This window comes from Hevea brasiliensis, chromosome 2 (genome assembly GCF_030052815.1).
Source record: "Hevea brasiliensis isolate MT/VB/25A 57/8 chromosome 2, ASM3005281v1, whole genome shotgun sequence".
Lineage (NCBI taxonomy): Eukaryota > Viridiplantae > Streptophyta > Magnoliopsida > Malpighiales > Euphorbiaceae > Hevea > Hevea brasiliensis.
This window is the reverse complement of record NC_079494.1, coordinates 84,351,426-84,495,604: the sequence shown is the minus strand read 5'-3', so window position 1 is coordinate 84,495,604 and position 144,179 is coordinate 84,351,426.

Here is a 144,179-nt window from a genome sequence, read left to right as displayed (position 1 = left end):
ACTTTTGGATAGAAAATAGGTGTATTAGTTTTAACACCCCAAACATACCACATTTTGTATTTAAAACTTGTTGGTATTGGTTGCCAATACCATTTCTAAGCTTAATGCTAATTGAACAAAATTTTCAGATTTGGTGCTTCATCTTTATTGTTCCATTTGATATTTCTACAGTGGGAATTTGAGGAAATGGTAAACATGAAAGTTGTTCCTTATTTTGTCTAGTTGAATTTCTTTTTTTGAATCACTCCATTTGGAGTTTTGTAGCTCAAGTTATGGCCAAAATAATTTTACTGTTCACGTGCACTGTTCATGCTGAGATTTTGGGTCTGGCAGATTTTTGGTCCAAATTTGGTCAGTAATTTGATCAAGTTAAGTTTATAATTTGGTCTAACTTTCTTCTTATGAAATGTTCTACCATACCTTAGGTTTTCATCGGTTCAAGAATCGCCTAAATCCGAGTTTTCTAGAGAGAGTTATAGTCCTCCAAACATTGCTGCTCAAATGAAAATTCTGGAAATCTCAGTACAGTAAACTTCACTTTGCTCAATGATTTGATTAGGTTCTGGTCATAATTTGGGGTAGGTTTCTTCATGAAAGTTGTTTGTCTATGTCTTAACTTGTTGCTGTAAAACTTTCAGGTCAATTGACCAAATCTACAGTGAGTTATGGCCAAATGAACAGTTACTGTTCATTTGGTCATTCTGCAGGGGCTGTTTGCAGGGTATCCGGATTGGGGCCAAGTTTTGGTCCTCTTGCTTTGGTCTTTTGGGCATGGTTTCTTCAGCAAAAATGTGCCATTACAAGCCTAGTTTTATGTCCAATTGGCCAAACATCAATTGGACCTACACAGCCAAAGTTATGGCTGTGCAAGTGGACTGAAATTTCAGTCACTCTGCTGCACTCACAAGGCAGCCTACACATTCACTTGGCTATACTATTTTTCAGTCCAATTCATGGTCAACATACCTAAACTGGTCACTAATTGACCATTAAGATGTTCTCTAATAATTTCCTAAGCCAAGTCAATTTTTTACTTCTCAAAACCCTAGTTTTCTCTTATGATTCACACATACACCTAATTAAGCACTTCCATTCATTATTTATGTGTATATACACCTTAAACATAATCTCTAATTCATTCTAAGTCCATTAAAACCATCAAAAACACTCCACCTTTGTTCCTTCCTTAGGGCAGCCAAAATTGATGGCATACATACACATAGTTTTTATTCATTTTACTTACAATTCCCTACTTATTTCAAGTCTTCAACATAGAAATAAAGAGTTTTAAATAGATAGGTGCACTAACCTTGAATGGGGTAGAATTTCCAGCCACCCAAACTCCTTTCTTTCTTCCTCTTTTGGCTGCCTAGAGGTTGCTCAAGTTGCTAGGTTAATTTTTTGTGAAGCTAGGTTATGATTTTGTTGGGTAGAAATGGGTGAATCAAGCTTTGAAAAGCTTGAATATGCTTAGCTATGGAAGAGGTCACGTATTGGAAGAAAATGAAGAAGAAGAAGAGCAGAATTTTTAGGTCCATTTGTCTCTTTTATTGGTTAAGTAAATGGTTGGTTAAATGTGATTGGTGGGAAACTCTTAGATGACATCATATGATGTCAAAATTGACATTTATTGTCATTTTTCTTTCCTCTTCTTCTCTACCCATTTTCACTTTAATTTTTAGTAATATTTATTCATATTTTATACCATAATAATTATTTACTTAACTGGACAAGTCGGCCAAAAATCGTCTCTGAAGGCGAAATGACCAAAATGCCCTCCGTTTGGCTTAACGGGTCAAAATTCTCTGTACCGATTGAAAAATTTTTCTAAATATTTTCTTGGCATTCTAATGCCATAGGAACCTCAATGACCCTTTTCTGGAGTCCCAAAAATTATTTTATAATTTTTCCCCCGAGTCTAGGGCTCCTCGTTGCGAGAACCGCAACTTCCCTCTGGTTACCCATCGCTAGGGCACCGGCTCGTTTAACTTGGTTGTATTTTATTTTAAAAATTTTTACTAAATTTTTCTTATCAATATTTGAGTTAATTATGATTCCCGACTTTAGTTTAAATATTTTTCCGGAAGTTCTAGCTGTCCGGACCGACACCGGTCACCGGAACAGTAGAATGTACGGAGTTGGTACAGGGAGGGTGTTACATGGGCAGCCATTAAAAGAGGAGGAAGTGAAGGAAAGTGAAGGGTAGAAATTCATCCAAGAGGCTAGTGCTACTTTTCTTGCTTCCACTCTTTTCTAAGCATGAATCTAAGTTGAGTTAAGTTGAAAATTTGATGAAAAATGAATTAAAGATGTATGAACTTGCCCCATGAAATTTTAGCAGCCTTATGTTACCTTAGGATTTCATCAATTTGATTGTATAATAGTTGTGTATTGCTGCCATTGAACATGATTTTGGTGTTTTAATTCATGGATTGTATGTATACAAAGAATTATAGTTGTTGGAGTTAGGGTTTGGGTACCAAAATTGGGATTTTGTTTATGTGTTTATGAAAAGAAGTTGTAATGGCCAATTAGTGACCATTTGGTCATGTTTGAGTAGGAAATTGAGTGAATAGTGCCAAGGGAATTGAGGTTAGGTATGCTGTCCAGTGTGCCCTGCAGGTCTAGATGGGAGTCTAGAAAGTTTGGGTAACTATAACTTGGGTTTTACAGGCTCAATTGGCGCAAGACCAATTGTACATGCAATCAGACACATAATGGCACAACTTTGATGAAGGAACCCTATCCAGAAAACAAACTTAGGATGCCCTAAAAATTAACCAAATCTGGGTAGCACCAATTCTGCCTATGTAAAATGACCAAATGAATAGTGTTCATTCATTTGGTCATAAACTCAATGTAGAAATTTCCAATTGAGCTGAAATTTATATTAAAGGAAAGCTTAGACAATTTAGAACAACTTTCATGTGGAACACAAACTCTAATTCTGAACTTAACCAATTGGCATTGCTAGTCAAAGTTGAACTACCAAATCTGGCAGAACAAAAATTGCCCAAAAATTCTGGGTAAAGGCAATCCGACCAGTTATGGTGAAATAGCCATAACTTGATCTAGAAAACTCCAAATAGGGTGATTCAAAAAGTTAAATGTAACTAGACACAATAAAGAACAACTTTGATTAAGAGCACATGGCTAAATTCTCACTATATAATGGCCTAATAGAACAGTGAACACTAACACCCAAAACTGAAAATTTTGATTTATTCTCCATTGGTTAGAAGCAATGATTGGCAACTAATGCCAACACTTTTGGGAGCCAAAATGTGGCAAATCTATGTGATTAGAACTCTTGTAACTATTATGCATTGGATAGTCAATAATTTGACTTAAATGACCAAATTAATAGTAACCTTACATGTTAAGTACAAATATTCAAGAAATAACTTTATAATGTGCCCTAGTATACCTAATAAGATTGGTTTGGATAGGTTGGCATGCCAATAGGGTTTAGTTAGTAGTACTGCACATGGCATTATGCCATTTTGTGATTTTATGGCTTTTAGCCATTATGATATCAGTGTGATACTTGGCCTTGTGCTCAATGTTTATTACAGCTTATTAGCTGTTCTGTTGCACACCGGGAGATACATTGTGACTAATGGCGTGACGGCCCGAGGTACTTGGTGCCCAGTGCCAGTTTACCCATTTATCCAGTCCAGTCATCCAGTATAGGTTATTTTGGCAACCAAAATGGAAATGGATAAATTTAAGTAAATAACTAATATAAACAACGCCATATGAATAATATTACAAATAAATTGTCTGTATGAGAAATCAGCATATACACTGTATATTTATTTTCTTTTTAGTTCTTTTTATTTTATTATTGGCACCACTAAGTTGTATTTCTTAGCGCATTGTTTTTTGCCATGCGTAGGTGCTGGAGAGACTAACAGAGAATGTAACACCCTCGCTATAGCAATTCCGTACATTCTACTGTTCCGATGATCGGTGTCGGTCCGGACAGTTAGAACATCTGGAAAATATTTAGACTAGAGTGAGGACTCATAAATAACTTAAATATTAATAAGAAAAATTTAGGAAAAATTTTAGAAATAAATACAACGAAGTTAAATGAGCCGGTGCCCTAGCGATGGGAAACTCAATGGGAACTTGCTGTCTTCATAGTTAGAAGCCCTAAACCCGGGAGAAAATTCATGAAATAATTTTTGGGACTCCAGAGAAGAGTCATTGGGTTTCAATGGCATTAGAATGCCAAGAATATGTTTAGCAATATTTATTCATTTTGGTCATTTCATCTTCGGAGATGATTTTTGACCGACTTGTCCAGTTAAGTAAATAATTATTATGACATAAAATATGAATAAATATTGCTAAACATTTAATTGAAAATGAGTATAAAAGAAAAGAAAAGAAAAGAAAAAGAAAGAAAATTGGAAATTATGACATCACATTATGTCATTAGTGTGCCTCCACCCAATCACATTGTGACACATGGCTATAACTCACTTAAAATGAGTTAAATGGGCAGAAATGAAAGAAAAAAAATCAGATTGCTTTCTTCTTTCTTCTTCTTGCCGAGACTCCTCTTCTCCCATCCACCATTTTTCTTTTCTTTAGCTCAATTTCCCTTAGGTTTTTATCATAAAAACCCTAAGTCACAACACTAAAAATTGTCCTAGAGTCTTGCTAAGGTCATTGGTTGCCAAGAAAGTGAAGGAAAAATTGAAGTTAGCTAAGGAAAATTCTGTTGGAAGAGGTTAGTGCCTTACTTTTGCTTCTTTTCTTTTTCGTATGTTGAAACTTAGTTGAATGAAGGTGAAATTCATCAAAAATCATATAAATGATGCATGAATGAAGAATTGAATTTTTTTGGCTAGCTTTATGGGAATGGTATTTTGATAGTTTTGATGGATTTGAATGTAACACCCCTAAGTTCGGTAGTGCGTTCTACTATTCCAGTGACCAGTGTTGTCCGGACAGCTAGGATGCATAGAACTACACATCGATATGTGTGAGGAGACATATAATAATGAAATACAAGAAAAGAAAATACAAGAAAAATAAAGGAAAAATAATAGCAATGAAATGTAACCAAGTTAAATGAGTCGAGAACCCTAGCGATGGGTGACTGCACCGTGAAGTCGCGGCGTGGACCGTTGACTAGCCCTGGACCGTGGAGAACCCTGAAAAATATTTTTAGGACTTAAATAGACCCCTATTGAAGTATAAATATCATTATAAATATCAAAGAAAAATTAATTAATTAGTACAAAGAAAAGTGAGAAATCGAAAAACGGACAAAACCCGTGTTATAGAAAAATCGGGAATGCAACCCGAACAGGGGCATTGTGGTCATTTGACACCCCGAGTTGTCTTTTAACCTAAATGTCCATTAAAAACATATGTTATTACACTTGGAAAATATAATGAAAAATTAAATTAGTGGTACCTAATGTAAATAGCAAAAATGGAGTATAAATTGAGTAATTAACACTTTAAACATATAATATCATTATCTTATGGTGAGTGGAGCACTATGGGGTTAAACTAATCCTTAAGTGGGCAGGTGTAAATCCACTCACACTTCATCTTCAACCTTCCTCCCTTCCATGCCGAAATGAAGCTCTCCAAATCCTCCATTGCTGAATTGGTTTAAGCTTCCTAAACCTCCACCATTTCCATCCTAAACACCAAAGTCACTTCACAAATTTTTATCCCCACATCACAAGGAAGAAATAGATACTAAATTTAAGGGATTTTGGTAAAGATTTAACAAGCCTCATCAATAGGTAAGTGTTTAAATTGTTTTCTTTCTTAAACTAGGTCGTCCGGCTAGGTCAAACTAGTATCCCAGAATCTAGCAAGTTGTAATAAAATGCAATATACATGGAAATGAATTTGGTAGCATGTACCAACCCTAAAAGACTATTGAATGTGACATATTGGTAACATTAAAACCTAATTCACCTAGACTGCATCGAGGGTTGACATCTTAGGTTGACTAAGGAAATAATAGAATTCGATAAATTAATTATTGAACCTTATTCTTAGAGACAGTTTAAATGAGTACAGAAACACTTCAAAATTGTGTTTCTCAGCTACCAAAGACTCAGGGAAGGGGAAGGAAACACTGAGTCAGAGCCAAGAGACAGTTATCAGAGGTTTGTGCACAACTAGTTTTTAACTGATTTTGTTCTGAATATTTCATATGATTTAATGACATATTTTTCTTATGTATTATGTTTAACAAGCATTGGATTTAATTCAATGATTATTGAAATTGTTATAGTATGTATGAATTTAGCTTTATGAAATGGTATTTCCACAAGTATTAAGCATTGTTGTGAATTGAATAAATTATGTTTTTGGAAAATTGTGATAGAACATGTTTTGAATTGTGATGGGCAATTTGCATTTTATGATTTGAATTGTGATGAGCATAAAAATTATTGGATATTGGAATTGACTTTGAATCGAATTGTATTATGATTTATGCTCACTAAAAGGATTGTGATATTGTTTTATATCTCACTATAGATGCTTGACTAGGTTATTACCCGTCTCTCTCATTTGTTGAAAAGACAATGGAGTTAGTTGTGTTTTGATTACCATGGTACGTGCACAGGCTTAGATTTTCCTCTGATTTGAGGTTAAATCTAAGTTTTTTATCGTTATGGCCCTTGCGGAAGATTCATTATTGTGGTGTGTACTGTGCACGATGATTCGACCTCCCCGACCATAGGGAGTTAGAATCTGATTCGACCTCCCCGACCATAGGGAGTTAGAATCACTTCGAACATGGCCCTTTCGGATTAGTCTTGCATAGTTAGTGAGATAAAGAATGATTTTTGAGATACAGCATGGTTTTTGAGATAAAGAATGATTTTTGAGATACAACATGATTTTTGAGATACAAAATGTTTTTGAATAGTAAAGAATTGTGATTTCAATTATGATTTATGTATAATTGATTTTATTGAAATTACCTAAATGGTTAGTTATGATTTGATAAATTAAATTTCATGATCAAAGTCATTTTATACAAATGATTCACATTATTGGCAATGAGTATTTTGAGTTTTGGAATTTGATGAGTATTTAGATTTTCAAATTATTTACTGTAAATTTTGTCAATGTATATTGTACTATGTTTTAAATTATAGTTGTGCACCACTGAGTTCACCACTCAGTGATAGCTTTGTATGCTATCGCAGGTAAAAAGAGCATAGAGCAGTGAGTAAGTTTCTTTGAAGACACATTCGGATCAGCTCCAGGTATATCATAGGTATACCCATGTACATAGGTTTTGATGTATGCATGTAATAATATGTATGTAAATTATTTGAGCAGTTGTATAAAAACTCTTGTAAAATATTTTGGTATGTAATTAAATGTAAATTATTGTAAATGTAAATTTGGGATTTCATTTATCTGAATAGTTTTCTAATATTAATTTTGAGTCTTGTAATCAATGAAATGTTTCTTTTATGAGGAGATTGATTTGATTATTGAGGTTTGAATTATGAGTGCAAATGAAGTTATTGAAGTTGTATTTGAGAAAACATATTAGGAGTGTGTTCTTTACAGGTTTTGAAGAACTATTTTCTCAAAATACAACCGGCACTCTGCCGAAATTTTGAAAACAATTTTATAACACCAGATTTTAATCGATGATTTAAATTTCATGAAAATTGTTTTTAAATCCCTTGTAGTATATTTAATGGATTATCCGTAGGCGAAGTACGGTAATTCATTAGGTGTACTACAGGATCATGTAACATCTTACAGGGGAGTAGGGTGTGACATTGAAAGGCTTAGAAATGGTGATTGATGTGTAAACATAAATTAGAAATTGATTAGTTTGCTTAATCTGATAAGTGTTGGGTGAACCTAGAATTGAGAGTTAGGGTTTAGGCAACAAAATTTGGATTTTGTTTATGTATTGATTGAAAGAAGTTGTAATGGTCAATTAGTGACCATGGTCATGTTTGAGTAGGAAATTGAGTGAATGGTGCTAAGGGAATTTAGGTTGGGTGTGCTGCCTTGAGTGCCCTGAAGGTCTGGATGTGAGTCTAGCATATTTGGGCAGCTATAACTTGAGTTGTGTAGGTTCAATTGGTGCAAGGCCAATTGAACATGAAATTAGACACGTAATGACACAACTTTGATGAAGGAACCCTGTGCAGAAACCAAACTTAGGATGTCCTAAAAAATGAAAAAATCTGGGTAGCATCAATTCTGCCTAGGCAAAATGACCAAATGAACAGTATTCATTCATTTGGTCATAACTCAGTGTAGAAAAGTCCAATGGACCTAAAATTTATATCAATGGAAAGCTTAGGCAATTTAGGACAACTTTCATGAAGGACACAACTCCAAAGTTTGACCAGAACTTAATGAAATTGCCCACCAAACTCAGGACACCAAAATTACCAAAATAGATTCTGCCTAAAAATTCTGGGTCCTATCTGGACAGATATGGTATTTAGGCCATAACTTAAGCTACAAAACTCCAATTAGAGTGATTCAAAAGGGAATTACAGAAGATAAAATAAGGAACAACTTTGATAAAGAAAAGTTAGCCCACTTTCCATTGTAGAATTGTCCAATGAAACAGTAAACTTAGGTAATCAAAACTGAAAATTTAGAAATGCATCTAGGGGACTTTAAATTGTAATTGACAATTAATACTAACAAATGTAAAACTCAAAATGTGGGATCTTGGTGTAATTAGAATGAACATATCCTTTAAGTATGAAAAAGTCAACATTTTGGTTGACTAGTAAGGTGAATAGTAATCAAAATGATTAGCAAATTAAGATGAAGACCTATAACCACTTCTAAGCTTAAATGCTTAGAATTGTATGACAAATGTGGACTATGCATCTTAGTCAAAATTGTTAAAGAGAAATTAAGGCCATAAAATTTAAATCCATGAAATGTTCTTGGATTGCTTGAAACATGAAAAGTAAGTCACCTAATTGATGTGAATAGGTAGTTAGGGCTTATATGCCCATCACAAATAGAATTCATAAAATATTAGTAATTCAACCTGAAATATAAAATTTGTAATTACATAAGTAGATTTTCGAATGTATAAATGAGAAAGGAAAAATGCTTTGAATAAAATGGTGCATGTGAACCATTGTTTTGAATTGTGATCAATATGAATGACATAATGAATAAATAAATGAATCATATTAATGTATGAATGAGATATTAAAAGTATTTTGAGTACAATGGTATAAAGAATAATTGATGTAAATTGTGATCATATAAATGATCAAATGAATGTATAAATTATAATTGAAATTTATTATAAAATAATGAAGTCATAAAACACAATGTCTTAACATTTAATGGTACTAATGTGCCCATGTATTACCTAAACACGTGTGTCAGATTGGATAGATTGGCATGCCAATAGGGTATTGTTTTAGCAGTACTGTGAAAGGCTTTATGCCTGTATTCTTGGCTTTATGCCCGTATTCAGGGCTTTATGCCCGCACACATGGCTATTATGCCCGATTATGTGTTATCATGGCTTTTTAGCCATTCTAATTGCATATGTGGTTCAAGTTCCGCGTCCCATGGTATGACGGCCCGAGGCACCACGGTGTCCAGTGCCAACAGCCCATTATCTAGTTTAGTCAGCCTGTCATAGGTTACTGGGACAGTGAAATTTGTTAAGAATAATGTGAATTAAATGAATGAATAAGAAAGAAACTAGAATTAGTTTTAAAATTTTATTTACTATGAAATAATCCAAACACCTAGGAAATGTTGAGTGAAAGAATAAAAAGATTAGCAAAATAGATACCATTTAAATAAATAATTGCAACTGCATCTTCTAAAATAACATGAATAGAAATGTAATATACTAATATATTTTGTATTTTGTATATCACTACAGCAAATTTAGCAAATAAGTGATTCTAAAGAACAATATAATATGACAAAAGATAATTAATATTAGGAATTCCATATGAAATGAAAATAATTCTTGATTATGCAAATTAGATTTTATTTCCATCTGTATTTTGTATATATTATTTTCTTGTTATATTATTGCACCACTAAGCAGCAATGCTTAGCACGATGCATTTGTTTTCTCGCGTAGGTATTGAAGGTAAAGCCCAGCGAATATGTCACACCCTACCCCTCTGTAAGGCATAACATGATCCCGTAGTATACCTAATGAATTACCAACTCCGTCTACTGATAATCCATTAAATACACTACAAGGGATTTTAAAAACTTTTCTTACTTCTTTTACAGTGGTGAGCACTATTTACAGGTGTGAAAGACTTTGGTGAACTGAAGTGAAACAACTAACTCATTTGATTTATTTGGAATATCTGTAAAAATTTTGGCAAGGTGCCATTTGTATTTTGGACAAAACGGTTCTTCAGAAAACCTGTAAAAAGCACTTCAATATATTTTCAAATCTCAACTCCAACATTTTTATCAACACAACACATTTCTCAAGTTAAATCCACAGTGATTTTCAAAGACTAAGATACAAAGATATAACACCATTTTTACAAGCCAAATAACTCATAATTATTTTACAACTTTACTGTACAACTTAAATTTACAACTGCTCAAAACCAAGAACAAAATATACATACAGTGAATATACATTACAGTACAAAATGCCACATGTGGTATACTCACTATACCCAAAAATCTCTCGCTGGCGATACTAGCAGCCTAGCCTGCTGCCCTGTCTGTCTCTCTACCGCGACAATAAAAGTATTTGAGACAATGTCTCGATGGTGCACAACATTTACCAAATACAAATTTTAAATCACAATTCATAAATCATATCAATAGTGGATACTTAAAACCATAGTTAAATTCAAGACAATAAATGTCAACAAGAATTTAAACTCCATTTGTTAATATCACAATAATTTTCAATAAGTCAGATCATGATTGAATTCAATAGACAGTATATGTCAATAAGAGTTTAAATCAATTTCACAATCTCACAATACATAATAACACAATTCGATCAAATAACTGAAGAATACAGTGTTGCCAATCTATAACACAATTTAGGCCATGACACAATTTTTTCCATATATGCCGTGTTGTACACCACGACAAGACATGCTCACCCCAATAATCGAAATCAATGAGGAGGAAGCTAGCTATATAATGAGAACTCATCCATACTCACCTCGGTGGGAAGTCAAAGAGGAGGAACATAATCATACTCACCCGGACTAATAAGTCAAAGAGGGAGGAATAATCACACTCACCCCATTAATGGAGGAGGAACATATTATCGATGTCATGCCAATTGTGAGTCAAAACAATTCCAAACATTTTATTCAAATGATCCGTAAGAATCCAATAAATTTCCAAAGTTATAATTTCATTCACAAAATGGCAACACAATTCGTACTTCACTTCAATTTCCACAAAAACCATTTTGCTTTTCAATCAATAAGTATCCATCAAATACCATTCAAACAATTTTTCACGATTTCAAACCATTCACAATGTTTTTCAATCAATAAGTGTCCACCAAACACATTTCCACAATTTAAAACAATGATATGCAAATAGTCAATATTTATTTCCATTGAAAATAATTCAAAAGAAAGCAGTTGTTGTGCACAAACCTCCGATGGTGTCCCCGATCCGGACTCGGTGTTTTCTTCCCTTTCTGAGTCTTTGGTAATCGAAACACAATTTGAAGTGTTTCTTTACTAATTTAAACTGTATCTATCGATGGTGTTTGGTAAATAATGCACTGAACTCAATTATTCACTTAATCACCTAATATATCGACCCTCGTTGCGTTTTAGGTAAATTAGGTTTTAGTGTCGTTAATATGTCACATTTGATAGGGTTTTAGGTTTGGTATGTTTTACCAAAGTCATTTCCTTGCTTAGTGCATTTTTATGCAAATTCTTTGGATTCAGGGACACTGGTTTGACCTAACGGACGATCTAGTTCCCTCGGTTTCTGGGTCTCGGTCGAAACTACAAACTTGTAGATTTAGGTCTTATGGACCGCGGTGCAAAATTTCAGGTCAATCCGAGTTAAGTAGACCGAGTTATGGTCATTACACTCTTGCTGGTCAAATGGTACCATTTTAGGTCAATTTTAGGTCAAATTGGTCAATTCTGGTTCGGCCAGTTTTGGACCCGAACTTGTGCAAGTTGTTTGACTTGCTTATGGTCATTTCTGGGCTTTGGTGTCTTCATAAGACTTGTAGGTATGGGTCTTAACTATTCTTGGTTAAAATTTCAGGTCAATTGGACCTGGTTTGAGTGAGTTATGGCCTAAAAACTCACTGCTGCCCAATTGGTCATTTTTCAGGTCCTAATTGCACCTAATCCGAATTGCTCATTTTTAGGTCACCTTGCAAGCAGAATTTTGGCATGGTTTCTCAATGAAAGTTGGCACATTTTGTGCCTAGTTTCACCTCAAATTGGTCTCATACCAATTGAGGTTACACATTTAAGGTTATAGGCTAAAATGTGTACTGCCCTCAATATGCTTTTCACACCCCATTCAAAACACATATTTACCTTGCAAAGTTTACTTCCATACCCTACCAAATCAGTTTTGGTACATTACCAAAAGCACTTTCTACTTTACATTAACATTATTTTGGGCAGATTCCAATCAGCCTCAACACACCAATATCATTCACAATTACAATTTCTAAGTACTATTACAAACACACCTAACCATTACAAATTTTACACACACTTTACAAGATCAATCTACATACATATCATCAATCCTTCTAGGTTAATATTCTGCATACATTTCCTTCAATATATACCATTACTCAAGTGTCCCCAAGCTGCCACAAACCATTCTTCAACATCAAAGTGCCGTCCATTTTACAATTTCCCATCCAAGTGCATAAATCACCACATAAACATGAAATAATTCACTAGGTTACTAATTCATCATGATCAACACCATTTCTCATCAATTATATGCACAAATATCTCATCAAAAACGTGACTCATGGCTGTCCAAAATGAAAACAACAATAACCCTTCAAACTCAAAATTTTCTTTCACCAAACTAACACCCATAACATGAACATAAACTTTAACAAAGAAATTCTCAAAAATGCAAACTTACCTTTAATTGTAACTTGCTAAACCTTCATCAAACTTCTCAAAATTAGTATCAATATCTTCCTTGTGATGTGTAGACAAAGTTTAATGAAGAACACTAAGAGGTTGGAGTTGAAAATGGAGAGTTAAGAAAGCTTGCATGAAAAATGGCTATGGAGTTTCCTTCACTCTTCAATTCGGCAATTTGAATGCAAATGAGGAAGATGACTTATTCAGCTGCATTTTAAGTGTACACATGTCCCACTATGTATTTAATTAATCCCCTTAGTGGTCCACTTAGTCACTTAATCATATAATAAAGTAATTATTCATTTATTCCACATTTAACCCATAATTTCCACTATTTATTTTAGGTACCACCAATTTAATTTTTCATTTTATTTTCTAAGTGTAATACTATTTATTTTTAATGGACATTTAGGTCAAAAGACACTTGGGATGTCAAATGACCATAATGCCCTGTTCGGGTGGCATTCTGATTTTTGGTATTCTGGGTTTTGTCTATTTTCGATTTCTCACTTTTCTTTGTACTAATTATTTAATTTTTCTTTGATATTTCTAATGATATTTATTCTTCAACAATGGTCTATTTATGTCCCAAAAATGTTTTCCAGGGTTCCCATGATCAACGGTCCACGCCGTGACTTCAGTCTGATCACCATCGTTAGGTTTCCCGGCTCGTTTAACTTGATCACATTTCTTTGCAATCATTTTTCCTTTGTTTTTCTTGTACTTTCTTTTCTTTTATTTCATTATTTTATGTCTCCTCACTCTCATTGAAGTGTGGTTCTAGGCATCCTAGCTGTCCGGACAACACTGGTCACTGGAGCAGCAGAACGCACTACCGAACTTAGGGGTGTTACAGAATATTAAACAGAGATTTTGGAGTTCTGATCTACAGAAGTGTCAGAAGTGTATAAGTTTGTCACCTCCTCGGCAATGCATGTAGATAGGGCTCACCTTAGTTTGGCTATTTCTTATGCAATCAATTTATACATCATGTAATTTATGAGATTATGTAATTACTTTGTAAATTATGAGATTATGTAATTACTTTGTAAATTATGTAAATTAATGAAAATATGAGAATTTTGATATGTGAATGGAGCATGAATGATAAAGTATGGAAATGAATGTGAAATTGAATTATATAGAGAATATTTGAACTGATCAGATGATTATGATTAGTATGGATGAGATTTTTATTTTAAAATATTATTGAAATTTTCAAACAGGTAACTAGTGAAACACATCAAACAATAATAAAAAGGGAAACTCCGTTAGTTTCTCCGTTAAAAAATAATTGATATTAAAATATAACGAGATCAAATTATTAAAGAAAAAAAGTAAGATAAGTTAGGGTTCTCCGGCACCGAATATAGCACGCCTTGCTCGGCTACACTGTAGTCAGGTGAGGGGTGTCACAAAGAGCCCAGTAGACCACAGACTAGGTGAGATTTGTATACAGATCTACATAGTATCCGTGTCACCTCACATACTACAGAGCATTGGTAAGACACTAGGTCCCATTTTGGTATTTTGTACTATTTGTATTTTTTTAATTAAACTTTTATTTTCTCATGTATAGTTGAAACTCATATAATATATTTTGGTATTAATGCAAATATTTGTAATTTGTGTTTATAAATGAAAATTTAGTATTTATTTATGACTTGTACATGATTATCATGAGAAATGAATGAATGACAAATAGAAGAATTTTTGAAAAAATGGTTGAGAAATATTGAGATTATATTGATATAATGGAGTTTGAGAATGATGGGAAATGTATTGGAAGTGTTTTTCACAGGTTCCAAAGAACTATTTTCTCAATTTTTAATTGGTACTTTGCTGGATTTTTTATAAAATTTTCGGAACTCAAATGAATTTATAATTTCAATAAATGACTTAAATGAGACAAATTTCACAAATTGCACTTCATAACCAAAAAGAAATAAATTAAGAAAGGATAAAAATAAATGAGATAAAATATGGTGTTCCGGTACACTGTGTGACATATCTTGCTCGGCTATACTGTAGACGGGTAAAGGGTGTCATAAGAATTTAAGGGTACAGTAGACCCATTGGAAGTCAAACAGTGGTTGGAATAGATGGAGAGAGTTTCCAAGAAGCTACAATGCACGGATGAATTAAAATTTGAGTATTCAATTTCTCTATTACAAGGGGAGGCATATGAATGGTGGAAGACCATCCCCAACAGTTTGGTGGAACCCCCTATCCTGACCTGGGATGATTTCTTCAGAGAATTTAGGTAGAAGTACGTCCCAGAAACATACATTGATATGACGCTTCAGAAGTTTCTGAGCCTAAAACAAGGGGACAAGACTGTGACAGAGTATGAGAGGGATTTCTCTCACCTGAGTCACTATGCTAGGAGTTTACTCACCACCAGCAGGGATAGATGCAAATGGTTTGATGTTAGACTGAGACTGAATCTGAGACTGTAAGTGGTTGGGTTTAGACATGAGAATTTTTCAAGGTTGATTTCACAAGCCCTGGAGTTAGAAAGAATTGAATTAGAAGAGACAGTTAAAAAAGGGACAGAAGAAAAGGAAAAGAGTGGGAAGACTTCGAGTAATGCTTCTGGTATTGGATCGGGGAAGAGAAAATATTTTGGAGGATCCAATTCTTGCAAGTCTGATAGAGGGAGATCCTTAGGACAGAGGTAACCCAGGTCTACCCAACAGACACCCAGAGGTGCACTTTCAGTTCATCTCTGTGAGACATGTGGTAAAACCCATGGAGGGTTATGCTATAAGGCCAATGGTGCCAAGCTTCTAGTAGCTGATCGGGGAAGAGAAAAATATTTTGGAGGATCCAGTTCTTACAAGTCTAATAGAGGGAGATCCTCAGGACAGAGGCAACCCAGGTCTACCTAGCAGATACCCTGAGGTGCATTATTAGTTCGTCTCTATGGGACGTGTGGTAAGACCCATAAAGGGGTATGCTATAAGGCCATTGGTGCCTATTATAACTGTGGTGGTACGGGGCACTTTGCTAAAGATTGTACCAGTGCCTGCAGATCTGGGCCACCTACCACCATTGAAGGATCTGTTCAGGGTTCGGTCACTAGACGCTCACAGTCAGTTAGTAGAGGCCGGGGCAGAGGTAGAGGCAGTACTTCTGGCAGCCAAGGCACAGTAAACCAACCAGAGCTGAGTGGCGCACCAGCTAGAGTATATACAATGCGCTAAAGAGAAGAGGTCGAGACTTCTGATGTAGTAGTTGGTACTTTCTCTATCTTTAAACAAGCTATTTATGTGTTGTTTGATCCTGGCTCCACACACTCGTATGTCAGTGCTAGCATTGTTTGTTCTACCACTATTCCTTACTTGAAAATTGACTTTGATGTGCTAGTGACTAGTCCATTAGGCCAGGAGGTTAGGGTGAACCGATTGTATAAGAATTGTCCATTGGTGATCCAAGGACGTACATTCCTGTATGATTTGATTGAAATGCCCTTCAGAGATTATGATATCATCTTGAGCATGGATTGGCTAGCCAGGCATCATGCTATGATTGACTGTAGATTGAAGACAGTCATTTTTTATCTTCCCAAGTACACAGATGTAGTAATATATGAAAAGAGGCAGTTACTGCCATTAAATCTCATTTCAGCTGCACTTGCTAAAAAGATTATCCGAAAAGGGTGTGAAGCTTACCTAGCCCATGTGATAGACACCCAAGTGGGGAGTCCAAGTCTAAAAGATATCTCTACTGTATGTGACTTTTCAAATGTTTTTCTTGAATAATTGCTAGGATTACCTTCAAAAAGAGAAGTGCAGTTTGAAATTGAGGTTATGCCTGGTGTGGAACCAATTTTCATCACTCTATATAGAATGGTACCTGTGGAGTTAAAGGAGTTGAAGGTGCAGTTGCAGGAGTTACTTGATAAGAGTTTCATTCATCCTAGTTTGTCACCTTGGGGAACACCAGTTTTATTTGTCAAGAAGAAGGATGGTACTTTCTGTCTGTGCATCGACTATAGATAGTTGAATAAGGTGACTATAAAGAACAGATATCCTCTGCTAAGAATTGATGATCTTTTTAATCAGTTGAAAGATGCAGTTGTGTTCTCCAAAATGGACTTGAAATCAGGATACTATCAATTGAGGGTGCAGGAGCAGAGTATATCTAAAACTTCCTTCAGAACTCGGTATAGCCACTATGAGTTCTTGGTGATGCTATTCAGGTTAATTAATGCTACAGGTGCTTTTATGGACCTGATGAACACTATCTTTAGGCCATATCTAGATCAATTTGTTGTGGTGTTCATTGATGACATTTTGGTGTATTTAAAGAATGTAGAGGAGCATGACAAGCACCTGAGGATAGTACTACAGACTTTGAGGGAGAAATAGTTATATGCCAAACTATCAAAATGTGAGTTTTGACTGAAGGAAATTGCCTTTTTAAGGCATATAGTATCAGTTGAGGGGATCAAGGTAGATCCCAGCAAAGTAGAAGCTATTCTGAATTGGAAGCTGCCCAGAAATGTCACTGAAGTTTACAGTTTTCTTGGGTTGGCTAGGTACTACCGTCTGAAGAGATTCTCCATGCTAGCATCTCCATTGACCAAGTTGCTTCAAAAAGATGTGAAATTTCAGTGGACTGATAGATGCCAAGAAAGCTTTAATGAGTTGAAAAGATGTTTAACTGAAGCTCCAATCCTGCTTCACCTACATCGGGTAAAGAGTATACCATATAGTGATGCTTCTCATAATGGTTTAAGCTGTGTGCTGATGCAAGATAGAAATGTTATTGCTTATGATTCACGCTAGCTTAAACCACATGAGAGGAACTATCCTACACATGACTTGGAGCTAGCAACCATTGTATTTGCTCTAAAAATATGGAGACACTACTTGTATGGGGAGAAGTGTTATATCTATACAGATCACAAGTGCTTGAAATATTTGGGCACACAGAAGGAGTTGAATTTGAGGCAGAGGAGGTGGTTAGAGCTGATAAAAAACTATGATTGCCTGATAGATTATCAGTCTGGGAAAGTAAATGTGGTAGCAGATGCCTTAAGTCACAAGACCATGGCTAGTTTGAAATTATCATCTCTATCCATGGTGCATAACTTGAGGGCTTTACATGCAAATTTGGAGATAGATGATAATGAACAGATGGTAGCTACTTGGCAAGTGAAACCACTATTGATTGAACAAATCAAGGCAGCAGCTAAGAGAGATTAGAAGCACCTAAAATTGGTGGAAGAGGCTCAGGATGGCAAAAAACTAGATTTTTCAGTGAATGATGAGGGCTTGTTGCTATACCAAGCAGAATGTGCATTCCAAATGATGTTGAATTGAGGCAAATCATTTTGAAGGAAACACATGACTCTCCATTTGTTATGCAACCTGGGGGAACAAAAATGTATAGAACTGTTAAAGAGCACTATTAGTGAATGGGTATGAAGAAAGACATAGCTAAATATGTAGCCAAATGCCTAACTTGTTAGCAAGTAAAGGCAGAACACCATGTGCCAGCAAGGTTGCTACAACCATTGCCAATTCCCAAGTAAAAATGGGAATGGATTACTATAGACTCTGTGATGGGACTTCCACAGACACAGAAGAACCATGATATAGTTTGGGTTATTATGGACAGATTGACTAAGCCTGCACACTTTCTGAGGATGGACTATAGTCTAGAAAGATTAGCTAAACTGTACATTGATCAAGTGGTAAGGTTGCATGGAGTGCCAATGTCCATTATATCAGATAAAGATCCAAGGTTCACTTCTAGATTCTAGGGTAGTCTTTAAAAATCCCTAGGAACTAGATTGAACTTCAGTACAGCATTCTATCCACAGACAGATGGCTAGTCTAAAAGTAACATCTAGATTTTAGAGGACATGCTTCAGGCTTGTGTGATTGAGTTTGAAGGCATTTGGGACACACACTTGCCTTTGATTGAATTTGCCTATAACAACAACTATCAATCAAGCATTAGGATGCCTTCATATGAAGCACTCTATGGTAGGAAGAACTCCCTTGTGTTGGGATGAAGTGGGCGAGAGGAAATTGATTGGCCTAGAAATTGTACAGCAGACTTAGCAAAAGATCAAGATTATCTGAGACAGACTCAATGGTACATCGAATAGACAAAATTCCTTCATAGATCTGAAAAGAAGGGATATTGAGTACTCTGTGGGTGATAAGATATTCCTTAAAGTTTTCCCCTAGAAGAAAATTATGAGGTTAGGTAGAAATGGAAAACTAGGTACTCACTTCATTGGGCCATATGAGGTTCTGGAAATAGTGGGTCCACTAGCACACAGACTTGCCTTACCTCCGGAGTTAGAGAAGATCCATAATGTTTTCCATGTCTCCATGCTAAGGAGGTATAGATCAGACCCCTACCACATCTTATCAATAGAAGAGATCGAGGTGAATCCATATGTAACATATGATGAAGAACCCATAAGGATCTTGGCACTAGAGGTTAAACAGTTGAGAAACAAGTAGATACTATTAGTTAAAGTACTGTGAAACCATCATTCAAGCTAGGAGGCTACATGGAAACGTAAGGAGGACATGAGGAGACAGCACCCACAACTCTTCAGATATTAATACCAGGTAAAATTTTGAGACGAAATTTTCTTTAAAGAAGGGGAGAATTGTAACACCATCATATTAAGTAGTCCATACATTCTACTGTTCTGGTGACTAATGTCTGCTCGAACAGCTAGAATGTCTGGAACTATACTTAATTTACATAGAGGAGTCATAAATAAAATTGATAAAAATCAAATGAGGTTGGATTAAAATGAGAGAAATGAAGCATAAATAGGTTAAATGAGCCTATAGTTCTGATAATGGGTGACCGACTCGGGAAGCGACTGTGAGCTCAGTTGCTACCCTAAATTCGTATGGGACCCTATGACATCCTTAGTTGAGAATTAATTGGGAACTAAAAAATCATAGAAAGGAAAAGAGAATAAGTACAAATAATCAGAACTTAAGGACTCATCAAGCATTATTAAAAGATGGACTACAACCCGATGAGGGGCATTTTGGTCAACTCACTCTTAGAGGTGACTTTTGATCTAAATGTCCATTAAATTGTGTGAGATTAAAATATTGAACAAAGAATTAAAAATGAATAAGTGTATGGAAAGAAAAGAAAAAGAAATGAAAATTTCCAATTTTAATTCCATTATGACATCACCATGACCTAAGCATGATACAATTAAAAATTATAATTTTAAATTACTAAATTTTTGGGATTATTATTAGGAAAAGAAGATAAAATTAATTAAAATCAAAATCATCTTCTTTCCCATCCCATTTGGCCTGCTCACCTATCATTTCTCTCTCTCACCATTTCCTCCATTGTTAAGTGAATCTTAAGCTTAGGAAACCCTACTTTCATCCACAAATCTCACCCAAAATTAGTAGAAAACTTAGAATCAACACTAAATTGGAAGAGGTGGAAGTAAGAAATTGGGAGAAAGTGGAAGATTACAAGAGTTGGAAGAACTCCATTAGAGGTAAGCATTCTTTTAAGCTAACTTGGCTATGTATGCATGGATATAAGCTTGGATATGAGGATTTAACTTTAGAAATCATAAAAATTATACATGAATCTTGATCTAAGAATTTTGGCTAGCTTAGGAACCTTAGGGTTTTAGTATGTTTTAAATGAACTGAGCATGAAATTGGGCTTGTATGAAGTGGTATTCATGAGTTAGATGTTGAGCTTCCATGACTTCGCATGAGTTTGGAAGATGGAAAAAATTAGGGTTTTTGGGAAATTAGGGCTTTTTTGGTATGTTATGCAATTGATGTTTATAAGGCCTAATTATGGTCATTTGGTATGTTTTAGTTGAGAATTTATGTTGAATTGATGAAAGGAATTGATGGACTTGTAGTGTGTTGAGTTGTTGGAATTCTAGACCCTTGAGTCTAGCAGGGTAAAATTAGTATAAATTGAGCTACATAGCTCTAATTGGTATGAATCCAATTGGAGATGAAACCTAAGATATAATGCTAGAAATGTCATGAAGACACCTTGTCTAGAAACTAACCATAAGTTGCCCTAAATTTGGTTTGAATCTAGATTGCAATTTTGGACTTGACCAGAAATGACCAAATAAACAGTACTTAGTAAATTAGGCATAACTCACTCTAGAAAACTCCAAATTATGTGATTCTTAAACCAATGGAAACCTGAGATATAGAAGAACAATTATTATGAAATCCATAAGGCCCAATTATGATCCTAAGTTGATCATATTGCTAGACAAAATTGGTCCAGCAAATCTATCCTGATTCTGGACTGAACTAGATATTCTGGACGACTACCTATCCAACCAGTTTTGACAAAATTGTCATAACTAAGGCTACAAAACATGAAAATTAGGTGATTCCAAAGCCACAATTCTCATAAGACGTATAACTAAATATTTTATTTTTTGATCAGAACCCAGATCCTAAAGTAACTTAGGGAAATGGTTATGAGAAATCAGGAATTCCCAACCTGAAATTCTTGCATTGGAACTATTTTGCCAGTTGACCTCAGGACAGTAATTAAACCATAACTTTCACTAGAAACTTCCAAATGGGATGAACCAAAATGATCTAGAAACCTAAGAATTAGAGCTATAACTTTGGTTCAGAAACCTTACTCAAATTGTGGGTGTAAGACCCTTAAATGTTAATTGTAATTCTGGAGTTATAGGATTTATGAGTCTAGGTTGGTTAATTAGCCATGACTTACCCTATACAACTTCAAATTTAGTGATTCTTGAACCTGTGTAACCATGAGACATAGGAGAACAACTCATATGAAGAACACTAAGCCAAATTATGACTGTAACTTGTCCAATTAGCTTTATAAATTTGACTTCCAGAATCTGTCCTCTTTTAGAACAGTATTGATCACTGGACCAATACTTTGTAAATTGACCATAACTAGAGCTACAAAACTCCAAATTGAGTGATTCAGATTAAAAATAAAACTAAGACATATAGGAACAATTTTTATGAAGAATACTTCACCAAATTATGACTAAAACTAGGTTGAAATGGGGTTACAAAATCAGGGTCTAAAACTGCCCTGAACCCAGAATATATGAAATTTCAAAAATTACTTAGGGATGCATTAGACATTTATTTGAGTAGTTATTGAAGATAATTGGGAAGAGTATTAAAATACTTTAATTGTGTATTTCAGTAAAAAAGAAGACTTTGAAGGATAAGGAGAATTGAGTCAAGAAAAAGAAGATTCACATAAGGTTTATGCATAACTAATCCTATTTCTTTGTTTTTCAATTGAAAGTTGATTTGAATAAGCTTATATGATTGATTTATGATTTTTATTGCATTGATAATTTTAATTTGATAAATTGTGTTGCCAACACTAAAAAGGGAAATTGATGGATGAATTGTGATTATTGATTTGCAATGAAATTCTTTGAATGAAATTATTTAGATTTATTTTTGAAACCACACTTGGCATGGCAGTTCTTATTGTGTTCCCCCTTCATTTATGGGATTGAGTTTGATTATGTTTCCTCCCTCTCTAGCTTACCAGTTGAGGTTAAGTTCAGATGAGTACTCATATAGCTAGCTAGCCACCTCCCTCATTAATTTCGGTTAGTGAGGTTGTAAATTGTTTTGTCGTGATGTACAATATGGCATTGATTGAAAATTTTGTGTCATGACCTAAGCTGTATGAATTATTGGCAATACCATTGGTTGAAATTGCTTGATAAAATGTTATTGAAAAGGTTGATTTCTATGATTGAAAATACTGATAATTGTTTTGTTAATTATGAACATTTAAATGTTTCAAATTCTTGGTTATACCTTGCACAAATATGTTTTATATTGAATTGTAAATTCTTTGTTGTGCACCATTGACTATTCAAAGAATAGCTATTTCATGCTGTCGCAGGTAAAGAGAAGGAAAGAGCTACAAAGTGAGCAGCGTGAAGTAGTGGTAGATATAGCTTCGGGTGTATATTAGGTATACCTTTTTGTATATGTATTTTGATGTAAATTATTCTGTATGTACATAAAGACAAATGAGCAATTGTATAAACAAAATTGCAATAATATTTTGATGTTTTCTGGCTTGTATCTTTGTATAAGAATATTCATTTTGATTTATGTTTATAAGATGAGAACTATTGCTTGGGGTTAATGGAAGGAACTGTGATGATTGAGTTGAATTATGGATGATATATTTTTATAAATTGATTTTCACAAGTTTAGAAGAACTATTTTATTGAATTTTTAGCCGTCACCATGCAAAATTTTCGTAAAATTCTAAAAATGCTAAATTAATTCTAAATGAATTTTATGGTATGTACCTAATTTAAAGGAACATTAATAACTATTTTATTTTCATTTTAAATTCTAAAATGAAATGGAATGGTTTTAAAATCCCTTGTAGTATATTTAATGGGTTATCGGTAGGTAAAGTTCGGTAATTCATTAGATATGCTACAGGATCATGTTATGCCTTACAAAGGGCTAAGGTATGACAACCGATAAGGCTAGTTTCTGAGGAAAGAGAAATAGCACATTTGGAAGCCAATTCTGGACAATATGACCATTGAATGGATGATTTAAGACCATTAATGGATTCCCCTCAATGAGACCTCCAAGATGGGACCAACCTTACTCTGATCGAACACCATTTGGGTCAACCATTAGACAACCTAGATCGATTGGTGAGATTTCCATTTTTGAAAAATAATTGTATGATAATTATTAAAGTAATTTGGGTTTCACAAATGTACATTTGGACCGATGGTAACCTTTTAGTGTAACACCCCTATTTGTATAGCCTGGTATATTTCACTGTTCCGATGACCGAAGTCGGTCCGGACAATTAAGAGGATTAGAACCACACTTAAGACAACTAGATAAGCCATAAATACAAATAATTAGTAATTGCCAATTAGTTAAGTATAAATAAGAAAAATAGGACATCAAAAGTTAAACGAGCTGAGAGTCACAGCGATGGGTGACCATCTCGGGAAGGACTGCGAAGTCGATTTAAACTTAAATTTCAAACCGTAAAATGTGATGTCGCAGTCCTTAAGACTATTGTGAACACAGTGGAAAAGTGAAAATCACGAAAAAGAATTATTAAGCCAGTCAAATAATTAGGTCAGGGAACCGGAAGAAATATTGAATTATTTGCAAACCGGGTTGAATCGGGGAGGGGCAATTTGGTCAATTGACCCCGAGAGCTAACTCCTGACCTAACTGTCAAATAAAACCAGAGAAAAGAAAATTTTAGAGTTGGGAATTAAATTAAAGAACTAAAAAAAAAGGAAAAGAAAAGAAAAAGCTAATTACATCACTTTTATGACATCAAAATGATGTCAAAATTGATTTTTAATTTCCCACCATATTTGACTAATTCAACTACATAAAAGTAACCATAAAAGACATAAAAATTAAAAAAGAAAATAGCCATTCTCTTACCTCAAAATTTCGGCAGCCATAGCTCTCCCTAAGCTCACCATTGTTTCCTCCATGAAAGCTTGAGTACAAGCTTGTAAACACCCATTTAACCCTACCTTGCCCCAAATTCTTCCATAAAAACTTGTTTTACTCACTTGAGAAGAAGATTGATGACCAAAGAAAGAAGAAAAGAAGAAGGAAATTGAAGATTTAGCATCCAAGTTGAGGTTAGTGATTTAAGTTGCAAAATTAGTTTATTAGTTGTGTTTATAGCTTAACTAACTTAGAAATAAACTTAAAATAAAGTGAAATTAATTGTTCAAGGACCAAGCTGAAAATTCGGCTAGCTAGTGTTGCTATGCATATGCTTGTGTTTTGATTGAATTTAATATGTTAGGCAAGCTTGTATAGATTTGGTTAAATGTAACTACTAGTGTGGTTAGGGTTTGGCACCTAGGGTTTAGAGGCAAAAATGTGAGAAATGGTGAATTGATGTGTTTAACCTAGTTTGAAGTGAGAAATGGTCATTTGTGACCAAATGAAGTGCGTTGGAAGTGTTTAAATTGAGGTTAAATTCGGATTCAATGTGGTCATGTTGCAGGCAGTAGGACCAAGGTCCCTTTGAGGGACCAAAACTGAAAATTTACAAGTCCAATTGGTATGAGACCAATTGGGAATGAAAATAGACACAAAATGACACATTTTTCATTTAGGAATCATGCCCAAAAAGTGACTAAAACCTAGTGAACAAATTGACCAAATCCGGAAATTCTCAGTCTTACCTGTACAAACTGAATAAATGAATAATATAACTTGAGCTAGGCAGGTCTAAATGACTTGAAATTTTACCAGTGGATAGTTGAGGTATAGACCTAAAACATTGATGAAGAACACAAACCCAAATTATGCCATTAACCAAGTCATTTGACCACCCCAAGTTGGTGACCTAAAACTACCAGAACCAGAATTTGCCCAGAAATCTGGGTTAAGTCCAATCTGGCAGCCATAGTTCAAATGGCTATAACTTGAGCTACAAAACTCCAATTGGAGTGATTCAAAAAGGAGAATAAACTTAAGATAATAGAGAACATTTTCTATGAAGAAAGTTTTTCCAAATTCTAATAGTAAAATGACCAATAGAACAGTGCAACTTAAGACACCAAAACTGAAAATTTGCAAATTTTTTTAAAAGACATAGAATTTGAGTAAACAACCAAAACCAACAAATTTAGTGACCAAAATGTGGTATGTGGGTGAAGTTGGAATTCCCATAGCTATTAAGCCTTAGAAAGTCAGCAAATTGACTAGAATAGTATAGTGAATAGTAACCCCAAAACACAAAATTTAAAGAAAATCGAGTTTAGCACATTAGAGCTAGGTAAAAGTGAATTTAAATTTATTTTTGTAATTATGCTAAGTTATGATACTGAAACACTGTGAAACTGTGTGTTTCAGTGGAAAAGAACACCGAGAAAGTGTCACACCCTACCCCTCTGTAAGGCATAACATGATCCCGTAGTATACCTAATGAATTATCAACTCCGTCTACTGATAACCCGTTAAATACACTACAAGGGATTTTAAAAACTTTTCTTACTTCTTTTACAGTGGTGAGCACTATTTACAGGTGTTAAAAACTTTTATGAACTGAAGTGATAGAACTAACACATTTGAATTATTTGGAATTTCTGTAAAAATTTTGGCAGAGTGTCATCTGTATTTTGGATAAAATAGTTCTTCAGAAAACCTGTAAAAAGCACTTCAACAGATTTCCAAATCTCAACTCTAACATATTTCTCAACATAACACATTTCTCAACTCCAATCAAAGACTGAGATAAAAGAAATATAATACAATTTTTACAAGCCAAAATAACTCATAATTATTTTACAACTTCAAGGTACAATTTGAATTTACAACTGCTCAAACCAAAAACAATATGTACATACAGTGGTCATACATTCTGATTACAAAAGCAAATTGTTGGTATCCTTATTATACCCGGTAATCTCTTGCTGGAGGTTCTAGCAGCCTAGTCTGCTGCTCTGTCTGTCTGTCTACCTACGACAGCAATAAAAAGCTATCATTGAAACGATTGATGTCTCAGTGGTGCACAACATTAACCAAATACAACTTTAAATCATAATTCATAAATCATTTAAATGATGGATATGTAAAATCATAGTTAAATTCAAGACAATGAGTGTCAGAAGGAATTTAACACAATATCACAATAAATCTCAGAGATCAAAACATATTTAACTTCAAAAGGCAGTGAATGTCAATAAGGATTTAACTCCATTTCACAATCTCATAATACAAATCAATAAATCACACACAGCTTAATCATGTTCCAAAGTTCAATTCGTCCCAAAAGCCGATGGCTAATGAGGTATTCAATTCGTCCCAAAAGTCGATGACTAATGAGGAATAACATAGCTAGCTAGCAAAAATATGAGTACTCATTCAATTCGTCCTCAACAGGCACACACCTCAACACTTCAGCTAGAGAGGGAATTCAATTCGTCCCACTAGACAAGCTAGGAGGAATACAATCAATATACATGATAGCTGTGGTTTCAAACCATTTCCAAAGCTTTTCAATCAATAAGTATCCATCAATATCATTCAAACAATTTCTCACAATTTCAAACCATTTACAGTGCTTTTCAAGCGATAAATATCCATTCAAACACATTTCTACAATTTAAAACAATAATGTACAAATAGTCATAATTCATTTCAATTGAAAAATTCAAAAGAAATAGTTGTTGTGCACAAACCTCTGATAATTGTCTCCTGGTCTGGAATCAGTGTTTCCTCCCCTTTTCCTGAGTCTTTGGTAACTGAGAAACACAATTTAAAGTGTTTTAGTACTAAATTAAATTGTCTCTAACGATAATGTTCGATAAGTAATTCACTGAAAGATATTATTTGCTTAATCACCTAATATACCGACCCTCGATGCGTTCTAGGTAAATTAGGTTTTAGTGTCACTAATATGTCACATTCGATAGTCTTTTAGGGTTAGTACATGTTACCAATTTCATTTTCCTTGTTTAGTGCATTTTATTGCAACTTGCTGGATTCCGGGATACTAGTTTGACCTAGCCGGACGACCTAGTTCCCTCGGTTTTTGGGTTTCAGTCAAAACTACAAACTTGTAGATCTATGTCTTACGGAACTTGGGGCAAAATTTTAGGTCATTCTGAGTTATGTAGACCAAGTTATGGTCATTTTATTGTTGCTGGTCAAATAGCATCAAATTTGGTCATTTTTGGTCAATTTTGGTCAACTTTGGTTCGGCCAGTTTTTGGACCCGAACTTGTGCAAGCTGTTTGACTTGCTTATAGTCATTTCTGGGCTTTGGTGTCTTCATAAGACTTGTAGGTATGGGTCTTAACTATTCATAGTTAAAATTTCAGGTCAATTGGACCTGTTTTCAGTGAGTTATGGCCTAAACACTAACTGCTGCCCAAATGGTCAGTTTTCAGGCCTCACTTGTACTTAATCCGAATTGGTCATTTTTCATGCTACCTTGCAAGCAGAATTTTGGTATGCTTTCTCAATGAAAGTTGGCACATTTTGTGCCTAGTTTCACCTCCAATTGGTCTCATACCAATTGGAGTTACACATTTAGTTTTATAGGTTAAAATGCACACTGCCCTTAATTACATTGCTTAAACATCTATTCATTACAAATTTACCTTGCTACAAATCCACCTCTCAACCCCATTCTGTTTTGGTACATTACCAAAACCATTTACCACTTCACATTAAAATCATATTGGGCAGAATACAAACATCCTTAATACACCAAATAAAACTCTAATTCATAAAGTCTAAATACAACCACAAATACACATAAACACTACTCATTATTTCATACAATTTCCACAACTAATTTATATACATATCCATCAATCCTCAATGTCATAATTCTGCCAATATCTTCATGAATTCATACATTCATCATGGAGTCTCAAGGCTGCCGAAATGCTCCACAATGCCAAAGTATCCCACAATTCATCAACTTCCATCCCAATTGCACAATCACCACATATATATACATGGAATTAACTTACTAGGACATTAATCACCCTACTCAACATAATTTCCCATCAAATAAATGTAAGAATACTTCATCAATATAGAACTCCATGGCTGTCCAAAATTGGACATATCAAGAACTCCTCAAACTTGAAAATTTTCTTCACAAATCAAACACCCATAACATGTATACAAACTTTAACAAAGCAATATTCAAAATCTCAAACTTACCTATTGTTGGGACTTGCTAAACCTTCACTAAACCTCTTGATATTGGTATCTACTTCTTCCTTGTGAAGTGGGGATAATTTTTAATGAAGATAGGTGTGGGAAAAGGAGGCTTGATCATGGGATGGTTAAGGTTTGAAGGTGGGCGGCCATGGGAGCTTTTTTTGGAGAATTTGGTTCGGCCATGGTGATTCTCTAGCTTGAAGATGAAGTGTTTAGTGGAGAAATCTGCCCACTAAAAACATATTATAATCCTAAGTGGTCCACTTACACAACATAAAATATATTTTATGTTTAACTTTCATTTATCTGACATTAAACCCATAATTTTAGCTATTTACTTTAGGTACCCTCAATTTAATTTTTCATTATATTTTCTAAGTGTAATATTATTTATTTTTAATGGACATTTAGGTCAAAAGACAATTCGGGATGTCAAATGACCATAATGCCCCTGTTCGGGTTGCATTCCCGATTTTTCGGTAACACCGGGTTTTGTCTGTTTTTCGATTTCTCACTTTTCCTTGTACTAATTATTTAATTTTTCTTTGATATTTCTAATGATATTTATACTTCAATTGATGTCTCTTTACGTCCTAAAATTATTTTCCAGGGTTCCTCGCAGTCCAGGGCTAGTCAACGGTCCACGCTGTAACTTCCCGGTGCGGTCACCCATCGCTAGGGTTCTCGGCTCGCTTAACTTGGTTACATTTCTTTGCTATTATTTTTCCTTTGTTTTTCTTGTATTTTCTTTTCTTGTATTTCATTATTTTATGTCTCCTCACTCATAACGAAGTGTAGTTCTAGGCATCCTAGCTGTCCGGACAACACTGGTCACCGGAACAGTAGAACGCACTACCGAACTTAGGGGTGTTACAGAAAGAACCTGAGGAATAGAATCGAGGCCAAGAGGCTACTCGCTTAAGGTTTGTGCACAATGTATAATTTTTGTAAATTATCTTCTACATATTGTTTTGAAGAATTTGAGATATTGAATTGTGACATTATTATGATGCTTTTGATTTAAATTGTTGAAATTTATTTGTGTATATTTGAAATGGCAATGTTAGTAAATTGTTAAGATAAGTTTTGAAACCACAGTGTCATGACCATATATTTGAACACCTCACTAGCATGATTAGTGGGGGTAATCAATTTCGAATTTTGATTCTTTCTCTGGCTGAAGTGTTGAGGTGTGTACCAGTAGAAGAAGAATTTAAATGGATATCCATATATTTGAGCTAGCTAGCCTTGTGATGTGACTTCTCCTTAGCCTCTAGCTATTGAGATTATATTTGTTTCGAATGGCAAGATATAACTGTGGGTTTTATGAAATGTGTTTTGACACTTCAAAATGAAATTGTTTGGATTAAAATTTCATAATTCATGTTTCATGTTTAACTCTCATGCTCAGTCCCATTTTTGAATAAATGTAATTTAAATTCTGCATAAAGATTATTTTAGTATGTTGTGCACCACTGCGTCCTAGTACTTAGCGATGGCTGTTATTGCTGTCGCAGATTTAGAGACTAGAGGAGCAGCAGACTGAGCTGCTGAGTTTTGAGGACCTACCTGCTTGAAGTTATCGGGTATAAGTTATACCATGACTGTAAATATTTATTTTGATGTATGTAATGCACGTAAATGTATGAACATGTAAAATTGGTCTTGAGCAGCTTGTATAAAGCTTGTATAAAGTTTGTAATAAATTTTAGTTTGGATTTTCTTAATGTAAATTTTTAATATGATGTATATAAATTGTTTTACCCTTAATGAAATATGAATGGAAATATTTTATTTTAATTTGAATAAAGTTGATTGATAGTATCTTGATGATTATTGAATTTTTGGAAATTGAGAAATGAGGTTTGTTGAATTTTGAAACTTGAGAAATTGGTTGAGATTTATTGTGAATTTGAAGAAGTGGTTGAAATAAATAATTGGAAGTGCTTTTACTGGTATTTGAAGAATTGTTTTCTCAAAATACAGATGGCACTATGCCGAAATTTTTATAAAATTTGCGGAAAAACAAAATGGGCCAAAAATTTTTACTAGTTTTAAAACTTCAATTAAATAGTTTTAATACCTATTAGAAAATGCTCACCACTTATAAAAGTAAGAAAATTGTTTTAAAATCCTTTATAGGGTACTTAATGAGTTATTGGTAGGTGAAGTTTGGTAGTTCATTAGGTATTCTACGGGATCATGTTATGCCTTACAGAGGAGTAAGGTGTGACATGTTTTAGTGGTATCAGAGCAAATTTTTGAAGTATGTTTTAGCATGAGAATTTGTGTCTTTCCTTGTTAAGTACAACTACTCAATGCCCATATTTGTTACATACAGTGCATTACATCATAAATATGAACTAACGGAGGGAAATCTCCATGTGTTACTTGTTCAGGAGATACCCTAACTTTAGACTGAAATGGAAGAAGGGGATTGCTCAATCGAGCAATCTGTTGAAGCTGAGGCACAAGGGAAAGTCTCAGCTTTACAGAATGTTAGTGGGTCAGTAGCACTAGCCCCACAAATGCCGCAGCTTCCTGCACCATTTGCACAGCAGATGGCTACGATGTTTCAACAAATGGTTGGGGGTATGCCTGCTCTAGCTCCACCCCAGATACCTGTGGCACAACCACTGCCTCCAGCCAGACAGTATGACAAGTTATTGAAGTATGGAGCTACTGAATTCAAGGGTACAGTAGACTCTTTAGAGGCAGAGCAGTGGTTAGAGAGAATGGACAGAGTGTTTAAGAAGTTGCACTACCAAAATGAACTGAAGTTTGAACATTCTGTGTTGCTACTGCAAGGGGATGCATATGATTGGTGGAAGACCATCCCCCATAGCTTGACTGAACCACCAATACTGACCTAGGATGACTTCATCAGAGAATTTAAACAAAAATATGACCCAAACGCATATGTGGATCAAAAGTTGCAAGAATTTTTGAGTCTGAAGCAAGGAAGTAAATTAGTGGCAGCATATGAGAGGGAGTTCTCCCGCTTAAGCCACTATGTTGGGAGTCTCCTTTCCACCAACAAGGAAAGATACAAGAGATTTGAGACTCGTTTGAGGCCCAATTTGAGAATGCAAGTAGTGGGATTTAGACACAGCAATTTTTCAAAACTCATGTCTCAAGCACTCGAGTTAGAAAGGATTGAATCAAAAGCGACCCCAATAAAAGAAAAATAAGAAAAAGTTGAAAAATCAAAGAAAGACAAACGGGAAAAATCAATTGAATAGAGTTCTGGTGGTACTTCTGGGAAGAGAAAGAAATTTAGTGGACCCAGCCGAGGTCGAGGTGGAAGATTTGGAAGAGGCAGATTTTCTGGACAGAGACCCCCTAGGTCTGGTCAGCAGTCGAGTAGGGGTTCATATCCTGCCCGCCCCTGTGAGACTTATGACAAGATTCATGGAGGCAAGGGCCATCTTGCTAAAGACTTATGACAGCAGTCGAGAATGCTATTAGGCCACTGGAGCCTGTTTTAACTATGGAGGCAAGGGCCATCTTGCTAAAGACTGCACTAGTGCTCCGAGATACGATCCAGCTCCTACGACTGTAGAAGAATCTATTCAGAGTCCTGCTTCTAGAAGTTCACAACCTATTGGCAAAGGAAGAGGCAGAGATAGAGGCACTGCTTCTGGCAGTCAGGGCACTATTGTTTAGTCAGCACAAGGAAGTGCTTCAGCCAGAGTCTACACAATGAGATAGCGAAAGAGGCTGAGACTTCTGATGTTGTAGCTGGTACATTCTCTATCTCTGATCAAGAAGTATTTGTGTTGTTTGATCCGGGTTTAACCCACTCATATGTTAGTGCTAACATAGTCAATTCACTTGTTGTTCCATGTGTCCAAATGGGTTTTGAAGTGCTAGTAACTAGTCCGTTAGGACAAGATGTCCGGGTCAATAGAATTTATAGGGACTGTCCTTTGGTGATCCAAGGACATGTTTTTCTGTCAGATTTGATTGAAATGCCCTTCAGAGATTATGATATTATCTTAGGCATGGATTGGTTAGCCAGGCATCACTCCATGATTGACTGTAGACTGAAAACAGTCACTTTTGGTCTCTCTTTGTACGGTGATGTGGTAATACATGGGGAGAGGCATTTACTGCCATCAAACATCATTTCGGCTGCACTAGCCAGAAAGATGATCAGAAAGAAGTGTGAAGCATACTTAGCACATGTGATAGACACCTAAGTGGGTAGTCTAGCATTGAGAGACATCCCTACTGTATGTGACTTTCCGGATGTATTTCCTGATGAATTGCCAGGATTACCTCCAGAAAGAGAGGTGCAGTTTGAGATTGATGTTATGCCTGGTGTGGACCCAATCTCCATAACGCCATATAAAATGGCACTTACAGAATTGAAAGAGATGAAAGTACAGTTGCAAGAATTGCTTGACAAGGGCTTTATCCGCCCTAGTGTGTCACCTTGGGGAGCGCCGGTGTTATTTGTAAAGATGAAGGATGGTTCTCTCCGCTTGTGTATTGATTATCGACAGTTGAATAAGGCGACAATAAAGAATAGATATCCATTGCCCCGCATTGATGACTTATTTGATCAGTTGAGGGGTGCAGCTGTGTTCTCTAAAATTGACCTGAGATCAAGTTATCATTAGTTGAAAGTACAGGAGCAGAGTATTCCTAAAACTGCCTTTAGAACCCGCTATGGCCATTACGAGTTCTTGGTTATGCCATTGGGTTAACTAATGCTCCAGCTGCTTTTATGGATCTGATGAACACTATCTTTATACCATACCTCGACCAATTTGTTGTGGTATTCATAGATGATATATTGGTCTATTCGAGGAGTGCAGAAGAGCATGATAGACATCTACGGATTGTACAACAGACTTTAAGGGAGAAACAACTATATGCCAAATTATCGAAATGTGAATTTTGGCTGAAAGAAATATCTTTCTTGGGACATGTAGTATCAGTAGAGGGCATCAAGGTAGATCCAAGTAAGATAGAAGCTGTCCTTAATTGGAGGCCACCCAGAAATATCACGAAGATTTGCAGTTTTCTAGGTTTAACTAGATACTACCATAGATTTGTGAAGGGATTTTCCATGTTGGCATCTCCATTGACCAAGCTGCTTAGAAAAAGATGTTAAATTTCAGTGGACGGATAAATGCCAATAGAGTTTTGATAAATTGAAGAAATGTTTGACTGAAGCTTCAGTCCTGACTTTACCTACTTCGGGTAAAGAATACATAGTTTATAGTGATGCTTCTCACAATGGGTTAGGCTGTGTATTGATGCAAGATTGAAATGTCATTGCCTATGCATCACGCCAGCTAAAACCGCATGAGAGGAACTATCCGACACATGACTTGGAGATTGCAGCTATTGTGTTTGCTCCTAAGATCGGGAGACATTATTTGTATGGAGAGAAGTGCTATATCTACACAGATCATAAGAGTTTGAAGTATTTGGTCACTCAGAAGGAGTTGAATTTGAGACAGAGGAGATGGTTAGAGTTGATAAAAGACTATGATTGTCTGATAGACTATTAGCCAGGGAAAGCTAATGTTGTGATTGATGCCTTAAGTCGCAAGACTATGGCAAGTCTATGGGTTACTCCTTTGTCTATGGTACATGAGTTGAGATCATTATATGCCAACTTAGAGATTAATGATGAGGGGCAGACAATAGTTGCATGGCATGTATTGTAACACCCCTATGTTCGGTAGTGCGTACTCATTGCAGTGACCGATGTTGTCAGGGACTAGAATGCCTAGAACTACACTTTGAGATGAGTGAGGAGATATAAAATAATGAAATACAAGAAAAGAAAATACAAGAAAAACAAAGGAAAAATAATAGTAAAGAAATGCAACCAAGTTAAGCGAGCCGAGAACCCTAGCGATGGGTGACCGCACCGGGAAGTCACGGCGTGGACCGTTGACTAGCCCTGGACCGCGGGGAACCCTAGAAAATATTTTTAGGACTCAAATAAATATTTATTGAAGTATAAATATCATTAGAAATATCAAAGAAAAATTAAATAATTAGTACAAAGAAAAGTGAGAAATCGAAAAACGGACAAAACCCGGTGTTACCGAAAAATCGGGAATGTAACCCGAAAAGGGGCATTGTGGTCATTTGACACGCCGAGTTGTCTTTTGACCTAAATTTTCATAAAAAAAAAAATAATATTACACTTGGAAAATATAACGAAAATTTAATTTAGGTGTACCTAATGTAAATAGTAAAAATGGAGGGTAAATTGACTAATTAACACATTTAAACATAAAATATAATTGATTTTGTGTAAGTGGACCACTAAGGACTATAATATGTATTTAGTGGGCAGATTAATCCACTCAACTTTATCTTCAACCTCCATTCTCCTCCCATGCTGAATTGAATTCCCTCACAACCTCCATGGCCTAAACTTGAAGAAGCTTCATCATCTCCTCCATTTCACCCCCAAACACCAAAGTTCCTTCATTAATCTTGATCCCCACTTCACAAGGAAGAAGTAGATACCAATTTTAAGAAGTTTTAGGGAAGATTTAGCAAGTCCCAACAATAGGTAAGTTTGAGTTTTTGATTATTGCTTTGTTAAAGTTTGTAAGGATGTTATGGGTGTTTGATTTATGGAGAAATTTTTGAGGTTTGATGTTGAATGGGAATGTGTACTTTTAGCAGCCATGGAAACACCTTGAAGGCAGTTTATTTGTGCTTGTAAATGGCGAATTAAATGATTGATTAAATATATATTGTGTAGGAAATTGTTTGGGTGATGTATACTTAGTATATGTAAATGTAAAATGAAATTTAAAACTTGGAAATTGATGGAATATAAATGTACCATTGTGGCAGTTTGTTGACTCTTGAAGAATGCTGGAATTCATGCTTGGATTATGGTATATTAATGTTGAATTGTGTTGGATGTTAGGGCAGTTTGAGTGTGTATATGATGGTGTGAAGTTGGACATGTAAATGAGCATGAATTGGTGATTGAATTGTTGTAAATTGAGTTGGACAAATTCTGCACTTGTTGGTGCACATTGAATGTAATTGTAAACTGCCAAAATGACCTATAATATGTTGTAAATTATGTTTAGGTTGTAGTACAACCAGAATTGGTTTGAATGTTAAGTTTGGTGAGTATTAAAAGTGATGCTTGATGTGTATGCAAGAATTGCAATAAGGCAGTTTATATTTTAGGCCTATAACATTAAGTGTGTGGCTCCAATTGGTATGAGACCAATTGGAGGTGAAACTAGGTACAAAATGTGCCAACTTTCATGAAGGAAGCTTGCCAAAATTCTGCTTGCAAGGTAGCTTGAAAAATGACCAAATCCGGATTAAGTGCAATTGAGGCCTGAAGATTGACCATTTGGGCAGCAGTTAGTGTTTAGGCCATAACTCACTCAAAACAAGTCCAATTGACCTGAAATTTTAACCATGAATAGTTAAGACCCATATCTACAAGTCTTATGAAGACACTAAAGCCCAAAAATGACCATATGCAAGTCAAACAGCTTGCACAAGTTCGGGTCCAAAAACTGGCCGAACCTAAAATGACCTAAAATGACCTAAAGTGACCAATTTTGGTGCAATTTGACCAGCAATAGTAAAATGACCATAACTTGGTCTACATAACTCAGAATGACCTGAAAATTTTCCCCGCGTTCCACAAGACATAGATCTACAAGTTTTTAGTTTTGACCGAAACCCGAAAACCGAGGGAACTAGGTTGTCCGGCTAGGTCAAACTAGTATCCCGGAATCCAGCAAATTGCAAGAAAATGCAGTATACACGGAAATGAACATGGTAACATGTACCAACCCTAAAATACTATCGAATGTGACATATTTATAACATTAAAACCTAATTTACCTAGAATGCACCGAGGGTCGATATATTAGGTTGATTAAGCAAATAATAGCATTCAGTGAATTACTTATCAAACATTATCATTAGAGACAATTTAATTAAGTAATGAAACACTTCAAATTGTGTTTCTCAGTTAGCAAAGACTCAGGGAAAGGGAAGGAAACACTGAGTCAAGACCAGGAGATAGTTATCAGAGGTTTGTGCACAACGGCTATTTCTTTTGAATTTTTCAATTGAAGTGAATTATGACTATTTGTACATTATTGTTTTAAATTGTGGAAATGTGTTTCAATGGATATTTATCGCTTGAAAAGCACTGTAAATAGTTTGAAATTGTGAGAAATTGTTTGAATGATATTGATGGATACTTATTGATTGAAAAACATTGGAAATGGTTTGAAACCACAGCTATCATATATATTGATTGTATTCCTTGCTAGCTTGTCTAGTGGGACGAATTGAATTCCCTCTTTGGCTGAAGTGTTGAGGTGTGTGCCTGTTGAGGACGAATAGAATGAGTACTCATATTTTTGCTAGCTAGCTATGTTATTCCTCATTAGTCATCGACTTTTGGGACGAATTGAATACCTCATTAGCCATCGGCTTTTGGGACGAATTGAACTTTGGAACATGATTAAGCTGTGTGTGATTTATTGATATGTATTGTGAGATTGTGAAATGAATTTAAACTCTTATTGACATACACTGTCTTTTGAATTTAACCATGATCTGACTTATTGAAATTTATTGTGATATTGAGAAATGGAGTTTAAATTCTTGTTGACATTTATTGTCTTGAATTTAACTATGGTTTTGAGTATCCACTCTTTATATGAATTATCATGTAACACCCCTAAGTTCGGTAGTGCGTTCTGTTGCTCCGGTGACCAGTGTTGTCCGGACAGCTAGGATGCCTAGAACTACACTTCGATATGAGTGAGAAGACAAAAAATAATGAAATACAAGAAAAGAAAATATAAGAAAAACAAAGGAAAAATAATAGCAAAGAAATGTAACCAAGTTAAGCGAGCCGAAAACCCTAGCGATCGGCGTGGACCGTTGACTAGCCCTGGACTGCGGGGAACCCTGGAAAACATTTTTAGGACTTAAATAGACCCTTATTGAAGAATAAATCTCATTAGAAAGATCAAAGAAAAATTAATTAATTAGTGCAAAGAAAAGTGAGAAATCGAAAAACAGACAAAACCCGGTGTTACCGAAAAATTGGGAATGTAACCCGAACAGGGGCATTATGGTCATTTGACATCCCGATTTGTCTTTTGACCTAAATGTCCATTAAAAATAAATAATATTTCACTTAGAAAATAAAATGAAAAATTAATTTGGTGGTACCTAAAGTGAATAGCAAGAATTAAGGGTTTAATGTGGAATAAGTGGGAATTTAACATATTATATGAATTAATTAGAGTAAGTGGACCACTAAAGGAATAAACTAAGGATAATGGGGCAGGTGTAAGTCCATAACACAAGCTGAAACTTCATCTTCTCCAAATGAATTCATCCATGCCGATTTGAGAAGGAAGAAAATCCTCCATTGCCGTTTCTGCATGAGCTTGATCCACTCCTCCATTTCAACTCCAATCACTTAGATAGCTTCATAAAAAATTGTCTACACATCATAAGGAAGAGCTTGATACCAAAATCAAGAAGTTTAATCAAGGTTTAGCAAGCTCCAACCATAGGTAAGTTTACATTTTTGAATGTTGCTTTGTTAAACTTTGTGTACATGTTATTGGTGTGTGCTTTGCGAAGAAAATTTTCAAGTTTGAAGAGTTCTTGATATATCCAGTTTGGACAGCCATGGAGTTGTGTATTTGATGATTTATTTTACATATATTTGATGAGAAATTATGATGAATAGGGTGATTTAATGTCCTAGTAGTTAAATTCCATGTATATGTGGTGATTGTACAATGGGGATTGAAGTTGACGAATTATGGACACTTTGGCATGGTGAAGCTTTGCGGCAGCCTTGGGATACTTTGATAAATGTATGAGTGCATGAAGGTATTGGCAGAATATTGACATTGAGGATTGATGGATATGTATATAGATTGGTTGTGTAAAGTGTATGTAAGAATGAGTAATGTTTATGTGTATATGTGATTGTACTTAGACTTTGTAAATTTGAGTTTATTTGGTGTATTGAGGATGTGTGTAATCTGCCCAAAGTGACTTTAAAGTGAAGTGGTATATGGTTTTGGTAATGTACCAAAACAGAATTGGTAAGGGAAGTGGACATATAGTAAGGTGAATGTGTCATTGATGTATGTTTAAGCAAGGTAATTAAGGGCAGTATACATTTTAGCTTATAACTTTAAATGTGTAACCTCAATTGGTATGAGACCAATTGGAGGTGGAACTAGAAAAAAAATGTGCCAACTTTCATTGAGAAAGCATACCACAATTCTGCTTGAAAGGTAACATGAAAAATGACCAATTCGGATTAAGTGCAATTGAAACCTGAAAATTGACCAATTGGGCAGCAGTTAGTGTTTAGGCCATAACTCACTCAAAACAGGTCCAATTGACCTAAAATTTTAACCATTAATAGATAAGACCCATACCTACAAGTCTTATGAAGACACCAAAGCCCAGAAATGACCAGAAGCAAGTCAAAAAGCTTACACAAGTTCGGGTCCAAAAACTGGCCGAACCAGAGTTGACCAAATTGACCTAAAATTGACCTAATTTGATGCCATTTGACCAGCAATAGTATAATGACCATAACTTGGTCTACATAACTCAGAATGACCTAAAATTTTGCCCCGCGTTCCATAAGACATAAATCTACAAGTTTGTAGTTTTAACCGAAACCCGAAAACCGAGGAAACTAGGTTGTTCGGCTAGGTCAAACTAGTATCCCGGAATCCAGCAAGTTGCATTAAAATGCACTAAACAAGGAAATGAGTTTGGTAAAACGTACCAACCCTAAAACCCTATCGAATGTGACATATTAATGACACTAAAACCTAATTTACCTAAAACACATCAAGGGTCGGTATATTAGGTGATTGAGCAAATAATAGCCTTCAGTGAATTACTTATCGAACATTATCGTTAGAGACAGTTTAATTTAGTACTGAAACACTTTAAATTGTGTTTGTCAGTTACCAAAGACTCAGGAAAAGGGAAGGAAACACTGAGTCCAGACCGAGAGACAGTTATCAGAGGTTTGTGCATAACAGCTATTTCTTTTGAATTATTTTCAATTGAAATAAATTATGACTATTTGCATATTATTGTTTTAAGTTGTGAAATTGTGAAAAATGGTTTGAATGATATTCATGGATACTTATTAATTGAAAAGCACTGTAATTGGTTTGAAACCACAGCTATCATGTCCATTGATTGTATTCCTCGCTAGCTTGTCTAGTGGGATGAATTGAATTCCCTCTCTGGCTGAAGTGTTGAGGTGTGTGCCTGTTGAGGACGAATAGAATGAGTACTCATATTTTTGCTAGCTAGCTATGTTATTCCTCATTAGTCATTGACTTTTGGGATGAATTGAATACCTCATAAGCCATCAGCTTTTGGGATGAATTGAACTTGGGAACATGATTAAAGCTGTGTGTGATTTATTGATGCATATTGTAAGATTGTAAAATGAGTTTAAATTCTTATTGACATTCACTGTCATTTGAATTTAGCTATGTTTTGATTACTGAGATTTATTGTAATATTGTGTTAAATTCCTTATGACATTATTGTCTTGAATTTAACTATAGTTTTAAGTATCCACTATTTACATGACTTATGAATTGTGATTTAAATTGTATTTGATTAATGTTGTGTAACACCCCTAATTTCGGTAGTGCGTTCTGCTGTTCCGGTGACCAGTGCTGTCCGGACAGCTAGGATGCCTAGAACCGTACTTCAATATGAGTGAGGAGACATAAAATAATAAAATACAAGAAAAGAAAAACAAAAAAAAAATCATAGCAAAGAAATGTAACCGAGTAAGTGGTAGGAAACCTAGCGATGGGTAGTGCAGGGAGGTCACGGCGTGGACCGTTGACTAACCACGATGCGGGAACCACGGAAAATATTTTTGGACATAAATAGACCCTTATTGAAGTATATATATCATTAGAAAGATCAAAGAAAAATTAAATAATTAGTACAAAGAAAAGTGAGAAATCGAAAAAGCAGGACAAAATACGATTATTCAGAAAAATCGGAAAGCCACCCGAGCAGGGCATTATGGTCATTTGACATCCCGAATTGTCTTTTGACCTAAATTTCCATTAAAAATAAATAATATTACACTTAGAAAATGAAATGAAAAATTAAATTGGTGGTACCTAAAGTAAATAGTGAGAATTAAGGGTTTAATGTGGGATTAAGTGAAAGTAACTTATAATATGAATTAATTAGAGTAAGTGGACCACTAAGGGAATAAAATAAACACATTATGGGGCTGATGTAAGTCCACTATGTCCAGCAGCCACTTCATCTTCTTCATTTACCATCCAAGCCGTGAATGAAGGGAGAGAAAACTCCATGGACATTTTCATGCAAGCTTGATCCCTCCTTCCATTTCAACTCCATTCACTTAGTGTTCTTCACTAAAATTTGTCTACACATCACAAGGAAGATATTGATACCAATTTTGGGAAGTTTGGTGAAGGTTTAGCAATTTACAATTAAAGGTAAGTTTGCATTTTTGAGAAGTTCTTTGTTAAAGTTTATGTTTATGTTATGGGTATTGGTTTGGTGAAGGAAAATTTTGAGTTTGAAGGGTTATTGTTGTTGTCATTTTGGACAGCCATGGTCACGTTTTTGATGAGGAAATTGTGCATATAATTGTTGAGAAATAATGTTGTTCATGGTGATTTAGTAACCTAGTGATTTAATGCATGTATATATGGTGAATTATGCACTTTGATGGAAATTAACTTATGGTACGGCAATGTGATGTTGATGAGTGATTTGTGGCAGCTTGTGGACACTTGAGAAAGGGTGTATATTGAAGGAAGTGTGGGCAGCATATTGACCTAGAAGGATTGATGATATGTATGTCAATTTACATTGTAAAGTGTATGTAAAGTTTGAAATGTTTAGGTGTGTTTGTAATGGTACCTAGAAATTGTAATTGTGAATGATATTTGGTGTGTTGAGGGTGATTGGAATCTGCCCAAGATAATGCTAATGTTATGTAGAAAATGTTGTTGGTAATGTGCCAAAACAGTTTGGTAGGGTATGGAAGTAAACCTTGCAAAGGTAAGTGTGTGTTTGAAGTTGGGATGTGTAATGCATATTAAGGGCAGTGTATATTTTGGCCTATAACCTTGAATGTGTAACCTTAATTAGTATGAGACCAATTTGAGGTGAAACTAGGCACAAAATGTGCCAACTTTCATTGAGAAACCATGCCAAAATTCTGCTTGCAAGGTGACCTAAAAATTTGACCAATTCGGATTAGATGCAATTAGGACCTGAAAAATGACCAATTGGGCAGCAGTGAGTGTTTAGGCCATAACTCACTCAAACCAGGTCCAATTGACCTGAAATTTTGACCAAGAATAGTTAAGACCCATACCTACAAGTCTTATGAGGACACCAAAGCCCAGAAATGACCATAAGCAAGTCAAACAACTTGCACAAGTTCGGGTCCAAAAACTGGCCGAACCAGAATTGACCACTTTGACCTAAAATTGACCTAAAATGGTACCATTTGACCAGCAATAGTGTAATGACCATAACTTGGTCTACTTAACTCGGATTGACCTGAAATTTTGCACGCGTGCAATAAGACCTAGATCTACAAGTTTGTAGTTTCGACCGAGACTCGAAAACCGAGGGAACTAGATCGTCCGGTTAGGTCAAACGGTGTTCGGAATCGACAATTTGCATTAAAATGCACTAAGCGAGAAATGACTTTGGTAAAACATACCAAACCTAAAACCCTATCGAGTGTGACATATTAACGACACTAAAACCTAATTTACCTAAAACGCATCGAGGGTCGGTATATTAGGTGATTAAGCGAATAATTGAGTTGATTGCATTATTTACCAAACCCCATCGATAGAGATAGTTTAATTTGATGCTGAAACACTTCAAATTGTGTTTCTCGATTAACAAGGACTCGGCAAAGGAAAGAAATCTGAGTCAAGACCAGAGACAAATATCGAGAGGTTTGTGCACAACAAGCTGTTTCTTTTGAATTATTTTCAATGGAAATAAATATTGATTATTTGTATATCATTATTTTAAATTGTGGAAATGTGTTTGAGGAATATTTATTGATTGAAAAATATTGTGAATAGTTTGAAAGCTGTGAAAAATGGTTTGAATGACATTGATGGATACTTATTGATTAAAAGCATTAGAAATGGTTTGAAACCACGGCTATCATGTATATTGATTGTATTCCTCTCTAGCTTGTCTAGTGGGATGAATTGAATTCCCTCTCTGGCTGAAGTGTTGAGGTGTGTGCTGTTGAGGACGAATAGAATGAGTACTCATATTTTTGCTAGCTAGCCATGTTATTCCTCATTAGTCATCGACTTTTGGGATGAATTGAATACCTCATTAGCCATCGGCTTTTGGGATGAATTGAATTATGGATCATGATTAAGTGTGTGTGATTTATTGATGTGTATTGTGAGATTGTGAAATGGATTTAAACTCTCATTGACATATCATGTCTTTTGAATTCAAACTGATCGACTTATGGAAAATTATTGTGATATTGAGAAATGGAGTTAAATTCTTGTTGACAATTATTGTCTTGAATTTAATTATGATTTTAAGTATCCACTATTTACATGATTTATGAATTGTGATTTAAATTGTATTTGGTTAATGTTGTACTGCTGAGACATTGTCTCGTGATAGCTTTATTCTTTATCGCAGTAGAGAGGCAGAGCAGGCAGACTAGGTGCATATACATCCAATGAGGGATTTACTGTGTATTATGAGTATACCATTATTTTGCATTTTGTCTTGTAATGTATGACCTTTGTATGTACATATTGTATTTGGTTTTGAGCAGTTGTAAATTAAATTAAATTGTACTTGAAGTTGTAAATTAATTATGAGTGTTTTGGATTGTAAAAGTTATATTATATTTCCTTATCTTAGACTTTGAAAAATTTCTATGGAATTGAGTTGATGAATTGTTGTGTTGAGAAATGTATTGAAGTTGAGATTTGGAAAATTATAGAATTGCTTTTCTGAGTTTTCAAGAACTGTTTTATCCAAAATCTGAGAGGGCACTTTGCCAAAAATTTTCTGAAATTCTAAATAAATCAAATGAGTTAGTTATTTCACTTGATTCACCAAAGTCTTTAACACTGTAAATAGTGCTCACCATTTGTAAAGAAGTAAGAAAAGTTTTTAAAATCCCTTGTAGTGTATTTAATGGGTTATCAGTAGACGGAGTTGGTAATTCATTAGGTATACTACGGGATCATGTTATGCCTTACAGAGGGGTAAGGTGTGACATGTTGTGCACCACTGAGACATTGTCTCAGCGATAGCTTTTTATTGCTGTCGCAGGTAGACAGACAGACAGGGCAGCAGACTAGGCTGCTAGTACCTCCAGCGAGAGACTACCGGGTATAATGAGTATACCAATATTTTGTATTTTGTAATGTAATGTATGTTCACTGTATGTACATATTGTTGTTGGTTTTGAGCAGTTGTAAATAAAAATTGTACATTGAAGTCGTAAAATAATTATGAGTTATTTTGGCTTGTAAAAATTGTATTATATTTCTTTTATCTCAGTCTTTGAAAAATCACTGTGGATTTGAGTTGAGAAATGTGTTGTGTTGAGAAATATGTTGGAGTTGAGATTTGGAAATCTATTGAAGTGCTTTTTACAGGTTTTCTGAAGAACTGTTTTATCCAAAATACAGATGGCACTCTGCCAAAATTTTTACAGAAATTCCAAATAATTTAAATATGTTAGTTCTATCACTTCAGTTCAAAAAGGTTTTTAACATCTGTAAATAGTGCTCACCACTGTAAAAGAAGTAAGAAAAGTTTTTAAAATCCTTTGTATTGTATTTAATGGATTATCAGTAGACGGAGTTGGTAATTCATTAGGTATACTACGGGATCATGTTATGCCTTACAGAGGGGTAGGGTGTGACATGTTTTAGTGGTATCAGAGCAATGTTTTTAAATTCTGTTTTCACATGTTACTTGAATATTCTTTCTTCATAGTACAACTACTCAATATCATTGTTTGATACATACAGTACATTACATTATAAATATGCACTAACGGGAGGAAATCTCCTTGTGTTATTTGTTCAGGAGATCTAAAATCCTCACATTGACTATGGAAGAGGGTGATCGTTCAGTCGATCAATCTGTAGAGGCTGAGGTGCAAAGGGATGCCCCAGGCCTACATAATGTTAGTGGTTATGGCTACAACACTGCATCGCAGCTTCGCTTCACAGATGGCTGCAATGTTCCAACAAATGGCTGGTAATGTACCTACTCAAGTCCCAATACAGACACCAGTGGTACAACCACAGTCTCCTACTAGGCAGTATGATAAATTGATGAAATATGGGGCTACAGAGTTCAAAGGGACAGTAGATCCTCTAGAAGCTGAACAGTGGTTAGAGAGGATGGATAGGGTATTCAAGAAACTGCATTGCACAGAGGAGCTCAAATTTGAATACTCAGTGTCTTTGTTACAGGGGGATGCTTATGATTGGTGGAAAACCATTCCCCACGATGCAGTAGAACTGCGATCTTGACCTGGAATGACTTTCTCAGGGAATTCAGACAGAAATATGTCCCTGATGCTTATGTAGACCAGAAGCTGCAAGAGTTCCTAAGTCTGAAACAGGGGGGCAGATCAGTGGCTGAGTATGAAAGAGAATTTTCCCGCCAAAGCCATTATGCAGTGAGTCTACTCTCTACCAGCAGGGAGAGATGCAAGAGGTTTGAAACCGGCTTGAAGCCCAGTATCAGACTACAAGTAGTCGGCTTCAAACACACTAACTTCTCTGAACTTATTTCTCAAGCTCTAGAGTTAGAAAGAATTGAGTCTGAAACTGCTCCTGAGAGAAAGAAATCAGAGAAGACAGAGAAAGAGGGAAAATCTGTAGAACAGAGTTCCAGTGGTCCTACTGGAAAGAGGAAGAACCATGGGGGACATGGCAGAGGTGGCAAGAAGTCTAGTAGGGGAAGATATTCGTGATGTAAGCCTCCCTATCCGGTCACAGAGTACTGGGGTTCCTACCCTCCCGCCAATGTGAAACTTGTGGAAGAAATCATGGTGGGATATGTTATAAGGCTATTGGAGCTGTTATAACTGTGGAGGCACGGACACTTTGCCAAGGACGCACGGTGAGTCGTAGGGTTGGACCACCTCCTACTACTGCAGAAGGTCGATTGAGCCTGTCACCGGAAGTTCACAACCACCCAGCAGAGGTAGAGGCAGGGGTAGAGGTAGCCCAGCAGACAGCCAAGGCACAGTGAAACAATCAGAGCAAGACAGTGCTCTAATCAGAATGTATGCAATGAGACAGAGGGAAGAGGCCGAGACATCTGATGTTGTGGCTGGTACCTTCTCAACTTTTAATCAGAATGTGTTTGTGTTATTTGATCCGGGTTCTACCCATTCTTATGTGAGTGCTAGCATCATTGATTGCATTGTTGTTCCATGTACAAAAATGGACTTTGAGGTGCTAGTAACAAGTCCACTAGGACAGGAAGTCAGGGTTAATAGAATGTATAGAGATTGTCCTTTGGTGATCCAAGGACACACTTTTCTTTCCGATCTCATTGAAATGCCCTTCAGAGATTATGATATCATCTTGGGCATGGATTGGTTAGCTAGGTATCATGCCATGATTGACTGTAGGCTGAAGACAGTCACTTTTGGCCTTCCTCGATCTGATGATGTGGTAATACAGGGGAGAGGCGATTATTGCCATCAAACATCATTTCGGCCGCACTAGCCGAAAAATGATCGAAAAGTGTGAAGCCTACTTGGCACATGTGATAGACACCCAAGTGGGGAGTCCAAAGATTGAAGGACATTCCTACGATACATGACTTTCGGATGTGTTTCTGATGAATTGCCAGGATTACCTCTGGAAAGAGAAGTGCAGTTTGAAATTAATGTTATGCCTGTTGTGGATCCAATCTCCATAACGCCATACAGAATGGCACCAGCAGAGTTGAAGGAGTTGAAGATACAATTGCAAGAACTACTTGAAAAGGGCTTCATCCGCCCTAGTGTGTCACCTTGGGGAGCACCAGTGTTGTTTGTTAAGAAGAAGGATGGTACTCTCCGCTTATGTATTGACTACCGACAGTTGAATAAGGTGACAATAAAGAATAGATATCCATTGCCTCGCATTGATGATCTGTTTGATCAGTTGAAGGGTGCAGCTGTATTCTCCAAAATTGATTTGCGATCTGGTTATTATCAGTTGAAGGTGCAAGAGTAGAGTATTCCAAAAACTGCTTTCAGAACTCGGTATGGCCACTATGAGCTTCTAGTAATGCCATTCGGGTTAACAAATGCTCCAAGTGCTTTTATGGATCTGATGAACACTATCTTCAGACCATATCTTGATCAATTTGTGGTGGTGTTTATTGATGACATTTTGATATATTCAAGGAATTCACAGGAGCATGACAGACATTTGCGGATTGTACTGCAGACTTTGAGGGAGAAACAACTATACGCCAAATTGTCGAAGTGTGAATTTTGGCTGAAAGAAATCTCCTTTTTGGGACATGTTGTGTCAGCTGAAGGGATTAAGGTAGATTCCAGCAAGGTAGAAGCTATCCTTAATTGGAAGCCGCCCAGGAACATCACAGAAATTCACAGTTTTCTGGGTTTAGCTGGATATTACCGTCGGTTTGTGAAGGGGTTTTCTATGTTATCTTCTCCACTGACCAAACTGCTTAGGAAAGATGTAAAATTTTAGTGGACAGATAAATGTCAGCAAAGTTTTGATGAGTTGAAGAGGTGTTTGACTGAAGCTCCAGTTCTCACTTTACCTACTCTGGGTAAAGAATACACAGTTTATAGTGATGCTTCTCACAATGGGTTAGGCTGTGTACTGATGCAAGATCGGAATGTCATTGCTTATGCACCACGCCAGCTAAAACCGCATGAGAGGAATTACCCAACACATGATCTAGAATTAGTAGCTATTGTTTTTGCTCTGAAGATCTGGAGACACTATTTGTATGGAGAGAAATGCTACATTTACACAGATCACAAGAGCTTGAAGTACTTAGGCACCCAGTAGGAATTAAATTTGAGGCAGAGGAGATGGTTAGAACTCATCAAAGATTATGATTGCTTAATAGACTATCTGCCAGGGAATGCAAATGTGGTGGTTAACGCCTTAAGTCGCAAGACTATGGCAAGTCTCAGAGTTTCTCCTTTGTCCATGGTATGTGAATTGAAAGCACAGCATGCCAGTTTAGAGATTGATGATGAGGGACAGACAGTAGTTGCATGGCATGTACAGCCAGTGTTGATTGATCAGAGTACAAGTGCTCGGCTTCAAACACACTAACTTCTCTGAACTTGTTTCTCAAGCCCTAGAGTTGGAAAGAGTTGAGTTTGAGACTGCTCCTGAGAAGAAGAGGTCAGAGAAGACAGAGAAAGAGGGAAAATCAGTAGATCAGAGTTCCAGTGGTCATACTGGAAAGAGGAAGAACTATGGGGGACATGGCAGAGGTGGCAAGAAATCTGGTAGGGGAAGACATTCGGGACAGAGACCTCCCCTATCTGGTCAGCAGAGTACCAGAAGTTCCTATCCTCCCCGCCAATGTGAAACTTGTGGAAAGAATCATGGTGGAATCTGTTACAAGGCTATTGGAGCCTGTCATAACTGTGGAGGCACCGGACACTTTGCCAAGGGCGCACGATGGTCGCAGAGTTGAACCACCTCCTACTCTGCAGAAGGGTCGATTGAGCCCTGTCACGTAAGCTCACAACCACCTAGAAGAGGTAGAGGCGAGGGTAGAGGTAACCCAGGCAGCCGAGGCACGATAAAACAATCGAGCAAGGCAGTGCTCGATCGAGTCTATGCCATGAGACAGAGAAGAAGCGAGAGACATCTGATGTTGTGGCTGGTACCTTCTCAACTTTTAACCAGAATGTATTTGTGCTATTTGATCCGGGTTCTACCCATTCTTATGTGAGTGCTAGCATCATTGATTGCATTGCTGTTCCATGTACAAAAATGGACTTTGAGGTGCTAGTAACAAGTCCGCTAGGACAGGAGGTCAGGGTTAATAGGATGTATAGAGATTGCCCTTTGGTGATCCAAGAACACACGTTCCTGTCTGATTTCATTGAAATGCCCTTCAGAGATTATGATATCATCTTGGGCATGGATTGGTTAGCTAGGCATCATGCCATGATTGGTAGTAGGCGAAAGCAGTCACTTTTGGTCTCCTCGATGCAGTGATGTGGTGATACATGGGGAGAGGCGACTATTGCCATCCAACATCATTTCGCTGCACTAGCGAGAAAAATGATCGAGAAAGGGTGTGAAGCATACTTGGCACATGTGGTAGACACCTAAGTGGGGAGTCCGGCATTGAAGGACATCCCTACGTACATGACTTTCGGGCGTGTTTCTGATGAATTGCCGTGATTACCTCCGGAAGAGAAGTGCGCTTTGAAATTAATGTTCGCTGGTGTGGATCCAATCTCCATAACGCCATACGAGAATGGCACCCAGAGTTGAAGGAGTGAAGATACGATTGCAAGAATTACTTGAAAAGGGCTTCATCCGCCCTAGTGTGTCACCTTGGGGAGCACGGTGTTGTTTGTTAAGAAGAAGGATGGTACTCTCCGCTATGTATAGACTACGAGCGGTTGAATAGGGTGACAATAAAACAGATATCCATTGCCTCGCATTGATAACTGTTCGATCGATTGAAGGTGCAGCGATATTCTCCAAAATTGATTTGCGATCCGGTTATCATCGATTGAAGGTGCAAGAGCGAGTATTCCAAAAGCGCTTTAACTCGGTATGGCCACTATGAGTTTCTAGTAATGCCATTCGGGTTGACAAATGCTCCACCGCTTTTATGGATCGATGAACACTATCTTGGACCATATCTTGATCAATTTGTGGTGGTGTTTATTGATGACATTTTGATATACTCGAGGAGTGCAGAGGAGCATGATAGACATCTCGGATTGTGCTGCAGACTTTAAGGGAGAAAGCGGTATGCGCCAAATTGTCGAAATGTGAATTTTGGTGAAGGAAATCTCCTTTTTGGGACATGTTGTGTCACTGAAGGGATCAAGGTAGATTCGATGGGTAGAAGCTATCCTTAATTGGAAACCGCCAGAACATCACGTAAATTCGATTTTAGGCTTAGCTGGATATTATCGTCGGTTTGTGAAGGAATTCTCTATGTTATCTTCTCCACCAACTGCTTGGAAAGATGTAAAATTTAAGTGGGTGATAAATGTCGTGAGTTTTGATGAGTTGAAGAGGTGCTTAATCGAAGCTCAGTTCTCACTTTACCTACTCGGGTAAAGAATAAGCGATTTATAGTGATGCTTCTCACAATGGGTTAGGCTGTGTACTGATGCAGATCGGAATGTCATTGCTTATGCATCACGCCAGCTGAAACCGCATGAGAGGAACTACCCAACACATGATCTGGAGTTAGCAGCTATTGTTTTTGCTCTAAAGATCTGGAGACACTATCTGTATGGAGAGAAATGCTACATTTTCACAGATCACAAGAGCTTGAAGTACTTAGGTACCCAGAAGGAATTGAATTTGAGGCAGAGGAGATGGTTAGAACTCATTAAAGATTATGATTGCTTAATAGCCTATCAGCCAGGGAAAGCAAATGTGGTGGCTGACGCCTTAAGTCGCAAGACTATGGCAAGTCTCAGAGTTTCTCCTTTGTCCATGGTATATGAATTGAAAGCACAGCATGCCAGTTTAGAGGTTGATGATGAGGGCGGATAGTAGTTGCATGGCATGTACGGCCGGTGTTGATTGATCGGATCGAATGGTGCACGCAGTGATGAAAAATATCGAAGGCTGAAAGAAGTTCAGGGCAAGAAACCCGAATTCTGTGAGAGATGATGGTTTATTGCTACATCGAAGCGAATGTGCGTTCCTAGTGATGTGGGCGAGACAGATCATTATGAAGGAAGCACATGAGTCTCCATTTGCTATGCACCACTGGTGGAACTAAAATGTACAGAGGGTTGAAAGAACATTCTTGGTGGATGGGCATGAAGAGAGATATAGCTGAATTTGTTTCCAAATGCCTAACTTGTCGCCAAGTAAAGGCGTAACATCAAGTTCCGTGGTTTGTTACATCCTTTGTCGATGCAGTGGAAATGGGAGCAGATAACTATGGATTTTGTTACAGGACTTCCAAGGACACGAGTAGTCATGATGCGGTATGGGTTATAGTTGATGATTGACTAAGTCCGCTCACTTTTGCGATTCGGATGGACTATAGCACGGAAAGATTGGCCGATTGTACATATATGAGATTGTAAACCGCATGGACTGCCATTATCAATTGTGTCGGCAGAGATCCTAGGTTCACTTCTAGATTAGGGTAGTCTTGAGAGCCCTAGGAACTAGGCGAACTTCAAAGACAAAGATTCCACCCACGCATGATGGCCACCGAGAGGGTTATTCAGATATTGGAGGATATGCTACGGGCTTGTGTGATTGAATTTGAAGGTAGTTGGGATACACACTTGCCTTTGATTGAGTTTGCTTATAACAACTACCAATCAAGCATAGGGATGCCTCCATTTGAAGCTTTGTATGGCAGGAAGTGCAGAACTCCTTTATGTTGGGATGAAGTAGGTGAAAGGAAGATGATTGGGCCAGAAATTGTCCAGTAGACAGAGGAAAAGATCAGATTGATCAGAGATAGGCTCAAGGCTGCATCAGACCGTCAAAAATCCTATGTTGATCTGAAGAGAAGAGATATTGAGTATGCGATGGGTGATAAGGTATTCCTCAAAGTTTCTCCTTGGAAGAGGATTATGAGATTTGGCGAGAAAGGGAAGCGAGTCCTCGTTTCATCGGACCATATGAAGTTACGGAAAGAGTGAGTCCTTTAGCATACCGGTTGGCATTACCTCGAGCTAGCAAGGATACACAGTGTCTTCCATGTGTCCATGTTAAGGAGGTACAGTCGGACCCATCTCATGTACTAACATTGAAGAGATTGAAGTAAATCCAGACCTCTCATATGAGGAAGAACCCATAAAAATTCTGGCTTATGAGGTGAAACAGCTGAGGAACAAACAGATACACCTGGTTAAAGTGCTGTGGAACCATCATTCAGGCCAGGAAGCTACTTGGGAACGTGAAGAGGATATGAGGAGACAACACCCACACTGTTCGAGAGACTAATGCGGTAAAATTTGAGACGAAATTTATTTAAGGGGAGAATTGTAACACCCCTAATTTGGTGATGCGTTCATTGCTCGGTGACCAGTCTTTGTCGGACAGCTAGGATGCCTAGAACGTACTTCAATATGAGTGAGGAGACATAAAATAATAAAATACAAGAAAAGAAAAACAAAAAAAAAATCATAGCAAAGAAATGTAACCGAGTAAGTGAGCCGGGAAACCTAGCGATGGGTGACCACCGGGAGGTCACAGCGTGGACCGTTGACTAACCTCGGATTTGCGGGAACCCTGGAAAATATTTTTGGACATAAATAGACCCTTATTGAAGTATAAATATCATTAGAAAGATCAAAGAAAAATTAAATAATTAGTACAAAGAAAAGTGAGAAATCGAAAAACAGACAAAATACGGTGTTACCGAAAAATCGGGAAAGCCACCCGAACAGGGGCATTATGGTCATTTGACATCCCGAATTGTCTTTTGACCTAAATTTCCATTAAAAATAAATAATATTACACTTAGAAAATGAAATGAAAAATTAAATTGGTGGTACCTAAAGTAAATAGTGAGAATTAAGGGTTTAATGTGGGATTAAGTGAAAGTAACTTATAATATGAATTAATTAGAGTAAGTGGACCACTAAGGGAATAAAATAAACACATTATGGGGCTGATGTAAGTCCACTATGTCCAGCAGCCACTTCATCTTCTTCATTTACCATCCAAGCCGTGAATGAAGGGAGAGAAAACTCCATGGACATTTTCATGCAAGCTTGATCCCTCCTTCCATTTCAACTCCATTCACTTAGTGTTCTTCACTAAAATTTGTCTACACATCACAAGGAAGATATTGATACCAATTTTGGGAAGTTTGGTGAAGGTTTAGCAATTTACAATTAAAGGTAAGTTTGCATTTTTGAGAAGTTCTTTGTTAAAGTTTATGTTTATGTTATGGGTATTGGTTTGGTGAAGGAAAATTTTGAGTTTGAAGGGTTATTGTTGTTGTCATTTTGGACAGCCATGGTCACGTTTTTGATGAGGAAATTGTGCATATAATTGTTGAGAAATAATGTTGTTCATGGTGATTTAGTAACCTAGTGATTTAATGCATGTATATATGGTGAATTATGCACTTTGATGGAAATTAACTTATGGTACGGCAATGTGATGTTGATGAGTGATTTGTGGCAGCTTGTGGACACTTGAGAAAGGGTGTATATTGAAGGAAGTGTGGGCAGCATATTGACCTAGAAGGATTGATGATATGTATGTCAATTTACATTGTAAAGTGTATGTAAAGTTTGAAATGTTTAGGTGTGTTTGTAATGGTACCTAGAAATTGTAATTGTGAATGATATTTGGTGTGTTGAGGGTGATTGGAATCTGCCCAAGATAATGCTAATGTTATGTAGAAAATGTTGTTGGTAATGTGCCAAAACAGTTTGGTAGGGTATGGAAGTAAACCTTGCAAAGGTAAGTGTGTGTTTGAAGTTGGGATGTGTAATGCATATTAAGGGCAGTGTATATTTTGGCCTATAACCTTGAATGTGTAACCTTAATTAGTATGAGACCAATTTGAGGTGAAACTAGGCACAAAATGTGCCAACTTTCATTGAGAAACCATGCCAAAATTCTGCTTGCAAGGTGACCTAAAAATTTGACCAATTCGGATTAGATGCAATTAGGACCTGAAAAATGACCAATTGGGCAGCAGTGAGTGTTTAGGCCATAACTCACTCAAACCAGGTCCAATTGACCTGAAATTTTGACCAAGAATAGTTAAGACCCATACCTACAAGTCTTATGAAGACACCAAAGCCCAGAAATGACCATAAGCAAGTCAAACAACTTGTACAAGTTCGGGTCCAAAAACTGGCCGAACCAGAATTGACCACTTTGACCTAAAATTGACCTAAAATGGTACCATTTGACCAGCAATAGTGTAATGACCATAACTTGGTCTACTTAACTCGGATTGACCTGAAATTTTGCACCGCGTGCAATAAGACCTAGATCTACAAGTTTGTAGTTTCGACCGAGACTCGAAAACCTAGGGAACTAGATCGTCCGGTTAGGTCAAACCAGTGTTCCGGAATCCAGCAATTTGCATTAAAATGCACTAAGCGAGGAAATGACTTTGGTAAAACATACCAAACCTAAAACCCTATCGAGTGTGACATATTAACGACACTAAAACCTAATTTACCTAAAAGACATCGAGGGTCCGTATATTAGGTGATTAAGCGAATAATTGAGTTCAGTGACTTATTTACAAACCCCCATCGATAGAGAGAGTTTCATTTGGTAATGCAACACTTCAAATTGTGTTTCTCGATTAACAAGGACTCAAAGAAAAGGGAAAGAAATACTGAGTCAAGACCAGGAGACAAATATCAGAGGTTTGTGCACAACAACTGTTTCTTTTGAATTATTTTCAATGGAAATAAATATTGATTATTTGTATATCATTATTTTAAATTGTGGAAATGTGTTTGAGGAATATTTATTGATTGAAAAATATTGTGAATAGTTTTAAATCGTGAAAAATGGTTTGAATGACATTGATGGATACTTATTGATTTACAAGCATTAGAAATTGTTTGAATCCACATCTATCATGTATATTGATTGTATTCCTCTCTAGCTTGTCTAGTGGGATGAATTGAATTCCCTCTCTGGCTGAAGTGTTGAGGTGTGTGCCTGTTGAGGACGAATAGAATGAGTACTCATATTTTTGCTAGCTAGCCATGTTATTCCTCATTAGTCATCGACTTTTGGGATGAATTGAATACCTCATTAGCCATCGGCTTTTGGGATGAATTGAATTATGGATCATGATTAAGCTGTGTGTGATTTACTGATGTGTATTGTGAGATTGTGAAATGGATTTAAACTCTCATTGACATATATTGTCTTTTGAATTCAAACCTGATCTGACTTATGGAAAATTATTGTGATATTGAGAAATGGAGTTAAATTCTTGTTGACAATTATTGTCTTGAATTTAATTATGATTTTAAGTATCCACTATTTACATGATTTATGAATTGTGATTTAAATTGTATTTGGTTAATGTTGTGCACCACTGAGACATTGTCTCAGCGATAGCTTTTTATTGCTGTCGCAGGTAGAGAGACAGACAGGGCAGCAGACTAGGCTGCATATACATCCAGCGAGGGATTTACTGGTATTATGAGTATACCAGTATTTTGCATTTTGTAATCAGTAATGTATGACCTTTGTATGTACATATTGTATTTGGTTTTGAGCAGTTGTAAATTAAATTAAATTGTACTTGAAGTTGTAAATTAATTATGAGTGTTTTGGATTGTAAAAGTTATATTATATTTCCTTATCTTAGACTTTGAAAAATTTCTATGGAATTGAGTTGATGAATTGTTGTGTTGAGAAATGTATTGAAGTTGAGATTTGGAAAATTATAGAAGTGCTTTCTGAGGTTTTCAAGAACTGTTTTATCCAAAATACAGAGGACACTTTGCCAAAAATTTTACAGAAATTCTAAATAAATCAAATGAGTTAGTTATTTCACTTCAGTTCACCAAAGTCTTTAACACCTGTAAATAGTGCTCACCACTGTAAAAGAAGTAAGAAAAGTTTTTAAAATCCCTTGTAGTGTATTTAATGGGTTATCAGTAGACGGAGTTGGTAATTCATTAGGTATACTACGGGATCATGTTATGCCTTACAGAGGGGTAAGGTGTGACATGTTGTGCACCACTGAGACATTGTCTCAGCGATAGCTTTTTATTGTTGTCGCAGGTAGACAGACATGCAGGCAAAGCAGACTAGGTCGCTAGTACCTCCAATGAGAGACTACCGTTTATAATGAGTATACCAATATTTTGTATTTTGTAATGTAATGTATGTTCACTGTATGTACATATTGTTGTTGGTTTTGAGCAGTTGTAAATAAAAATTGTACATTGAAGTCGTAAAATAATTATCAGTTATTTTGGCTTGTAAAAATTGTATTATATTTCTTTTATCTCAGTCTTTGAAAAATCACTGTGGATTTGAGTTGAGAAATGTGTTGTGTTGAGAAATATGTTGGAGTTGAGATTTGGAAATCTTTTGAAGTGCTTTTTTACAAGTTTTCTGAAGAACTGTTTTATCCAAAATACAGATGGCACTCTGCCAAAATTTTTACAGAAATTCCAAATAATTTAAATATGTTAGTTCTATCACTTCAGTTCAAAAAGGTTTTTAACATCTGTAAATAGTGCTCACCACTGTAAAAGAAGTAAGAAAAGTTTTTAAAATCCTTTGTATTGTATTTAATGGATTATCAGTAGACGGAGTTGGTAATTCATTAGGTATACTACGGGATCATGTTATGCCTTACAGAGGGGTAGGGTGTGACATGTTTTAGTGGTATCAGAGCAATGTTTTTAAATTCTGTTTTCACATGTTACTTGAATATTCTTTCTTCATAGTACAACTACTCAATATCATTGTTTGATACATACAGTACATTACATTATAAATATGCACTAACGGGAGGAAATCTCCTTGTGTTATTTGTTCAGGAGATCTAAAATCCTCACATTGACTATGGAAGAGGGTGATCGTTCAGTCGATCAATCTGTAGAGGCTGAGGTGCAAAGGGATGCCCCAGGCCTACATAATGTTAGTGGTTCAGCTACACCAGCTCGCAGCATCGCAGCTTTCTGCTCGCGCCACAGATGGTCGCAATGTTCCAACAAATGGTCGGTAATGTACCTACTCAAGTCCCAATACGCACACCCGCTGGTACAACCACGCCTCCTACTAGGCAAGATGATAAATTGATGAAATATGGGGCTACAGAGTTCAAAGGGACAGTAGATCCTCTAGAAGCTGAACAGTGGTTAGAGAGGATGGATAGGGTATTCAAGAAACTGCATTGCACAGAGGAGCTCAAATTTGAATACTCAGTGTCTTTGTTACAGGGGGATGCTTATGATTGGTGGAAAACCATTCCCCACACCGTAGAACTGCAAGGTCGACTGAAATGACTTTCTCAGGAATTCAGATGTAAATATGTCCCCGATGCTTATGTAGACCGTAAGTCGCAAGAGTTCCTAAGTCTGAAACAGGGGGGCAGATCAGTGGCTGAGTATGAAAGAGAATTTTCCCGCCAAAGCCATTATGCAGTGAGTCTACTCTCTATCAGCAGGGAGAGATGCAAGAGGTTTGAAACCGGCTTGAAGCCCAGTATCAGACTACAAGTAGTCGGCTTCAAACACACTAACTTCTCTGAACTTATTTCTCAAGCTCTAGAGTTAGAAAGAATTGAGTCTGAAACTGCTCCTGAGAGAAAGAAATCAGAGAAGACAGAGAAAGAGGGAAAATCTGTAGAACAGAGTTCCAGTGGTCCTACTGGAAAGAGGAAGAACCATGGGGGACATGGCAGAGGTGGCAAGAAGTCTAGTAGGGGAAGATATTCAGGACAGAAGCCTCCCCTATCTGGTCAGCAGAGTACCAGGGGTTCCTACCCTCCCCGCCAATGTGAAACTTGTGGAAGAAATCATGGTGGGATATGTTATAAGGCTATTGGAGCCTGTTATAACTGTGGAGGCACCGGACACTTTGCCAAGGACTGCACCAGTAGTCGTAGGGTTGGACCACCTCCTACTACTGCAGAAGGGTCAGTTCAGAGCCCTGTCACCGGAAGTTCACAACCACCCAGCAGAGGTAGAGGCAGGGGTAGAGGTAGCCCAGCAGACAGCCAAGGCACAGTGAAACAATCAGAGCAAGACAGTGCTCTAATCAGAATGTATGCAATGAGACAGAGGGAAGAGGCCGAGACATCTGATGTTGTGGCTGGTACCTTCTCAACTTTTAATCAGAATGTGTTTGTGTTATTTGATCCGGGTTCTACCCATTCTTATGTGAGTGCTAGCATCATTGATTGCATTGCTGTTCCATGTACAAAAATGGACTTTGAGGTGCTAGTAACAAGTCCACTAGGACAGGAAGTCAGGGTTAATAGAATGTATAGAGATTGTCCTTTGGTGATCCAAGGACACACTTTTCTTTCCGATCTCATTGAAATGCCCTTCAGAGATTATGATATCATCTTGGGCATGGATTGGTTAGCTAGGTATCATGCCATGATTGACTGTAGGCTGAAGACAGTCACTTTTGGCCTTCCTCAGTACAGTGATGTGGTAATACAGGGGGAGAGGCAGTTATTGCCATCAAACATCATTTCGGCTGCACTAGCCAGAAAAATGATCAGAAAGGGGTGTGAAGCCTACTTGGCACATGTGATAGACACCCAAGTGGGGAGTCCAGCATTGAAGGACATTCCTACAGTACATGACTTTCCAGATGTGTTTCCTGATGAATTGCCAGGATTACCTCTGGAAAGAGAAGTGCAGTTTGAAATTAATGTTATGCCTGTTGTGGATCCAATCTCCATAACGCCATACAGAATGGCACCAGCAGAGTTGAAGGAGTTGAAGATACAATTGCAAGAACTACTTGAAAAGGGCTTCATCCGCCCTAGTGTGTCACCTTGGGGAGCACCAGTGTTGTTTGTTAAGAAGAAGGATGGTACTCTCCGCTTATGTATTGACTACCGACAGTTGAATAAGGTGACAATAAAGAATAGATATCCATTGCCTCGCATTGATGATCTGTTTGATCAGTTGAAGGGTGCAGCTGTATTCTCCAAAATTGATTTGCGATCTGGTTATTATCAGTTGAAGGTGCAAGAGTAGAGTATTCCAAAAACTGCTTTCAGAACTCGGTATGGCCACTATGAGCTTCTAGTAATGCCATTCGGGTTAACAAATGCTCCAAGTGCTTTTATGGATCTGATGAACACTATCTTCAGACCATATCTTGATCAATTTGTGGTGGTGTTTATTGATGACATTTTGATATATTCAAGGAATTCACAGGAGCATGACAGACATTTGCGGATTGTACTGCAGACTTTGAGGGAGAAACAACTATACGCCAAATTGTCGAAGTGTGAATTTTGGCTGAAAGAAATCTCCTTTTGGGACATGTTGTGTCACCAAGGGATTAAGGTAGATTCCAAAGAAGGTAGAAGCTATCCTTAATTGGAAGCCGCCCAGGAAAATCACAGAAATTCACAGTTTTCTGGGTTTAGCTGGATATTACCGTCGGTTTGTGAAGGGGTTTTCTATGTTATCTTCTCCACTGACCAAACTGCTTAGGAAAGATGTAAAATTTTAGTGGACAGATAAATGTCAGCAAAGTTTTGATGAGTTGAAGAGGTGTTTGACTGAAGCTCCAGTTCTCACTTTACCTACTCTGGGTAAAGAATACACAGTTTATAGTGATGCTTCTCACAATGGGTTAGGCTGTGTACTGATGCAAGATCGGAATGTCATTGCTTATGCACCACGCCAGCTAAAACCGCATGAGAGGAATTACCCAACACATGACCTAGAATTAGTAGCTATTGTTTTTGCTCTGAAGATCTGGAGACACTATTTGTATGGAGAGAAATGCTACATTTACACAGATCACAAGAGCTTGAAGTACTTAGGCACCCAGTAGGAATTAAATTTGAGGCAGAGGAGATGGTTAGAACTCATCAAAGATTATGATTGCTTAATAGACTATCTGCCAGGGAATGCAAATGTGGTGGTTAACGCCTTAAGTCGCAAGACTATGGCAAGTCTCAGAGTTTCTCCTTTGTCCATGGTATGTGAATTGAAAGCACAGCATGCCAGTTTAGAGATTGATGATGAGGGACAGACAGTAGTTGCATGGCATGTACAGCCAGTGTTGATTGATCAGATCAGAATGGCTGCTCAGAGTGATGAAAAATATCAAAAGCTACTGAAAGAAGTCCAGCAGGGCAAGAAACCTGAATTTTCTATGAGAGATGATGGTTTATTGCTACATCAGGGCAGAATGTGCATTCCTAGTGATGTGGAATTGAGACAGATCATTATGAAGGAAGCACATGAGTCTCTTTTTGCTATGCACCCTGGTGGAACTAAAATTTACAGAGGGCTGAAAGAGCATTACTGGTGGATAGGTATAAAGAGAGATATAGCTGAGTTTGTTTCCAAATGCCTAACTTGTCAGCAAGTGAAGGCAGAACATCAAGTTCCAATTGGTTTGTTACATCCTTTGTCGGTACCAGAGTGGAAATGGGAACGGATAACTATGGATTTTGTTACAGGACTTCCAAGGACACAGAGTAGTCATGATGCAGCATGGGTTATAGTTGACAGATTAACCAAGTCTGCTCACTTTTTGCCAGTTCGGATGGACTATAGCCTAGAAAGATTGGCCAGATTGTACATATATGAGATTGTAAAATTGCATGGAGTGCCAGTATCAATTGTGTCTGACAGAGATCCTAGGTTCACTTATAGATTCTGGGGTAGTCTTCAGAGAGCCCTAGGAACTAGATTGAACTTCAGCACAGCATTCCACCCACTGACAGATGGCCAGTCTGAGAGGGTTATTCAGATATTGGAGGATATGCTATGGGCTTGTGTGATTGAATTTGAAGGTAGTTGGGATACACACTTGCCTTTGATTGAGTTTTCTTATAACAACAGCTACCAATCAAGCATTGGGATGCCTCCATATAAAGCTTTGTATGGCAGAAAGTGCAGAACTCCCATATGTTGGGATGAGGTAGATGAAAGGAAGATGATTGGGCCAGAAATTGTTCAGCAGACAGATGAAAAGATCAAATTGATCAGAGATAGACTCAAGGCTGCATCAGACTGTCAGAAGTCCTATGTTAATCTGAAGAGAAGAGATATTGAATATGCAGTGGGTGATAAGGTATTCCTCAAAGTTTCTCCTTGGAAGAGGATTATGAGATTTGGCAGAAAGGGGAAACTGAGTCCTCGTTTCATCGGACCATATGAAGTTCTAGAAAGAGTGGGTCCTTTGGCATATCGGTTGGCATTACCTCCAGAGTTAGCAAGGATACACAATGTCTTCCATGTGTCCATGTTAAGGAGGTACAGATCTGACCCATCTCATGTACTATCAGTTGAATTGATTGAGGTAAATCCAGACCTCTCATATGAGGAAGAACCCATAAAAATTATGGCTTATGAGGTGAAGCAGCTAAGGAACAAACATATACATCGGGTTAAAGTGCTGTGGAACCATCATTCAGGCTAGGAAGCTACTTGGGAATGTGAAGAGGATATGAGGAGACAGCACCCACAGCTGTTCAGAGACTAATGCCAGGTAAAATTTTGAGACGAAATTTATTTAAGGGGGGGAGAATTGTAACACCCCTATGTTCGGTAGTGCGTACTACTGTTCCGGTGATCAGTGTTATCCGGACAGCTAGAATGCCTAGAACTACACTTCGAGATGAGTGAGGAGACATAAAATAATGAAATACAAGAAAATAAAATACAAGAAAAACAAAGGAAAAATAATAGTAAAGAAATGCAACCAAGTTAAGCGAGCCGAGAATCCTAGCGATGGGTGACCGTACCGGGAATTCACGGCGTGGACCGTTGACTAGCCCTGGACCGCAGGGAACCCTGAAAAATATTTTTAGGACTCAAATAAATATTTATTGAAGTATAAATATCATTAGAAATATCAAAGAAAAATTAAATAATTAGTACAAAGAAAAGTGAGAAATCGAAAAACGGACAAAACCCGGTATTACCGAAAAATCGAGAATGCAACCCGAACAGAGGCATTGTGGTCATTTGACAACCCTAGTTGTCTTTTGACCTATATGTCCATTAAAAATAAATAATATTATACTTGGAAAATATAATGAAAAATTAATTTAGGGGTACCTAATGTAAATAGTAAAAATGGAGGGTAAATTGACTAATTTTCACATTTAAACATAAAATATAACTGATTTTGTGTAAGTGAACCACGGAGGATTATAATATGTATTTAGTGGGCAGATTAATCCACTAAACTTCATCTTCAACCTCCATTCTCCTCCCATGCTGAATTGAATTCCCCCACAACCTCCATGGCCGAAACATGAAGAAGCTTCATCATCTCCTCCATTTCACCCCCAAACACCAAAGTTTCTTCATTAATCTTGATCCCCACTTCACAACGAAGAAGTAGATACCAATATTAAGAAGTTTTAGTGAAGATTTAGCAAGTCCCAACAATAGGTAAGTTTGAGTTTTTGATTATTGCTTTGTTAAAGTTTGTAAGGATGTTATGGATGTTTGATTTATGGAGAAATTTTTGAGGTTTGATGTTCAATGGGAATGTGTACTTTTGCAGCCATGGAAACACCTTGAAGGCAGTTTATTTGTGCTTGTAAATGGTGAATTAAATGATTGATTAAATGTATATTGTGTAGGAAATTGTTTGGGCGATGTATACTTAGTATATGTAAATGTAAAATGAAATTTAAAGCTTGGAAATTGATGGAATATAAATGTACCATTGTGGCAGTTTGTTGACTCTTGAAGAATGCTGGAATTCATGCTTGGATTATGGTATATTAATGTTGAATTGTGTTGGATGTTATGGCAGTTTGAGTGTGTATATGATGGTGTGAAGTTGGACATGTAAATGAGCATGAATTGGTGATTGAATTGTTGTAAATTGAGTTGGACAAATTCTGCACTTGTTGGTGCACATTGAATGTAATTTTAAACTGCCAAAATGACCTATAATATGTTGTAAATTATGTTTAGGTTGTGGTACAACCAGAATTGGTTTGAATGTTAAGTTTGGTGAGTATTAAAAGTGATGCTTGATGTGTATGCAAGAATTGCAATAAGGCAATTTATATTTTAGGCCTATAACTTTAAGTGTGTGGCTCTAATTGGTATGAGACCAATTGGAGGTGAAACTAGGCACAAAATGTGCCAACTTTCGTGAAGGAAGCTTGCCAAAATTCTGCTTGCAAGGTAGCTTGAAAAATGACCAAATCCGGATTAAGTGCAATTGAGGCCTGAAAATTTACTATTTGGGCAACAGTTAGTGTTTAGGCCATAACTCCCTCAAAACAGGTCCAATTGACCTGAAATTTTAACCATGAATAGTTAAGACCACATCTACAAGTCTTATGAAGACACCAAAGCCTAGAAATGACCATATGCAAGTCAAACAGCTTGCACAAGTTCGGGTCCAAAAACTGGCCGAACCTAAAATGACCTAAAGTGACCAATTTTGGTGCAATTTGACCAGCAATAGTAAAATGACCATAACTTAGTCTACATAACTCAGAATGACCTAAAATTTTTCCCCGCGTTCCATAAGACATAGATCTACAAGTTTGTAGTTTTGACCGAAACCCGAAAACCGAGGGAACTAGGTCGTCTGGCTAGGTCAAACTAGTATCCCAGAATCCAGCAAATTGCAAGAAAATGTAGTATACACGGAAATGAACTTGGTAACATGTACAAACCCTAAAATACTATCGAATGTGACATATTAATAACATTAAAACCTAATTTACCTAGAATGCACCGAGGGTCGATATATTAGGTTGATTAAGCAAATAATAAGCATTCAGTGAATTACTTATCAAACATTATCGTTAGAGACAGTTTAATTAAGTACTGAAACACTTCAAATTGTGTTTCTCAGTTAGCAAAGACTCAGGGAAAGGGAAGGAAACACTGAGTCAAGACCAGGAGACAGTTATCAGAGGTTTGTGCACAACGGCTATTTCTTTTGAATTTTTCAATTGAAATGAATTATGACTATTTGTACATTATTGTTTTAAATTGTGGAAATGTGTTTGAATGGATATTTATCACTTGAAAAGCAATGTAAATGGTTTGAAATTGTGAGAAATTGTTTGAATGATATTGATGGATACTTATTGATTGAAAAGCATTGGAAATGGTTTGAAACCACAGCTATCATGTATATTGATTGTATTCCTCGTTAGCTTGTCTAGTGGAATGAATTGAATTCCCTCTCTGGCTGAAGTGTTGAGGTGTGTGTCTGTTGAGGACGAATAGAATGAGTACTCATATTTTTGCTAGCTAGCTATGTTATTCCTCATTAGTCATCGACTTTTGGGACGAATCGAATACCTCATTAGCCATCGGCTTTTGGGACGAATTGAACTTTGGAACATGATTAAGCTGTGTGTGATTTATTGATATGTATTGTGAGATTGTGAAATGAATTTAAACTCTTATCGACATACACTGTCTTTTGAATTTAACTATGATCTGACTTATTGAAATTTATTGTGATATTGAGAAATGGAGTTTAAATTCTTGATGACATTTATTGTCTTGAATTTAACTATGGTTTTGAGTATCCACTCTTTATATGAATTATCAATTGTGATTTAAAATTTTATTGGTTAATGTTGGCCACCACTGAGACATTGTCTCAGCGATAGCTTTTCATTGCTATCGCAGGTAGACAGACGGACAGGGCAGCAGACTAGGCTGCTAGTACATCCAGCGAGAGATTATCGGGTATATTGAGTATACCTCATTTTGCATTTTGTACTGTAATGTATATTCACTGTATGTATATATTGATTTTGGTTTTGAGCAGTTGTAAATTCAAATTGTACATTGAAGTTGTAAAATAATTATGAGTTATTTTGGCTTGTAAAAATTGTATTATAATTCTTGTATCTCAGTCTTTGAAAAATCACTGTGGATTTGAGTTGAGAAATATATTTGTGTTGAGAAATATGTTGGAGTTGAGATTTGGAAATATATTTAAGTGCTTTTTACAGGTTTTCTGAAGAACTGTTTTATCCAAAATACAGATGGCTCTGCTAAAATTTTTACAGAAATTCAAAATAATTCAAATGTGTTAGTTCTATCACTTCAGTTCAAAAAGGTTTTTAACACCTGTAAATAGTGCTCACCACTGTAAAAGAGGTAAGAAAAGTTTTTAAAATCCCTTGTGGTGTATTTAATGGGTTATCAATAGTCGGAGTTGGTAATTCATTAGGTATACTACGGGATCATGTTATGCCTTACAGAGTGGTAGGGTGTGACATGTATAACCATTGTTGATTGATCCGATCAAAATGGCTGCTCATAATGATGAAAAGTATCAGAAGCTGTTGGAAGAAGTCCGACAGGCAAGAAACTAGAATTCTCGATCAGAGATGATGGTCTACTGCTACACCAGGGCAGAATGTGTGTTCCTAATGATGTTGATTTGAGGCAGATCATTTTGAAGGAAGCACAAAAGTCTCCTTTTGCCATGCACCCTAGTAGCACAAAAATGTATAGAGGGCTAAAGGAGTATTACTGGTGGATGGGTGTGAAAAGAGATATGGCAGAGTTTATTTCCAAATGCCTAACTTGTCAGCAAGTAAAGGCAGAGCATCAAGTACCCATTTGGTTGTTACATCCACTACCAGTACCAGAATGGAAATGGGAGAGAATAACGATGGATTTTGTGATGGGACTTTCGAGGACACAGAAGAGTCATGATGCAGTTTGGGTTATTGTTGACGGACTGACTAAGTCTACTCATTTTCTACCACCGATGGACTATATTTTAGAAAGATTGGCCAAGTTGTACATTGTTGAGATTGTGAGACTGCATGGAGTGCCAGTATCCATCGTATCAGACAAAGATCCTACGTTCACTTCTAGATTATAGGGTAGTCTTTAGAGAGCCTTAGGAACTAGATTGAACTTCAGTACTACATTCCACCCACAGACAGATGGCCAATCTGAGAGGGTAATTCAGATCTTGGAGGACATGCTACGAGCTTGTGTAATTGAATTTGAGGGCAGTTGGGACACACACTTGCCTTTGATTGAGTTTGCTTACAACAACAGCTACCAATCAAGCATTGGGATGCCTCCATATGAAGCTTTGTATGGTAGAAAATGTAGAACCCCGTTGTATTGGGATGACGTGGGTGAAAGAAAGGTGATTGGGCCCAAAATTGTTCAGCAAACTAAAGAGAAAATCAGATTGATCAGAGATCGACTTAAGACTGTATCGGACCATCAGAAGTCCTACATTAATCTGAAAAGAAGGGATATTGAGTATGCAGTGGGTGAGAAAGTATTCCTCAAGGTTTTCCCTTGGAAGAGAATTATGAGATTCAGCAAAAAGGGGAAACTGAGTCCTCGTTTCATTGGGCCATATGAGGTTTTGGAAAGAGTGGGTCTTCTGGCATATCGTTTGGCACTACCTCTAGAGTTGGAGAAGATACATAATGTCTTCCATGTGTCTATGTTGAGGAGGTATCGATCAGACCCATCTCATGTACTACCAGTAGAAGAAATTGAAGTGAATCCAGACCTCACATATGAAGAAGAACCCATAGAGATTCTGGCTTATGAGGTGAAGCAGCTATGGAACAAGCAGATATCGTTGGTAAAAGTGCTGTGAAACCATCATTCGGGCCAAGAAGCTACTTGGGAACGAGAGGAAGACATGAGGAGACAGCACCCACAGTTGTTCAGAGATTGATACCAGGTAAAATTTCGAGACGAAATTTATTTAAGGGGGGGGAGAATTGTAACACTCCTATTTATATAGCCTGATATATTTCATTGTTCCGGTAACTGGAGTCGGTTGGACAATTAAGAGGATTAGAACCACATTTAAGACAACTAGATAAGCCATAAATACAAATAATTAGTAATTGTCAATTAGTTAAGTATAAAAAAGAAAAACAGAATATAAGAAGTTAAACGAGCTGAGAGTCACAGCAATGGGTGACCATCTCGGGAAGGACTGCGAAGTAAATTTAAACTCAAATTTCGAACTGTGAAATGTGACGCCGCGGTCCTTAAGACTATTGTGAACACAGTGGAAAAGAGAAAATCACAAAATAGAATTGTTAAGCCAGTCAAATAATTAGGTCAGGGAACAGAAAGAAATATTGAATTATTTGCAAACTGGGTTGAACCAGTGAGGGGCAATTTGGTCAATTGACCCAGAGAGCTGACTCCTGACCTAACTGTCAAATAAAATCATAGAAAAGAAAATTTCGGAGTCGGGAATTAAATTAAAGAACTAAAAAAAAAGGAAAAGAAAAGAAAAAGCTAATTACATCACTTTTATGACATCAAAATGATGTCAAAATTGATTTTCAATTTCCCACCATATTTGACTAATTCAACTACATAAAAGTAACCATAAAAGACGTAAAAATTAAAAAAGAAAATAGCCCTTCTCTTACCTCAAAATTTCGGCTGCCATAGCTCTCCCTAAGTTCACCATTATTTCCTCCATGAAAGCTTGAGTACAAGCTTGTAAACACCCATTTAACCCTACCTTGCCCCAAATTCTTCCATAAAAACTTGTTTTAGTCACTTGAGAAGAAGATTGATCACCAAAGAAAGAAGAAAAGAAGAAGGAAATTGAAGATTTAGCATCCAAGTTGAGGTTAGTGATTTAAGTTGCAAAATTAGTTTATTAGTTGTGTTTATAGCTTAACTAACTTAGAAATAAACTTAAAATAAAGTCAAATTAATTGTTCAAGGACCAAGCTGAAAATTCAGCCTGCTAGGGTTGCTATGCATATGCTTGTGTTTTGATTGAATTTAATATGTTAGGCAAGCTTGTATGAATGTGGAAGTGAGATTGACATGCTTAGATTTGGTTAAATGTAACTACTAGTGTGGTTGGGGTTTGGCACCTAGGGTTTAGAGGCAAAAATGTGAGAAATGGTGAATTGATGTGTTTAACCTAGTTTGAAGTGAGAAATGGTCATTTGTGACCAAATGAAGTGTGTTGGAAGTGTTTGAATTGAGGTTAAATTCGGATTCAATGTGGTCATGATGCAGGCAGCAGGACCAAGGTGCCTTTGAGGGACCAAAACTAAAAATTTACAAGTCCAATTGGTATGAGACCAATTGGGAATGAAAATAGACACAAAATGACACATTTTTCATTTAGGAATCATGCCCAAAAAGTGACTAAAACCTAGTGAACAAATTGACCAAATCCGGAAATTCTCAGTCTGACCTGTACAAACTGCCCAAATGAACAGTGTTTGTTCATTTGGCCATAACTTGAGCTAGGCAGGTCTAAATGACCTGAAATTTTACCAGTGGACAGTTGAGGTATAGACCTAAAAATTTGATGAAGAATACAAACCCAAATTATGCCATTAACCAAGTCATTTGACCACCCAAATTTTGTGACCTAAAACTGCTGTAACGAATTTGCCTGTAAATCAGGTTAAGTCCAATCCGGCAGCCATGGTTCAAATGGCTATAACTTGAGCTACAAAACTCCAATTGGAGTGATTCAAAAAGGAGAATAAACTTAAGACAATAGAGAACATTTTCTATGAAGAAAGTTTTTCCAAATTCTAACAGTAAATTGACCAATAGACAGTGCAACTTAAGACACCAAAACTAAAAATTTGCAAATTTGTTTAAAAAACATAGAATTTGAGTAAACAACCAAAACCAACAAATTTAGTGACCAAAATGTGGTATGTGGGTGAAGTTAGAATTTCCATACCTATTAAGCCTTAGAAAGTCAACAAATTGACTTGAATAGTATAGTAAATAGTAACTCAAACACAAAATTTAAAGAACGTCAAGTTTAGCATATTAGAGCTAGGTAAAAGTGAATTTAAATTTATTTTTGGAATTATGCAAAGTTATGATTTTGAAACACTGTAAAACTGTGTGTTTCAGTGGAAAAGAACACCAGGAAAGAACCCAAGGAATCGAGTCGAGGCCAAGAGGCGACTCGCTTAAGGTTTGTACACAACGTATAATTTTTGTAAATTATCTTCTGCATATTGTTTTGAAGAATTTGAAATATTGAATTGTGATATTATTATGATGCTTTTGATTTAAATTGTTGAAATTTATTTGTGTATATTTGAAATGGAAATGTTAGTAAATTGTTAAGATAAGTTTTGAAACCACAGTGTCATGACCATATATTTGAACACCTCACTAGCATGACTAGTGGGGGTAATCAATTTCGAATTTTGATTCCCTCTCTGGCTGAAGTGTTGAGGTGTGTGCCAGTAGAAGAAGAAATTAAATGGATATTCATATATTTGAGCTAGCTAGCCTTGTGATGTGACTTCTCCTTAGCCTTTGGCTATTAAGATTATATTTGTTTCGAATGGCATGATATAACTGTGGGTTTTATGAAATGTGTTTTGACACTTCAAAATGAAATTGTTTAGATTAAAATTTCATAATTCATGTTTCATGTTTAACTCTCATGCTCAGTCTAATTTTTGAATAAATGTGATTTAAATTCTGTATAAAGATTATTTTAGTATGTTGTCCACTACTGAGTCCTCGTACTCAGTGATGGCTGTTATTGCTATCGCAGATTTAAGACCTACCTACTTGAAGTTATCAGGTATAAGTTATACCCTTACTGTAAATATTTATTTTGATGTATGTAATGCACGTAAATGTATGGACATGTAAAATTGGTCTTGAGCAGCTTGTATAAAGCTTGTATAAAGTTTGTAATAAATTTTAGTTTAGATTTTCTTAATGTAAATTTTTAGTATGATGTATATAAATTGTTTTATCCTTAATGAAATATGAATGGGATAGTATCTTGATGATTATTGAATTTTTGGAAATTGAGAAATGAGGATTGTTGAATTTTGAAACTTGAGAAATTGGTTGAGATTTATTGTGAATTTGAAGAAGTGGTTGAAATAAATAATTGGAAGTGCTTTTTACAGGTATTTGAAGAACTTTTTTCTCAAAATACAGACAGCACTCTGTCGAAATTTTTATAAAATTTGCGAAAAAACAAAATGGGCCAAAAATTTTTACTAGTTTTAAAACTTCAATTAAATGGTTTTAATACCTATTAGAAAATGCTCACCACTTATAAAAGTAAGAAAATTGTTTTAAAATCCTTTGTAGGGTACTTAATGAGTTATCGGTAGGTGAGGTTCGGTAGTTCATTAGGTATTCTACGGGATCATGTTATGCCTTACAAAGGGGTAAGGTGTGACATTTAGCGGCAAATCATATAGACAGTTCGAGCTGGCCGACAAGTTGTACTAAGAGGTAGTCAATATTATACTAATTCCTAGCATTTTTAAACACTATCGATATGTTTTAGGAAGTATAATTGACTTTGGTAAGTCTGGTCTCAACTTCAGTAGTTTTACCTAGAACTAAGGTAGCTAACTTAATTAATAAAATATTCTTAACTTAATGTAATGTAGTAATGAAATGTACTCACCTAAGGGTACTGTAAAGAACCTTTAGGAATATCTTTGTAATTTTAAAAAAATAGAACATAATTATTTAGGCTATAGAGAAGTTAGGGACCTGAACTAGAAAAATAAGCAATTGGACTTAGATTAGGATTATATAGGTCTCGGATGGGCATTGTAATATTTTTATGGGCCTAAGGCCATGTTGTTGAGTTTGTTTTGTAGCAAGGATAGGTCCAATTACAAGAGAGATGCTATTGAATTTTTAACAAGATGGAAAAATTTTGTATGTAATTACAGTTAATTAATGGTCATTGTTTGATAAACTAACAACATGTCTATTTAGGTTAGTTGCACCAATAGTGTCAGTAGTCCCAACAAATTAGGTAATAGTAAAAGGGTCAACCAACCTTTGAGTTAAGCATACTAAATTCTTTTAAAATAATGTCTCCTTATGCATACACGTGCATTCATGCATTATGATTATTTTTATTATATATATTTGCTTCCTTAATTGCATTCATGCCAGTAGTTCATGGATGACCCACTAGTTTCCAATTAGAAAGAAATAAAAAGGAAAGAAAGCATACATGCATTATGAGTTCACAAGATAAAGGGATGATAGGTAAGATAATTTTGTGTCTCTAGCATCAATAAAATGATATGAATGATATCAATATTAAGAGGAAGTCTTAAGAAGCTCCAATAGCACATAGGAATGATATGAAATGGAAAGAAAGAACCACTAGTGATATTAATTATTTTGATGTGATTTATTTATACTATGAAAACTCATGTGAATGTTGCATTTCCATTGCTTGATTTATTTTATTTAATTACATTTTCTATTGCCTAATAGGCTTTTAGTCATTGAGCCCCCAACTCATTCTCCTTCTGTATCCACCTTAAGGGACAAGTGTAGAAGACACAGTCAATGGGTTTTGGCTAACTAAGTTTTAGAGGTTTTTGTACAATTTTATATATATATATATATATATATATATATATATATATGGTGTAACTCCTTTGTACTATGACATATAATTTTACTATTATTCTACTGTGTTTGCCACTCAGTGTTTGTAATAGTAAAATATAATTATGTGTTATGTTAAATAAAGTATTTTTCATGATTTATATGTTCCCTAAATGAGATAAAAATGCATGTTAAGCTTGCTATAGGTTTAAGGGGTCTTATGTTAGCATAAGTTCTTGCATCATTAATGATTCTAGATTTGAGTCATTACACTAGAGTTTAGTTTTTTTTTATTATTGTTATTTTTCCTTCCTACCACAAAAACTACGAGGGAGTATGCATGGCCTCTACTCCTACCTTGTTGCCTAATCTTGTCATGTCACATTGTTATTTTTTAATTATTATTAGTACATATGAAGGAAAGTGAGGAGTCAATTTTGGGTCTCTCACATTCATCATATATGCAGCTACCATTGTTATTCTTAACATTTTTTAATAATGTTTAAATTTTTGTACTTTAATAATTCAATAAATTTTTTTTAATCAATCAAATGCTTGTGTTGATAATTTTTTTTTTTAAATTGAATACAGCTGATCGAATTTATTTTGTAAGTTGTTAAAATAAAAAAATATATATATTTTTACAAATAACTAGTTTTTTCAAATGTGCCTCACACATTATTTATTTTAGGTATAAGCAACTGTAATTTAATATTTTTTTATAATTTTTTGTTAATTTTTTGTATATAATATAATATTACAGGATGCATTATTAAAAATTTAAGTAGACAATTGATATAATATATAAGTAACAACGCAAGATAACATAAACATAATGCCACATTCAATTTTATATAGTTTTTCCATTTTTTCGTTATATTATTGCATCAATTCTAATGAGTTCAATATATAGATTTGCTATAGTATTTATATCATTAACATTATGCATATACATGGTTTTATATATTGCATGATTCATAAGAAGTTTAGTAGCTCTTGTGCATTAAGGGTTGCCATTTGATCTTTACTCCAAATTGATTAAATCTTATAGAATCGAGGCTAGATTTGATACCACTTTTTGTCCCTTAAGCAACCCAAGAGGAAGGGGAAGGGGGGTCGCCAGGGGGCAGGGGTGGTGTGATTTGGGTTCTAATTAAAAATTTTAGAGGCTAAGAAAAATTAGAGAAAAATAAACACAAGGAAGAGAGAAAGGGAAAATGATGAACACAAGCATTTATAAAGGTTCGGCTATCCCAAGCCTACGTCCTCTCCTCAAGGCCCTCCTTTAAACTTAAGTCCACTATTAATCTTATTTAGGTGAAGATTGAAACCCCTTACAATCTACAAGAGTAAACCCTTGCTCTTTTATAATCCCTTTTCTCACAAGAGTAACTTTATGCTTTAGAAACACTCTTGATATAATAAATACTCTCAACAACCTTACTCTCAACCTTAGAACACAAGAAATTTATAGCTCAACACAAACTTTCAAGAAATTAATTACAAAAAGCTTAAGTTATAGAGAGAGAAAGAGTATAAAGATTTTAGAAATAATAAATTCTTAAATAGAAAATTGTTGTAACTCTTCTCCAATCATACCCTATTTATAGTTTTGGCAAGAAAGTGACCGTTAGGGGTGCATTAAATATAAAAATAGTTGTTCAACAACTAAAATCCCATTATTTTGGTTTTCAGAAACCCAGGTTTGCCTGTTATAGTCCCTTACTTTGGCTGCCAAAGTTTAGCCCGCTAAAAACATAGTTTTAAAAATTTGACTTTTGGCTATTTCGGCTGCCAAAGTCCATTTAGCCCAAAATGTCAAAATACTCAAAATCCATATAACTTTTGGTCCCGAAGTCAGATTTTCGATCTGTTTAAAGCGTTTGAAAGATAATTTAATAAATTTTCCAACTAAAACATTTTCAAAAACTAATTTTGGATCATTAAAAAATGAATTTTTAATTTAAACTCTCCCTTGGTTAAGAAATGGATAAAAATAAGACAATAAGAATTTTCTTAAAATATCTAGACTTAAACCAACACAGTTAATTAAATGAGATTCATAAGGAATAAAAGAAAATAAAACATACATTGTAGAATCTTATGATGTTTTGCTTCATTTCCTTATTCTCTTTCAACCTTGATTTGAAGCAATTTCAAAATTTCAAATTTTGGACCCACAATCTTAACAAACACTTCCAATATAAATTAGTAGCATACTAATTGTTTATTATCATCAAAACTTGAATTAAGACTCCTAGATTCAATAAGTAAAAATATAATAAATTTTCTCCTCACTTTTCTTTTTGTCAAAACTTGGAAGTAAATAAATCACTTCCCTTCTTTTCTTTTTTCACTTCCCTTCTTCTCTTTTCTTTATAAAAAAATTATAAGTAAAATAATAATTTTCCTTTGTAAAGAAATTTTATTTTCCTTTTAGTGTCATTTATTTTTTTTTCTTCAATTTTCCTTTTTAGAAAACATACCCTAAAAGAATTGATAATCATCACGAGAAGATGACCTTGCTATGGGGTCTGTAATCCTTTTGGGTTGTCATCAGTTTGTGTTACAAACATTATTAGCTCAATTTTTGTGTTGATAAAACAAATTGACTTCCAAATTTAAATTATGACATGGATATCTAGCACCATGTAAGCTTCCTTATAATAAATTACATGCAAAAAAATGCAAAAAAAAAAATATAAATTGAATAAAATTGCAACACAATTATATAACTTTCTTTAAAAATAAATTTTCTTTTTAAGTACAAAGAATTGAATTTTGTTTTTTTTTTGTCAAAGATAATATATTCATTAATAAAAAATGTCTGCTCATCCTAAAAAGAAAAAAGCAAAATACAGCATAAGAATCTAAATATGGACCTTCACTGAACAAGTAAGGACCATTTCTTTTGCAGCATAAAGGACTATTTTATGAAAAGGAAAACCGAGAAAAGAAAAATAAAGACAATTATTAGTAAAATATTTATACAAAGGAAAATTATTACTTTCCTTAAAAGTTTTTTTAATTTTTAATTTTTTCTATGGAAGAAAATTGAATTTTAAATTTTTCCCTTTTTCTATTTTTTAAATAAAATAAGAAAATTGCCTTTTTTTTTCCATACCAATTTTTTTTCCGTTTTACTTACTACAAAACAAGCTGACCTAATTTATGTTTTCCTTGTATTCTCTTTTTCTTTCCCCTTCAATAGTTTGTTATAATATAATATTATTTATTTAATATGGGCATAATAGAATAAATATAATATTTTTTTCTCCTCACTTTCCTTTCTATCAAAAAAGAAAATAAATAAATCACTTTCCTTATTTTCTTTTCTTTTCTTTATAAAAAAGATTCATAAATAAAATAATACTTTTTTTTTACAAAGAAATTTTATTTCCCTTTTTTGTTTCACTTTTTTTTTTCTTCAATTTTCTTTTTTAGAAAATATACCCAAAAGGAATTGATAACAATCATAGGAAGATGGCCTTGTTATGGAGTGTATAATTCATTTGAGTTGTCATCGGTTGGCATTACAATTATATAAAATAAATTGATTTCCAAATTTAGATTATGATATTAAAAAAGAATTGAATTAAATTCCTATACAATTATATAACACTTTTTTAAAAATAATTTTTCTTTTTAAGTACAAAGAACTGAATTCTCTCTCTCTCTCTCTCTCTCTCTCTCTCTCTCTCTCTCTCTCTCTCTCTCTTTTTGGTGAAAGATAACATATTCATTGATAAAAAAAATGTATGCACAACATAAAAAAAAAAAAAAAAAGAAAAAGAGCAAAATACAGTATAAGGATCTAAATATGGACCTCCACTGAACAAGTAAGAACCATTTCTCTTACAGCATAAGGGGCTATTTTATGAAAAGGAAAATTGAGGAAAAAAAAATAAGCACCATTATTTGTAAAATATTTGTACAAAGGAAAATTATTATTTTCCTTATAAGTGTTTTTAATTTTTAATTTTCTCTATGTAAGGAAATTGCATTTTTAATTTTTCTTTTTTCTATTTTTTTAATAAAATAAGAGAATTGTCTTTTTTTCCCCTACCAATTTTTTCTCTATTTTTCTTACTACAAAGCAAGCTGGACTATTTTATATTTTCCTTCTATGCCCTTTTTTTTTTTTCCTTCAATAGTTTATTTTAATATAATTTTATTCATTTAATATGGGCATAATAGAACAAATATAATAATTTTTTTCTCCTCACTATTCTTTCTATCAAAAATAGAAAATAAATAAATCACTTTCCTTATTTTCTTTTCTTTTCTTTATAAAAAGGATTTATAAATAAAATAATAATTTTCTTTCACATAAAAATTTTATTTCCCTTATTTGTTCACTTTTTTTTTCTTCAATTTTCCCTTTTAGAAAACATACCAAAAAGAATTGATAACGATCATGGGAAGATAGCCTTGTTATGGAGTGTATAATCCATTAGAGTTGTCATCAATTTGTATTACAATTATATAAAATAAATTTATTTCCAAATTCAGATTATAATATCAAAAAAGAATTGAATTAAATTCCTATACAATTATATAACTTTCTTTAAAAATAAATTTTCTTTTTAAATACAATGAATTGAATTCTTTCGTCTTTTTTTTTTTTTAATCAAAGATAGTATATTCATTAATAAAAAAAAATGTTTGATCAACCTAAAAAAGAAAAGAGTAAAATATAGCATAATGATCTAAATATGGACCTCCACTGAACAACCAAGAACCATTTCTCTTATAACATAAACGGCTATTTTATGAAAAGGAAAATTGAGAAAAGAAAAATAAGTACAATTATTATTAAAATATTTATACAAAGGAAAATTATTATTTTCCTTATAAGTTTTTTAATTTTTAAATTTATATATGTAAGGAAATTGCATTTTTCAATTTTTCCTTTTTTGTATTTTTTTAATAAAATAAGAGAATTGCCTTTTATTTCCCTATCAATTATTTTCTCTATTTTCCTTATTACCAAACAAGCTAGCCTATTTTCTATTTTCCTTCAGTGCCCCTATTTGTCCTTCAATAGTTTATTTTTATGTAATCTTATTGATTTAATATGGCATAATAAAATAAACATAATAATTTCTTTTCTCCTCACTTTTCTTTCTATCAAAAATAGAAAATAAATAAAACACTTTCATTCTTTTGTTTTCTTTTCCTTATAAAAAATATTTATAAATAAAATAATACTTTTCCTTTACATAGAAATTTTATTTCCCTTATTTGTTTCACTTTTTTTTTCTTCAATAAATAAAACACTTTCCTTCTATTCTTTTCTTTTCCTTATAAAAAATATTTATAAATAAAATAATACTTTTCCTTTACATAAAAATTTTATTTCCCTTATTTGTTTCACTTTTTTTTTCTTCAATTTTCCTTTTTAGAAAACATACCCAAAAAGAATTGATAACGATCATGGGATGATGGCCTTTTTATGGAGAGTATAATACATTTGAGTTGTCATTAGTTTGTATTACAATTATATAAAATAAATTGATTTCCAAATTTAGATTATGACATGCAAACAAAAAAAAATTGAATTAAATTCCTGTACAATTATATAACTTTCTTTAAACATAAATATTCTTTTTAAGTTCAAAGAATTGAATTCTTTCCTTTTTTTCTTGTCAAATATAAGATATTCATTAATTAAAAAAAAAAAGGCTTGCTCAGACCAAAAAAGAAAAAAATAAAATACAGCATAGGAATCTAAATATGGACCTCCACTAAATAAGTAAGGTCTATTTCTGTGACACCCCTTACCCGTCTACAGTGTAGCTGAGCAAGTTATGCCACTCAGTGTGTCGGAACACCAATTCATGTTTCAATTTCAATTAATCTCTTTTTATTCATTTATTTATAATTTTCGATAAATCTAAATTTTTTCGCCAATTTTATAGAAAATCCGGCAGAGTGCCGGCTATAAATTGGAAAACAGTTCTTCTGAACCTATTTAAAAACACTTCCAATATAATTATAATCTCAATCTCAGTCAACCACCAACATTTTTCAACAATTTCTCAAATCAATTCAGTATCTCAAAATTCACATTCATCTCATATCACACCCAATTCAATGAGAAATACTCATATTTATTTCTGAACATAGTTCATAGGTAATTACAGCAAAAATATGATTACATGAGTTTATAATATACATAACAAAAGTTTACAAATACAAAAGACTTAGGTAGCCCAATGTCCTACCAATGCACTGTAATTTGTGAGGTGACTTTGAACTCTGAGTGCAGATCTGAAAACTCACCCTGTATGAGGTCTGCTGGACTCCCTAGCTATGTCTCCAGTACCTGTGCATGGCAAAAGCGATGCGCTAAGTAATTCTGCTTAGTGGTGACAATATAAAATAAAATAAAATAAAATAAAAACATGTATGCAGAATGTATGTTTACATTTTTGGGTAGACTTAATTTCAAATATTTATTGCAATATTATTCAATTAAAGTTTGGTAAGATTTATTAATATTGCCCGAGTAACCTATACTAGTTGACTGGACTGGATAAACAGGTAAACTGGTACTGGGTACTAAGTACCTCGGACCATCACACCATCGATCACATTGTGGCTCCTGGTGTGCAACAGAACAGCTAATAAGCTGTAATAATTATCGGGGATTGAACCCGAGTATAACAACTCAATATCATAGCTAAAGGCTATTATGTCATAGAATGGCATAGAAAGCCATGAAATATAGAATGGCATGAAGTCATATGCAGCACTGCTAACAGAACCCTATTGGCAAGCCAACCTATCTAAACCAATCACATTAGGCCTACTAGGGCATTTAACACTTTTCATTTATGTAATTCTTTGAAATTGAATTTTTCTGATTGCTATTCATTTCATTAGTCAATCAAAATGTTGACTTTTGCATTAGCAATAGGTAAATTAGTTTAAATATCATCAACATACCACATTTTGCATTTTAAAATTGTTGGTATTGGTTGCCAATACCATCCCTAAGCTTAATGTGAATTGGACAGCATTTTCAGTTTTCAAGCTCTGGCTTTCCTATTCCATTAGTCACTTTTTCAGTGGGAATTTCAAAAAATGATCAACATGAAAGTTGTTCCTTAGTTTGTCTAGTTGAATTTCCTTTTTTGAATCACTCCATTTGGAGTTTTGTAGCTCAAGTTATGGCCTAAACACCATAACTGGCCGGATTGGACAGATTCCAAAATTCTGGGCAAAACTGATTCTGCCAGATTTGGTAACCTAAGTTTGGTTGGCAATTTGACTAGGTTATGGTCATAATTTGGGTCCGGTTTCTTCACGAAAGTTTTTGATCTATATCTCAGCTTGTTGCTGGTAAAATTTCAGGTCAATTGGACCTTTCTACATTGAGTTATGGCCAAATGACCAAACACTGTTCATTTGGTCATTTTGACTAGGCAGATTGCAGGTTACCCGTATTAGGGTAAACTTTTGGTCAACTTGGTTTGGTTTTCTGGGCATGGTTTCTTCACCAAAGTTGAGCCATTATGTGTCTAGTTTCATGTCTAATTGCCCTTGCACCAATTGGACCTCCATAGTTCAAGTTATTGCTACCCAAACCTGCTGGACTCATGTCCAATTCTGCAGGTCACCAAGGGCAGCCACACTAATCTCAATTTCCACTACACAAACCACTTCATTTCTTGTTTACACATCACTAAATGGTCACTAATTGACCATTAAAATTCACTTTCACCATTACATGTTCAAAGTCTTCATTTTATACTCAAACCCTAACCCTATCATCTCCAATCTTGCATTTAACTAGCCTTTCATCATTTTACTTGAGAGACTATTGTTAAGGCAGCCCGATTACCATTTTAGCTCCATGAAAATCATCAAAACCTTACCTCATCCATGGCTGCCAAAATTATAGGATGGGCATACACATGATATTTATTAAATTTCTTTGCACTTTTACACTCAATCATGCTCCTTCAATATGAATTTAAAGAGAAAATCTAAGTTAAGTCACTAACCTCTAATGGAGTGAATTTCTCACTTGCTCAAATTCTTGTTTTCCTTTTCTTTTTGCTTCCACAAGAATCACCAAGATGATAGAACAAATTTTTGTGTTGACAATTAGGGTTTTTAGTGAAAGAAAGCTAGGGAAATGGAGGTTGAAAGGTTTGTTAATGGTGGAGTAAGGAGAGGTGTATGGGGTGGCTTGAAGAAGAAGAGAGGGCTACTGTTTGGGTTTCTAGAATTCTGCCTCCTTTCTCTATTTTTATTGTATTTTAATTATCTTACTTTAATTTGATTGGCCACTGGTGAAAGTGCCTGATTACCATTTTAGTTTCTAAAAATTTTCCTTGATTTTTATGAGCATTATTTAGTTTCTTAATAACTCCTCACTCTAGTCTATTTATAATTTCAAACATTCTAGCTGCCCGGACCAACCTTGGTCACCAGAACAGTAGACTGTATGGACTCGCTAAAGTGAGGATGTTACCACTCTTCCCTTCTAATAAAAATTTCGTCCTCGAAATTTACCTGATGCAAACAGTTGAGGGAACTATTGCATCATCATCTCTTCACTTTCCCAAGTTGCCTCTTCAGTGTTGTGGTGCCTCCAAAGCACTTTCACCAGTGGAATTTGTTTATTTTTCAGTTCCTTCACTTCTCGAGCTAGGATCCGTATAGGTTCTTCTGTATATGTCAAGTCCGGTTGGATTTCAATCTCTTCCATGGAAATGACATGTGAAGGGTCTGAGCGATATCTTCTCAGCATAGAAACATGGAATACATTATGGATTTTATCCAATTCTGGTGGTAAAGCTAGCCGATAGGCCACTGGTCCCACACGTTCAATGACTTCATATGGGCCAATGAACCTAGGGCTTAGCTTACCCTTTCTTCCAAACCTCAGTACTTTCTTCCACGGTGAGACTTTGAGAAACACTTTATCACCAACTGCATACTCTATTCCTTTTCTCTTCAAGTCGGCATATGATTTCTGTCTATCTGAGGCAACCTTCAGGTTAGCTTTGATTATCTTCACTTTCTCCTCAGTCTGTTTCACCAGGTCTGGTCCTACTAGCTTATCTTCGCCCAATTCAGTCCAAGACACTGGAGTTCTACATTTTCTCCCATACAGTGCTTCATACAGATTGACTTGGAGGAGAGTAGTACAGCATGACTTAGAAGCATTACACATTTCTGAGGATTTAACCCAAAATCGTTCAGAGTGGAAAAAGCGAATCCATATAGCCGACCCCAAATTTTTGGGATAAAGGCTTAGTTGAGTTGAGTTGAGTTGTACAGTGCTTCATACAGGGCCATTTGGATGCTAGCTTGGTAGCTATTGTTGTATGCGAATTCTGCCAGTGGGAGATATCTATCCCAGCTCCCCTCAAACTCAATGACACAACTCCTTAGCATATCCTCCAGGATCTATCACATAATTCACATTGTTACTATCATTTCAATTTTTAATTACGAAAATTCAATTAGTTCTTAGGTTTACCTGGATTACTCGTTCTGACTGTCCATCCGTCTGAGGGTGAAAAGTCGTGCTAAAACAGAGTTGTGTGCCCAAGGCTTCTTGCAACTTTTTCCAAAATCTCGATGTAAACCTTGGGTCTCGGTCAAATATGATGGAAAGTGGGATTCCATGCAGTCTAACTATCTCACTAATATACAATTCTGCTAGCTTCTCCAGTGAAAAGTCAGTCCTAATTGGCAGGAAATGTGCTGACTTCGTCAATCTATCCACTATCACCCATACTGCATCATGCTTGCTTTGGGTGAGGGGTAGACCACTAACAAAATCCATAGTGACCCGGTCCTATTTCCATTCAGGTATGCTTATAGGCTGTAACAATCCTGATGGAACTTGATGTTCTGCTTTAACTTGCTGACATGTTAAACACTTAGTCACATAGTCAGCTATATCCCTCTTCATATCAGGCCACCAATAATGAGGCTTCAAATCATTATACATTTTTGTGCTCCCCGAGTGCATAGCATAAACACTAGTGTGTGCTTCTTTCAGAATATTAGTCTTCAGTTCCCCATCATCTAGTACACACACTCTTCCTCTGTAGTATAGACACCCATCTTCTTTCACCTCATTCAATTTCCTTCCCCTTAGGAATTTTTCCCACAATGGCCATTAGTTTTTCATTTGCCTTCTGCCCATCTTGTATTTGCTGTAGTAGGGTTGGCCTCACTTGTAATTCAGCCAAAATAGCTCCATCTTGAGCTAAGGACAGACAGGCATTTAGTGATCTTAAAGCTGTGATGGACTTCCTGCTCAAAGCATCAGCCACTACATTTGCCTTCCCAGGATGATAATCTATCACACAATCATAGTCCTTCGGGAACTTAATCCATCGCCTTTGTCTAAGTTTGAGCTCCTTCTGAGTTGGCAAGTATTTTAGACTTTTGTGGTCGGTGTAAATGTAGCACTTTTCACCATATAAGTAGTGCCTCCATATTTTCAGCGTGAAGATAATTGCTGCAAGCTCTAGATCATGCATGGGTAGGGTAATTCTGTTCATGTGGCCTTAGCTGCCTGGAAGCATAAGCGACCACCTTCCCCTCTTGCATCAATACACACCCTAACCGATTATGAGAGGCATCACTGTAGACCACAAAGTCCTTTCCCGACACTTTGTTGTGCTGCCCGTGCCTCTATCAACATAGCCTTTAACTTCTCAAAACTAACCTGACACTTGTCATTCCAGTTAAATCTGACATTCTTATGTAACAACTTGGTTATTGGAGCAGCTATTAAGGAAAATCCCTTCACAAATCTTCTGTAATAACCAGCTAGCCCCAAGAAACTTCTGACCTCAGTTCTATTTCTGGGAGGCTTCCATTCCATCACAGCTTCTATCTTTTTGGGATCTACTCTAATCCCCTCAACTGATACTATGTGTCCAAGGAAGGAGATTTCACTCATCCAGAAGTCACATTTGGATAGCTTAGCATACAGTTTCTTTTCTCGCAGGGTTTGCATAACAATCGTCAAATGTTCATCATGTTCTTCCCTGGTCTTGGAATACACCAGAATATCATCAATAAAGACCACTACAAACCGATCTAAGTATGGATGGAAGATACGGTTCATAAGGTCCATAAATGCTGCTGGTGCATTTGTTAACCCAAACAGCATCACTAGAAATTCATAATGCCCATACTGGGTTCTGAATGCAGTTTTTGACACATCTGCATCCTTTACCCTTAACTGATGATACCCTGATCTGAGATCAATTTTTGAAAATACATCGGCTCCCTTCAACTGATCAAACAGATCGTCAATTCTGGGTAATGGATATTTATTCTTCACAGTTACTTTGTTCAACTACCGGTAATCTTCTTCACAAATAGCACCGGAGCTCCCCATGGTGACACACTGGGGCGTATGAACCCCTTATCAAGCAACTCTTGCAACTGAGTTTTCAACTCCCTCCATTCAGTGGGTGCCATCCTATAAGGAGCAATGGAAATGGGTGTTGTACCCGGCATTACCTCAATAGCACACTCGACTTCCCTTTCTGGTGGTAAACCAGGCAACTCTTCAGGAAATACATCTGGGAAGTCTCTTACTGTGGGTATATCACTCAGATTTGGCTTAGCTTGCCTAGTATTAACCACGTGTGCTAGGTAAGCTTCACAGCCTTTTCTCATCATTCTTCTTGCAACTGTGACTGAGATAACATTGGACAGGAAATCTATCCTTTCATCCACAACAGTGATCTCATTACCCTCAGAAGTTTTCAGAGAAATTCTCTTCAATTTACAATCAACTATTGCCTGATGACGTGACTACCAGTCCGTTCCCAAAATCACGTGAAACTCGTGGAAGGGCAACTCAATTAGATCTACCGAGAATTCATACCCCTGAATTCTCAACGGGCAATCTTTGTACACCTTATTCACTACCACACTGTGGCCTAGTGGATTTGTGACCAGAATGTCTTGATCACTCTCCTCTACTGGAACTCCCCTCTCTATGGGTAGTTTGATGCAAATGTAGGAATGAGTGGATCCTGGATCCACCAATGCATGTACAGAAGTGTTGTAGAGGGAAAACGTACCCCTGATGACATCTGGGCATCTTGCTCCTTCTGAGCTCTTATGGCATAAGCCCTGGCTGGTATTCTAGTGTCTGGCCTCTCAGCTGACTCGAATGCAGGCCTCAGTGATGGACCAGCTGCCTTAGGTTTACCAGGCTTCCTACCTCTGTGTGGTGCAGGAGCAGGTTTGTTAGTTTATGTTGGAGCAACTGTAGTAGTCCTCTTGAGACAATTCTTGATCTGATGTTCTGTTGATCCACACCGTAAGCTTGCACCAGTCACTCGCCAACATTCCCCCTTATGCCACTTCTGACAGTACTGACAAGCAGAAGATGCAGGGTCTGGTTCCCTAAACACCATCCCTGGAGAGCTGCCCATTGATGGTGTGGACTCGCCTCTCCTAGGTGTGAACTGTGGTCTGGGCCCCTGAGACTGGCCCTGACCCTGTGGTGGTCCTAAACTTTGAGCAAGAGGACCCTTACTCTTCTTACTGGGAGCAGAAAATGCACTGGACTGACCCGGACCCCTCTTCTGCTGTCTTTCCCTTCTATTTTGTTCATTGATTCTAACCCTTTCCACTTTTGATGCAGCATCCACCAGTTTAGAAAAATCCGTGATCTCCAGTGCTGTGATCATGACTTTGATATTGTCATTGAGCCCTTCCTCAAACCGTCTGCACCTCTTTGCCTCGGTAGGGACTATCTCTCTCCCATACCGGCTCAATCTGACAAACTCACGCTCATACTCAGCCACTGACAACTGTCTCTATCTCAAACTGATAAATTCCCTTCTTCGCTCTTCTAAATACACTTTGCTAATATATTTCTTCCTGAACTCTGTAAGGAAGAATTTCTAGGTGATCCATTCAGGTTGCACCTCACTGGTTACTGTGTCCCACCACTGATATGCGTCATCCTGAAGTAGGGACACAGCAGCCACTAGGTTCTACTCGGGGGTGCAATTTAGCTGTTTCAACACTCTGATGGTTCTATCCAACCAGTTTTCTGTGGCCATGGGATCATCCTCCCTCTTCCCAAAGAAGTCCACAGCCCCATGCTTTCTTAATTTCTCCCGATGAGATTTCCGTGGTGTTGGCAGAGGTTGTGGCTGTGGTTGTGGTGGTGGAATTGCCCCCATCATTTGTCGATAGAATTTGGTCATTTGCTATAATAGAGCAAACTGAGGTTGAGAAGGTGCCTCAGCTGCTGGTGGAGTAGGTTCTCCCCTGCCCTCAGACTCAGCCCTTGGTGGAGCATAACTCTCCACCTCTTCATCAACTGCTCTTTGCGAAGTAGGATCCATGTCCTATTCAAAATAGGAAAACAAACAGATCTGCATCAGTGTCACCTCAACACTTACAAATGCAATGCAATGGTATGTACTCTATCTAGACCCAGAAATGCCTAAACCGATGCTCTGATACCACTAAATGTGACACCCCTTACTTGTCTATAGTGTAGCTGAGCAAGTTATGCCACTCAGTGTGTCGAAACACCAATTCATGTTTCAATTTCAATTAATCCCTTTTTATTCATTTATTTATAATTTTTGATAAATCTAAATTTTTTCACAAATTTTATAGAAAATCCGGCAGAGTGCCTGCTATAAATTGGAAAACCGTTCTTCTGAACCTGTTTAAAAACACTTCCAATATAATTATAATCTCAATCTCAGTCAACCACCAACATTTTTCAACAATTTCTCAAATCAATTCAGTATCTCAAAATTCACATTCATCTCATATCACACCCAATTCAATGCGAAATACTCATATTTATTTCTGAACACAGCTCATAGGTAATTACAGCAAAAATATGATTACATGAGTTTATAATATACATAACAAAAGTTTACAAATACAAAAGACTTAGGTAGCGCAATGTCCTACCAATGACATGGGTTTGTGAGGTGACTTTGAACTCTGAGTGCAGATCTGAAAACTCACCCTGTAAGAGGTCTGCTGGACTCTCCAGCTATGTCTCCAGTACCTGCGCATGGCAAAAGCAATGCGCTAAGCAATTCTGCTTAGTGGTGATAATATAAAATAAAATAAAATAAAATAAAAACATGTATGCAGAATGTATGTTTACATTTTTGGGTAGACTTAATTTCAAATATTTATTGTAATATTATTCGATTAAAGTTTGGTAAGATTTATTAATATTACTCGAGTAACCTATACTAGTTGACTGAACTGGATAAATGGGTAAACTGGTACTGGGTACTAAGTACCTCGGACCATCACACCATCGGCCACATTGTGTCTCCCGGTGTGCAACAGAACAGCTAATAAGCTGTAATAATTATCGGGGATTGAACCCGAGTATAACAACTCGGCATCATAGCCAAAGGCTATTATGTCACAGAATGGCATGGAAAGCCATGAAATACAGAATGGCATGAAGCCATATGCAACACTGCTAACAGAACCCTATTGGCATGCCAACCTATCCAAACCAATCCCATTAGGCCTACTAGGGCATTTAACACTTTTCATTTATGTAATTCTTTGAAATTGAATTTTTCTGATTACTATTCATTTCAATGGTCAACCAAAATGTTGACTTTGCCATTGCCAATAGGTAAATTAGTTTAAATATCATTAACATACCACATTTTACATTTTAAACTTGTTGGTATTGGTTGCCAATACCATCTCTGAGCTTAATGTGAATTGGATAGAATTTTCAGTTTTTAAGCTTTGGATTTACTGTTCCATTAGTCACTTTTGCGTTGGAAATTTGGAAAAATGATCAACATAAAAGTTATTCCTTATTTTTTCTAGTTGAATTTCATTTTTTGAATCACTCCATTTGGAGTTTTGTAGCTCAAGTTATGGCCTAAACACCATAATTGGCCGGATTGGACAGATTCCAAAATTCTGGGCAAAACTAATTCTGCCAGATTTGGTAACCTAAGTTTGGTTAGCAATTTGACTAGGTTATGGTCATAATTTGTGTCAGATTTCTTCACAAAAGTTCTTGATCTATATCTGAGCTTGCTGCTGGTAAAATTTCAGGTCAATTGGATCTTTCTACATTGAGTTATGGCCAAATCACCAAACACTGTTCATTTGGTCATTTTGCCCAGGCAAATTGCAGATCACCCGTATTAGGGCAAACTTTTGGTCAACATTGTTTGGTTTTCTGGGCATGGTTTCTTCACCAAAGTTGTGCCATTATGTGTCTCGTTTCACGTAAAATTGGCCTTGCACCAATTGGACCTCTATAGTTAAAGTTATTTCTGGCCAAACCTGCTGGATTCATGTCCAATTCTGCAGGTCACCAAGGGCAGCCACACTAATCTCAATTCCCACTACACAAACCACTTCATTTCTTGTTTACACATCACTAAATGGTCACTAATTGACCATTAAAATTCACATTCACTATTACATGTTCAAAGTCTTCATTTTATACTCAAACCCTAACCCTATCATCTCCAATCTTGCATTTAACTAGCCTTTCATCATTTTACTTGAGAGACTATTGTTAAGGCAGCCCTATTGCCATTTTAGCTACATGAAAATCATCAAAACCTTACCACATCCATGGCTGCCAAAATTATAGGATGGGCATATGAAGGAACAGAAGCGTGAAAAACACAAGATTATACCATTGAATTCAAAAATTTTCACCTAGGGTCACAAGCACCATGCAAGATTTATTTTTATCTATTTGATTTCAATGATAAGCAACATATTAAAACTCTTTTAATATGTTTTTGGATCTGTATTTGCCATTTAAGATTTTAAAATTAATCAGATTAATTTTAGAACCCTAGATTAAATCAAGAACGATTACACTAACCTCTTGATGTGCTGCAGCGTGTCTGCGCCTTTGAGATTCGTCTTCAGGACACTAGATGTTGTCCCTCTAGCTTGTCCACACCAAGAACACCTATGGCAGCCCTTGAACAGCTTCTAAAGCCTTTTCTATTAATTAGAAATTCAAGTTCTGCCTTTTAAGAGATTAGAGATGCAAACAGGACACTAGAAACAATTTCTAGTGTTCTTAATTCAAGAGATTGATGGCTAATCTCTTTGAATTGATGAGAGATGAAAAGAAATAGCTGGAGAGGCTCAAAGTGGCGTGACATATGAGAGGAGAGACTGCTGGTTGTGTTTTCTTTTCATAACCCCACTTAAATAGCTAGGTTAACACATTAAACCCTAGCCACATGTCACCTTTTGATTAGCTCTAGGTTTAAGTGACCCAATCACATTGTGCCAAGTGTCAAACCTATATTTAATCTTGATTTTAATCATCTTACATGATTAAAAATATTTGGCAAGCTTATGTGTTATGCCATGTGTCACCATCTCATGGTGCCACGTGTCACACTGTGAAATGACCAAAATGCCCCTGAGTCTTAATTTTGAGTTCTTAACCCAAAATAATTATTTTCTTCTTCTAATTAATTTATATCAAATATAAATTAATTAATTAATCTCTATTAATTAATTTCTCATGAATTAAATTCATATTTAAACACTTTAAATATAAATTTAATTTATACTACACATCCAATAATCTAGATTTGGTTTCAAGTCATGCTAGGGACTTTGCAATTTTATTGCAAACCAAATCTATTTAATTAATCAATTAAACTCTTTAATTAATTAATTAAATCATATTTAAATAGGTGATAACTTGTGTATGTGTGTGACTTACTAGGCTCATCACTAAATGGCAATGAGACATGATATCAACTCTTAATATCATCAGAACTCTTTCTTACCATAAATGATTTCTCTAAATCATTTTATGAACCTCATAGACCATGGTTAACACCTAGCATAGCATGCCATGGCCACCCAATTAGTAATAAGGTTTACCTTAAATGAACCTATAATCATATGTTACCATGCACTAGAATCTCTCTGTTACAAAATCCCAACTCAAGCTGGAGTCATGGTTTATGTCAAACTCCATTTGCTATGAATATTATGTTCTCTTTTAATTCCAGTTCTTGATTAAAAGATTTTTCTCATCAGAAACTCTTTTCTGAATAAATCTATCTGTCCTGGCCAGGAACTTGAAACATCAAGAACAATTAAATGAACATAGGATTTTAACTCTATTTACTTAGAGGAACAGATTCCATCTTGATCAACACCTACCTCCATATATAACTAGTAGGAGCCAACAGATGCCCATATACCCATACAAAGTACAAGTATGAAAGCAAGATCAAACTCAAACTACCTATATACAAGATAACTGTGCTATCTCGTGTCTAAAGATTATATGCATCGATATGATTTATGACAAAACATTGACAAGAGTAAACTCCATGTGCTTGTCATAAGTGTCACCGGTTCGACCTACTTATCATTTATAAGTGCCTATCATGTTTGTTATATGGCATGAGACTCACCATTCCATCTTATTTATATCTCATATAAATAACTTGGGAACAAACATGAATACAATCTTTATGGATAAGTCATGTCCTTATTATGAAGTATCCTTGATTGTGAACCTATTTATGATACTTTGTGCTAGAAATATTGTCACTCATATTCTTAACAACTTAAGAATAATATTTCTAACAAAATATCAATGGACCTTTTCTATTACACATAAATATATTATGTAAACGGAAAAGTGGAAATGCCTTTTATTAATAAAATATATACAAGATACATACTAAATGATATGCTCTAGGGCATACTACTAACAATCTCCCACTAGCACTAGAGCCATTCATTACAATACCTTAGACCCATCTTCTCAAGATGTCAGTCTAACTGAGATTGTGACAAAGGCTTAGTGAATGAATCAGTTGGATTTTCAGCTGATGCTATTTTCTGCATGGCTGTATTGCCTTGCCCAACTATATCTCTGATAATATGGTAGTGCCTTTCTATGTGTTTGGATTTTGGTGAGACCTTAGTTCCTTAGCCTATATGACTGCTCCATTGTTGTTACAGTGTAATGGAACTGCTGACTCAATGGAAGGAACTACTGTAAGTTCTATCATGAACTTCTTCATCCAAGCGACTTCTTTTGCAAAGATCTCGATGCAAAGAATATACTCGACCTCGATGAGTGGAATCTGCAATGCGTGCTCGCTTTGGAACTCTTCCAACCGATCGCACCTCCATTACAAATGAACACATATCCAGAGGTAGACTTTCTATCATCGATATCTGATTGGAAATCAGAATCAGTATAACCATCCAATTGCAAGTCTCCACCTCCATAAATCAAGAATAAATTCTTAGTTCTTCTCAAGTACTTAAGGATATTCTTGACACTATCGATGTTCCAAACACGATTGGATTGATACCGCTAGTCAAACTAATAAAGATATGCAAAATCCGGCCTAGTACACAGCATTGTATACATTAAACTTCCAATAGCCAAAGCATATGGACTCCAGGCCATCTTATCTCTTTCTTCAGTTGTTTTTGGAGACATCTCTTTAGAAAGGTGGATACCATGTCTCACTGGTAACAATCCTCTTTTGGAATCAAGCATGTTAAACCTCTTTAACACCTTTTCCAAGTATAGATTTTGGGATAAACTAATTATTCTTTTCACTCTATCTCTATAGATGCAAATTCCAATAATATAGGTTGCCTCCCCTAAGTTTTTCATGGAGAATGTATTTGACAACCATACCTTTATAGTCGCCAACATACCGTATCATTACCCATCAACAAGATGTCATCCACATATAAGACAACCAAAGTGAAAGCACAGTCACTAACCATCATATTTACACATTGCTCAAACTCATTTTTTATAAAAACAAAGGATTTAATGGCTTCATCAAAGCGGATGTTCCAACTCCTAAGCTTGTTTCAACCCATAAATGGATCGCTTTAGCTTGCATACCTTGGAACCATCTTGGGATTCAAATCCCTAGGTTGTTCCATGAAAATGTTTTCTTCAATGTATCCATTGAGAAAAGTCGCTTTGACATCCATCCGCCAAAACTCATAATCATAGTATGCACTATTGCTAATAAAATCCTAATTGATTTAAGCATGGCAACAAAGTAGAAAGTCTCCTCATAATCTATTCCTTGCCTTTGGCGAAACCCTTTCGCTACTAGCCTTGCCTTATAGGTCTCTACCTTTCCATCGTAACCAATTTTCTTCTTGAAAACCCATTTGTTTCCTATAGGTACAATACCTTGGTGGGTCAACAAGATCCCAAACTTGATTCTTATACATGGAATCAATCTCGGATTTCATAGCATCAATCCATTTTGAAGAGTCTATATCTGATATAGCTTCTTCATAGGTAAGTGGATCATCCCCATGATCTACTTCTTCATGAGTAGACAACTCTTGTTCTTCTTCATGAAGAAAACCATATCTCATTGGTGGGTGAGATACCTGGTTGTTCTACGAGGAACAGTGTAGATGTTTCATCAACGGGTATAGGTTGACTAGATGGATCTATATCCATCTAATGCTTGGTTGGTCGAATTCTCCAATTCTAACTCTATTTGCCTTCCTTTGCCTCCTTCTTGAACAAACTGTTGTTCAAGAAATGTGGCATCTCTACTTATCACAACCTTTTGTGAAGTAGGCAAATAAAAATAATATCCAAAACTATCTTTTGGATATCCAACAAATCGACCTTTTTCTGATCTGGTCTCCAATTTATCAGTGTTCAGCTTTTTGATATAAGCTGGACAACCCCAAATCTTAACATGCTTAAGACTTGGTTTTCTTCCATGCCATATCTCATAAGGTGTGGAAGAAACTGATTTTGATGGAATCCTATTCAGAATATATAAAGCTGATTCTAATGCAAATCCCCAAAAGGAGATTGGCATATCAGTATAGCTCATCATACTACGTACCATATCCAATAGGGTACGATTTCTCCTTTCAGATATACCATTCAGCTGTGGCGTTCCTGGAGGAGTCAGCTGAGAAACAATGCCATGCTCTCTCAAGTATTCATCAAATTCAGTACTCAAATATTCACCTCCACGATCTGATCGAAGAGCTTTAATACTCTTTCCTGTTTGATTTTCTACTTCAGATTTAAATTCTTTGAACTTTTCAAAGGATTCATGTTTGTATTTTATCAAATACAAATATCCAAACCTTGATTTATCATCAGTAAAGGTAATAAAATAATGAAAGCCCCCTCTAGCCATTTCTTTAAACGGACCACATACATCACTATGTATTAGTTCCAAAATATTTTCAGCTCTTAGCCCTTGTCCAACAAAGGGTGATCTAGTCATTTTGCCTTGAAGGCAAGATTCACAAGTTGGAGTAGGCTCAGAACCCAATGAGGATAAAATCCCCATTTTCTCCAATTTTGTAATCCTATCTTCTACAACATGACATAACCTTAAGTGCCAAATATATTTTGAACTTGAGTTGGTTTTCACCATGGCATTGCATTCATTTAGATTGCTATCCTCTGGCTAGTGGAAACACTTTCTTACTGGCAATGGAAACACTTTCCTGTTAGCAATGGAAACACTTTCCTTTGCCTTTTTCAGCTTTAGTCTTCCTTTTCTGTTTAGCTATTTTCTTGGAAGGACCAGGAATCTGAAGTTTCTTTTTCTTATTGCCCTTCTTCTTGTTGGACTTTACAGCAGAAGAAGATGCAACCAAAGCTACCTCTTTTCCTTTATTGCCTGGCATATTCTTTTGGGCAATAACCAGCATGTTGAGTAATTCAGCTAAAGTGCATTCCTGTTTAGTCATATGGAAATTTGTTACAAAATTCCCAAAAGACTCAGGAAGGGACTGAAGGATTAAATCCGTTTGTAGTTGGAAACCCATGTTGAAGTCAAGATGTTCCAACTGCTCAATCAGCCGAATCATCTTGTGGACATGATCCCCAACATTCTGTCCCTCAGACATCCTCATACGGAATAACTGTTTAGATATCTCATACCTAGCATTCCTGCTGTGCTCACCATACAACTCTTGTAGGTGAAGGAGGATCTCACTAGCACTCTGCATGTTCTCATGTTGCTTCTGTAACTCATTACTCATGGAAGCAAGCATGTAACACTTAGCTCTCATATCATGCTCCTTCCACTTGTCCAAAGTATCATGTTCCTCTTGTGTGGCCTCTGGAGGTAAGGGACCAGGAACATTTGAATATAGAACATATCCTATATGTTCAAGGTTCAGACAAGTTTCAAATTTCTTAGCCAATCGCACAGATTAGGTCCTGTCAACTGTTGTGATCAAGTATGCTGGCAAGGATATTGGATGGTGGTGGTTGTTTTGTGCTCATTTTTATCAGAAAATTAATTGCAAAAAATAACCAGATTAATTAGTAAATGTATCATGTAATTAACCAAAATGATTATGGTCTTTTAATCAAATTGGTCCTCCCACTAACTTAGCGAATCCTACACTTCCAAAGTAGAAAACGGAAATCCTAGTTGGATGGATTTCTAGTGGGTGATTGAATTCTTATAATTCTATTGATCATCCTCAGGTACATCCATTATTGGAATTACAATAAACTATAAGTGAGCAACTCCTTTCCCATCACATCTCATGTGAGGTTCAATCCTTTTGCTAGCCCCTAATGCTCAAAATCTCAGGTACATCCAATATTGACTTATCTTGCATTAGTTAAGTTGATCCCATTGAGCCAGTAATTATGCAAATAATTTTAATGTCCTCAGGTACATCCAATATTGGCAACCAAACCATTTACATATTTACAACATCTCATGCTTAACAATTATTCTTAAGAAAATCTCTTAAATTAATTGCATCTCATGCAACTATTTAAAATTTCTTAAAATAATTGCCCCAATGGAGGGCTTATGTTATAATTACTTTAATTATAGCATTTCCAACTTAATCATTTGTTTGGAAGATTTTATAGCCATCCTAATTACTATTAAGGTCTCACTTTGCACATTATCCATTTAGCATGCATATATCGTATAATTGCATACATTCCCATACATCTCATGTATTCATGGATAAGCAGTAAATATGGTATGATCATGGACTTTCTAAGGGATTCAATTCTGAGCCACCAAGAATTGAATCAGGGCATTCCTAGGTGCATTTCATTCATTCATTTTACAAGAGTTGCTGAAGGAGTACATAATCAACACTTGATATTGAATTCCTCCCACTGGTCCCACCAATGCTCTTGACCTCCTTGAACTTCTTGCAATCCAATATTACATAGTAATCCTTGGCATACCAAGGCGAATTTACAAGAACTTAAATAAATGAAATTACAACCCAAAAATCTTACAAACTTAATAATACATGCCCAAAATAAATTAAAATAAATTAATTAATTTACAATCCCAAAGAAACATAAAAGAAATAAATCCAATCACATTGGTCTTTTATAGTCCATGATCATCCATCATGCATATCACTATTTAACAATTAAATAAAACATACATACTTAAATTAAATTGAATATCTCATATTCAACTTAAAAATCCAGATTTGAATATGATTCAAATAAATTTAAAAATTCAGATTTGAATCTCATTCAAACAAATTTAAAAATTCAGATTTGAATCACATTCAAACAACTTCAAAAATTCAGATTTGAATCACATTCAAACATTTTTAAAAAATCAGATTTGAATCACATTCAAATATTTTTTAAAAAATCAGATCTGAATTTTATTGAATCAATTTTAAAAAATCAGATTTAAATATGATTCAAACAACTTTAAAAATTCAGATTTGAATCACATTCAAACAACTTTTAAAATTCATATTTGAATCACATTCAAACAATTTTTAAAATTCTGATTTGAATCATAATTTAATTGTGTGATTAAAACAACTAATTAAACACTTTAATTAGTCAAAGAATAGGCCTTAGATCATACAACAATTGCAGAATTAAAAGCCAAACCTTGAACCACCCATGGAACCATTGTTGCCGCCACCAATGGTGGCTTCTCCATGTGTGACGCCACATCTCATGATCCAACCAGCAATGAATCTCTTGATCTCATGATCAAACACACAATTAAATTATATAATCAACAATCTAAATGGCAAATATAGTGGCTCTGATACCAATTGAAGGCAGGCGTGAAAAACACAAGATTATACCATTGAATTCAAAATTTTCACCTAGGGTCACAAGCACCATGCAAGATTTATTTTTATCTATTTGATTTCAATGATAAGCAACATATTAAAACTCTTTTAATATGTTTTTGGATCTGTATTTGCCATTTAAGATTTTAAAATTAATCAGATTAATTTTAGAACCTAGATTAAATCAAGAACGATTACACTAACCTCTTGATGTCTTGCTGGCGTGTGCGCCTTTGAGATTCGTCTTCAGGACACTAGATGTTGTCCCTCTAGCTTGTCCACACCAAGAACACCTATGGCAGCCCTTGAACAGCTTCTAAAGCCTTTTCTATTAATTAGAAATTCAAGTTCTGCCTTTTAAGAGATTAGAGATGCAAACAGGACACTAGAAACAATTTCTAGTGTTCTTAATTCAAGAGATTGATGGCTAATCTCTTTGAATTGATGAGAGATGAAGAGAAATAGCTGGAGAGGCTCAAAGTGGCGTGACATATGAGAGGAGAGGCTGCTGGTTGTGTTTTCTTTTCATAACCCCACTTAAATAGCTAGGTTAACACATTAAACCCTAGCCACATGTCACCTTTTGATTAGCTCTAGGTTTAAGTGACCCAATCACATTGTGCCAAGTGTCAAACCTATATTTAATCTTGATTTTAATCATCTTACATGATTAAAAATATTTGGCAAGCTTATGTGTTATGCCATGTGTCACCATCTCATGGTGCCACGTGTCACACTGTGAAATGACCAAAATGCCCCTGAGTCTTAATTTTGAGTTCTTAACCCAAAATAATTATTTTCTTCTTCTAATTAATTTATATCAAATATAAATTAATTAATTAATCTCTATTAATTAATTTCTCATGAATTAAATTCATATTTAAACACTTTAAATATAAATTTAATTTATACTACACATCCAATAATCTAGATTTGGTTTCAAGTCATGCTAGGGACTTTGCAATTTTATTGCAAACCAAATCTATTTAATTAATCAATTAAACTCTTTAATTAATTAATTAAATCATATTTAAATAGGTGATAACTTGTGTATGTGTGTGACTTACTAGGCTCATCACTAATTGGCAATGAGACATGATATCAACTCTTAATATCATCAGAACTCTTTCTTACCATAAATGATTTCTCTAAATCATTTTATGAACCTCATAGACCATGGTTAACACCTAGCATAGCATGCCATGGCCACCCAATTAGTAATAAGGTTTACCTTAAATGAACCTATAATCATATGTTACCATGCACTAGAATCTCTCTGTTACAAAATCCCAACTCAAGATAGAGTCATGGTTTATGTCAAACTCCATTTGCTATGAATATTATGTTCTCTTTTAATTCCAGTTCTTGATTAAAAGATTTTTCTCATCAGAAACTCTTTTCTGAATAAATCTATCTGTCCTGGCCAGGAACTTGAAACATCAAGAACAATTAAATGAACATAGGATTTTAACTCTATTTACTTAGAGGACCAGATTCCATCTTGATCAACACCTACCTCCATATATAACTAGTAGGAGCCAACAGATGCCCATATACCCATACACAGTACAAGTATGAAAGCAGTATCAAACTCAAACTACCTATATACAAGATAACTGTGCTATCTCAGGTCTAAAGATTATATGCACTGATATGATTTATGACAAAACATTAACAAGAGTAAACTCCATGTGCTTGTCATAAGTGTCACTGGTTCGGCCTACTTATCATTTATAAGTGCCTATCATGTTTGTTATATGGCATGAGACTCACCATTCCATCTTATTTATATCTCATATAAATAACTTGGGAACAAACATGAATACAATCTTTCTGGATAAGTCATGTCCTTATTATGAAGTATCCTCGATTGTGAACCTATTTATGATACTTTGTGCTAGAAATATTGTCACTCATATTCTTAACAACTTAAGAATAATATTTCTAACAAAATATCAATGGACCTTTTCTATTACACATAAATATATTATGTAAACGGAAAAGTGGAAATGCCTTTTATTAATAAAATATATACAAGATACATACTAAATGATATGCTCTAGGGCATACTACTAACAGCATACACATGATATTTATTAAATTTCTTTGCACTTTTACACTCAATCATGCTCCTTCAACATGAATTTAAAGAGAAAATCTAATTTAAGTCACTAACCTCTAATGGAGTGAATTTCCCACTTGCTCAAATTCTTGTTTTCCTTTTCTTTTTGCTTCCACAAGAATCACCAAGATGATAGAACAAATTTTTGTGTTGACAATTAGGGTTTTTAGTGAAAGAAAGCTAGGGAAATGGAGGTTGAAAGGTTTGTTAATGGTGGAGTAAGGAGAGGTGTATGGGGCGGCTTTAAGAGGAAGAGAGGGCTGCTGCTTGGGTTTCTAGAATTCTGCCTCCTTTCTCTATTTTTATTGTATTTTAATTGTCTTGCTTTAATTTGATTGGCCATAGCATTTTTAATTACCTCATGCTTACATAAGCATGAGGTAATAAATCCCATTATTTTCATTTTCTTTTCTTTCATTGCCTATTCATTTTAAAATAAATTTTCATTAATATTTGTTCATATTTTATGTCATATAATTCACTTGAATAAATGGACAAGTTGGTCAAAAATTATCTCTAAAGACGGAATGACCAAAATGCCCTCCATTTGGCTTACTGAGCAAAAATTGTGTATACCGATAGAAAAATTTTTCTATGTATTTTCTTGGCATTCTAATGCCATAAGAACCTCAATGACCCTTCTCTAGAGTCCCACTAATTATTTTAAAATTTTGCCCCTGGTATAGGGTTGCTAACGGCCTTCACCGTCACTTCCCTTTCTAGTTACCCATCCCTGGTGTTTCGGCTCGTTTAACCTTAGTGTATTTGGTTTCTAAAAATTTTCCTTGATTTTTATGAGCATTATTTAGTTTCTTAATAACTCCTCACTCTAGTCTATTTATAATTTCAAACATTCTAGCTACCCGGACTGACCTTGGTTACCGGAACAGTAGACTGTACGGACTCGCTAAAGTGAGGATGTTATAATTTCTTTACAGTATAAGGAGCTATTTTATGAAAATAAAAACTTAGAAAAAAAGTAAGTACTATTATTAGTAAAATATTTATGCAAAGGACAATTATTATTTTTTCTTATAAGTTTTTTATTTTTAATTTTTTGTATGTATGGAAATTGCATTTTTAATTTTTTCCTTCTTTGTATTTCTTTTTTTCCAACAAAATAAGAAAAAATTGTTTTGTTTTCTTTCCTTTTTCTACCATATTTTCTCTATTTTCCTTACTACAAAACAAGTTGTGTTGTTTTCTATTTTCCTTCTACGCCCTTTCTTTCCTTCAATAATTATTTTTTTAATATAATCTTATTTATTTAATATGGGAATAATAGTAGAAATATAATAATTTTTCTCCTCACTTTTCTTTCAATCAAAAATAAAAAATAATTAAATTACTTTCCTTCTTTTCTTTTCCTTTCTTTATAAGAAAAATTTGCGATAAGGATATTCAGCACCATATAAACTAAGAATAAATTATATGTAAAAAATAATAATTAAATTAAATTCTCACACAATTAAATAACTTTTGTCCTGATTTTATTTCTTTTAAAATGAATTTTTTTTTGTTAAAGATTATTTTAAGTTCAAAGAATTGAATTCTTTCTTTTTTCTTTTTTTTCTTTTGTCAAATATAAGATATTCATTAATAAAAATAAAAGGCTTGCTTGACCCAAAAAAGAAAACAAAATACAGTATGAAGGCCTAATTATGGACCCAACTTAAAAAGCAACTAATGTATATTTCTCTTATAGTATAAGGGCCAATTTTATGAAAATGAAAACTGTGAAAAGAAAAGTAAGTAGAATTATAAGGAAAGTAAAATTTATATGCAAAGGAAAATTTCTATTTCCTTATAAATTTTTTTAATTTTAATTTTTTCTATGTACAGGAATTGCATTTTTAATTTTTTCTCTTTTTTTTTTCCAACAAAACAAGAGAATTACTTTCTTTTTTTCTTCCTTTTCCTAACATTTTCTTCTCCATTTTCCTTACTACAAAACGTGCTAGCTTATTTTATGTTTTTCTTCTATGCCATTTTTCCCCCTTAAATAGTTATTTTTTAATATAATATTATTTATTTAATATGGACATAATAGTAGAAATATAACAATTTTTTCTCTTCGCTTTTCTTTCTATAAAAAATATAAAATAAATAAATCAGTTCCCTTCCTTTCTTTTCTCTATAAAAAAGATTTATAAATAAAATAATAATTTTTTTTACATATAAATTTTACTTTCCTTATAATTTCACTTACTGTCTTTTTTCTTCAACTTTCCTTTTCTAGAAAACAAACCCTAAAAGAATTGATAACCCATCATGGGAAGATGGTCTTATTATGGGGTGTATAATCCTTCTGGGTTGCCATTAGTTTGTATTACAAACATTATTAGTTCAATTTTTGTGTTGACAAAATACTTTTATTTATGAATTTAAATTATGATATGAAAATTCAACACCATAAAAGCTTCCTTAGAATAAATTATATGAAAAAAAAAAGAATTGAATTAAATTCTAACAGAATTATATAACTTTTTTTGTGATTTTTATTTCTTTTAAAATTATTTTTCTTTGTAAGTTCAAAGAATTGAATTCTTTCTTCTTTTTTTTTTTTTTATCAAAGATAAGATATTCATTAATGAAAAAATGCTTACTTAACCCAAAAAAAGAAAAGAACAAAAGACAGCATAAGGACCAAAATATGGATTCAACTCAAAGAATAACCAAGGTCCATTTCCCTTATAGAACCCTAATACCCCACAAAAAAAAAGAAAAAAAAAACTTTACCCAAAGAACCCACCAAGCAACAAAGTTCCATAGTTACTATTTATCACTAAGACAAATGAGCGGCACCAAGCCGTATACTTTGTTGTCTCTAAATTATTCTGTTAGAGACATTACATAGTCTGTGTAAATTAGGATGTGGACCCGTGTAACTTTCTGTCTCCCGAAGAGTTGAAATTGCATGAAATTTATAGACTTCCAGAAAGTTACATGGGGCGTGTAAAACTAGTACACGACTCGTGTAATTTTTTGATTTTTCAAATCTTTAGCAAATGAAAAATTTTATCATCATAACACATGAAATGGATGCAAAGATTAACAATAGAGTTACTTCCCCGGTTTTGTTCAATTTTCCCTTTTGTGGTTTTGACTTGGTGATTCCCTTCCTCTCTTGATCTTTATTCCCCTTTTCAAAAATCCTACAAAATGAAATGCTAATGAGTACGAAACAAAAATTCAATATTAAAGAAAAAAGAAAAGAAGAAAAGTTAAAAAAAATTTTGGGTTGCCTCCCAAAAAGCACTCGTTTATAGTCTTTAGCTGGACTTTGCTTGTTTATGGTCTGTCAGTAGAATGATTGAAAGTGCAATTAACTCCCGTTTCTATGGGTTCTCCCTGAAAGTAAGGCTACAGCCTCTGCCCATTGACCTTGAATGTGCTTGAGGTTTCGCTCCATACCTCTACTACTCCATGTGGGAAGACTTGGGTGACCTTGAAAGGTCCGGACCATCTTGATTTCAGCTCCCCCAGAAAGAGTTTTAATCGAGAATTGAATAAGAGGACAAGATCTCCTTCTTTTATATCTTTCCTTGCTTTGTGCCTGTCATGCCATCTTTTGGTTTTTCCTTGAAGATTTTGGCATTTTCGTATACATCCTGTTGGATTTCTTCCAACTCAATTAGTTGTAAGACCCTTTTCTCACCAGTAGCTTCGAGGTCAAAGTTTAAGATCTGAATTACCCAGTAAGCTTTATGCTCAAGTTCAACAGAGAGATGACATGATTTTCCATAAACCAGACGGAAAGGTGTTGTACCAATTGGGGATTTATATGCAATGCGGTATGCCTAAAGTGCATCATCTAACTTCATGCACCAGTCCTTTCTAAATCTGTTTATAGTTTTCTCTAGAATCTGCTTCAGTTCCCTGTTTGAGATTTTCACTTGATCGCTGGTTTGAGGATGATAAGGTGTGGCCACTTTGTAAGTCACTCCATACTTTTTTTGTAGTTTTACGAATTATTGGTTGTATAAGTAACTTTCTCCATCACTGATTATTGCTCGTGGTGTGCCAAATCTTATGAAAATGTTTTTTTTAAGGAACCATGTGACTACTCTAGCATCGTTGGTTGGTATTGCAATTGCTTCTACCCATTTTGATACATAATCAACTCCAACCAGAATATACTTGTTTCCACGGGAAGAAGGAAATAGGCCCATGAAGTCTATTCCCCATACATCGAACAATTCTATCTCAAGTATACCATGCAGTGGCATTTCATTCCTTCTTGAATTGTTACTTGTTCTTTGGCATTGATCACAACTTAGCACAAAGGATCTTACATCCTCAAACATATGTGGCCAGTAAAACCTTGCTTGCAAAACTTTTGCTACGGTTTTGTGGTGCCGAAATGTCATCCATATAGTGATGAATGGCAGTGATAAATGACACTTTCCATAGCTTCCTCTGGTATGCATCTTCTTATCAGCTCATCATTACATCTCTTATATAGTAGAGCTTCCTCCCATAAGTAATATCTTACATCATGTAGGAATTTCTTTCTTTGCTAATAAGTCATGTTTGGAGGCAGTATCCTGCATATAAGAAAATTAGCAAAATCAGCGTACCATGGAGCTTTAGAGAATGCAAGTAATTGCTCATCAGGAAATGAATCATCAATTGGCAAATCTTTGAAGTCCTCCATGTACTCCAATTTTAGTATGGAAAGATGGTCAGCTACTATATTTTCGAATCCTTTTTTGTCCTTTATTTCGAGGTCAAATTCTTGTAGGAGTATGATCCATCGAATCAGCCTTGGTTTTGCTTCCTTCTTGTTTAAAAGGTATTGAACTACAACATGATCTATAAATACAATGACTTTTGACCCAATGAGGTAAGATCTGAACTTGTCCATTGCAAATACCACTACTAGGAATTCCTTTTCTGTGGTGGCATAATTGATTTTCGCATTATCTAATGTCTTTCTAGTAAATAGCATGGAGTTTTTTATCCTTTCTTTGCCCAAGCACTGTTCTAACTGCAAAGTCGTTCGCGTCGCACATAACCTTGAATGATAGCTCCCAATTCGGTGGTTGCATTATTGGTGCTAATATCAGGGCTTCTTTGATCTTGTTAAAGGAAACAAGGCAATTTTTATGAAAATAAAAGGGAACATCTTGACTTAACAAGTTAGTAAGTGGCTTAGCTATTCTGGAAAAGTCCTTGATAAATCTTCTGTAGAATCCTGCATGTCCCAAAAAGCTTCGCACTCCCTTGACTGATGTTGGTGGCGGCATGTTTTCAATGGTCTCGATTTTTGCCTTATCTACTTCAATTCCTCTCTCTGATATCAAATGTCCCAGAACTATGCCTTCCTTTACCATGAAGTGGTATTTTTTCCAATTTAGGACCAGGTTTGATTCTTCACATCTTTGCAACACCTTAGATAAATTAGCTAGGCAATCATCAAAAGTAGTTCCATAGACAGAAAAATCACCCATAAAAACTTCCATGATATCTTTAATATAATCAGAAAAGATAGCCATCATGCATCTTTGAAAGGTAGCAGGGGCATTACAAAGACCAAAAGGCATTCTCCTATATGCAAATGTTCCATAAGGGCAAGTGAATGTTGTCTTTTCTTGGTCTTTTGGATGAATAGGAATTTGAAAGAATCCCGAATACCCATCTAGGTAACAGAAATAAGAGTGTTTCGCTAATTTTTCAAACTTTTGTTCAATGAAGGGGAAAGGGAAATGGTCTTTTCTAGTAGCACTGTTTAATTTCCTATAGTTTATGCACATTCGCCAACTAACGACTACTCTAGTAGGGATTAGTTCATTACTTGCATTTTGGATAATAGTTGTCCCATCTTTCTTAGGAACTACATGTACTGGACTAACCCATTTACTATCAGAGATTGGGCATATGATACCTGCATCTAATAGTTTAAAATTTCTTTCTTGACTACTTCTTTCATGTTTTGGGTTAAGTCTTCTATGGTGTTTGAATGTGGGTTTACTGTTTTTTTCCATGGGTATCCTATGCATGCAAATCGAAGGGTTGATTCCTTTTAGGTCTTCTATCTTATACCCTATGGCTTTGCTATGGATCCTAAGTTCTCTTAGCAATTTTTCCTCTTCTAATTTAGACAGGCTAGCATTGATTATAACAGGATATTTAGAATTTGAGTCCATAAATGCATACTTTAGCGAAGAGGGGAGAGGTTTAAGCTTTATGTGTTTGGCGTGTTCCTGGAGCTTACCTTTGGTTTGTTCCTCCTTCAAATCCTCCATCTCGAAAGCGTTAGCTAATGGTAGGGGTGGATGAGCTGCTAACTATTGTACACAGGCTAGTATTTCTATATTTCCATCATCCACTATGTGGCTGTGCATAATACATGCTTCTAGAGGATCTTTAGGATGTTTCTCATGAAATTCCTTTTCAACATGTTCGTCAATTGTGTCAATTTTGAAGCATTCATTAGGTTCAAATTTGTGTTTCATTGCGTCAAACAAGTTGAACTCCACTTCTTCTTCTCCTACTTTGAGAGTTAGTCACCCATTTTTGACATCTATGATAGCTTTGGCAGTTGCCAAGAATGGTCTCCCAAGATGATAGGAATTTTAACATCTTCTTCCATCTCGAGGACAACAAAATCCACTAGAATGAAGAATTTGCCCACTTTGATCGGAATGTTCTCCAGTATTCCTACAGGATATTTAAAAGATCGACCAGCCAATAGGAATGAGATTGTTGTTGGGTTCAGTTCCCCGATCACCAGCTTTTTGTATATTGATAGAGGCATTAGATTGATGCTTGCTCCAAGATCACAGAGGGCCTTATCTATTTTCTTGTCACCAATGAGGTAAGGTATGGAGAAGTTTCCTGGATCTTTCAACTTTGGAGGCTGTTTGTTTTGCAGTATGGCACTGCATTCCTCTGTTAGAGCTACTGTTCCATAGTCTTCTAGCTTTCTCTTCTTTGACAGAATTTCCTCAAGAAATTTGGCATAGGATGGCATCTGAGAAAGTGCTTCGGTGAAGGAGATGTTGATGTAAAATTTTTGTAAGACTTCCAAAAACTTCCCAAACTGCTTGTCTAATTTGGCTTTTTGAAATCTCTGAGGAAAAGGTAGGGGTGGCTGGTATGGTTTTGGTAATTTCTTTGTCTTCCTTGCTTCCTCTTCCTGATCTTTCTTAGCTTCTTCCTCCTTTTTATCTGTTTGGTCTTTAGATTTTTCTATGATTTCCTCTGTTGGTTTTACCTCTGGTTGTACTAGAGTTCTCCCACTCCTCAGTGTAACTGCCTTACAATGCTCCCTTGGGTTTATTTCTGGTTGGCTAGGCAGTTTGCCAGCAGCCTTACTTAAAGAGCTTCCTTACTGAGCGATCTGATTCTCTAGCATCTTGTTGTGAGTAGCAAGTTGGTCCACTCTGGAAGTCAGCTGTTTAATTAATTTAGTTTATTGTTGTTGAGTTGGTAGGAACCCTTCCATCATGGTTTCCATAGCCATTTTCGGTTTAGGTTGTTGAGGTTGGGGAGGTAGTGATGGCTATGCAAAGTTTTGTCCTCTGTTCTGAAATCCAGGGGGTGCTGATGGTTTGTACCCTTATTACTTGCTTATTGGCTGGTTTTGCTGATTATACCATGAGAAATTTGGGTGGTTCCTCCATCCAGGGTTGTAAGTATTTAAATATGGATTGTTTGACTGCCTCTGGTTGAAGTTTCCTCCGTTATTCACATAGTTCATATGTTCTGAGGAGGGTTCATTGAAATTGCTGTATTTTGAACTCACGTATTCTCCTCCATAGCTGTCTTCAGGTTGACTATTTGCACCTACTGTGTTAGCTTGCATCTTTTCGAGTGTCGACACCATATTTTGGCTGATCCCCCGAAATCAATAAATTTTGAAACCGATCCCCAGCCCCAAGCCTCCACGTCATTCAATTCATTTCCGATCTCTCTTCATAGGGATCAAACCGACGCCAAGCCTCTTTGCTAGCTAATCACACTTCCGATCTCTCTTTACAAGAAATTAAACCAGTACCAAGTCTCAATCCTATCCGATCTCTCAAATCAATTACCAAGTTTTTTTGCCAGTCAATCACATTTCCAATCTCTCTTGTCAAACGAAATTGAACCAACATTAGGTCTTCATGTCATCCGATCCCCCATTCATAAATATTGTAGATAGTTGTTCAATAAAGTTAAGGTTTTAATCCGGCTTAATGGTGCTTCTGATCTTAAGTGTTTAGATCAGGTTTCCAGTTTTAATAATCTTAAGTTTCGTTCAGTGTTTGTTCTCGGTTTAGGTTGATCTCATGTTTACAAAGTTTTACCGATCACTCATACATAGGTTAATAATTCCTTTCAAGTTGTTCTAATATGTTCAGACAATCAGGCGCTCATGCAACTTAGATACTTTCCGATCTCATCCAGTCATTGAACTAAAAAAGAACTTCATTTCATTTCAAATTAAAAATTTTTACAAGTCAATCGGCTGGAGGATCACCCCCAGCCTGTTCTACATTTTGTTCACTTCCTCTCTCACCTTTAGCCTCCTCCTCGCTATCCTCTTCGTCTTGGGGAGCCAGATCCACCATCCAGGAAAAGTCCTCTTCGGGATAATGGTTCTTGAGTTTGGCCAAAAGGTCCCCATGGGAGTTCACATAAGCACCGGCCTCCCTTGTCACTGCCTCTTCTTCTTTTGCTTTGAGTTCGTCAGTGAGGCGAGCGACATCAGCAGCTCGGAGCGCCCCAACCACTTCTACTTTAGGGATCAACGGTCTTGAGGGTCGGGACGAGCCTCCCTGTGTCTCCCCAGGATCATGCCTTGGTGTTTGAGAGGCCTCGGCATACTTCATCTCCCGCACCTTCCTGGAGACCTCCCTCTTCTGCTTTCGGCTCTCCTTGGAAGCCTCGCTGCCCACCATGCCTGCACAGAGAAAAAGTCAATGAGTTCGCTAAGGCCCAAAGATCAGAGATATAGAAAGTACCAAGTCCGAGGTCAGAGAGCTGAAGCCCGCATTTTTTGCCGGTAATTAGCTGCATGGTCCAATGATGTAGTTTGGCCATCACTGCATCTAAATAAGAGAACTTCTGTGTGGCCGCCTGATCTTTCAGTTTCATCACCATTATGCCCTCTTCCCTATTCAGGGTGATGCGCTTCGGAACTAACGGGCCCTGATGCAGCCAGCTACGCGAGAAACCCTCAAAACCGCTCGGAACCTTACTCCTCAGAATGAAAAGCGATTCTTCCAATTCTTCAGGGAGGAGGGCAGGTCGGTAAAAAGCCCACAATGTGGCTTCGCCTGAAAGAACCAATACTCATCGTCCTTTCAATGAGTTAGCCTGTGTAGCTCGGCGAACACCTTCACCGTTGGTCTGAGCCCCTTAGATCGGCAGAGGCCTCTGAAGGCTACTAGGATCCGCCATGAGTTCGAGTGAACTTGGGCTATGCATACTTGATGGAACTTCAGAACTTCCTTGAAGAAGTCGTTAAGAGGGAACCGCAGCCTGGCTTTTAATTGCTCTTCGTATACCATAATCATGTCATTTTCTTCGAAGAAGTGATCTGCTCGATGATCGCCATGACACCTGATCTTATGAATCGCCCTGAATGTTATACTCTTCGCTAAACGACTGCAGGTCAGTTTCTTGAAGGATTGATGGTAGCTCATCCACGGGAAGCTTTTCTCTCCCTGAAGAATGCGTTCGTCTTAAGGGTCCCGCTTGACCACGGGCTGGAACAGAGGATGTAGGAGGTTCAGATTGCTCGCTCGGTCCGATCACCTCAACTTCATCTGATGACCACGAGACGTGAATGGAAGGGAGGCTCGTCGCTCTCTGACCCTCGGTGCCGCTCATTTTCAAAGAAAAGAGAAAATTTAAACTAAAAGAAAGATCAAAACCCTTATCGGAGTGTGTCGGTGTCGGAAGAACTTGAAAAAAATGAGAGGATTTTGGAATTGCTCGCGAGAGGCTGAAAATGACATAAGGGAGCAACTGGCGGATCCATCCCCTATTTATACCCGTCTGAGCATTTAATGCTCACGGTGTCCCAAGCGGCACATCGGTTAGCGGGATTCGCCAGCTTTTTCTGACACGTCTCATGAATATTCTGGAAATTCCATAATTGAATAAGGAGTGATCGGCTGGTTAAAAGACCGGCAGATTAAGGTGTTTGTTTGGAATTACAGATCGGCTAAAGGCTATTCAGTTAGGAATCGGATCAGATGAACACATCAGAGATTGGAAAATAACCAATGTAACAATAATAAAATGATAATTGTCAAAATAAAATTTTATTTTCAAAAGGCCAGATTACATCATCTGGGTGATCTCAAGAGATCGGATTACATTAAACGTCATATTACATCATTTGGGCGATCTCTAGAGATCGGATTACATTAAAGGTTAGATTACATCATTTGGGCGATCTCTAGAAATCGGCTATATAACCTATCTAGTAAAGGCCTATGTCAAAGCCTAGTCTCATGGCTGAATCAAAAGATGTGTTTGATCAAGAGACTGACCGCCGACATCAAATAGATGTACAGCTCAGAAGGGGAGACTATGACTCGCATGAGAATGACAGAGATCGTCATCAATGTTATCGCTCAGAACCGAGCCGCTGTCGGAACACCCAATTGTTAGCAGTATGCCCTAGAGCATATCATTTAGTATGTATCTTGTACATATTTTTATTAATAAAAGGCATTTCTACTTTTTCGTTTACATAATATATTTATGTGTAATAGAAAAGGTCCATTGATATTTTGTTAGAAATATTATTCTTAAGTTGTTAAGAATATGAGTGACAATATTTCTAGCACAAAGTATCATAAATAGGTTCACAATCGAGGATACTTCATAATAAGGACATGACTTCTCCAGAAAGATTGTATTCATGTTTGTTCCCAAGTTATTTATATGAGATATAAATAAGATGGAATGGTGAGTCTCATGCCATATAACAAACATGATAGGCACTTATAAATGATAAGTAGGCCGAACCAGTGACACTTATGACAAGCACATGGAGTTTACTCTTATCAATGTTTTGTTATAAATCATATCAGTGCATATAATCTTTAGACACGAGATATACAGTTATCTTGTATATAGGTAGTTTGAGTTTGATACTGCATTCATACTTGTACTATGTATGGGTATATGGGCATGTGTTGGCTCCTACTAGTTATATATGGAGGTAGGTGTTGATCAAGATGGAATCTGTTCCTCTAAGTAAATAGAGATAAAATCCTATGTTCATTTAATTGTTCTTGATGTTTCAAGTTCTGGCGGAGACAGATAGATTTATTCGTAAAAGAGTTTACGATGAGAAAATCTTTTAATCAAGAACTGGAATTAAAAGAGAACATAATATTCATAGCAAATGGAGTTTGACATAAACCATGACTCCAGCTTGAGTTGGGATTTTGTAACAGAGAGATTCTAGTGCATGGTAACATATGATTATAGGTTCATTTAAGGTAAACCTTATTACTAATTAGGTGGCCATGGCATGCTATGCTAGGTGTTAACCATGGTCTATGAGGTTCATAAAATGATATAGAGAAATCATTTATGGTAAGAAAGAGTTATGATGATATTAAGAGTTGATATCATGTCTCATTGCCAATTAGTGATGAGCCTAGTAAGTCACACACATACACAAGTTATCACCTATTTAAATATGATTTAATTAATTAATTAAAGTGTTTAATTGATTAATTAAATAGGTTTGGTTTGCGATTAAATTGCAAAGTCCCTAGCATGACTTGAAACCAAATCTAGATTATTGGATGTATAGTATAAGTTAAATTTATATTTAAAGTGTTTAAATATGAATTTAATTAATGAGAAATTAATTAATAGAGATTAATTAATTAATTTATATTTGATATAAATTGATTAGAAGAAGAAAAATAATTATTTTGGGTTGAGAACTCAAAATTAAGACACAGGGGCATTTTGGTAATTTCACAGTGTGACGCGTGGCACCATGAGATGGTGACACATGGGATTACACATAAACTTGCCAAATGTTTTTTAATCATGTAAGATGATTAAAATCAAGATTAAATATAGGTTTGACACTTGGCACAATGTGATTTGGTCACTTAAACCTAGAGCTAATCAAATGGTGACATGTGGCAAGGGTTTAATGTGTTAACCTAGCTATTTAAGTGTTGTTATGAAAAGAAAAAGCAGCCAGCAGCCACTCTTTTCCTTTGTCACGCCACTTCGAGGCTTTTCATCTATTCTTCTTCATCTCTCATCAATTCAAAGAGATTAGCCATCAATCTCTTGAATTAAGAACGCTAAAAATTGTTTATAGTGTTCTGTTTACATCTCTAATCTCTTAAAAGGCAGAACTTGAATTTCTAATTAATAGAAAGAGCTTTAGAAACTGTTCAAGGGCTGCCATAGGTGTTCTTGGTGTGGACAAGGTAGAGGGACAACATCTGGTGTCGTGAAGACGAATCTCAAAGGCGCAGATACACTGCAGTGCATCAAGAGGTTAGTGTAATCGTTCTTGATTTAATCTAGGGTTCTAAAATTAATCTAATTAATTTTAAAATCTTAAATGGCAAATATAGATCCAAAAACATATTAAAAGAGTTTTAATATGTTGTTTATCATTGAAATCAAATAGATAAAAATAAATCTTGCATGATGTGTGTGACCCTAGGTGAAAATTTTTGAATTCAATGGTATAAACTTGTGTTTTTCACGCTTTCGCTCCTTCAATTGGTATTAGAGCCACTATATTTGCCATTTAGATTGTTGATTATATGATTTAATTGTGTGATTTGATCATGAGATGATTGATCCATTGCTGGTTGGATCAAGAGGTGTGGCGGCATGCTTGATGAACTCCAACATGGTGCGCATGGCTTGGGAAGATCATGGTGCGCATGGTTGTTATTAAATTCTGTAATTGTTGCATGATTAAAGGTTCATCATATGACTAATTAAAATGTTTAATTAGGATTTTTAATCACACAATTAAATTATGATTAAATCAGAATTTTAAAAATTGTTTGATTTTGATTCAAATCTGAATTTTAAAAGTTGTTTGAATGTAATTCAAATCTGAATTTTTAAAGTTGTTTGAATCATATTTAAATCTGATTTTTTAAAATTGATTGAATAAAATTCAGATCTGATTTTTTAAAAAATGTTTGAGTGTGATTCAAATCTGATTTTTTAAAAAAATGTTTGAATGTGATTCAAATATGAATTTTTAAAGTTGTTTGAATGTGATTCAAATCTGAATATTTAAATTTGTTTGAATGAGATTCAAATCTGAAATTTTAAATTTATTTGAATCATATTCAAATCTGGATTTTTAAGTTGGATATGAGATATTCAATTTAATTTAAGTATGTATGTTTTATTTAATTGTTAAATAGTGATATGCATGATGGATGATCATGGACTATAAAAGACCAATGTGATTGGATTTATTTCTTTTATGTTTCTTTGGGATTGTAAATTAATTAATTTTGGGCATGTATTATTAAGTTTGTAATAATTTTTGGATTGTAATTTCATTTATTTAAGTTCTTGTAAATTCGCCTTGGTATGCCAAGGATTACCATGTAATATTGGATTGCAAGAAGTTCAAGGAGGTCAAGAGCATTGGTGGGACCAGTGGGAGGAATTCAAGATCAAGTGTTGATTATGTACTCCTTCAGCAACTCTTGTAAAATGAATGAATGAATGAAATATACCTAGGAATGCCCTGATTCAATTCTTGGTGGCTCAAAATTGAATTCCTTAGAAAGTCCATGATCATACCATATTTATTGCTTATCCATGAATGCATGAGATGTATGGGAATGTATGCTATTATATGATATATGCATGCTAATTGGATAATGTGCAAAGTGAGACCTTAATAGTAATTAGAATGACCATAAAATCTTCCAAACAAATGATTAAGTTGGAAATGCTATAATTAAAGTAATTATAACATAGGCCCTCCATTGGGGCAATTATTTTAAGAAATTTTAAATAGTTGCATAAGATGCAATTAATTTAAGAGATTTTCTTAAGAATAATTGTTAAGTATGAGATGTTGTAAATATGTAAATGGTTTAGTGGCCAATATTGGATGTACCTGAGGACATTAAAATTATTTGCATAATTACTGGCTCAATGGGATCAACTTAACTAATGCAAGATAAGTCAATAATGGATGTACCTGAGATTTTGAGCATTAGGGGCTAGGTAAAGGATTGAACCTCACATGAGATGTGATGGACAAGGAGTTGCTCACTTATAGTTTATTGTAATTCCAATAATGGATGTACCTGAGGATGAATCAATAGAATTATAAGAATTCAATCACCCACTAGAAATCTATCGAACTAGAATTTCCATTTTCTACTTTGGAAGTGTAGGATTCGCTAAGTTAGTGGGAGGACCGATTTGATTAAAAGACCATAATCATTTTGGTTAATTACATGATACATTTACTAATTAATCTGGTTATTTTCTGTAGTTAATTTTCTGATAAAAATGAGCACAAAACAACCACCACCATCCAATATCCTTGCAAGCATACTTGATCACAATAGGTTGACAGGACCTAATCATGCGATTGGCTAAGAAATTTGAAACTTGTCCTGAACCTTGAACATATAGGATATGTTCTAGATTCAAATGTTCCTGGTCCCTTACCTCCAGAGGCCACACAAGAGGAACAGGAAACTTTGGACAAGTGGAAGGAGCATGATATGAGAGCTAAGTGTTACATGCTTACTTCCATGAGTAATGAGTTGCAGAAGCAACATGAGAACATGCAGAGTGCGAGTGAGATCCTCCTTCAACTACAAGAGTTGTATGGTGAGCACAACAGGAATGCTAGGTATGAGATATCTAGATAGCTATTCCGTATGAGGATGTTTGAGGGACAGAATGTTGGGGATCATGTCCACAAGATGATTCGGCTGATTAAGCAGTTGGAACATCTTGACTTCAACATGGATTTCCAACTACAGACAGATTTGATCCTTCAGTCCCTTCCTGAGACTTTTGGGAATTTTGTGACAAATTTCCATATGACTAAACAGGAATGCACCTTAGCTGGTTTAGTCAACATGCTAGTTATTGCCCAAAAGGATATGCCAGGCAATAAAGGAAAAGAGGTAGTTTTGGTTGCATCTTCTTCTGCTGGAAAGTCCAACAAGAAGAAGGGCAATAAGAAAAAGAAACCTTAGATTCCTGGTCCTTCCAATAAAATAGCTAAATAGAAAGGGAAGACCAAAGCTGACAAAGGCAAAGGAAAGTGTTTCCACTGCCAACAGGAAAGTGTCTCTATTGCCAGCAGGAAAGTGTTTCCATTGCCAGTAAGAAAGTGTTTCCACTGGCCAGAGTATAGCAATCTAAATGAATGCAATGCCATGGTGAAAACCAACTCAAGTTCAAAATATATTTGGCACTTAAGATTATGTCATGTTACAGAAGATAGGATTACAAAATTGGAGAAAATGGGGATTTTATCCTCATTGGGCTCTGAGCCTACTCCAACTTGTGAATTTTGCCTTGAGGGCAAAATGACTAGATCACCCTTTGTTGGACAAGGGCTAAGAGCTGAAAATATTTTGGAGCTAATACATAGTGATGTATGTGGTCCATTTAAGGAAATGGCTAGAGGGGGCTTTCATTATTTTATTACCTTTACTGATGATAAATCAAGGTTTGGGTATTTGTATTTGATGAAGTACAAACATGAATCTTTTGAAAAGTTCAAAGAATTTAAATCTGAAGTAGAAAATCAAACAGGAAAGAGTATTAAAGCTCTTCGATCAGATCGTGGAGGTGAATATTTGAGTACTGAATTTGATGAATACTTGAGAGATCATGGCATTGTTTCTCAGCTGACTCCTCCAGGAATGGCACAACTGAATGGTGTATCTGAAAGGAGAAATCGTACCCTATTGGATATGGTACGTAGTATGATGAGCTATACTGATATGCCAATTTTCTTTTGGGGATTTGCATTACAATCAGCTTTGTATATTCTGAATAGGATTCCATCAAAATTAGTTTCTTCCACACCTTATGAGATATGGCATGGAAGAAAACCAAGACTTAAGCATGTTAAGATTTGGGATTGTCCAAGCTTATATCAAAAAGCTGAACACTGATAAATTGGAGACCAGATCAGAGAAAGGTCGATTTGTTGGATATCCAAAAGATAGTTTTGGATATTATTTTTATTTGCCTACTTCACAAAAGGTTGTGATAAGTATAGATGCCACATTTCTTGAACAACAGTTTGTTCAAGAAGGAGGCAAAGGAAGGCAAATACAATTAGAATTGGAGAATTCTGACCAACCAATAGATCAAATGGATATAGATCCATCTAGTTAACCTATACCCATTAATGAAACATCTACAACTGTTCCTCGTAGAACAACCAGGGTATCTCACCCATCAGTGAGATATGGTTTCCTTCATGAAGAAGAACAAGAGTTGTCTACTCATGAAGAAGTAGATCATGGAGATGATCCACTTACTTATGAAGAAGCTATATCAGATATAGACTCTTCAAAATGGATTGATGCTATGAAATCCGAGATTGATTCCATGTATAAGAATCAAGTTTGTGATCATGTTGACCCACCTGAAGGTATTGTATCTATAGGGAACAAATGGGCTTTCAAGAAGAAAATTGGTTCTGATGGAAAGGTAGAGACCTATAAGGCAAGGCTAGTAGTGAAAGGGTTTCGCCAAAGGCAAGGAATCGACTATGAGGAGACTTTCTCGCCTGTTGCCATGCTTAAATCAATTAGGATTTTATTAGCAATAGCTGCATACTATGATTATGAGATTTGGCAGATGGATGTCAAAATAGCTTTTCTCAATGGATACATTGAAGAAAATATTTTCATGGAACAACCTAGGGGATTTGAATCCCAAGATGGTTCCAAGGTATGCAAGCTAGAGAGATCCATTTATGGGTTAAAATAAGCTTCGAGGAGTTGGAACATCCGTTTTGATGAAGCCATTAAATCCTTTGGTTTTATCAAAAATGAGGATGAGCCATGTGTATATAAGAAGGTTAGTGACAATGCTATCACTTTCCTTGTCTTATATGTGGATGACATACTGTTGATGGGTAATGACACAGGTATGTTGACGACTATAAAGGCATGGTTGTCAAATACATTCTCCATGAAAGACTTAGGGGAGGTAACCTATATTCTTGGGATTTGCATCTATAGAGATAGAGCGAAAAGAATAATTGGTTTATCTCAAAGTCTATACTTGGAAAAGATGTTAAAGAGGTTTAACATGCTTGATTCCAAGAGAGGATTGTTACCAGTGAGACGTGGTATCCATCTTTCTAAAGAGATGTCTCCAAAGACACCTGAAGAAAGAGATAAGATGGCCAGGATTCCATATGCTTTGGCTATTGGAAGTTTAATGTATGCAATGTTGTGTACTAGGCCGGATATCACATATGCTGTTAGTTTGACTAGCAGGTATCAATCCAATCCAGGTTTGGAACACTGGATAGCTGTCAAGAATATCCATAAGTACTTGAGAAGAACTAAGGATTTATTCTTGATTTATGGAGGTGGAGACTGGCAATTGGATGGTTATACTGATTCTGATTTCCAATCAGATATCGATGATAGAAAGTCTACCTCTGGATATGTGTTCATTTGTAATGGAGGTGCAGTCAGTTGGAAGAGTTCCAAACAGAGCACGACTGCAGATTCCACTACAGAAGTTGAGTATATTGCTGCATCAGATGCTGCAAAGGAAGCTGTTTGGATAAAGAAGTTCGTGATAGAAATTACAGTAGTTCCTTCCATTGAGTCAGCAGTTCCACTACACTGTGACAATAATAGAGTAGTCATACAGGCTAAGGAACTAAGGTCTCACCCAAAATCCAAACACATAGAAAGACACTACCACATTATCAGAGATATAGTTGGGCAAGGCGATATAGCCATGTAGAAAATACCATCAGCTGAAAATCCAGCTGATCCATTCACTAAGCCTATGCCACAGACTCAGTTGGACCGACATCTTGAGAAGATAGGTCTAACATATTATAATGAATGGCTCTAGTGCTAATGGGAGATTGTTAGTAGTATGGCCTAGAGCATATCATTTAGTATGTATCCTGTACATATTTTTATTAATAAAAGGCATTTCTACTTTTCCGTTTACATAATATATTTATGTGCAATAGAAAAGGTCCATTGATATTTTGTTAGAAATATTATTCTTAAGAATATGAGTGACAATATTTCTAGCACAAAGTATCATAAATAGGTTCACAATCGAGGATACTTCATAATAAGGACATGACTTATCCAGAAAGATTATTTTCATGTTTATTCCCAAGTTATTTATATGAGATATAAATAAGATAGAATGGTGAGTCTCATGCCATATAACAAACATGATAGGCACTTATAAATGATAAGTAGGCCGAACCAGTGACACTTATGACAAGCACATGGAGTTTACTCTTGTCAATGTTTTGTCATAAATCATATCAGTGCATATAATCTTTAGACCTGAGATAGCACAGTTATCTTGTATATAGGTAGTTTGAGTTTGATACTGCTTTCATACTTGTACTATGTATGGGTATATGGGCATGTGTTGGCTCCTACTAGTTATATATGGAGGTAGGTGTTGATCAAGATGGAATCTGTTCCTCTAAGTAAATAGAGATAAAATCCTATGTTCATTTAATTGTTCTTGATGTTTCAAGTTCCTGGCCAAGACAGATAGATTTATTCAGAAAAGAGTTTCTGATGAGAAAACCTTTTTAATCAAAAACTGGAATTAAAAGAGAACATAATATTCATAGCAAATGGAGTTTGACATAAACCATGACTCCAGCTTGAGTTGGGATTTTGTAACAGAGAGATTCTAGTGCATGGTAACATATGATTATAGGTTCATTTAAGGTAAACCTTATTACTAATTGGGTGGCCATGGCATGCTATGCTAGGTGTTAACCATGGTCTATGAGGTACATAAAATGATTTAGAGAAATCATTTATGGTAAGAAAAAGCTCTGATGATATTAAGAGTTGATATCATGTCTCATTGCCAATTAGTGATGAGCCTAGTAAGTCACACACATACACAAGTTATCACCTATTTAAATATGATTTAATTAATTAATTAAAGTGTTTAATTGATTAATTAAATAGGTTTGGTTTGCAATTAAATTGCAAAGTCCCTAGCATGACTTGAAACTAAATCTAGATTATTGGATGTATAGTATAAGTTAAATTTATATTTAAAGTGTTTAAATATGAATTTAATTAATGAGAAATTAATTAATAGAGATTAATTAATTAATTTATATTTGATATAAATTGATTAGAAGAGGAAAAATAATTATTTTGGGTTGAGAACTCAAAATTAAGACACAGGGGCATTTTGGTCATTTCACAGTGTGACACGTGGCACCATGAGATGGTGACACATGGGATTACACATAAGCTTGCCAAATGTTTTTTAATCATGTAAGATGATTAAAATCAAGATTAAATATAGGTTTGACACTTGGCACAATGTGATTGGGTCACTTAAACCTAGAGCTAATCAAAGGGTGACATGTGGCAAGGGTTTAATGTGTTAACCTAGCTATTTAAGTGTTGTTATGAAAAGAAAAAGTAACCAGCAGCCACTCTTCTCCTTTTTCACGCCACTTTGAGGCTTTTCATCTATTCTTCTTCATCTCTCATCAATTCAAAGAGATTAGCCATCAATCTCTTGAATTAAGAACGCTAGAAATTGTTTCTAGTGTCCTGTTTACATCTCTAATCTCTTAAAAGGTAGAACTTTAATTTCTAATTAATAGAAAGAGCTTTATAAGCTGTTCAAGGGCTGCCATAGGTGTTCTTGGTGTGGACAAGCTAGAGGGACAACATCTAGTGTCCTGAAGACGAATCTCAAAGGCGCAGAATCTGTTGCGATTGCATCAAGAGGTTAGTGTAATCGTTCTTGATTTAATCTAGGGTTCTAAAATTAATCTAATTAATTTTAAAATCTTAAATGGCAAATACATATCCAAAAACATATTAAAATAGTTTTAATATGTTGTTTATCATTGAAATCAAGTAGATAAAAATAAATCTTGCATGATGCATGTGACCCTAGGTGAAAATTTTTGAATTCAATGGTATAAACTTGTGTTTTTCACGCTTCCACTCCTTCACCAATGTGGTGAGAAGCCAAATGAACTTTGAAGGGCAGTCACTAAAGATCGGAGGGAAATTAGCAGTCTTCTCGCTCGAAATCGGTTCGCCGATTACATCGGTCGACCGATTCGAGGTCAACACAATCGATATTTTTTATTTGGGTCGATAAATTAGTCCAGTTCTCTCACTGTCATCAGAGGTGGCCATAGTGATTTTCTAATAACTGGGGTCATCAATTTTCAGTTGATAAACAAGGTGAACAGCTGGAAAAAGGTCAAAAGCAGCTATCATGGCCGGGATTGTTGCCGGAGCGGCTAGAACAGGAAAAGTGAGAAGGAAAGAGGAGAAAATCAAATGCGGAGGGGTTTCCTGTGGGAGGTATATATATAGAGAAGGTCTGAGCATTTATTGCTAGCAGAAAACGAAGCGAATGCCTCAGAAATGGAAGGAATAAATGCTTTGACTAAACCGGACCAGATGAAGGAGAAGACCGGAGTGGGAGAGATCGGAAGAGGGGGCCCGGCATGAAATATCGAAAAAAGAGCATATTGGAAAGGTCGGAAGGAATGGGAGATCGGAAAGCAAAGAGAATAAGACAACTTCCAATAACTGTCGTTATAATCAGAGCCGAGGTAGTTAAAGCATTACAGATGAGATCAAATCTCCACTGCACGCCTCATCTGCAGAATCGCCCACATTACTGACAAGTGCCAGAGTATGTCATGATAGTTCTGTACATTCCGATCTCTGCCATTGATCTTACTTGTAAGGACAAGCTCAGAGCGCTTGGATCAAAGAGAAGACAATAAGACCGGCGCCTTTTATTCCCGGACCTTAGATCTTCCTTGGTAAGAAGATTATGAACCGTCAGATTAGAAAAGAGAAAGGACAAATATTTCGTATAGGATCTCAGCCATTTATTTTGATTCTCTTCAATTCTCAAGTGTCAGATCATGTCCTTTAAAATCCAGACCTTTCGTCTCCCTCAAAGAGAATCCTGACCCTTCATTGGAAGCACCTATTCCCTATAAATACCTGCATGAAAACTGTTGAAGGGAGGACGAAGAAAAAAAAGGTGGTGATTATAGTGGAAAGGCTCTGAAAATTGATTCAGTTTTGCTACTCTGCTATTTTTAAGCTGGAAAGACTTTAGAAATCAGTTTTCTAAAGTATTTTCTTTGAAGAAGTGTTGGACACTGGAACTCTTGATTTTCAATTTGTTCATTGCTCTGCGATGCCCTTTCTTAAGTTCCAGTTATGTTTTCATCACCTTTATATCCACTTTTATTTTCTGAGCTCAATCTCATTCATTATCATTCCGGCTCGATTACATGCTAACTAGGCATTTATCATTTCAAGGCAAGCATTAGTCCCCAGACTATTAGCCCGTAACTTTGCAACATTCGCGACTTCATAGTTAGTTCAATAGGTTCAACTTCCTGCAGGTGAGTGTCTGAACCGTTGCCATATCCAGTGTTCATCTTTATTTTTTATTTTTTTTTATTTTTTTTACGTTTGTAATTTTCTTTAAAGTTTGTCTTATGTTAGAAGGTCCCACGTGGGTGGTTATTCTCTAGTTTATCTTTGATATATCAGTTCATGTTATTTATTTGTTCTTGATCTTTTATTATTTCCTAATGTAGGTGTTCTAGTTATGAGTAACGCATAGGTAGTTTGATAAAATGATGGGTAGCAGTATCTTAACATAAGAATTTTTAAATAAACGTTCGGATAATAAATCAGAGAATTATGAAGACCACTTGACTAGCTCGAGAAGATGAATGGGTAAAGTGGAGAGTCGGAGTAAAACTGAATTTCAGACTAGCAAATGGAATAGAGCAAATGTTGCTTGTCGAAAGGTACTGGTAAGCCGATCACATAGGAGATTGGTAAAATTCAGTCCGGTATCCCTTATCTAGTCACAAGGTACCAACGAGTTAAAAGAAGCCTAATCTGAGTTCCTAGTATCTTCGGATGCCATAACCCTTAGCCTAAGGTCCTTGCGCGATACGATCGAAATTAAATTTCGAGAGGTTGGGGGGAGATTTCTTATCTGATCCCCATCCAAACCAAATAGGAGATCGGAGGAGAGTTCTTATCCGGTCCTCAATCAAAGATTTTTAATAATCATTTAAAGAGATCGGAGGAGAGTTCTTATCCGATCCTCAATCCAAATTTTAAATATTAAAGAGAGATCGGAGGAGAATTCTTATCCGACTCTCAATTCAAATTTTAAACATTAAAAAGAGATCGGAGGAGAGTTCTTATCCGATTCTCAATCCAAATTTTAAATGATAAAAAGAAATTGGAGGAGAGTTTTTATCCGATTCTCAAATCAAACTAAATAAATATACAGAGATTGGAGGAGAGTTCTTATCCGGTTTTCAAATTAAATTTTACTAAATGTACAGAGAACGGAGGAGAGTTCTTATCCGATTCTCAAAATCAAATTTCAATAAGCATGCAAAGTAAATCCCATAAACGAAAACTGCAACACAATATCAATTCACTAAGGTCGTCTCATTTACTTATGTATCTGGGTAACCCGAAAACTAGTGAAAAATTAAATATTCTCTTTTGTCAAAGGGATTAACATCTTCATTCTAGCCTAACCCTCCTAGCTATCGATTTTAATTTATAAAGAGCACAATGTTAAATCTGATGACCCTCATAGAGGGACGAGGCGGGGTGCCTAACACCTTCCCCACCCGTATACGGAGCCCGAACCTAGAATCTCTACTTTCGAAGTGGTTTTATGTTAGTTTGTTTTCATAAATGGTTTCTTTAATTTCCCTCGAAATTAAAGTGGCGACTCCTCACTCTTTCCCACTTCGGTGAGTGTTCGCCAGGCGACCGCAAAATACCTTGCTACAGCTTGGCGACTTCATTGGGGAGCATACGAAGCTTCACCTTAACCTCAGTTTAGAGGTCCAAAAGTAGATTTAATTTTATGCTCAAACCATAGTTAGGTGGGTCGAATTTACAAAATTTCATATATTAATTATTATTATTTTTGCTAACCATTTTGCTTGTCTTGATTATCTTATCATAGCACTCTTCGTCTAAAAAAAAAAGAAAAACTCCCCCATATTGGGAAGAGGTAAAGGTGTCCCTTCACACACTTCAGCCCTATACCCGGGCTTTTCTTATCCCTTTTAGGAAAATAGGAGGGAGTCATGTAGCGGTACCCGTGGGTTTTACCTCGCTAGTATCCGTGAAGGCTCCTGCTCAGGTTGAAACTTGTTCTATTTACTGTGATACCCGTGGAATTCTCCCGTTAGTATAATGGTGATAGAATGGGGCTCTACTGTTTGCAGTATGGGCAATCTGGGAACCCGTGGCTTTTAAAAAGTTTGACCTTGAGCTAAACTATCACAATAGCTGGAAGCCGTAGCAAACTACCTCATAAGATAGAACCATCCAATTAGGTAGCACCTATCCGGTACCAGGACTCTCCCTATTTTAGGACAAAAGGGACATACTTGCTCTTACCCTATTCTGTTTGTGTTTTCTCATGTTCTTGTTTTTAAGGGTAATCTTGGATCATACTGTTAGGAAGACCTACACACTTTCCTACTTTGATAAATGTGTAGGTGTCACTTTGCCAACAGTATAATTCAAAATTACCCAAATTTACCCTACTAATAAGTTTTTCCTACAGGCATCACCAAATTAAGGTCTGTAAAAGGATAAGCATCATTTTTAACATGGCATCCTCGAGTTAGTCGGCAGAATAATTTCTTAGACCAGAACAGAATGCTAAACCATGGTCCGAACCTCCTCATAGTACATTTTCCCGCAAAGTGATGTCACCAGGGCAGATATTAGCCTGTTGCCTCCATTGGACCTAAGTAAAGTCGAGGTTAAGATGACTGGTCTCGAGGGTCTATCTAATGGTTGGAGGTCGCTTCCCGATCCCGTCAAGGCACAATTTGAGGAAAAATATGGGACGATTGCGACCTTGATATGAGTCAAAGTCCAAGTTTCGGCATTAAAGGCCATGCTATCAGTTTGGAATCCCAAGTATGGGGTGTTCTCCTTCAATGACATCAATACGACCCCCATTATGGAGGAATATCAGGCATTGCTAGAAATTCCTTATGCGGTGCAGAATCGGATCTACTTACACCTTGAGCATAGGCAGACCTGAAAACGGTTCGCACATATGTTGGGGATTCCCCCGAAAGAAGCAAAGGTGAGAGAAACCATCAAAGGAAACACCCATGGATGGTATTGGACTTATCTCAAGAAATGGTTGGATCAATACATCCAAGATGAACAGTGGGAGCAAGCTTCATTGGCACTCGCCTTAGGGATTTATGGCCTGATCTTGTTCCCTAGGCCTTCGAGAATCATAACCTGCAGCGTTGCGAAGATATTCTGGGCGATAGAAAAACAGAAGATCAATCCAGTACCGGCAATTCTTGCGGAGACTTTATTAACCCTTACTTACTGCAAACAACAAGGCAAGGGATCCATTAAGTGTTGTCCTCAATTGTTGCACCTTTGGATCATCAGTCACATGTGTCCCGTAGAGACAAAAGGGTTAACTTGGTACAAATGGCTTGTACAAGTTCGGGCACAAAAACTGCCGAACCAAAAGTGACCTAAAATTTGACAAAATTGTGCACTAAAAGTGCAATCTGTCCAGCTTTAGCAAATTGACCATATCTTGGTCTACACAACTCGAAATGACCTGAAATTTTGCCCCGCGTGCAATAAGACATAGAGCTACAATTTTGCTTGTTTGACTAGAAGCTAAAAACCAAAGGAAATAGGACTTTAAGGTAGACCAATCTAGCACACAAAAATTGAGAATTTGACATTTTGTATACAATGATGCTTGAATCATTTTGGCAATGAATGCCAACTTGTAAAAATGGTAAATTGCACTATATTGGCAGCATATTGAGATATAAATTGTGACATATTGATGCTAGAAACAACTTGTCCATATTACATAAAAAGGTCAACATATGCATTGACTTGTGAATTATACAATAGTTAGTAAACTCCAAAGATTGAAGAATTAAACAATTAATTTATAATGTGCCCTAGTTTGCCTAGTTGACTAGTATGGATAGGTTAGCATGCCAATAGGATTCTGACAGCTGTTCTGTAAATGGCTTTATGCCATACTGTGTTTTTATGGCATCCTCGAGTCAGTCGGCAGAATAATTTCTTAGACCAGAATAGAATGCTAAACCATGGTCCGAACCTCCTCATAGTTCATTTTCCCGCAAAGTGATGTCACCAGGGCAGATACTAGCCTGTTGCCTCCATTGGACCTAAGTAAAGTCGAGGTTAAGATGACCGGTCTCGAGGGTCTATCTAATGGTTGGAGGTCGCTTCCCGATCCCGTCAAGGCACAATTTGTGGAAAAATATGGGACGATTACGACCTTGATATGAGTCAAAGTCCAAGTTTCGGCATTAAAGGCCATGCTATCAGTTTGGAATCCCAAGTATGGGGTGTTCTCCTTCAATGACATCGATACGACCCCCATTATGGAGGAATATCAGGCATTGCTAGAAATTCCTTATGCGGTGCAGAATCGGATCTACTTACACCTTGAGCATAGGCAGACCTGAAAACGGTTCGCACATATGTTGGGGATTCCCCTGAAAGAAGCAAAGGTGAGAGAAACCATCAAAGGAAACACCCATGGATGGTATTGGACTTATCTCAAGAAATGGTTGGATTAATACATCCAAGATGAACAGTTGGAGCAAGCTTCATTGGCACTCGCCTTAGAGATTTATGACCTGATCTTGTTCCCTGGGCCTTCGAGAATCATAACCTGCAGCGTTGCGGAGATATTCTGGGCGATAGAAAAATAGAAGATCAATCCAGTACCGGCAATTCTTGCGGAGACTTTATTAACCCTTACTTACTGCAGACAACAAGGCAAGGGATCCATTAAGTGCTGTCCTCAATTGTTGCACCTTTGGATCATCAGTCACATGTGTCCCGTAGAGACAAAAGGGTTAACTTGGTACCTTGACCAGCCTCTCATCGAAAAGATGACCAGATTAGTAATCAGCCCTAAGGATGAGTCGCAGTGGCGAGAACGGATTCTGAGCTTCAACAGCCATGACTACTATTAGAGGAAATTATGGACGTCGGGTCAACACATTTTTGGTCAGCACGGGGGTAATCAATCAGTATCCCTAATTGGAGTGACCGAATACACAAGTTACACTCCAGCATTAGTAATGAGGCAGTTCGGCTCAACCCAGTCTGGAATCAATATAGAAGAATACCACCGAGGTCATTTTTACCATGAGCTCAATAATGAGGAAGAATTGAAAATAGCTCACAGATCCTGGGAAAATATCACTATGGTGGAAAGGTCGCTTAAAGGTCCGAGTGTCATGGGCAATTATCTTAAATGGAGGGCTGGCAGGGATCAAGGACACTAAACTGCGGATCCAACCAAATTCGAAGGCAGCGACCTCCGTCAAGACATCCTTTCAGAAGAAGCTAGCGCTCACTTGGCCGACTCCCTACAAAAGGCAAACACCGAAAACTCGCAATTACAAGAGCAAATAAAACAGTTAGAGGACCAACAGCAGATCCTCAAAAGAAAAGTAAGAAGGCTCAGGGAAGAGGCAAAGACTGAAAAGACAGGGTTTGAAGAGCAAGAAATACGATGGGAAAGGGAAGAGAGCTCTCTCCAAGCTAAAATGAAAGAAGAAGAAATACAGAATGGCAAGCTTCAGGAGAAAATGAAATATCAGGATATACTCATAGAAGAGTATAAACAAGAAAGCAAAAAGAAGAAGCTTGAACTGAAAGAACAGGCACAGCTTATCAACGATATTCTGAAGGAATGTGCTAAAGAAAGAAAGGAAAAAGAAAGACACGCCGCTCTCTATCAAGAGCTGAAAGAAAATGTTAACCAGCTGGAGAGAATGATAGCACAAGGGAAACAATAACTCTTACCTGAATCCGAATATGCCCTGAAAATATTCAACCCTTCCAAACAAGAAGAAAGGCTGTATGAATATCTCAGGAAGTGTCATTACATTATAAAAAACCTTCTTTAGCCTAGACCAATGTAAAGAATGCCATGTATGAACTATTCAATTAATGGAACAACTTTGGGCCACTGTTTAGCAAAATCGTGAATGAATAGTATAACTCTCGTAGGAACCCCCTCGCTAGGGTTATGCGAAAAATTGGATGCGCCATATGGACAGGTATCATTGATGTGCATGCAATCCAATCATTCACACTTGGACTATCGAACGATGCAATGATAAAATTGATGCAATTATTCTTCTGCAAATTTCATTTTGGCTCCCAAATGCCACTGTATCCTTTGTCCGAACCAGGACCTTTAATTTTTTACGAAATTCAAAATTCATTAAAAACTTTTTTAGCTTTTTACAGAAAATCAATATTGCTTCAAACAAAGCAAGCCTGACCAGACACGCAGTTCAACCAAGATGAGTGTACTTAACAAGATCACGAACAAGAAGGCTAATGGAAGACCAGGAACAAGTCTAGAACCTACAAGGACAAGTGTCCGAGCTGAAAGACCAGGTCTCAGAGCTCATGAGACTAATGAGGGAAATGTCCCATAATAAACCTGCCTCAAAGCCTAACTTACCAGTACCTCACCCACCACCTACAACGGTTGATCCTCATCAGGCTTGTAACATCCCCATTGCACGTGTTCTGTACGTTCAATTGCTCCAGTAGTCAAATAACAGTCCAGGCAAGTCAGTATGTCTGGAACTACACTTCGATGATAGTGAACAGACATATAATGATGAAATAAATAAAAAGAAAATACAAGAAAAATCAAACAAAAATGAAAGAGAGAAAATGATGCTAAGTTAAACGAATGGCACCACGATGGGTGGTGACCTTTGGGAAGGCCATTGCCGACCCCAGGACCGCGGGAAACCCTCTGAATATAATTTTGAGACATAAATAAAGATTTATTGAAATGTAATTGACACTAGAAATATCAAAGAAAAATTAATAAATTAGTACAAAGAAAAATGAAAAATAGAGAAACAGACAAAAATCGGTATTACCGAAAAATCAGGAATATAAACCGAAGTGGGGTATTTTGGTCATTTGACACATAGTGTTGCCTTTTGTCCTCAATTCCATTAAAAATAAATGATATTACACTAAGAAAATGTCATGAAAAAATTAAATTGTGATACATTATAAGAATAGTGAAAGAAATGGGGGATAAAATCCAATTTATGAAACTTTGAATAATTAACATTAAAATCCAAGTTAGTGCTCCACTAACTTGGATATTGGGACCCTTATCACAGCCTTGGGACAGCAGATAGCACTCACCATCATCTTCTTCATCAGCCCATTTTACTTTGCCGTAATGAATTCCACCATGGAAATCACCATGGCCACCCCACATGCAATCTCCATGGGTGCATGATCAATCCATCCTTTCCACTTCTTTCCTTCATTAAAGCTTGCCTACTTACCTTGGGGAAGATATTGGCAACAAGAAAAACCAGATTTGGTAAAGTTTTGATAAGCATCAAAAGTTGTAAGTGTCCAAAATCCCTCCCTTGATTTGGTAAAGCTTGTGTTTAGGTTGAGGTAAGTGTTTTGGTGAAGAGAAATAAAAGAAATAGTGACAAATGGACTTGTCCATTTTTGGCAGCCATGAACCCTTATTGAGCTTGAGTTATTTTTACTTCTAATGAATTAAAATGAAGGTTGATTGATTCAAATGAAAGTTAGAGTAAGTTTGTGCACAAATATGTACATGTAGTGTTTAGATTTAAGGTGTGAAATTGAACCTTGAAGCCTTGAGCAAACTGCCTTGTTTGGCAGCCCCTAATAGCATGAATTTGTGTGTGAATATATGGTTATTAATGATATATGTTAATGTCAATTTGTGGGCAGCAAGTGTAAATGATATTGAAGTATGAATATGTTGAAGTATATGTGTAATATTAACATTGAAGTATGTTGAATTTGGGTGGATGTAAATATTGAAGTTTAATGGTGTATTGTGTGCCTTGTGGACTTGAGTATTCTGCCCAGAATTTTTGCTGCAATTGTGTACAATATATGTATAGAAGTGTTGTTGATTGAATATTGTAGTAATGAGGAGGATGAGGAACATTAAATTGGAAGTGTATGAGCTTTGTGCAGGTTGTGTATTAAAGGCAGCACCTAAATGAGGCCATAAGTGCCAAACTATGAACCCAATTGGTATGAGGCCAATATGGGGTGAAACTAGACACCAAATAGGCCAACTTTCATGTAGAAAGGTTGCCAAAATTCTGCCTAGAAACTGACCTTAGAAAGTGACCAAATCCGGATTAGTGCATTTGAGGCCTGAAAACTGACCATTTGGGCAGCAGTTAGTGTTTAGGCCATAACTCATTCAAAACAGGTCCAATTGACCTGAAATTTTGACCGTAAATAGTAAAGACCTATATCTACAAGTCTTATGAAGACAAGAAAGCCCAGAAATGACCAGAACTAAGTCAAATGGCTTGTACAAGTTCGGGCACAAAAACTGCCGAACCAAAAGTGACCTAAAATTTGACAAAATTGTGCACTAAAAGTGCAATCTGTCCAGCTTTAGCAAATTGACCATATCTTGGTCTACACAACTCGGAATGACCTGAAATTTTGCCCCGCGTGCAATAAGACATAGAGCTACAATTTTGCTTCTTTGACTAGAAGCTAAAAACCAAAGGAAATAGGACTTTAAGGTAGACCAATCTAGCACACAAAAATTGAGAATTTGACATTTTGTATACAATGATGCTTGAAGCATTTTGGCAATGAATGCCAACTTGTAAAAATGGTAAATTGCACTATATTGGCAGCATATTGAGATATAAATTGTGACATATTGATGCTAGAAACAACTTGTCCATATTACCTAAAAAGGTCAACATATGCATTGACTTGTGAATTATACAATAATTAGTAAACTCCAAAGATTGAAGAATTAAACAATTAATTTATAATGTGCCCTAGTTTACCTAGTTGACTAGTATGGATAGGTTAGCATGCCAATAGGATTCTGACAGCTGTTCTGTAAATGGCTTTATGCCATACTGTGTTTTTATGGCCTATTGTGCCGCACTGTGATTTTAATAGCCTACGGCTATACATATTGTATATTTATTTTTGGCTTATCGCCAGATTGACTATATGGCTTTTTAGCCACGCTATTTGCACACCGAGAGACACTTTGTGACCGATGGTGTGATGGCCCGAGGTACTAAGTACCCAGTGCCAGTATATCCGTTTATCCAGTCTGGTCAGTATATATGCTACACGGGCAGTAATTCAAGTTCAATTAAATTCAAATAGCTAAATCCAGTCTACTGACATACAGCACCACCAAAAATTTGTAAACACTTTATTTACCTTATTTTAGTGCATATTTCTTTACATTTGGCACCACTAAGCAAAATTGCTTAGCGCGTTGCTTTTGTAACGCGTAGGTATTGGAGACACAGCTGGGGAGCCCAGCAGACCTACTACCGGGTGAGACATTAGATCTGCACAGGAGTCCAGAGTCATCTGCACTGCATTGCATACATGGTAGGACTTAGGATATCTTGTATTTTGTACTTTTGTTGTATATTTGAAATTTGGCCTTGTATTTTGTAATATTATGAAAGCTTTAAAGTTTATAATATTTTGTACATATTAAATAATATGGAGATTTTCTGTATATATTTAAATTATTATGGACTGTATTATGGAACTGTTTAATGACTGTAAAAGTCTATTGACTTTACTGAGAAATAGGGACTGTGAAATATTTGAGATTTTGATATTATCATATTAAACTGTTTTTAACAGGTTTGGAAGGACAGTTTGTCCGAAATGCAGATGGCACCTTGCCAAATTTTTATTACTATTTTAAAACACTGACTTTATTAAAGTGTGAAAATAGAACCAGCATGCTATGAATAGCACATAAACACTTTTTAAAATCAAATTGAGTTTAGAAAATGTGATAATCACAGACTAGGTGCTCCGGCACGCCATGTAGCACGCCTTGCTTGGCTATTTTGTAGACGGGTAAGGGGTGTTACAAGGCTTCAACCTCTTTCACCTTTCAGCCACCTATCCCGGATCTGACAATCACCGTCAATCCGGCTTCCCTGAATAATGACCCACCTTTCTCCTATTACCTAGCTATCCCAAATGCCGAGCCACACTCTTCAATCCTGATCTCTCCGGTTCATTCCACCCCTCAACTCCCGACTAGGGGAGCATTTCATGCAGTAGGAGGAGAGAATAAGACGAGGGAAAACGAGAAGCTGTCTGCTCTAGAAGAGAGATTAAGAGCGATAGAGGGGCTGAATATGTATGGTTCGGTTGATGTGGCGTCACTTAGATTGGTGCCTAATGTGGTGGTGCTGCCTAAGTTCAAAATCCCGGACTTCGATAAATACACTGGGAACTCAAACCCCCGCATTCACCTGGCCACCTACATTGCCAAAATGTCCGCCCTGACAGAGGACGATTGACTCCTAGTCCACTTCTTCCACGAGAGTCTCTCCGGGGCAGCCTTGAGATGGTGTATTCAATTGGACAGGAGCAAATTGCGCTCCTGGAAAGATTTGGCCGACGCTTTCCTAAAACAATACAAGTTCAACTATGATGTGGCCCCCACAAGGAGAGACCTCAAAAACCTGGTGCAGAGAGATAGGGAAAGTTTCAAAGAATATGCCCAGAGATGGAGAGAGAAGGCCGCAGAAGTGTATCCTCCAGTAACTGACAATGAACTATGCACCTTGTTCATTGAGGCATTGAAGGCTCCTTATTTCAATCTGATGATTGGAAATACCTCCAACAGCTTCTCAGACATTATCCAAGCTGGCGAGAGAATAGAAGCTAATTTAAGGATGGGACGACTGCAGGAGTTGACTGAGAATCCTATAAAGAAGACTGCCAGCTTTGGCAAGAAGAAAGAGGGTGATGTGCATTCCATCACCCGCCAGAACACCCAATCTTCATTACCCCCAAATAATTACTGGCCATATCCTCCCCCTCATGGCCAAACCATTACAAACATTCCACCCCCTTTTCCAAATTATCCTCACCCACGCCCACAATATCCACCACTGACAACTTACCAGCCAAGACCACCTCCTCAACCCACTCAACCCAGACCACCTCAAAATAACCCGAGGCCACAAAGAAATCCTGATCCACCTCTTCCCTTGCCACTTAGCGAAATATACTGATACCTCATAGGTATAAATCAAATAGTGCCGATTCTCCTTGACCCAATCCAGTCGCTATATCCCAGGTGGTATGATGCTAGTGCCCAGTGTGAGTATCATGGAGGGACGCAAGGGCACTCGATCGATAATTGCGGGGCACTCAGGGGAAGGGTGCACGCTTTAATTAGGAATGGGTGGTTGAAAATCGAAGGGAATGGTTCCCTCCCCAATGTTACCTCAAACCCATTGCCCAATCATAGCACGGACAATGGCGTGAGTATGATAGAGTTGGAAGCGGAAGGTTCAACCTTGAAGGTAGATCAACTAATTCCTCACTTTGAGGAAATTTTGATAATGGCAGTGAGGGAAGGTTACCTCCAAACAACAGAGCCCGAAGATAATGTGGGATGCTCCTATAATGGGAGAGCGGCTGACCATGAGCTGCAAAATTGTGGAGAGTTCAAACAAGAGATCCAGAACTTACTGTCCCTCAAGGTTCTGAGATGCCAAGCAAGGTCGAAGATGGAGGGCGGAATAAACATAGCCCGACTCAGCCAAATTACCTCCACCTCTAATCACAGAATCACCTTCTCACCCCCAGCATCTTCACCACCAGTAACATTCATCCGAACCCCGTCCCAGCTCCCAGCTACGAATACCCATGCTGTACCTTGGAACTATAATTTCCAAGTTTTCACCCAAGGAGCATCGAGTAATACACTGGCTCTTAGCCTAGCTTCACCCTCAGCCCCCCCCTAAACCGTGCTTCACTCCTCATGAGCACTTCAAGATGACTTATGCTGGACCTTCTAGCAGTGCTACTCCCCAATCAAACCCCCAGCCCGTCACTACCACGGGATCCTCCCCTCTTGAGCAAGAAGTTGAGTTTATAACCCAAAGTGAGAGGTGTTACAGGAATGAAGAAAGGGAAAAGAAGAGAGGGAAAGTAAAAATGGGAGAGCCATGGGAAAATACGAAAGAGGAGGCTGAGAAAGCGGAGAAAGAAGAACCTGTCGGACCAAAAAAAGAGGAGGAACTATTGCTTCAAATAATGAAGCAAAGTGAGTATGACGTGGTGGAACAGTTAAGGAAGACACCTGCTCGAATTTCACTATTGTCCCTAATTCTGAGCTCTGAGGTGCACCATCAAGCCCTGCAGAAAATTCTGGATCAGGCCATCGTGAACCCCGACATCACACCGGGGCAGTTCGAAAAGATAGTGGGACAAATTCAGGCGTCCAGTTTTGTCACTTTCTCAGAGGAAGAGATAGACCCTGCAGGCTTAACGCACACGAAGGCTCTGCATGTGACGGGTGAAATGTAAAGGTTGCATAGTGGCCAAGGTCCTTATTAATAATGGATCTGCGCTCAACGTACTGCCTAATGCCACCTTCGCTAGGCTACCGGTTGACCGATCAAACATACGTCAAAGTGCTATGGTAGTAAGAGCTTTTGACGGTACAAGGAGGGAGGTGCTGGGAGACATAGACTTGCCACTCCAAATTGGGGCATACACTTTCAACGTCACGTTCCAAGTGATGAACATTGAGCCCGCATACACTATGTTGCTGGGGAGGCCTTGGATCCACTCAGCAAATGCCGTTCCTTCAACTTTGCACCAGAAGATTAAATACATTATGGATGGTGAAATCATCACTGTGAAAGGAGAGGAAGCCATGCTGGTCACCAAGCCGCAATCACTTCCTTATGTGGAAGCAGCTGAGGAGTCATTGGAAAGCTCTTTCCAGGCTCTTGAATTACAAGAAACCATCTCAAGAAATGAAGGGGCTACGGCTATGGTCGCCAAGGTGATGCTCAAGAGCGGTTATGAAAAGGGCAAGGGGTTAGGCGCCATATTACAAGGGATTATTGAACCTATACCGGCTATCCAGAAGGTTGGCCATTGCGGTTTGGGTTATGAGGAAGATGCCCTCATGGATGGACGATTCTGGATGAGAAATATGCTTCAGGACCAGAGATTTGATCAGAAAAACGGGAAAATGAAGGTAGTCCCGAGAATCACGGAGGTCTTCACCAAGCCAGTTATTGAGAATCCAGTGGAAACTGAAGAATTGCCTGATGAACCATCCATTGATGTCATCCATCTTGATTCCTTGTATGAAGCTCTAGTCTCACCAATAACTGAAGGGCAAGAACTGGACAACTGGATAGCAGAGGACATTCCTGTACTCTATTTCGAGTAAAGTACTTTTGGTTATCAACACTTGATCATTTTGTCCATGATGACAAGTGTAATACTATAAATGGACCCTTTTTCTTATGTCATAAATATTAATGAATTAATTGCGCATTTTATATCCAATTCTTTTCTCCTTTCCTTTTTGAAATCCATTCTTATAATATATTCCGTTTTCGTTTCTTCAGGACCATTCATCAATTAACACCTAATAATTCAATAGACTCAGAAATTCCTCCAGTTAATTTTGAAATCCGCATAACTGCCATTACTTCAAGTGATTCTGAGGGAGAACTCATAGAAGAGAGGGATGAAAGAGATGAACCTTCCCTAGTGCCTTGCGAGGATGAAACGCACACCGTGAATTTAGGCACAGAAGAAATAAAAAGAGAACTTAAAGTTGTGGAGAGTGGAAATTAGAATATATGGTCAGTTTGCTCAAAGAATTCCTGGACATATTTTCATGGAGCTATGACTATATGACCAGTCTTGACCCTCACATAGTGATGCACAAAATTCCCCTAATCCCCGAGATGATCCCAGTGAAGCAGAAGCTAAGAAGAATGAACCCTGACACACTGCTCAAAGTTAGGGATGAAGTCAAGAAGCAATATGATGCTGGGTTTCTGAAAGTGGTCAAATATCCGCAATGGATAGCTAACGTTGTCCCGGTGATGAAAAAGGACGGGAGAGTCAGGGTGTGTATTGATTACAGGGATCTTAATAAGGCAAGCTTGAAAGATGATTTCCCTCTCCCACACATAGATGTGTTAGTAGACAATGCTGCAGGATTGGGTAGATGTTCATGTATAGATGGGGCATCGGGGTACAATCAAATCCCAATGGATGAGGAAGACAAGGAGAAAACTGCTTTTATCACTCAATGGGGGGTATGTAGTTACCGGGTCATGCCTTTCGGGTTAAAGAATGCTGGCGCTACCTACCAACGTGCCATGGTCACATTATTCCACGATATGATGCATAAAGAAGTGGAGGTGTACGTGGATGATATGATCATCAAATCCAGGGGAGGAGAAAGCCATGTGCAGGTGCTGAGGAAAGTATTTGAGAGACTCAAGAAATATCTGCTAAAACTGAACCCTGCCAAATGCATATTCGAAGCTAGATCTGGGAAGTTGTTGGGATTCATTGTGAGTGAGAAGGGAATAGAAGTAGATCCAGACAAAGTTCGAGCTATTCAAGAGATGCTGTAACACCCTCACTGTAGCAATTCCATACATTCTACTGTTCCGATGACCGGTGTTGGTTCGGATAGCTAGAACGTCTGGAAAAATAATTAGACTAGAGTGAGGAGTCATAAATAACTCAAATATTAATAAGAAAAATAAAGAAAAAAAAATTTAGAAATAAAATAAAACCAAGTTAAATGAGCCGGAGCCCTAGCGATGGGTAACCTAGTGAGAAGTTGCGTTCTCACAACTAAGAGCCATAGACCCAGGAGAAAAATTATAAAATAATTTTTGGGACTACAGAGAAGGGTCATTGAGGTTCTTATGGCATTAGAATGCCAAAGAAATGCTTAGAAAAATTTTTCAATCGGTACAGACAATTTTAGTCTGTTAAGCCAAATGGAGGGCATTTTGGTCATTTCGTCTTTAGAGATGATTTTTGACCGACTTGTCCAATTAAGTAAATAATTATTATGATCTAAAATTTGAATAAATATTGTTAAAAATTTAATTGAAAATGAGTAGAAAAGAAGATGAAATAAAATATAAATTATGGCATCATTATTGTGTCATTAAAAGTCCTCCACCAATCATATTGTAACACACACCTTATAAACTAATTAAAAAGGGATAAAATGAGTTAAAATGAAAAACAACAATCTGCTGCCCTTCTTCTTCAACCAGCCGAAACTCTCTCCCTCTCTATTCTCCATGGATGCTTTTACTTCTCTCTAAAAGTTCCTTGTAAACACATCATAAAATCACTTGTTGATTTCACAAAAATTACTCCTTGCAACTAGAACAAGCCTAAGGCAGCAAAAGAAAAGGAGAGAGCTTTTTCTTCAAGCTTGGGTTGACACACACAAAGGTTAGTGCTTTAACTTATTGTTATTTCTGTGTTTTATGAAAGAAATAAGTAAATCCCACAACTAGGTGCCATAGGAAATTATAGATGAGTGAAAATCTAGAATCTGTACAGTATATGCGTGAACAGTAAATTTTAAAAATTCATAACTGGAGTTAGGGATCTCAGATCAGGGTGATTTTTATGTCAAAAGAAACCTTAAGGAATGTTCTAAAACTTTGTAGTTTTATAGCAGACCTGATTCTAATGTTAGGTTAGGGTTTGAGGACAAAACATTTTATTGCTCAGATGTGGACTCTGTTCTGCTGATTTCCTATAACAGGACAGCCACCTTCAATAAATCATAACTAGAGCCAAAAACCTCAAAATGATGTGATTCTCGAGTCCTTGAAACGCTTATTGAATGCTCTAAAACCTTGTAGTTATGGCCAAGAGCTAATTGTGGTAGCTTCTGGTTGATATTTTTGCATTTCCTTACTACTATCCTGCATGTACTCGATTCTAGACAGGTTGCACCTTTTTAATTAGTTCTGCAATTTCCGAACTGATTTTGATGTGATTCCAATTGGAGATTGAGTTAAACATATGAAGGTTGATTTCTGGAAAATATGGCCTTGAAATCTTGTTTCTATAAATTATGGTGATTATTTTTGCACCCTCTTTCTGCATGCTGATTGTGCACTGAGTGCACTATTCATTCTAGAAACATGTATATTGCATAAGCTAGAAATTTTAGAGGAAAAATGATTAAGCATGCTTTGATTTAATGAAGTTACATGTAGAAATTAATAAGGTGGAGGCCCATTTCTGGTGTAGAAATGAGTGACATGAGGAAATTGAGTGAATGGGATGCCCTTGGTGACCTGCAGAACTGGGCATGAGTCCAGCAGGTTTGGGTAGCAATAACTTGAATTGTAGAGGTTCAATTGGTGCAAAGCCATTTGGACATGAAGCTAGACACATAATGGCACAACTTTGGTGAAGAAACCATGCCCAGAAATCCAATCCAAGTTGACCAAAAGTTTACCCTAATCCGGGTGACCTGCAATCTGCCTGGGCAAAATGACCAAATGAATAGTGTTTGGTCATTTGGCCATAACTCAAAGTAGAAAGGTCCAATTGACCTGAAATTTTACCAGCAACAAGCTGAGATATATAACAACAACTTTCATGAATAAACCTGACCCAAATTATGATCATAACCTAGTAAAATTGCCAACCAAACTTAGGTCACCAATTATGGCAGAACCAAATTGCGCAGAAAATCTGGGTATAGGTCACTCCAACCAGTTGTGGTAAAATGACCATAACTTAAGCTAAAAAACTCCAAATGGAGTGATCCGAAAAACGAAATTCAACTAGACAAAATAAGGAACAACTTTCATGTTGATCATTTTGCCAAATTCCCACTGCAAAAATGACTAGTGGAACAGTAAACCTAGGGCATGAAATCTGAAAATTTTGAATAACATAAGATAAGCTTTGAAATGGTATTGGAAATCAATACCAACAAAAATAAAATGTAAAATGTGGTATCTTGGTGAACTTAGGTTCAATAAATTTATTATGTATTAAAAAGTCAACAATTTGAGTGAATAGTAATGTGAATAGTAATACAAAGACACAAAGTATAATAACTAAATTGGTAGAGGAAATTAGGGTATGAAATTTGGAATCCATGAAACATTCATGGATTACTTGGAATAGAAATAGTAATTCACCTAAATGGCTTAATGAACATTTAAGTTATGTGAGTATATAGTTAAGATTTATTTCCATTACTAGTAGGTCTAATAAAACATAAGTAATACCACTTGAATATGAAATTACATTAACCTAAATAGATTGTTGAGTATAAATGGGATGAGGTTTACATTAGGATTTATGTTTCCATTACAAATAAGAAAATAACACCTTGTATGAGTTATGAATTCATATAAATATTGTAATGAATAAATGAACCACATGAAAATATGAATGGAACATTAGTTTTCTTTATAAGAGAAAGGAAAAATGTTTTGAGTACAATGGTATATGAACACCATTGCTGTGAATTGTGATCAATATGAATGATGTAAGGAATGTATGAATATTATGATGAATGTACAAATTATGAAATTTATCATGAAATAATAAAGTCATAAAACACAATATATTAATATTTAACGATATTATGTGCCCTTGTATTACCTAGACATGTGTGTCAGATTGGATAGTTTGGCATGCCAATAGGGTATTGTTTTAGCAGTACTGCGAAAGGCTTTATGCCTGTATTTAAGGCTTTATGCCCGTATTCATAGCTTTATGCCAACATTCATGGCTTTTAAGCCCGATTATGTGTTATCTTGGCTTTTTAGCCATACTGACTGCATACGTGGTTAACGTTCCGCGTCCCATGGTATGACGGCCCGAGGCACCGCGGTGTCCAGTGCCAATGACCCGTTATCCAGTTTAGTCAGCCTGTCATAGGTTACTTAGGCAGTGAAATTTATTGAAATAAGTTAAGAATATTAGTAATAAAAAAAAATATTAGAAATTAAATAAATAAGTAAGATGACCTAAAATAAATTAGAATAGTTATTTATTAGAAAGAATCCAAATGAACTGGACTGATATCAAAATTTACTTATTATGAAATAATCTGAGACAACCTAGAAAGTATTGAAAAAATGCTAAAATATTAGCAAAGAAAATTATAACATACGTAAATATTACAAATGTGACTTACATGATAATATAAGCATAAATTTGTTATTTTTAGATCATTTTTCTTTGTACATTATTACTGTACATTGGCGAAATAAACACTTCCAAAGAAGACTAAATTAGGATAAAATATATTAAATTTTAGAACCGCATGTGAAATATAAATAAATCTTAATTATTTGAATTATGTTTTATTTCTATCTTTATGTGTATATTATTTCCTTGTTATCTTATTGCACCACTAAGCAGCAATGCTTAGCGCGATGAAATTGTTTCCTCAGTGATCGAAAGGTAAAGCCCAGATAAAAATATTAAACAGAGATTTTGGAGTTCTGATCTGCAGAAGTGTCTGAAGTATTCAAGGTTGTCACCTCCTCAGCAATGCATGTAGATAGGGCCCATATAGATCATATTTTATATTTTGTATAAAATGCTTAGATATTGTATTGTAATGTATATTATGAATAGGTAATTACTAGAAATGCGATGTAAATTAATAAATTAGCTTTTTCATATATAATTAATTTATATATCATGTAAATTATGAAATTTTGTAATTATTTTATAAATTATATAAATTAAGGAAATTTGAAAAGTTTGCTTATGTAATTTGAGAATGTTTACATATGAATTGAGTATGAATGGAAATGTGTGGATGAGATTTGAAATATGAGAAAATTATGAGAATGATTGATGAGATAATTATGATTAGCATGGATAAGATTTTATTTTAGAAATATTGTTGAATTTCAAACAGGTGTATATTGAAATACGCCAAATGATAATAAAATAGGGAAAACTCCGCTGGTTTCTCTGTCGAAAAATAATTGATATTAAATTAAATGAATTTCAAATTATTTAAAAAAAATAAAGTAAGATAAGTTAGGGTGCTCCGGCACCGAATGTAGCACGCCTTGCTCGGCTACACTGTAGTCGGTTGAGGGGTGTTACATTTATTGGTATCAGAGCACAGTTTAGGTGTTCCTAGGCATAGATAGATAGAATATGATTGTGTGCATAACATGCATTGCATTCATATGAGTCGAGGTGACACTAATGCAGATTCATATGAGTCGAGCAGTAGAAGAAGAAGTAGTAAGCCATATCCCGACTGGGAGTGATATTGGAATTCGGGGAGATCCTGCTCCACCAGTGTAAGAGGTGCCTGTACAACCCCAGCAGGCCTTGTTTGAAGAGGAACAAAAGAGGAGTGGTGATCAGCAAAAGAGAAAATTTGGATAGTCTAGTAATAAGAGGTAGAGAGAACAGTTAAGTTAGACATTTGATCAAAGCAGGAGATCTAGACCCAGACCTATACCCAGAAGAGGTCAACCAGAAACACTAGTAGTGAGTGCGCCAGGATTAGCAAGAAAATGTGGCCATTGTAACAAGTGGCATAAAGGTGAATGTAGGGGATTGACAGGAGCCTGTTATAGATGTAGGGCCATAGACCATCGTCTGAAAGATTGTTTTAAGAGGAATTTACCACGGACCCAGACAGAGGTCGTGGAAGGACCAAGTACAACAGTAACACCACTTCCAAATGTCACCCAAGCCGGAGAGGAGCAAGAAGACCCAAATGTGAATTTGAGGCAAAGTATCCTTCCCTTATGATATGCCTAAGTGTATAATGATAGATTCGAAAAGACTAAATAGTACCATATATATATAAAAGAAGTAGATAGACGGAGAAATAGAAAGGTAAATGAATTATCTCAGATACCTACACCTGGTAAATTTCGAGGATGAAATTTTTATTAGAGGGGGAGAATTGTAACACCCTCACTGTAGCAATTCCATACATTCTACTGTTCCGATGACCGGTGTCGGTTCAGATAGCTAGAACGTCTGGAAAAATAATTAGACTAGAGTGGCGAGTCATAAATAACTCAAATATTAATAAGAAAAATTAAGAAAAAAAATTTTTAGAAATAAAATAAAACCAAGTTAAATGAGCCGGTGCCCTAGCGATGGGTAACCTAGTGAGAAGTTGCGGTTCTCGCAACTAAGAGCCATAGACCTAGGGGAAAAATTATAAAATAATTTTTGGGACTACAGAGAAGGGTCATTGAGGTTCTTATGGCATTAGAATGCCAAAGAAATGCTTAGAAAAATTTTTCAATCGGTACAGACAATTTTAGTCTGTTAAGCCAAATGGAGGGCATTTTGGTCATTTCGTCTTTAGAGATGATTTTTGACCGACTTGTCCAATTAAGTAAATAATTATTATGATCTAAAATTTGAATAAATATTGTTAAAAATTTAATTGAAAATGAGTAGAAAAGAAGATGAAATAAAATATAAATTATGGCATCATTATTGTGTCATTAAAAGTCCTCCACCAATCATATTGTAACACACACCTTATAAACTAATTAAAAAGGGGTAAAATGAGTTAAAATGAAAAACAACAATCTGCTGCCCTTCTTCTTCAACCAGCCGAAACTCTCTCCCTCTCTATTCTCCATGGATGCTTTTACTTCTCTCTAAAAGTTCCTTGTAAACACATCATAAAATCACTTGTTGATTTCACAAAAATTACTCCTTGCAACTAGAACAAGCCTAAGGCAGCAAAAGAAAAGGAGAGAGCTTTTTCTTCAAGCTTGGGTTGACACACACAAAGGTTAGTGCTTTAACTTATTGTTATTTCTGTGTTTTATGAAAGAAATAAGTAAATCCCACAACTAGGTGCCATAGGAAATTATAGATGAGTGAAAATCTAGAATCTGTACAGTATATGCGTGAACAGTAAATTTTAAAAATTCATAACTGGAGTTAGGGATCTCAGATCAGGGTGATTTTTATGTCAAAAGAAACCTTAAGGAATGTTCTAAAACTTTGTAGTTTTATAGCAGACCTGATTCTAATGTTAGGTTAGGGTTTGAGGACAAAACATTTTATTGCTCAGATGTGGACTCTGTTCTGCTGATTTCCTATAACAGGACAGCCACCTTCAATAAATCATAACTAGAGCCAAAAACCTCAAAATGATGTGATTCTCGAGTCCTTGAAACGCTTATTGAATGCTCTAAAACCTTGTAGTTATGGCCAAGAGCTAATTGTGGTAGCTTCTGGTTGATATTTTTGCATTTCCTTACTACTATCCTGCATGTACTCGATTCTAGACAGGTTGCACCTTTTTAATTAGTTCTGCAATTTCCGAACTGATTTTGATGTGATTCCAATTGGAGATTGAGTTAAACATATGAAGGTTGATTTCTGGAAAATATGGCCTTGAAATCTTGTTTCTATAAATTATGGTGATTATTTTTGCACCCTCTTTCTGCATGCTGATTGTGCACTGAGTGCACTATTCATTCTAGAAACATGTATATTGCATAAGCTAGAAATTTTAGAGGAAAAATGATTAAGCATGCTTTGATTTAATGAAGTTACATGTAGAAATTAATAAGGTGGAGGCCCATTTCTGGTGTAGAAATGAGTGACATGAGGAAATTGAGTGAATGGGATGCCCTTGGTGACCTGCAGAACTGGGCATGAGTCCAGCAGGTTTGGGTAGCAATAACTTGAATTGTAGAGGTTCAATTGGTGCAAAGCCATTTGGACATGAAGCTAGACACATAATGGCACAACTTTGGTGAAGAAACCATGCCCAGAAATCCAATCCAAGTTGACCAAAAGTTTACCCTAATCCGGGTGACCTGCAATCTGCCTGGGCAAAATGACTAAATGAATAGTGTTTGGTCATTTGGCCATAACTCAAAGTAGAAAGGTCCAATTGACCTGAAATTTTACCAGCAACAAGCTGAGATATATAACAACAACTTTCATGAATAAACCTGACCCAAATTATGATCATAACCTAGTAAAATTGCCAACCAAACTTAGGTCACCAATTATGGCAGAACCAAATTGCGCAGAAAATCTGGGTATAGGTCACTCCAACCAGTTGTGGTAAAATGACCATAACTTAAGCTAAAAAACTCCAAATGGAGTGATTCAAAAAACGAAATTCAACTAGACAAAATAAGGAACAACTTTCATGTTGATCATTTTGCCAAATTCCCACTGCAAAAATGACTAGTGGAACAGTAAACCTAGGGCATGAAATCTGAAAATTTTGAATAACATAAGATAAGCTTTGAAATGGTATTGGAAATCAATACCAACAAAAATAAAATGTAAAATGTGGTATCTTGGTGAACTTAGGTTCAATAAATTTATTATGTATTAAAAAGTCAACAATTTGAGTGAATAGTAATGTGAATAGTAATACAAAGACACAAAGTATAATAACTAAATTGGTAGAGGAAATTAGGGTATGAAATTTGGAATCCATGAAACATTCATGGATTACTTGGAATAGAAATAGTAATTCACCTAAATGGCTTAATGAACATTTAAGTTATGTGAGTATATAGTTAAGATTTATTTCCATTACTAGTAGGTCTAATAAAACATAAGTAATACCACTTGAATATGAAATTACATTAACCTAAATAGATTGTTGAGTATAAATGGGATGAGGTTTACATTAGGATTTATGTTTCCATTACAAATAAGAAAATAACACCTTGTATGAGTTATGAATTCATATAAATATTGTAATGAATAAATGAACCACATGAAAATATGAATGGAACATTAGTTTTCTTTATAAGAGAAAGGAAAAATGTTTTGAGTACAATGGTATATGAACACCATTGCTGTGAATTGTGATCAATATGAATGATGTAAGGAATGTATGAATATTATGATGAATGTACAAATTATGAAATTTATCATGAAATAATAAAGTCATAAAACACAATATATTAATATTTAACGATATTATGTGCCCTTGTATTACCTAGACATGTGTGTCAGATTGAATAGTTTGGCATGCCAATAGGGTATTGTTTTAGCAGTACTGCGAAAGGCTTTATGCTCAGATTTAAGGCTTTATGCCCGTATTCATAGCTTTATGCCAACATTCATGGCTTTTAAGCCCGATTATGTGTTATCTTGGCTTTTTAGCCATACTGACTGCATACGTGGTTAACGTTCCGCGTCCCATGGTATGACGGCCCGAGGCACCGCGGTGTCCAGTGCCAATGACCCGTTATCCAGTTTAGTCAGCCTGTCATACGTTACTTAGGCAGTGAAATTTATTGAAATAAGTTAAGAATATTAGTAATAAAAAAAAATATTAGAAATTAAATAAATAAGTAAGATGACCTAAAATAAATTAGAATAGTTATTTATTAGAAAGAATCCAAATGAACTGGACTGATATCAAAATTTACTTATCATGAAATAATCTGAGACAACCTAGAAAGTATTGAAAAAATGCTAAAATATTAGCAAAGAAAATTATAACATACGTAAATATTACAAATGTGACTTACATGATAATATAAGCATAAATTTGTTATTTTTAGATCATTTTTCTTTGTACATTATTACTGTACATTGGCGAAATAAACACTTCCAAAGAAGACTAAATTAGGATAAAATATATTAAATTTTAGAACCGCATGTGAAATATAAATAAATCTTAATTATTTGAATTATGTTTTATTTCTATCTTTATGTGTATATTATTTCCTTGTTATCTTATTGCACCACTAAGCAGCAATGCTTAGCGCGATGAAATTGTTTCCTCGCGCAGGTACTGAAGGTAAAGCCCAGATAAAAATATTAAACAGAGATTTTGGAGTTCTGATCTGCAGAAGTGTCTGAAGTATTCAAGGTTGTCACCTCCTCAGCAATGCATGTAGATAGGGCCCATATAGATCATATTTTATATTTTATATAAAATGCTTAGATATTGTATTGTAATGTATATTATGAATAGGTAATTACTAGAAATGCGATGTAAATTAATAAATTAGCTTTTTCATATATAATTAATTTATATATCATGTAAATTATGAAATTTTGTAATTATTTTATAAATTATATAAATTAAGGAAATTTGAAAAGTTTGCTTATGTAATTTGAGAATGTTTACATATGAATTGAGTATGAATGGAAATGTGTGGATGAGATTTGAAATATGAGAAAATTATGAGAATGATTGATGAGATAATTATGATTAGCATGGATAAGATTTTATTTTAGAAATATTGTTGAATTTCAAACAGGTGTATATTGAAATAAGCCAAATGATAATAAAATAGGGAAAACTCCGCTGGTTTCTCTGTCGAAAAATAATTGATATTAAATTAAATGAATTTCAAATTATTTAAAAAAAATAAAGTAAGATAAGTTAGGGTGCTCCGGCACCGAATGTAGCACGCCTTGCTCGGCTACACTGTAGTCGGTTGAGGGGTGTTACATTTATTGGTATCAGAGCACAGTTTAGGTGTTCCTAGGCATAGATAGATAGAATATGATTGTGTGCATAACATGCATTGCATTCATATGAGTCGAGGTGACACTAATGCAGATTCATATGAGTCGAGCAGTAGAAGAAGAAGTAGTAAGCCATATCCCGACTGGGAGTGATATTGGAATTCGGGGAGATCCTGCTCCACCAGTGTAAGAGGTGCCTGTACAACCCCAGCAGGCCTTGTTTGAAGAGGAACAAAAGAGGAGTGGTGATCAGCAAAAGAGAAAATTTGGATAGTCTAGTAATAAGAGGTAGAGAGAACAGTTAAGTTAGACATTTGATCAAAGCAGGAGATCTAGACCCAGACCTATACCCAGAAGAGGTCAACCAGAAACACTAGTAGTGAGTGCGCCAGGATTAGCAAGAAAATGTGGCCATTGTAACAAGTGGCATAAAGGTGAATGTAGGGGATTGACAGGAGCCTGTTATAGATGTAGGGCCATAGACCATCGTCTGAAAGATTGTTTTAAGAGGAATTTACCACGGACCTGCATGGAGGTCGTGGAAGGACCAAGTACAACAGTAACACCACTTCCAAATGTCACCCAAGCCGGAGAGGAGCAAGAAGCCCCAAATGTGAATTTGAGGCAAAGTATCCTTCCCTTATGATATGCCTAAGTGTATAATGATAGATTCGAAAAGACTAAATAGTACCATATATATATAAAAGAAGTAGATAGACGGAGCAATAGAAAGGTAAATGAATTATCTCAGATACCTACACCTGGTAAATTTCGAGGATGAAATTTTTATTAGAGGGGGAGAATTGTAACACCCTCACTGTAGCAATTCCATACATTCTACTGTTCCGATGACCGGTGTCGGTTCAGATAGCTAGAACGTCTGGAAAAATAATTAGACTAGAGTGGGGAGTCATAAATAACTCAAATATTAATAAGAAAAATTAAGAAAAAAAATTTTTAGAAATAAAATAAAACCAAGTTAAATGAGCCGGTGCCCTAGCGATGGGTAACCTAGTGAGAAGTTGCGGTTCTCGCAACTAAGAGCCATAGACCTAGGGGAAAAATTATAAAATAATTTTTGGGACTACAGAGAAGGGTCATTGAGGTTCTTATGGCATTAGAATGCCAAAGAAATGCTTAGAAAAAATTTTGAATCGGTACAGACAATTTTAGTCTATTAAGCCAAACGGAGGGCATTTTGGTCATTTCGTCTTTAGAGATAATTTTTGACCGTCTTGTCCAATTAAGTAAATAATTATTATGATCTAAAATGTGAATAAATATTGTTAAAAATTTAATTGAAAATGAGTAGAAAATAAAATGAAATAAAATATAAATTATGGCATCATTATTGTGTCATTAAAAGTCCTCCACCAATCATATTGTAACACACACCTTATAAACTAATTAAAAAGGGGTAAAATGAGTCAAAATGAAAAACAACAATCTGCTACCCTTCTTCTTCACCCAGCCGAAACTCTCTCTCTCTCTATTCTCCATGGATGCTTTTACTTCTCTCTAAAAGTTCCTTGTAAACACATCAAAAAATCACTTGTTGATTTCACAAAAATTACTCCTTGCAACTAGAACAAGCCTAAGGCAGCAAAAGAAAAGGAGAGAGATTTTTCTTCAAGCTTGGGTTGACACACACAAAGGTTAGTGCTTTAACTTATAGTTATTTCTGTGTTTTATGAAAGAAATTAGTAAATCCTACAACTAGGTGCCATAGGAAATTATAGATGAGTGAAAATCTGGAATCTGTATAGTATATGAGTGAACAGTAAATTTCAAAAAATCATAACTGGAGTTAGGGATCTCAGATCAGAGTGATTTTTATGTCAAAAGAAACCTTAAGGAATGTTCTAAAACTTTGTAGTTTTATGGCAGACCTGATTCTAATGTTAGGTTAGGGTTTGAGGACAAAACATTTTGTTGCTCAGATGTGGACTCTATTCTGCTGATTTCCTGCAACAGGACAGCCATCTTCAATAAATCATAACCAGAGCCACAAAACTCGAAATGATGCGATTCTTGAGTCTTTGAAACGCTTATTGAATGCTCTAAAACCTTGTAGTTATGGCCAAGAGCTAATTGTGGTAGCTGCTGGTTGATATTTTTGCATTTCCTTACTACTATCCTGCATGTACTGGATTCTGGACAGGTTGCACCTTTTTAATTAGTTCTGCAATTTCCGATCTGATTTTGATGTGATTCCAATTGGAGATTGAGCTAAAC